The 130,670-nt window shown below is 45.5% G+C and overlaps 4 protein-coding genes across 25 annotated transcripts in view; all 4 read right to left on the bottom strand.

Annotated features, from left to right (window-relative positions):
* Window positions 1-14,126: 14,126 nt before the first annotated feature.
* Window positions 14,127-41,312, bottom strand: tpd52l2b (tpd52 like 2b). 17 transcript variants are annotated; one of them, XM_045207265.1, is made up of 11 exons: window positions 41,025-41,312; window positions 32,317-32,519; window positions 30,698-30,846; window positions 29,687-29,746; window positions 24,672-24,719; window positions 22,621-22,722; window positions 19,431-19,457; window positions 18,524-18,568; window positions 17,856-17,904; window positions 16,446-16,481; window positions 14,357-14,442 (listed from the first exon to the last, which is right to left on the bottom strand). In XM_045207265.1, exons 1-10 carry the CDS (start codon window positions 41,041-41,043, stop codon window positions 16,473-16,475), a joined length of 711 nt encoding a protein of 236 aa, XP_045063200.1. In that variant the 5' UTR covers window positions 41,044-41,312; the 3' UTR covers window positions 14,357-14,442; window positions 16,446-16,472. The 17 variants fall into 17 exon arrangements, with proteins under 17 accessions (XP_045063193.1, XP_045063194.1, XP_045063197.1 ...); XM_045207258.1 differs by lacking the exon at window positions 16,446-16,481 and having other exon boundaries at window positions 14,127-14,442; XM_045207259.1 differs by lacking the exon at window positions 16,446-16,481 and having other exon boundaries at window positions 14,127-14,442; window positions 18,524-18,565.
* Window positions 41,313-43,246: 1,934 nt separating this feature from the next.
* On the bottom strand, window positions 43,247-65,402 carry LOC121537752 (tripartite motif-containing protein 54). 6 transcript variants are annotated; one of them, XM_045207255.1, is made up of 13 exons: window positions 64,792-65,402; window positions 64,467-64,658; window positions 52,508-52,656; window positions 52,047-52,224; window positions 51,514-51,609; window positions 50,883-51,116; window positions 48,641-48,663; window positions 48,166-48,290; window positions 47,431-47,994; window positions 45,585-45,702; window positions 44,861-45,176; window positions 44,293-44,347; window positions 43,247-43,998 (listed from the first exon to the last, which is right to left on the bottom strand). In XM_045207255.1, the coding sequence occupies exons 2-9, from the start codon at window positions 64,638-64,640 to the stop codon at window positions 47,486-47,488; spliced, it is 1,488 nt and encodes a 495-aa protein (XP_045063190.1). In that variant the 5' UTR covers window positions 64,641-64,658; window positions 64,792-65,402; the 3' UTR covers window positions 43,247-43,998; window positions 44,293-44,347; window positions 44,861-45,176; window positions 45,585-45,702; window positions 47,431-47,485. The 6 variants fall into 6 exon arrangements, with proteins under 6 accessions (XP_045063190.1, XP_045063192.1, XP_041701311.2 ...); XM_045207257.1 differs by having other exon boundaries at window positions 43,247-44,347; window positions 47,431-47,724; window positions 47,761-47,994; XM_041845377.2 differs by having other exon boundaries at window positions 43,247-44,347.
* A 4,195-nt stretch (window positions 65,403-69,597) lies between these two features.
* LOC121537754 (dnaJ homolog subfamily C member 5-like) lies at window positions 69,598-112,788 on the bottom strand. The gene is made up of 5 exons (XM_041845383.1): window positions 112,600-112,788; window positions 75,601-75,787; window positions 73,553-73,766; window positions 72,773-72,944; window positions 69,598-71,073 (listed from the first exon to the last, which is right to left on the bottom strand). The coding sequence occupies exons 2-5, from the start codon at window positions 75,711-75,713 to the stop codon at window positions 70,970-70,972; spliced, it is 603 nt and encodes a 200-aa protein (XP_041701317.1). The 5' UTR covers window positions 75,714-75,787; window positions 112,600-112,788; the 3' UTR covers window positions 69,598-70,969.
* A 17,420-nt stretch (window positions 112,789-130,208) lies between these two features.
* LOC121538046 (laminin subunit alpha-5-like) overlaps window positions 130,209-130,670 on the bottom strand; it is a 224,751-nt gene continuing 224,289 nt past the window's right edge. The window contains exon 82 of the mRNA XM_045206924.1: window positions 130,209-130,670. This exon is cut by the window's right edge and continues 34 nt beyond it. Coding sequence (XP_045062859.1) covers window positions 130,556-130,670 — 115 coding nt within the window. The 3' untranslated portion in view covers window positions 130,209-130,555.

Raw genomic sequence — 130,670 nt, 5'->3', positions numbered from 1 at the left:
AACTAAAATCTGTTACGAACAGAGTGGACTAAGTTTTGTAGACTTTACCCTTTGCCAAAGTTTCTAAAAAAAAAATGGCACCTGTTTTGAAGGAGCGCAAGGGCCAGTTGAGTTATTGCACAGGCGCATTTCGAGTAGGCGTTCCCTAACAGAAATATGCAAATACATGTTAGAACGCGCAAATAGGATCTCGCCAGAATTAAGGCAACCCTACCACCATGTGGCTGTCGCATACCATTCAACATCTGACTGACATGACATGATACCAAAGGCTTACTAACATCTGCGTGACGCCTGCTTGTTAATGAAAGTCATAAGGTGTATAGTTTATATTTATATTAATTAAATCTCAACCATAAATGTTAGAAATGTACAGTTTTTTCCCGTGCAAGCCAACATTCCGAAGTAGACACCTTGAACTATAGGGTAGCCTATGGCTTGTGTATTTCCTGTTATCGCTAATGGCCTAGAAAAGATTATGTCCAATCTATAGGTAATCTGTCTTTTTTCCCGCAACACCTCAAGGGATAATATGTTATCTTATCTGGCTGTATACAGATGTAAATGTTGTTAGCCAATCACAGACTGTGTTGTTACCAGTTCCCAGTAGCCTACATCCGACAACCAATAAGAGTTGTGTCCGTGGCTTTCCAAGAGGGTCCCCGTGCTATTCGGTATCCTTGGGGATGTCAATGCCTCAATCAAGTAGAAATGTAAAATGTTTAAGTTTAGTGTTAGTTTAAGGGTTCAGGGTAGGGACGTCCCAAGGAATCAGGATAGCAGTGACCGTTCATAGAGCGGCAGACGCAATTTTCGAGAACGTCTGCCCGAGATGGTTTCCTTAGAGACGATGAAAATAAATACGAAGATGTCCTTGATCCGATTGAGGAGTAAGTTGGCTATATTTAAGTTGTGTTATCGTTAGGAAATATTTAGGCCTACTGGGTTAAGGCAAATTTTGTTTATTTGAAAATAATTACTTTTTGTTGATAACGTATTGTCGAAAGCACGTAGGCAATATTATTTACTGTTGTCTTGTTTTGTACGCTTTGTACAAAATAATAAAATGCAGGACGACAGGATATTTATAAACGTATCTCTTTATTAACTAGCTATAACGTGCATGTCCATGTGTCTCTGGCCAGGATCATCTTAGAATGACCTCACCACCTGGGTGGTCTTAACCAATCATTGCACAGTATGATGCATCCAATTACAATTCAGTATGGTTACACATATGAATATTACATCCCCCTTCTTTTAAAAAAAAGAAAAAATATGTAGAACAATAAAGCGTTTCTTTTGAATATATGCTCTGTAGTTTGAACTCGAGGTAAGTAACCATTTAAACTGCACCAACTGCATCAACATAACAGACAAACAATGATTCAGCATATTGTTATTTTTAGAACAAATATTTCTCAGCAACTCAGCTTTTCACTGTAGCAATGACATCTCAACATATCAAACAAATACAATACCAAAGCATTTCAAGTTAACTTTCAATAACAAGTTTACAGTCTGGAAACTCTTTTAGGGCAGCGATCCGCCTACACCCTTTGACATTTCACAGGTCTAGGACAGCTCTAGGCTTGACCTCTCTTCCTGACCTTGTGTGATATGAAGCTGAGCATGCTTCTGTGTCAGTCAACAGTTCTTGTGGTGTTGCAGGTAAGTATGGTGTATGTTGTGTTGTGTCTGTGTTTAGTCCATCCCGTTCTCTTTCAGGGGAACAGTTCATCTCGTCAGTGTGTTGTTCTTTTGTGTTCAGTAGGTGACGACGATTGCGGCGGTACACCGCTCCTTCTGCGGTGCGAACGTGATATGAACGTTCAGTGTCAGCTGGTTGGATGACGACTAGCTGGCTTCCAGTAGCCATGCTCCTGGATTCTAACTGACTCTCCGTCGTTCAGTGGTGGCAGTGGTCTGGCTGACCTGTCGTAGTATCGCTTTTGCTGTTGCTGTCTCTGTGCACGTTTTGCATGCACTTCCTTGTAGCTGACGACCTCAGGTTGCAGCTGCTGGTTGGTGCTGGGGAGGATTGAGCGAAGTCTGCGGCTCATCAACAGCTGGGCTGGTGATTTGAAGTTGTCAACTGGAGTGTTGCGGTATTCAAGGAGACTGAGGTAGGGGTCTCTCTTGTCTGCTTTTGCTTTGTCCATGAGTGATTTAGCGATCTGCACAGATTTTTCAGCAAGGCCATTACTCTGAGGGTAATGTGGGCTTGTGGTGACGTGTGTGAACTCCCATGCTTTTTGTGAAGGATTCAAACTCATTTGATTTGTAACAGGGCCCATTGTCAGATATTAAAGTCTCTACAATGCCATGCCTGGCAAAGGCTGCTTTCAGCTTGTGTATCACAGCTGCAGATGTGGTGCTGTGAAGCTTGTCGAGTTCGAAGTATCTGCTGTAGTAGTCCACTGTTATAATGTAGTCCTCGTTGTTCCACGTGAACAGATCGGTTGCCACGACTTGCCAGGGCCGGTCTGGGATACGGTGAGGTAACATTGGCTCTTTGGTGTTTGAGGGGCGTCGTTCAAGACAGGTGGGGCATTTACCAACCATGTCCTCTATTTGTTTGCACATTCCGGGCCAAAACAAAATGTCCCGTGCTCTCTGTTTGCACTTTTCCATGCCCATGTGTCCAGCATGGATCTTTGTCAAAATCTCTTCTCTGAGACTGGTAGGAATGATGATTTTCTCTCCTTTGAAAATGATTCCGTTGATCTGTGATAGTTCGTCACGATGGTTCCAGAACTCTGAGACGCTCTGAGGGCATTTTCTCCTCTCCTCAGGCCATCCTGACTGTATGACTTTCCTCAGCTGTGTGAGTTGTGTGTCTTTTTCTGTTTCTGCTCGGATCTCCTTCAGTTTTGTGTCACTAACTGGTAAGTTGCTGTACACAGTGTGCACCTGCATGTCCATGCCTTCACTGAGGCTGCTGTCCTTGTAGGTAAGAAACTTCCTGGAGAGTGTGTCTGCGACAGGGATGTCTTTGCCTGGACGGTGAGTGATTGTGAAGTCGTATTTTTGTAGTTGAAGGATCATTCTCTGTAGCCTTGGCGGGGCTGCGGCTAACGGTTTCCTCATGATTGACTCGAGGGGCTTGTGGTCTGATTCCACAATGACTTGTCGTCCATAGACATACTGATGGAAACGCTTACATCCGAACAGAATGGCATACAGCTCCTTTTCGATTTGAGCGTAGTTGATTTCACAGTCTGTGAGAGATTTGGAAGCGTAGCCGATGGGTTTTCCTTCTTGCAGTAGCACTGCCCCTAGTCCATACTTCGACGCGTCCACCTGGAGTCTGAGCTCTTTGTTGGGGTCGTAGTAGGCAAGGATTGGTCCTGGTTCTCTCGTGATCAAGTCTTTCACTTTCTGGAAAGCGATGTCGTGTTGGTTGTCCCAGAGGAACTCACTGGACTGCTTTAGCAGCCGACGCAGGGGTGCATTAGCATTGGAGAGGCTGGGTGCGAACTTGGCTAAGTAGTTGACCATGCCAAGCACTGTTTCCAGCTCTGCGCGGTTCTTTGGTGGCTCCATTTCCTTTATGGCTGAGATCTTCTGCGGATCTGGCTTGATTCCATTCGCTGTGAGAAGATACCCGAAGTAGCTGACCTCTGTAGCGCCGACTGTGCTCTTCTCGGGGTTGAGCCGGACTCCTCTCTCGCGGGACCTTTGCAGCATCGCGTTGAGGTTTCTGTCGTGTTCCTCTTTGGTTCGACCATAGACAAGGATGTCGTCCACAATTGCCACGACTCCGTCGAGGCCTTCGTACACCTCGTCGATCTTTCGCTGAAACTCGTCTTGTTTTGTACGCTTTGTACAAAATAATAAAATGCAGGACGACAGGATATTTATAAACGTATCTCTTTATTAACTAGCTATAACGTGCATGTCCATGTGTCTCTGGCCAGGATCATCTTAGAATGACCTCACCACCTGGGTGGTCTTAACCAATCATTGCACAGTATGATGCATCCAATTACAATTCAGTATGGTTACACATATGAATATTACAACTGTGTCGATAGGGGAGTACATTTACATTTACGTCATTTAGCAGACGCTCTTATCCAGAGCGACTTACAGTTAGTGCATACATTATTCTTTTTTATTTTCATACTGCCCCCCCGTGGGAATCGAACCCACAACCCTGGCGTTGCAAACGCCATGCTCTACCAAATGAGCTACATCCCTGCCGGCCATTCCCTCCCCTACCCTGGACGACGCTGGGCCAATTGTGCGCCGCCCCAGCAGAGCCTGGATTCGAACCAGGATCTCTAGTGGCACAGCTAGCACTGCGATGCAGTGCCTTAGACCACTGCGCCACTCGGGAGGTAGAGTAGGCTAGTGTACAATAATAACGTCATTTGATGTGGTAGTATTATTTATTTCATGGGATGAATTAAATTGTAAATGAAAATATACACACCTGGTGCTATAGGATATATAGATATTTTACATTGTAATACACTACCCCTACATGCCATTGTGTGCTGGAGCTATGGGTTTATTTTTCCAGTGTCACTGGGGGATGCATAACTGCTTTTCACTGAAGGGAAACGAGGAACAACATCCAACTTCGATCGAAGGCCTAAAATCATGCCTGACAAGACCAATGAAATCATAACGTTAACCTAATATAGTGTAGATACAGGAGTAGCCTATAGTCTACGATGTCAATTAATGTGCTATAGTATAATTTATTTCATTGATGAATTAAATTGTAAATGGGGATGGGTAGGCTACTTCATTCAGTGAATACTGAATGTCTTGCTATCTCTGGGAGTATGTTAATGAAGGCTTTTCAGCTGTTGAACTATGGCAATGTCGAACTCATTTCTAAATCTATCTTTCTTTTAGTCAAGAAGTGATGAGCCAGAGCAACCAATCAGCGTCACTGCAGCTGTTCTACCCACCACCCCCACTGCTCTCCCTCCACAACCAACCACATCCTCTTCTCCCGTTCAACTCATTTGCTGCCACACTGAAAAGGACCGTACATCCATACCTCTGTGCCCATCTCATTGCAACATTGATCCATCCAAGGCCTCAGCTGGACGCCTAAAATGTGAGAAATGTAAACAAGATGCTACAGTAGTGTGTGTGTGTGTGTGTGTGTGTGTGGATGGAGTTCCAAGAAAAGACATGAGAAGATGGCAAAGGAGCTAGTGGTGAGAGTGAGAGCATACAGAATGAAAATAAAGACCCCTTGGGATCTAAAATGAGTGTGGGATGCCCTCCTGTGTCTCCTTCTTGTCTGTTTGAGGATACTACACTCCCCCCTGGTGGAGGTTCTTGGAACACTGCTACTTAAGTCTGAGCAGAGGTTGACGAAAACCTTCAAAAGTGGCGGTGCTATGTTGAGCGTTATCTTCAATACCAGGCAGACGTTTGCGTACAGAATGAAATGGTGTAAACTTAACAGGCTAAACTTGTTGAGTACACTCTTTGAGAAGGGGGTTCCAACAGGGTTCTTTGGCTGTCACCAAAAGAGAATCCTTTTTGGTTCCAGGTAGAAGTATTTTTGGTTCCATGTTTCCATGTAGAACCCCTCTGTGGAATGGAGCCCAAAAGGGTTCTACCTAGGTACAGAAGGGGTTGTACCTGAAACCAAAAAGGGTTCTCCTAAGGGGACAATGGAAGAATCCTTATAGGTTGTAGATAGCACTACAGTGGGGGGGGAAAAAGTATTTAGTCAGCCACCAATTGTGCAAGTTCTCCCACTTAAAAAGATGAGAGAGGCCTGTATTTTTCATCATAGGTACACGTCAACTATGACAGACAAAATGAGAATTTTTTTCTCCAGAAAATCACATTGTAGGATTTTTAATGAATTTATTTTCAAATTATGGTGGAAATAAGTATTTGGTCACCTACAAACAAGCAAGATTTCTGGCTCTCACAGACCTGTAACTTCTTCTTTAAGAGGCTCCTCTGTCCTCTACTCGTTACCTGTATTAATGGCACCTGTTTGAACTTGTTATCAGTATAAAAGACACCTGTCCACAACCTCAAACAGTCACACTCCAAACTCCACTATGGCCAAGACCAAAGAGCTGTCAAAGGACACCAAAAACAAAATTGTAGACCTGCACCAGGCTGGGAAGACTGAATCTGCAATAGGTAAGCAGCTTGGTTTGATGAAATCAACCGTGGGAGCAATTATTAGGAAATGGAAGACATACAAGACCACTGATAATCTCCCTCGATCTGGGGCTCCACGCAAGATCTCACCCCATGGGGTCAAAAAGATCACAAGAATGGTGAGCAAAAATCCCAGAACCACACGGGGGGACCTAGTGAATGACCTGCAGAGAGCTGGGAGCAAAGTAACAAAGCCTACCATCAGTAACACACTACGCCGCCAGGGACTCAAATCCTGCAGTGTCAGACGTGTCCCCCTGCTTAAGCCAGTACATGTCCAGGCCCGTCTGAAGTTTGCTAGAGTGCATTTGGATGATCCAGAAGAGGATTGGGAGAATGTCATATGGTCAGATGAAACCAAAATATAACTTTTTGGTAAAAACTCAACTTGTCGTGTTTGGAGGACAAATAATGCTGAGTTGCATCCAAAGAACACCATACCTACTGTGAAGCATGGGGGTGGAAACATCATGCTTTGGGGCTGTTTTTCTGCAAAGGGACCAGGACGACTGATCCGTGTAAAGGAAAGAATGAATGGGGCCATGTATCGTGAGATTTTGAGTGAAAACCTCCTTCCATCAGCAAGGGCATTGAAGATGAAACGTGGCTGGGTCTTTCAGCATGACAATGATCCCAAACACACCGCCCGGGCAACGAAGGAGTGGCTTCGTAAGAAGCATTTCAAGGTCCTGGAGTGGCCTAGCCAGTCTCCAGATCTCAACCCCATAGAAAATCTTTGGAGGGAGTTGAAAGTCCGTGTTGCCCAGCGACAGCCCCAAAACATCACTGCTCTAGAGGAGATCTGCATGGAGGAATGGGCCAAAATACCAGCAACAATGTGTGAAAACCTTGTGAAGACTTACAGAAAACGTTTGACCTGTGTCATTGCCAACAAAGGGTATATAACAAAGTTTTGAGAAACTTTTGTTATTGACCAAATACTTATTTTCCACCATAATTTGCAAATAAATTCATTAAAAATCCTACAAAGTGATTTTCTGGATTTTTTTTCTCATTTTGTCTGTCATAGTTGACGTGTACCTATGATGAAAATTACAGGCCTCTCTCATCTTTTTAAGTGGGAGAACTTGCACAATTGGTGGCTGACTAAATACTTTTTTCCCCCACTGTATATACACTGCTCAAAAAAATTAAGGGAACACTAAAAGAACACATCCTAGATCTGAATGAATGAAATAATCTTATTAAATACTTTTTTCTTTACATAGTTGAATGTGCTGACAACAAAATCACACACAAATTATCAATGGAAATCAAATTTATCAACCCATGGAGGTCTGGATTTGGAGTCACCCTCAAAATTAAAGTGGAAAACCACACTACAGGCTGATCCAACTTTGATGTAATGTCCTTAAAACAAGTCAAAATGAGGCTCAGTAGTGTGTGTGGCCTCCACGTGCCTGTATGATCTCCCTACAACGCATGGGCATGCTCCTGATGAGGTGGCGGATGGTCTCCTGAGGGATCTCCTCCCAGACCTGGACTAAAGCATCCGCCAACTCCTGGACAGTCTGTGGTGCAACGTGGCGTTGGTGGATGGAGCGAGACATGATGTCCCAGATGTGCTCAATTGGATTCAGGTCTGGGGAATGGGCGGGCCAGTCCATAGCATCAATGCCTTCCTCTTGCAGGAACTGCTGACACACTCCAGCCACATGAGGTCTAGCATTGTCTTGCATTAGGAGGAACCCAGGGCCAACCGCACCAGCATATGGTCTCACAAGGGGTCTGAGGATCTCATCTCGGTACCTAATGGCAGTCAGGCTACCTCTGGCGAGCACATGGAGGGCTGTGCGGCCCCCCAAAGAAATGCCACCCCACACCATGACTGACCCACCGCCAAACCGGTCATGCTGGAGGATGTTGCAGGCAGCAGAACGTTCTCCACGGCGTCTCCAGACTCTGTCACGTCTGTCACATGTGCTCAGTGTGAACCTGCTTTAATCTGTGAAGAGCACAGGGCGCCAGTGGCGAATTTGCCAATCTTGGTGTTCTCTGGCAAATGCCAAACGTCCTGCACGGTGTTGGGCTGTAAGCACAACCCCCACCTGTGGACGTCGGGCCCTCATACCACCCTCATGGAGTCTGTTTCTGACCGTTTGAGCAGACACATGCACATTTGTGGTCTGCTGGAGGTCATTTTGCAGGGCTCTGGCAGTGCTCCTCCTGCTCCTCCTTGCACAAAGGCGGAGGTAGCAGTCCTGCTGCTGGGTTGTTGCCCTCCTACGGCCTCCTCCACGTCTCCTGATGTACTGGCCTGTCTCCTGGTAGCGCCTCCATGCTCTGGACACTACGCTGACAGACACAGCAAACCTTCTTGCCACAGCCCGCATTGATGTGCCATCCTGGATGAGCTGCACTACCTGAGCCACTTGTGTGGGTTGTAGACTCCGTCTCATGCTACCACTAGAGTGAAAGCACCACCAGCATTAAAAATTGACCAAAACATCAGCCAGGAAGCATAGGAACTGAGAAGTGGTCTGTGGTCACCACCTGCAAAACCAGTCCTTTATTGGGGGTGTCTTGCTAATTGCCTATAATTTCCACCTGTTGTCTATTCCATTTGCACAACAGCATGTGAAATGTATTGTCAATCAGTGTTGCTTCCTAAGTGGACAGTTTGATTTCACAGAAGTGTGATTGACTTGGAGTTACATTGTGTTGTTTAAGTGTTCCCTTTATTCTTTTGAGCCTTTATTTTTTTCAACCACAAGGGCGTACTAATGAGCTATGATTTGTTTTTAAAATCATAATAGAGGACTACTGAAATTATATTATTTCAGTGTAAATAAGGGAAGTCAGTTTAAAATGAAAACATGCCAGCCAGACAAGCCTGTATATGAATAAAATGGATTTGCATATGAATGGAGTGGAAATTAGCTGACTTTGTGACCTGTAAGTTAAGTAACAATGTGTGGGGGAGGCATCGAAAATATATTATTTTTTACCCCGATGCCTGTTTATTCATAAAAAGCAGAAGATGGTAAATAACATTAAATGCAATGTTTAGCCTATGCAAATTAATAGGAAAACATCAAAAGTGTATTAATAGGACTACATTTAGCCTAATTGGTAAGAAATATAATAATAATATAATGTGGGGAAAAGTCCGAATCCTAGTCAGGCTATTGTTTGTCAAATCCAGATTAAAATATAGGCGATTGTGGACTAAATCAATGACAAACAGCTGAAATGTTCAGGCTTCATGATCTGTGATCAAAACAGGCTGGGGTGTTTTCGGTTCTGTTTAGGCTAAGGTTATGCGTAAGAACACAACTGCACAGAAATGAATAGCCTGATTCAATGCGATTTTCCTGAATAAAAAAGTTTCTGTTAAACTGTTTGGACTATGGATAGACCCATACTGATTCTATCTTTTTGGTATTTTGTGGTAGGCATCGCCTACCACTAATATTCTGAATTGCGGAGCATTTAATAAAACAACCACATTTTGCTGTGATGTTGAGGCTGAGATAGGCTAGTAGACTATGCGGAAATAATCGCGGAGTTAATCATTGTTATAGCCTAGATTGCTTTATATAATCTGGACCGTTGTTTTTTTCTAAGGCTAAGCAAACAAGGGGTAGCATATGCTTTTTGCCCGTCTCTATAACAAGGGTTAGACCTATATCCTCACATAGACCCTCAATTCAAGCCCTGCTTTTAACCATAAGACATCTCCACAGAAATGTATTGCCTAAGGATTGCATGGTGACAGTGTGTGTCTGTTAAACCGGTAAACTTGGAATTCTGGGGGGAAAACAAGGTTGAATCACGACAGTGATTTTCAGGTCAGAGAAAGATGCCCGAGTTTCTGAATTGGAATTCCGAGTTGGATGACCGTTCAAAACTATTTTTCCCAGTTTGAGCTCGTTCCCAGTTGTCTTGAACGCACTAAAGTCGGAAGTCAGAGATTGCCGAGTTCCGAGTTGTTTTGAATGTGCCACTAGAGACCTAGGCTACATCTTATCTCTGAATAGGGCTTCCTCCAACAAAGCTCTTGTGTCCATATTGATTTGAGAAATAGGCATATCTACACAGTAATGGTGGCTAATGTACATGTAGACGTTTGTAAGGCGTTCATGGTGAGATCTTTAATAATAAACTAAACAGACACTTAAACACGTGAAGCGTACGTGTCACGTGTACATGATGAACACTAGATGTCGTGGACGTTTTTAAGGCGTTCACGGTGAGATCTTTCATAGTAAACTTACAAGCAAACTGACACGTGACGTGTCAGTGCCACGTTATGCGTCAGTGCCACGTTATGCGACGTGTACACTACCTCTACTTGAAGTGTAAGTGTCAGGTGACGTGAACACGTCGGCAGCTTGACGCCTTAGAAAAAAAACGTGTCTCCATTGACAGTCCATGTTAATTCGCCGGTATTTCATGGCGCTAGGCTTAATTCTGGCACGAATCACCCCCCATTACCCATTGTGACATAGCTAAGCAGCTCTGACAGCTAGACCAGGGACTCAGCCCGAACAAGCGTCTCCCCCCTACGCGTCCTCTATTCATTGGAATGTGTTGACAGTTGGAGAAGTTATGCTGCGCTGGAAAATGCGAGAAGTATGAACGCCAACGGTCCAATATTCTATAACCCTATTGTGCAGATGCTTACACGTTTTGGACTATGATAAACCATTAACATGTGGTCCTCTGTAGCTCAGCTGGTAGAGCACGGCGCTTGTAACACGAAGGTAGTGGGTTCGATCCCCGGGTTACACAAAAAAAATGTATGCACACATGACTGTAAGTCACTTTGGATAAAAGCGTCTGCTACATGGCATATTATTATTTAACATGCTTGCTAGCCTAACTTCATTGCATGGGCAACAATGAACCAGCTAAGCACCTAATAAGCTACATATTGAACTTCAATCATCTCAGGCCAGTGGCACAATGTATGCATTTATGGTTAGATCAGAATCGCAGTTATAGCCTAATCTTTGGCCTGTGTGGATAATTAAATTAAATAAAAGCACCAAGTCAAAACCCTAACTCCATCCATGGCTTAGGAAAGGGCCGATTTAGCTAGCTACAGTATCTACTGCAGGTCACGTCACAAGCAGACCAGAAACCAAATGCCAGAAACATAGCTACGTTTTTTCTGACAGTTACTTTTTGCGTGAAGCCAAATCCAAACTGCTCTACCTTGGTGATGTTTTGCTGCGCCAGGACCACCCACAGTTCAGCTCAGCTCAATGCTGATTGGCGAATTATTATATTTTATATATGCTCGCTGGAATCAATCAAATGCTACGGCAGCAACGTGTCATACTCATTTTGTCCAGACAGAATCAGATACATAGGCTACACATACTGAGACAGAGGGGCGCTGTTCCCCTTGCTCGGATGATTTCTCTGGTAAAATCCAGCCAATAGTGAATTGAAGGAAAATTATGAAAACACACACACAGAGAGACAAAAAGAGAAATGGTTGTATAATTGAAGTCTCTTGTTTTGTCACATTTTTTGGGAAACCTGGCTGCCTTTGGCATCCATGAATACACGCCACTGCATAAAGGTGGTGGAATGATGAGGGAATTAAGTGAAGGTCAGAACATGGTGTATCTGTAGACACACCTTCATTCCATTGATCTGCACCCCAAGCAAATAACGGGTGAACAGCATGCTATTCTCATGCTTGAGTTCAATGTAGAGAGAGAAATGTGCATAGAAAGGTAATTCAGTTCCATTTACACACGTTTAACTCGGGTAGGAAATCCCCCCTTTACGAACTGCTGAGGTAAAATAAAATTGGATACAATTTAAACACTAACCACACAATGCTCTTTATTTAAAGGAATGCTTTATTGATATCCAAACATACGACAAACCACTTTATTTTTTTTATTCAGCCAACATTCGCCTATCTGATCCCTTTAACGTCTACAACTAGGCTCACATCCTAAATAAAGCGATATATATTCATTCTTTCATCCCGTTGCAAAAATCTACATTTGACTCCAACATTTTTTGCAGCATCTGCCTTTCTCCTTGCCATGTCATAACCAGAGCCAATAGAAACCTACTGTACTTAAACGGTGTTTACACAGGCAGCCCAATTCTGGTCTTTTGACCAATCAGATCAGATCTTTTAACAAAAATTGGCCAAAACATCAGAATTGGGCTTCATGTCAGGGCCGGTCTGCCAACACAGATTAAGCCTGGTCCTGGACTAAAAAGGTATTCTCAACGGAGATTCTCTGGGTCTGGGAAACCGGTCCAGATAGTAGTAAACCTACCATCTATGGCATACAATTTAACTGTAGTTATTATAATTTAATGTAATATTATATTTTTGTTCTAGTCTACAACTGTTCTGTTCTCGGTCATGTATTTTGTTTTATGTAGACCCCAGGAAGAGTAGCTGCTGCATGTGCAACAGCTAAACGGGGATCCTAATAAACCTAAACTTTAGGATTAATTTGACCCGGAGATCTGTAACAGGCAGGTTTATTGGCAACGATTTACAGATGGCAATTAAATACAAAAAATGACCCTTACACTCCACCCAAGAGAGAACAATCTAAAATACATCACCCAAATATGATCGGCACTACTAAAAATTAACACAAACCGATACAAAAAAAAAACGGAAAAATTACTTAAGTAGGATAGATAAAAGGCAAACTGAACATCCCATCCCCTGGACAGGAGTAATACACTAAAACCAGGCAAAATAATAATACAATCTAAGTAGGTGGGAGTGTATGGTGTGTACGAGACAAGTGTGTGTGTGTACGAGTATGTGTGTACGAGTGTATGGTGTGTACGAGTATGTGGTGTGTACGAGAAGTGTGTGTGTACGAGACAAGTGTGTGTGTACGAGTGTATGGTGTGTACGAGAGAAGTGTGTGTGTGTGTACGAGTGTATGGTGTGTACGAGACAAGTGTGTGTGTACACAAGTGCGGTGGGGGCTTAGTGTTGGGGCATGGGGACCATTCCTCATATAATAAAATGTCAGAGATGTCTGAAATGTCAGAGATGTCTGGGCTGTATTTCATAGTAGATCATTTCAGATGTGGCGCAATAGCAGCAAACACTGAGCCTACACATAAAGAGTGACAAAACCCTCCCCTTTCTTTCAACCCTCTTCTACAACTTAAAAAGAAAACAATAACCAAAAGGAGAGAAACTTTTCTACCAGCAAAGTAACAAAGCAATAGGAGTCAAAGAGTAAGGGCGAAAGATAGTTTCTACATTCGCAAGGTAGCTAGCTAGCTATTCGGCAAAGCTTTGCTTCACATTGTATTCAGTGTAGAAAATAAACTGAAGTAAATGCTCGGCAGAGATCATTGTTGTATTCAGTGTTTTTATTTTCATTTTTGCACTTGTTTTTCCGAGACTCCCCGTCCTCCTTACCTACCGATGAATGCCGACTTGCAGTATTGTTTACAATATATCTATTCATATATATATATATTTTACACATAGATAAAAGTTATGTAAAAACATTTCGCCAAGCAGTGTAAAATAGTTTTATAATACAAAATGGTTTAACGTAGTTTGTTAGGTGTTTATTTTTTACAAGCGGTGGTGATTTGATGTCGTGTAAGCTGTTGTCCTTTTGTGGTTGATTGAGATGAGATATGCTTTTAGTAGGCGAGGGGACTGAGAAGGGACATTCAGGCACTTGTGTAGATCTGAATGGACTAGATAGGAGCAAGCAATCTGGCAACAAATCAACCTAGCTCATCAGAATGGGATAGGTTTAAACAACATGGTAGCGGCTCCACCTTGTCATACGATAGGTGGAATTGTTGCCATATTGCTTACACCTATCCAGTCCTTTAAGATCTCCACAAGTGCCTAGGGGGTAGGAGCCAAGGGCCTAGGGGGAGGGGGGTAGGAGCCAAGGGCCTAGGGGGGGGTAGGAGCCAAGGGCCTAGGGGGTAGGAGCCAAGGGCCTAGGAGCCAAGGGCCTAGGGGGGGGTAGGAGCCAAGGACCTAGGGGAGGGGGGGGGTAGGAGCCAAGGTCCTTGGGGGGGGGTAGGAGCCAAGGGCCCATTTAGGACTGGGCTATAGGTAACTGAGGAGGTGGAGGGAGGTAGTAGTGAGTAATGGCATATGGTGTTGAGGGTGATGTCACAGGTCAAGGGTCACTCAGTGATGAGGCGCTTAATGATGTCGTCGTCACAGTCCCGGTGATAAGAGAGGAAGGAGGAGCTTCAGAAGGGTGCGTTGTCCTGAACGGGGTTCGTTTCGGTCGGGGACTGGACAGCTTCTCCGTTACCTCTGGTTCCAACCACCATGTACTGAAGGAAGGGGAAGAGGAGGAAGGAGAGGAGGAAGGGGAGGAGGAAGAGGAGGAAGGGGAAAAAGAACAGATCAACGTGATGGGAAATCTTCCGTAAGTCATTTCATTCAAAGGAGCTGTGTACGAGAGATTAACCCAGTATATACAGCGCCTTGCAAAAGTATTCATCCCCCTTGGCGTTTTTTCTATTTTGTTGCATTACAACCTGTAATTTAAAATGGATTTTTATTTTGAGTTCATGTAATGGACATACACAAAATAGTCCAAATTGTTGAAGTGGAATGAAAAAAATAACTTTTCAAAAAATTCAAAAAAATAAATAACGGAAAAGTGGTGCATGCATATGTATTCACCCCCTTTGCTATGAAGCCCCTAAATAAGATCTGGTGCAACCAATTACCTTCAGAAGTCACATAATTAGTTTAATAAAGTCCACCTGTGTGCAATCTAAGTGTCACACCTATTCTGAAAGGCCCCAGAGTCTGCAACACCACTAAGCAAGGGGCACCACCAAGCAAGTGGCACCATGAAGACCAAGGAGCTCTCTAAACAGGTCAGGGATAAAGTTGTGGAGAAGTACAGATCAGGGTTGGGTTATAACAAAATATCAGAAACTTTGAACATCCCACGGAGCACCATTAAATCCATTATAAAAAAATGGAAAGTATATGGCTCCACAACAAACCTTCCAAGAGAGGGCCGCCCACCAAAACTCACAGACCAGGCAACGAGGGCATTAAATCAGAGAGGCAACAAAGAGACCAAAGATATCCCTGAAGGAACTGCAAAGTGCCACAGCGGAGATTGGAGTATTTGTCCATAGGACCACTTTAAGCCGTACACTCCACAGAGCTGGGCTTTACGGAAGAGTGGCCAGAAAAAATCCATTGCTTAAAGAAAAAAATAAGCAAACACGTTTGGTGTTTGCCAAAAGGCATGTGGGAGACTCCCCAAACATATGGAAGAAGATACTCTGGTCAGATTAGACTAAAATTGAGCTTTTTGGACATCAAGGAAAACGCTATGTCTGGTGTAAACCCAACACCTCTCATCACCCCAAGAACACCATCCCCACAGTGAAGCATGGAGGTGGCAGCATCATGTTGTGGGGATGTTTTTCCATCGGCAGGGACTGGGAAACTGGTCAGAATTGAAGGAATGACGGATGGCGCTAAATACAGGGAAATTCTTGAGGGAAACCTGTTTCAGTCTTCCAGAGATTTGAGACTGGGACGGAGGTTCACCTTCCAGCAGGACAATGACCCTTAGCATACTGCTAAAGCAACACTCAAGTGGTTTAAGGTGAAACATTTAAAATGTCTTGGAGATGATCGTGGACTTCAGGAAACAGCAGAGGGTGCACCCCCCTATCCACATCGACGGGACCGCAGTGGAGAAGGTGGAAAGCTTCAAGTTCCTTGGCGTACACATCACTGACAAATTGAAATGGTCCACCCACGCAGACAGTGTCGTGAAGAAGGCGCAACAGAGCCTCTTCAACCTCAGGAGGCAGAAGAAATTTGGCTTGGCACCTAAAACTTTTACAGATGTACAATTGAGAGCATCCTGTCGGGCTGTATCACCGCCTGGTACGGCATCTGCACCGCCCGCAACCGCAGATTTCCTACCCGAGTTAAGCTCACAAAGGGGGGATTTCCTACCCGAGTTAAGCGTGTGTATGTGACAAATAAAACTTGATTTGAATGGCCTAGTCAAAGCCCAGACCTCAATCCAATTGAGAATCTGTGGTATGACTTAAAGATTGCTGTACACCAGCGGAACCCATCCAACTTGAAGGAGCTGGAGCAGTTTTGCCTTGAAGAATGGGCAAAAATTCCAGTGGCAACATGCCTGTGCTGCAGCACCAGGAAATCATTAAATGTGACAAACTCTCCCCCAGGGTGACACCAAGCTAGAATGCAATCTAACAATAACCCACACAAGCCCGTTAGTAAATATTAGGTGCAATTACATCCACTTCGCCACCCACGTTTTCATTACCTGTGCTGCAGCGCAGGGACACTTAAATCAGCCCAACTGTGAACAGAATAGATGGTACATCTTCAGGGAGACAGTCATTTCATTTTCTCACCTCATTTAAAAAAAAAAAAAAAAGAGGTGTTTGAGAGACAGTTGAGAATAATCCAATATAAATAAATAAAAAATAAACAAATATAACCTCTTAACTAATTTGTAGGGTACACTTGTTGGCAGCACAGCAAAATATATGCTGCAGCACACTACAGATACAAATGAGATGTACAAACTAGAAAATATATATTTTTCCATTTGACTTGTTAGTACATTCCAGTTCAAATTGAGCTGTGTTGGGTCTACGAGTACAGGAGATCCCAAAGTAGGGTCCAGGTACTGCAGGGGGGTCCGCGGCCAGACGTAAAAAAAATATGTATTTATTTAATGTTGCAAGCAATAGCAGATTAAAACACATTTTTGGACAAGGGGATCCATGGAAAAAGTTGAGGGTGCAATGTAATATTATTCATTCACAATTTATGTTCTTAACCCTTAGATGCACAACATGGGCCTGCGTGGCTCGCAGGGATATTGGTCTCCACAATAATACAAATCTTGTATTTGCCAATTTTTTAGTTTTGAACATAAATGCATTGTAAAGACATGCGCCGGTACTTTGGCGACGAATAACGTTTTTTTTAAACCTCCCACTTTGGGCTAGATGTGTCAATGTGTAATTCATACGTGCATAATCTATGAGTAGAATTACACAAAATCCCTAGTTCGAAAGCCGCTGTTTTCTTGGTGTGCCGTGCCATTTCCCCTACTTTTCCCCGCCACGTGTGCCAGCCCCCTAGCAATTCAAGTTCCAGCCAATGAGCTTCATCCCCTCGCATTTGAGTGACAGCGAGCAAGAGGCCTGTCCAGCGTTATCCAATGAGGTTGCAGGGCGGGCCCAACGGCTCAGTGGACACAGCAAAGAGAGAGAGCAACAGCGTAGTACGCAATTTTCGGGGACCACTTTTGGCTTGTGAGAACTACTGGCTAAAAAGTATACAAAAGTACTGGAGAATCTCTTTAAAAAGGTTAAAACTGCAAATGGCACACTATGACCCATGACAAAACGTGTAGAATAACAAGAAATAAGCTTTAAAATGGCAACATTTTCTCTGATGCCGAGAGGGGAGCCTTTAAAATGTTTTTTTTTTCCTCCCAGGGCCCGAGACTTGATTAGTCAGGCCTTGCACTGCAGAAGTCATAGTAAAACTGCTTGTGTGCCATTTTATAAATCACACTCGAAAGTAAGTTGTGTTCTGATATTATGAGGGGGTCCCTGGTGAATTTGCTATGAAAATGTGGACCCTGACAAAACAGTTTGCAATCCCCTGTACTAAGTACACTGTCATCGTCTGCCCATGACAACCACTTTTAGCTCACCTTGATGTTTCCAACTTTGTCCTCGAACGACTTGAAGGTTGGAGAGTTTCTGCAAAACAGATATTACAAAACATTCAAGCAAAAACATTCCACAAATGAGCACATAGGAATATCTATATAATATAATATATGACTAAGCAAAAATAAAACTTTTCAGAAGTGTTCATTCACGATAGAAAACACTGGACTAACGCTAAAATAATGATCCTCTCCCATAAGGGGTTAGGGTACATTTATAATACTAAAGATGCTCAACCACCAGATTCATTAATCCAGGGTTAACCTGTTGGAGATGACATCTTTACTCATCTGGTCATACGCTTTAAAAATTTTTTTTTTTTTTAATGTAACCTTTATTTAACCAGGTAAGCCAGTTGAGAACAAGTTCTCATTTACAACTGCGACCTGGCCAAGATTAAGCAAAGCAATCTTTAGAGAGTTGCTTTAAAATGAGTCTCTTTATATGATATTGTTTGTGGGACTCTACAATCCTGATCACCAGCAAATCTTCCAATAACAAAAAGTATAATTATTTTATATAAAACACCACCATCACAAAAAAAGACTACACAACAGCTGTCCATCTAAAATGACTAATATCATTAAAGTGATAAATGAAATAAAAATACTAAACTTTAATAAAATAAAAGTGCGTGAGCCAAATTTACCTCATCGCTGGCATACTTATCGATTGGCGAATGGAGTAGTTGCTACTTTGTAAGCGTTAAAAGGGAGGGAGACAAGGAAGTGTGAGCGTTAGGAGCCAAGCAGAGAGGACAGACCAGAGAAAGAGAGAACTCTAGAGCCCAAAAGCCCGTTTTAGCATGGGCACTGCCATTGATGACTTTCACCATTTTTAAGTAGTCAACTGGGTGGGTCTTCCTATGGGTTAAAGATCACATGATGCCATCCAGGTCATCAGGAGGGATCAGACAATTAATTATACTTGTGAGAAAACATTCCCTAACTGCAGGTGGCAGTAAATCGCCAACCTTGCCTTTATACCTGTTCAAACGACACACTATAGGTGGCAGTATGCTTCCTTTCAGTTCGTTTACCAACTTATAGAAGTAGAAGAAAATGAACTACTTCAAAAATGAAGATGGCCTCAACGGCGCTGCCCATGCTCACAGACGCCATAATGAGACAGATACAATGTTGCTTCCTCTAACTATCTCTATGGGACAGAAAGATTAAGAGAGAGCAGTGGAGCAGACAGTCAGTCAAACAGTCAGAAGAATACAGTTATAGAATGGCTGCAGACAGTTCGGTGCAAGTTGAGGAGACTGCCCCCTGGTGGCCACTTCAGCCAAACAGTCAGATTAATATTCATACCTCACATGCAGGGGGAATTGAATGAACTGAACTCCTCTAAAATAATAAAATCAATAGGATATTCATGATCATAACAGCAAGAGGGGTGACAAATTAGCATTCAATAAAAACGTAAAACGAATATACTTCTGCAGCAGAGCAGCATACAGACTAGCTGTTTTTACTGATGAGATCTGCTGTAGGAGTTGATCAAGTAGCTGATTGGGATGTTTCGGTCCCAGCAGCACAGAGTACTCTTACCCAAAGGAGTTGGAGAAAGGCAGCGCTCTGCAGACCAGCCGCAGCAATTAAAACAGAAAAAACAGGGGTGAGGAACAGGCAGTGGGCGGGTCGAGCAGAGCTAGCCAATCAGGCAGAGCATAGATGAGCTACTGTAGGACAGGGGTCGCAAGGAGGCCACTTGCAGAGGAAGTGTCCTAAAAATGGCATGGCACCCTATTTAGTGCATTACTTTTGACCATAGGGCTCAGGTCAAAAGTAATGCACTATATATATGGAAAAGGGAGCCATTTGGGACACAAACAGATATTGGACATGATTTTAAAAAAGGACCAGTAAATATACGCAGGTCAGCCATTTTTTGAACCAAATCTGGTAGCAATGGTGGTTAGATGGCATTGAACAGGGGCACATGTGGTGCAGCCCTGCTGTAGGGGTATTTAAGACCAGTATCTGTACATCATTTATTCAGGCTTGGTGATGGATAGATGAAAATGAAGAAAAACTAAAACTTTGATCAAAAATGGGACAAACAGAACAAGCCAAGGAACAGAAGGTCATAAGACACATTGAGGCAGGCAGACAGGCAGGAAAGGAGGAAAGAAAGGAAATAGTTGCTAGGACATGGTAATGGATCCAAAAACCCTGCTAGGACAGGGTAATGGATCCAAAAACCCTGCTAGGACAGGGTAATGGATCCAAAAACCCTGCTAGGACAGGGTAATGGATCCAAAAACCCTGCTAGGACAGGGTAATGGATCCAAAAACCCTGCTAGGACAGGGTAATGGATCCAAAAACCCGGCTAGGACAGGGTAATGGATCCAAAAACACGGCTAGGACAGGGTAATGGATCCAAAAACACGGCTAGGACAGGGTAATGGATCCAAAAACACTGCTAGGACAGGGTAATGGATCCAAAAACACGGCTAGGACAGGGTAATGGATCCAAAAACACGGCTAGGACAGGGTAATGGATCCAAAAAACACGGCTAGGACAGGGTAATGGATCCAAAAAACACGGCTAGGACAGGGTAATGGATCCAAAAACACGGCTAGGACAGGGTAATGGATCCAAAAACACGGCTAGGACAGGGTAATGGATCCAAAAACACGGCTAGGACAGGGTAATGGATCCAAAAACACGGCTAGGACAGGGTAATGGATCCAAAAACACGGCTAGGACAGGGTAATGGATCCAAAAACACGGCTAGGACAGGGTAATGGATCCAAAAACACGGCTAGGACAGGGTAATGGATCCAAAAACACGGCTAGGACAGGGTAATGGATCCAAAAACACGGCTAGGACAGGGTAATGGATCCAAAAACACTGCTAAGACAGGGTAATGGATCCAAAAACACAGCTAGGACATGGGGGATGCCAACACACACAGTTGCACACACACTGAAGTGGACTTGGAAACGTAAATGTTAATGAACAAGCATATTCCCAGATCACGTAGATACTTGAGTTTTAGTATGCTATTAGGGGGGTTATTAAAGTGTAGGTGATGAATGGATAGACGGATTATTTATAACATGAATGACTGAGTGTTGAATTGAACCACATTAAAAAGGCCATCAGACAAAGAACCAAGGTGGGGCATTTTGGTTATCTTTAACATACTTCTTTACAGCTAAGGTCCTTTGACGTCATCACGGCTAGTATCTACACTGAACAAAAATATAAACGCAACATGAGCTGAAATAAAAAAAGGTCCCAGAAATGTTCTATATGCACAAAAAGCTTCTCATTGTGTGCACAAATATGTTTACATCCCTGTTAGTGAGCATTTCTCCTTTGCCAAGATAATCCATCCACCTGACAGGTGTGGCATATCAAGAAGCTGATTAAACATGCATGATCATTACACAGGTGCACCATGTGCAGTTGTCACAACAATGCTACAGATGTCTCAAGTTTTGATGGAGCGTGCAATTGGCATGCGGACTGCAGGAATGACCACCAGAGCCATTTCCAGAGAATTTAATGTTCATTTCTCTACCATAAGTCAACTCCAACGTCGTTTTAGAGAATTTGGCAGTACGTCCAACCGGTGATGTCAACGTTGTGAACATAGTGCTCCAAGGTGGCAGTGTGGTTGGGTTATGGTGTGGGCAGGCATAAACTACAGACAACGAACACAATTGCATTTTATCGATGGCAAGTTGAATGCACAAAGATACCGTGACGAGATCCTGAGGTCCATTGTCGTGCCATTCATCCGCCTCCATCACCTCATGTTTCAGCATGATAATGCACAGCCCCATGTCGCAAGGATTTGTACACAATTCCTGGAAGCTGAAAATGTCCCAGTTCTTCCATGGCCTGCACACTCACCAGACATGTCACCCATTGAGCATGTTTGGGATGCTCTGGATCGACGCGTTCCAGTTCACGCCAATATCCAGCAACTTCTCTCAGCCATTGAAGAGGAGTGGAACATTCCACAGCCCACAATCAACAGCCTGATCAACTCTATGCGAAGGAGATATGTTGCGCTGCATGAAGCAAATGGTGCTCACACCAGATACTGACTGGTTTTCTGAACCACGCCCCTATCTTTTTTTTTTTTAAGGTATCTGTGAACAACAGATGCATATCTGTATTCCCAGTCATGTGAAATCCATAGATTAGGGCCTAATTTATTTATTTAAATTGACTGATTTCCTTATAGGAACTGTAACTCAGTAAAATCTTAGAAATTGTTGCGTTTATATTTTTGTTCAGTATAGCTATTAACTAGTTAACGTTGGAGCAACCAAGTTGGCTTGACTGCAGACCAAGGCATTTGTCAGTCAAGTCTATGGTTAGCCTAAATGCTACGGTGTCTGCTACAGTCATCTCCTAAGAGAGTTTCAAAAATGACTGGGATGACGTTTTCTACACCAGGGGTAGCCAACCCTCTTCCTGGATAACTACTGGGTAGTACACTGGGCATTTGCTCCAGTCCTGCTGTAATTCCTGATTCAGCTAATCAAGGTCCTGAGGTGCAGGTGATTGGTAGATTAGGGTTGTAGCGCTCGCCAAGAGGGTTGGCCCATTTAATAGAACTACTACAATTAACGTACCCAAGTCACTGTTCTGTAACAGCGAAACGTTTGTTATCCGAGGGGCTTTTTTTTCTCATTCTAGTAATTATATTTCTATGGTTTGCACCCCTGTTCTACAGGAAGGGCCGGCGGCGGCCATTTTGTGTCTTGGTCTGTACCTCATGTCTCCCAGTTTCCTGCTGAGGGCAGTGCCCATGGTGGAGAAGGCAGCAGTGGTCTTCTGTCCCGCCACAGAGAGGGTCTCAGAAGTCTTCTTATACCTGTAAGGAGAGAGACAGAGACAGACAGACAGAGACACAGAGAGAGACAGAGAGAGAGACAGAGAGAGAGACACAGAGAGAGAGAGAGAGAGAGAGAGAGAGAGAGAGAGAGAGAGTAGACAGAAGAAAGAGAAGGGAGTTCTCCTTTAGAACATGACTGAAAACCAGCCTCACTTGGTTTAGAATAGATTAAGCAGAAGGACGTCTGCCACTAAGGAGTTAGTCACAGACAAAAAGGCTGCCTTTAAAAACAGGTAGCCCAATTCTGATAGGTTTCCACTAATTGGTCTTTTGACCAATCAGATCCTTTGCCAATAATTGGACAAAACATCAGAATTGGGCTGGCTGTGTCAACGCAGCCTTTGACCATCTTGACTAATTAACAGGCGCATAGAACAAAAAGTAGTCTGCAGAAATACAGAGTAAACAAGTTAAGAGATATTAGCACACAGCAACCGCTTGTATCCAATACCTGATGAATGTCTCTACCAATAAATTAAAATGAAAAGATTAAGCCTCTCAATGGTTCGATTGAAAAGAACATTAAAATGGCTTCATTGATATAAAAAGGGACAAAGACAGGGGACTGTCTTGTAGTTACAAGGGCTTCTCCTCTACTGTAGGTCTACACTCCTACCAACCCAGTGAACACTATTAGTTCAGTAGGGCGAGGCTGACTACCAACCCAGTGAACCGTATTTTAAGTTCAACAGGGTGGGGTGGATTTTTAACTATTGTTTGTTAAAAGATGGATCAGGTATGCCTATTGCACAACGAAGCAGCCTAAAAACGACCTCTAAACTCTCAAGAGGTTATTTTAGACTATAAAAATGGGAAGAAAAAAAAAGAAAAAAAAAAAGGAATAAAATAGGTGTTTACATTAAGAAGAGCTAGGCCTCCATAACAAACCTAAATATGAATCTACCCAGACACGACTGGGCTTCACACGAGGATGCTGAGGGGAGGACGGGCTCGTAGTAAAATGGCTGGAACGGAGTGAATGGAATGGTATCAAACACATGGAAACCACGTTCAATACCATTCCATCGGTACCACTCCACACACACATTCCTGCCCAATGCCCATAATATTCTATAATCCCATCACATACAGAGATCACTCTGAACGTATGGCTGTTAGGCCTAGACTGGGGTGGCAACCACCACCCCCCCCCCCCCCAACCCAGACACGATCGAGCAGACTGTCAAATACACGACACAGGCATGCGATTGTCCCTAGCATGGCATCAAAATGGTTAAGTCACCCTGATTGCGCAATCATCTCTTACTAGCCATCCGTTCAGTACACAGGTCTGCATGTCTAAGTCCTCTACTTCATCCCATAAGGTTGACTTCTATTCAGACTGACCAATACAAAAATGGTATTGATAACCGTTTGATAATACTGAAAACACAGTTGGGAAACTATGCAGCTAGTGGACAATCAATGAATGATAGCTTGTTACACCCTGTACAGCAGATCAGAGGGCCCCCCCCAGGACATGTGCTGACTAAGAAGAAAGCACATTAAGCTAGACTAGGGCAGGCCCCCCCAGTAAAGCTAAAAACCAGCCTCTCAACGTCAGTCCTCAAGTAACCATCAAACGATACCCAATTTGTTGTTGTTGCTCCACAGAAGCTCACAAGATTTAGGTGAATAAGATTGGCATGTGCAAGGCTAACTCCAAGGGCTGCAGTTGAGGAACAGTGACTGCCCTAAAGAACCAATAGAGAAGCTACCATCAAAACAAAAACAATGAAACCCTCACCATCCATCAGCCAAAACAGAAGAGAAGCATGAACAGTCAAAAATAAATAAATAAAATGTCCGCCCCCTCCCTCCTTCCAAGGAAATGGCAGAACAGTCAGAAGCCCATTTACTCTGAACGCTGAAACAAATTTAAAACTTAAGCAAACATAAAATATAAAATGTAATATATATTGACTCACGCTTCAGATTGGGCAATGTCATCCAAAGTTGCAGATGCTGTAAGATATCTACGGGGACACAGTGCGAAATTGAACATTAAAAACGACTTGACTTCTTACACAGGGGGAAAGAGAAAGTTAGAGACTCACAAACTTTATATGAAATTGGACCTCATACAAAAAAAAAAAAAAAACACACAAAATTCAAAATCTTGATTACTGCGTCGGGACAACAGTGACAATGCATCAGTCTTTGGAAAATTGCAAACGTGGCAAATAACCATATTCCGCAGATTTTCCAGGGCTTCCGGTACATAAAAAGGGGGTTGCACTAAACTATTGTACGTATAGGGATTAGAAGTCTGTAGCTCAGCTGGTAGAGCACGGCGCTTGTAACGCCAAGGTAGTGGGTTCGATCCCCGGGACCACCCATACACAAAAATGTATGCACGCACGACTGTAAGTCGCTTTGGATAAAAGCGTCTGCTAAATGGCATATTATTATTATTATTATTATTATTATTAAGTAACACACATCAAAAGGTTACAAAAAGGTATCGAGCATCAGATACAGCAGACTATTTGATTAGTCACTCATTGAGCACAAACCAAAACAGCGCCTGAAACAAAAAACACGAATTCAGCGGTATCCTGCAGATCCTGTTTGTCGGTTGCCTGAATGGAAAGGAGGATGTGGCTTAGTTTCTGCAGACTAGAAAGGAAACTGAAAAGCAATACATAGCATACCATAGCTGCAGTCTTGCTAAAAAAAAAATATATATATATATATATATATATATTTTTTTTTCTATTTCTGTAAATACTGATACAAATCAAAATGTATTTATAAAGCCCTTTTGTGCTTATGTGCTTATACAGAAACCCAGCCTAAAATCCCAAACAGCAAGCAATGCAGATTTAGAAGCATGGTGGCTAGGAGAAACTCCCTAGAAAAGGCAGGAACCTAGGAAGAAGCATCGAGAGGAACCAGGCTCTGAGCGGTGGCCAGTCCCCTTCTGGCTGTGCCGGCTGGAGATCAGAAGAGTACATGGCCATTTCAGGCCAGATTGTTCTTCAAAATATTGAAAACGTTCATAGATGACCAGCAGGGTCAAATAATAATCACAGTGGTTGTAGAGGGTGCAACAGGTAAATGTTAGTTAGCTTTTCAAAAATGTGTCTGGTCCCAATTCAAATCTCGCATGTGCACACACACAGCCAATTAACTCTGTTGTTTCTCACCCACATTTCATTCCTCGCCTCTCCCACACAATCCCGTCAGAGTAAAACTGTGTGTGTGTGTGGTGTGTGAATTTATGCTGAAAGGACAGCGCAAGATATCTCACAAATAAGCAACCTACCAAGCCTGTAGGCCTTCAGCCACCCGGAAAATTCCATTTGCTGTAGCAACAATGGTGGTGTGAGAAGTTCAGTTTTACTACCCTTTAACATAGATGTAGGATATAAAATACTGTAGAATGGAAGAGGGGGGGAAACATTAGGTCCCATGTATTTTCCTGTTTCCCCAGTTAAGCGCAACTAACTGCCACCAAACTAATAACGGAAGTGTAAAGATATATTTTTTTTGAGTAGATGCTCTTATCCAGAGCGACTTACAGTTAGTGAGTGCATACATTATTTTTTGTATTTTATTTTTCATACTGGCCCCCCGTGGGAATCGAACCCACAACCCTGGCGTTGCAAACGCCATGCTCTACCAACTGAGCCACATCCCTGTGTGGGCATGAGGATGTCACCTTAACACTGAGAAGCCTAAGGCATGGAAGTCCCCTGCTTTAAAGCATGAAATACTGTATATGTATGTATGCATGTTATTTTACTGCTCTAGGGATATAATTATTGTTTGGATAACCTTATTTACTATTATGTATTTATTTTTACCTTAAAATGTTTTCAATCTTTATGCGATGCGCAATGCAGAGAACACCAAAATAACAATTATCATTGAATTATTGTAAAATGTTTGTTTGTGTCTCAATTAATTCCATAAGGGATGGGTTGCCAATTGGTGAATAAACAAAACAAAAGCAAGACAGACAGACAGACCGTGATGGTGAGACATTGCTAGTTAGCCACCAATCAAAAGCGAGATAATTCTACCGGGAGCTTAAGCTGTAGGCCTATCAAAATGTTAGCCTGCCGACAGTACTTAGTGTCTCTGAACAGAGTGTCGTCAGTCAATCTCGTGTTCACACAGCAAAGACGAAGTCGTCAGCCTTGTTCAAACCAGAAGGTGAGAGTAGCGTCATTTGGCAATGCATGTCCGTGTGTGTTGCTTATGGTCTAGATCGTAGCTTGTAACGCCAATGTAGTGGGTTCGATTCCCGGGTCCACCCATATGTTAAATGTATGACTGTAAGTCGCTTTGGATAAAAACGTCTGCTAAAATGGCGCGCATATACACACACACACACACACACACACTACCTGTCAAAAGTTGACACCTACTCATTCAAGGATTTTTCTTTATTTTTACTATTTTCTACATTGTAGAATAATAGTGAAGACATCAGAACTATGAAATAACACATATGGAATCATGTAGTAACCAAAAACGTGTTAAACAAATCAAAATATATTTTATATTGGAGTTTCTTCAAAGTAGCCACCCTTTGCCTTGATGACAGCTTTGCACACTCTTGGCATTCTCTCAACCAGCTTCATGAGGTAGTCACCTGGAATGAGTTTTCAATTAACAGGTGTGCCTTCTTGAAAGTTAATTTGTGGAATTTCTACCCTTCTTAATGCGTTTGAGCCAATCAGTTGTGTTGTGACAAGGTAGGGGGAGTATACAGAAAATAGCCCTATTTGGTAAAAGACCAAGTCCATTTTATGGCAAGAACAGCTCAAATAAGCAAATAGAAATGACAGTCCATCATTACTTTAAGACATGAACATCAGTCAACACGGAACATTTCAAGCACTATGATGAAACTGGCTCTCATTAAGGACCGCCACAGGAATGGAAGACCCAGAGTTACCTCTGCTGCAGAGGATAAGTTCATTAGAGTTACCAGCCTCAGAAATAGCAGCCCAAATAAATGCTTCACAGAGTTCAAACGCATCACAACATCAATTGTTCAGAAGAGACTGTGTGAATCAGGCCTTCATGGTCAAATTGCTGCAAAGAAACTACTACTAAAGGACACCAATAAGAAGAAGAGACCTGCTTGGGCCAAGAAACACGAACAATGGACATCAGACCGGTGGAAATGTGTCCTTTGGTCTGGAGTCCAAATTTGAGATTTTTGGTTCCAACCGCCGTGTCTTTGTGAGACGCGGTGTGGGTGAACGGATGATCTCCGCATGTGTAGTTCCCACCATGAAGCATGGAGGAGGTGGTGTTATGGTGTTGGGGTGCTTTGCTGGTGACACTGTCTGTGATTTATTTAGAATTCAAGGCACACTTAACCAGCATGGCTACCACAGCGATACGCCAACCCATCTGGTTTGGGCTTAGTGTGACCATCATTTGTTTTTCCAACAGGACAATGACCCAACACAAAGCAGACATTGAAATCCCTTTGAGCAATGTCTGCCAACACAAATTATCTTTGACAGACAGGGTCCTGAAAAAGGGACATTTCTTTTTTTGCTGAGTTCATCTGGGGACACTGCACTAACTCCGCAGCCAACACTGGCAGCCGTTTCACAGAAACGAATCCATTGTGATTTAATTATAATGTCAATACTAGCTACAGTGGTTAGCTAGCTTGGAGGAAGCATTTAGTGTTGTGTAGCATTGTGTCTGCACTTAGTTGGCTATATGAAGTGTGACTGGCTCATGACATTTAACCGTGGATGTACAGAGAAAATGGCCTCTTCTTTTTTGTTGTCACTCCCGTTGGCACCCTCACATGTGGGTTTGTGCTCTCTGATTGGCTCAAAGTTAAGTTGTTGGCCACTGACAAGCATTGCCAGTCTACAAGTAGAAGCGGCAGGTTGGTCACCACCGGGTCGGCACGCAGCAAGGTACCGCTTTTGTTCTAGCGAGAGAAGGAACGGCCTCCCACTGTGATAAGTACCTATCAGCAGTCTATCGGCAGTGAGATTCTCTGTGTGTTTCATGCTTTAGAGTAGAGCTGGGCCTACAGCTTCAGCTTCCTCTTTAGAGTAGAGTCCTACAGAGTCCCAGCCTTGTGTAGCAGGCTTCTGGTGCTGGTTTCCTGGAAACAGATCATGCCTAGTAATGGACTAAAAAGCATTGTCAATGGAGACTCAATGTAGTGCTTTTTAGTCCAGAATTAGCCTTAATCTGTGTCCGGCGAACTGACTCTTGGAGTTTTCTGACAGAAATAAAAATGGGTTAAGAGTTAGTCTAGACACCAATGCTGGGGAAAACCAACAGTTGATCAAAGCCCCGAGGGACACAACCAGCAGGGCATAAATTAGTGGAACATTCAGATTGAAATAGAATGTAGAACCAAAACAAGATTCTCTGACATGTAGAATAAGGAATCATGTCAGCTCTATTAAATGACATTCCAAAACGGCAACATTCCACAACGTCTGTCTATTGAACGTGAACCCAGGGTTAAACTTAGTTACAACCGGTGGTGTAGTGGAGGATAAAGCGCAGTTTAACCAGATTTATTTTTCGCACTACAGTTTACCCACCTTTTGAGGAAAAATGCATTGAAAGTAACAGGAGCATTACTTTTTTCACCTTCGACCAGCGATCTGAGTTTACCCACCTGTTTTTAATTTTTTTTACCACTACACTGAATAAAGTGCCAAATTAACGACATCTTTCTGTGAAGTTAAAGCCCTCTGTATTATTAAATAACTGGCCTATATGACAGATGGTCTCCCGGGAATGGGAGTTTTCCACACATAGCAGGCAGAGGAAACTTACATGCTCCCTACAGACAGGTGTTATAACATCAATTCAAAATTATAAAAATGGTGAGATACAGCAACCGGGTTACAGTGCTAAAGTTGCAAGCGGGGAGAGCAAACACTAGTATCTCACTGCAGGCAACAGGTGGCGATTGAGCAGCAAACAGGAGACTCACAACTCGGAACCGGTAACCTTCTCATTCCACTCGCCAAGTTTCTCAGTGGTTCTGATATAGCTAGAAACAGAGACTGGGTTAGAGATATGCAGCTCTGCACTGTGCCCGGCTGGCTCTCCGTTGCCCGATTCATGCTATAGGGCAGATCCAGACCGTTCCCGGCTCAAGATATTTTCTGTTCACCTTGTCATTTCCAGAAAGATAACCAAGCTCGGCCCTACAGTATGAGCCAAGCATTTGCAAAAAGCTTAGGTTGATATATCATCTGAGAATGGAACAACCCCCAGTAGCTGTGCCACAGATGGAACAATGAGCCAGATGCTTCACCGGATGTATAAAAATGTGAAGCATCCAGTCTGCGTTTCCACTCACTACCAAATATGGTGATGAGAGGAAGCCCAGTGGCCAGCGGTGGGAGAAGATGGCGCAAGATGGATTTGGGCCGACATCCTACTGATTTTTGTCATCGATGAAACATTTAATCTCAATACAGTTTTCAGTTCCCAAAACTAATCTCTGTTACGATCAGAGTGGACAAAATGTTGTAGACTTTAACCTTTGCCAAAGTATAACATTTTTTTTGTTTGTTTAGAAGGAGTGCAAGGGCGAATTGAGTTACTGCACACGCGCACTTCAGAGTAGGCGTTCCCTAACGGAAATATGCAAATACACGCTAGAACTTTCCAAAAGGATCTCGGTAGCTCGCGCTTGGCTCTGCCCACCTCCTTGCTTGTTCTGCCCACTAGGACTCATCTGCTCCCATTGGACACTACAGGCTGTGGTCCATCTTTGGCCAGGCTACCCGAATCCGTGACAATGGCTCATACTGAAACTTTCACTATCAACAAAAAAATTATTATTATTTTTTTTACAAAGAATGAGGTTTCACCCCTCTATTAATGACTTGGTAATACAAGTGTGCCACTGTACGGCTTTGACAGGATTTAAATGATTGTGAAAATGTAAACAGAAATGTATATACAAAAATAAAATGAAGGTTGTTCTACTTACGCGTTGGAGGTCTGAACGTCCTGCCATCCCTTGGAGAGGTTCTGTTTGAGCTCGTTGAGAGGACTCAGCCCCAGCTTCCTCTTCAGATCAGCAGAATGCTTCTCTTTGGCCAGGAGCACCTGTCTCAAGGTGTTGACCTCCTCCTCCACCTGACAGCAACACACAGGAGAGGTCAGAGGTCAATTCCAGGCCCCTTTCCCCCAGTGTCTGTCATGTGTGGCTAACTGAAGAGACATTCCTCTTGGGTGAATATAGTCTCAGAAAGCATGCAAACTACACTGAACAAAAATATAAAAATGCAACATACAACAATTTCTAAGATTTTACTGAGTTACAGTTGACATAAGGAAATCAGTCAATTGAAATAAATTCATTAGGCCCTAATCTATGGATTTCACATGACTGGGCATACAGATATGCATCGGTTGGTCACAAATCCCTTTAAAAAAAAGGTAGGGGCGTGGATCAGAAAACCAGTCAGTATATGGTGTGATCACCATTTGCCTCACGCAGCTTGACACATCTTCGAATAGAGTTGATCAGGCTGTTGATTGTGGCCTGTGGAATGTTGTCCCACTCCTCTTCAATGGCTGTGCGAAGTTGCTGGATGTTGGCGGGAACTGGAACACGCTGTCGTACGCGACGATCCAGAGCATCCCAAACATGCTCAATGGGTGACATGTCTGGTGAGTGTGCAGGCCATGGAAGAACTGGGACATTTTCAGCTTCCAGGAATTGTGTACAGATCCTTGCGACATGGGGCCGTACATCATGACGAAACATGAGGTGATGGCGGCGGATGAATGGCACGACAATGGGCCTCAGGATCTTGTCACGGTATCTGTGCATTCAAATTGCCATTGTTAAAATGCAATTGTGTTCATTGTCTGTAGCTTATGCCTGCCCATACCATAACCCCACCGCCACCATGGGGCACTCTGTTCACAACGTTGACATCAGCAAACCGCTCACCAACGACACCATACTCCTTGCATGTTCTGCTCACTATGACTAATGTGTTCCCATTGGAAAGGACAGGCTGTGGTCCATCTTTGTTATAAAAATCTTTGGTGTACCTGTGTAAAGATCATGCTGTTTAAATCAGCTTCTTGATATGCCACACCTGTCAGGTGGATGGATTATCTTGGCAAAGGAGAAATGCTCACTAACAGGGATGTAAACAAATTTGTGCACAACAGTTTAGAGAAATAAGCTTTTTGTGCATATGGAACATTTCTGGGATATTTTATTTCAGCTCATGAAACATCGGACCAACACTTTACATGTTGCGTTTATATTTTTGTTCAGTGTCCCCATTGTCTGAAACGGAGTTCCTCAATGTTTGTCGAATGGATTATTAGTGAACCAAAACTCAGTCTAACAGGGCTCTGCGCTTAGATTAGGAAACGGGGACAACAGGATCTACATTGGTGAGCTCAGACCAACCGACAGGACGTTGGAACACCAGACCGATAAAGACACAGGACCCTAGCTTGACTAGTGGAGAGCGGAGCTCTTCGGCCTCCTCCTCTGCGAGCCCTGGGGGCAGTGTGTTGACGGCTGCTACTGCCATGGCTACCTCTAACCTTAACCCCAACAGACAGGACAACGGGTCCTACCTTGACTAGCTCAGAGCGGAGCTCCTCGGCCTCCTCCTCCGTGAGCCCTGGGGGCAGCGTGTTGACGGCTGCTACTGCCATGGCTCCCCCCTTCACGGAGACATCCGTTAGGGAGTCTACTCCTCCTGCGGGTCCCAGGCCCTTGTTGGGGGAGTTCAGGTTGATGTCTGGGTCAAGAGAGAGAGTGGGGGCGGGGGGGCATGCTGAGATGAGAGTAGAAGGCCTTGAATTGATTGAAGTGTTAAATGTCATCAACAGTAACAGCACTAGATCTCTGCATCTTCACTCACCGACTTTAGTCACACTACCTAGGGTTTCCTTCCAATTGGTGACAGATTTTCATGTGAATATTCTAAAAATCTGCATGAAAACAACATGCGCATTTTCCCACCAGAGATGTTTCCATGAAATTGACTTGTTGCAGATCAAAAAGGATGTTTATTATTATTATTTTATGTTCGTGATAACGTAGCACACATAAAAATAACATTTGCAATTAAATTCCCATTTACCGAATAGAAAAATACAAGTCAAATAGGTTTCCGTGGCATTTTTCAACTCTACTGATGGTTTTGTCACAACCGACGTTGCGTTATATAGCGAATGTGGCCCACTCTGGTCTTGGCATGTTCGCTCTAGGCGACAGCTTGGCAGACACAGTGCAGCGGAAAAGGTTACCGACATGTACATGATGATATTATGGATAAGAGCAAGACTTTTATTTGTCGAACGGTAGTCAAGCATCGATCATCATGTCACCAGAATAAGACCCTTATTATGTAGTAGACAGGACTTTCACCCCCCCCCCTGTGAAGGTCATTACTTAGTGGAACATACAGAGCCTTCAGAAAAGTATTCACACCAAGAGTTCCCCACATTTTATGTTACAAAGTTGGACAAAAATTTGATTTAATTGCCTTTTTTTTGTCAACGATCTACACAAAATACTCTAATGTCAAATAGGAAGAAAAATTATGCATTGTATATATATATATATATATCACTAATATACAGTATCTTGATTAGATAAGTATAAATAACCTTTGGCAGCGATTACAGCTATGAGTCTTTCTGGGTAAGTCTCTAAAGAGCTTTCCACACCTGGATTGCACAACATTTGCCCATTATTCTTTTCAAAATTCTTCAAGCTCTGTCAAATTGGTTGTTGATCATTGCTAGACAACCATTTTCAGGTCTTACCATACATTTCCAAGCAGATTTAAAATCAAAACTAACTCGGCCACTCAGGAACATTCACCGTCTTCTTAGTGAGCAACAACAGTGTAGATTTGGCCTCGTGTTTGTTATTGCTCTGCTGAAAAGTGATTTAATCTCTGTGTCTGGTGGAAAGCAGACAACCAGGTTTTTTAGGATTTTGCCTGTGCTTAGCTCGATTCCGTTTATTATTATTTTATCCTGAAAAACTCCCCAGTCCTTAACGATTACAAGCATACCCATAACATGATGAAGCCACCACTATGCTTGAAATTATGGAGAGTGGTACTCAGTAATGTGTTGTATTGGACAAAAAAAATTGAGCTTTTTTTTGCCACATTTTCTGCAGTATTACTTTAGTCCCTTGTTGTAAACAGGATGCATGTTTTGGAATATTTGTATTCTGTACAGGCTTCCTTCTTTTCACTCTGTCATTTAGGTTAGTATTGTGGACTAAATACAATGTTGCTGATTCACCTTCAGTTTCCTTTCTATCACAGCCATTGAACTCTGTAACCGTTTTAAAGTCACCATTGGCCTCATTGTGAAATCCATGAGCGTTTTCCTTCCTCCTCGGCAACTGAGTCAGGAAGGACGCCTGACAAAAGATATCAATTTAATCCATTTTAAAATTTCAGGCTGTAACAACAAAATGTGCAAAAGGGGTGTGAATACTTCCTGAAGGCACTATCCTCGTGTACTTCGGTATAATGGTTATATCAATATTTGCGCAATAAAAAGGCATTTCCGCTGACATTTCTTGCATTTTACTGACTAAAAGATCTCACCTTGCCTAGGGCAAGTTTACCGACAAATTTGCTGTTTACGTCAGGCCTATCGTGATTCTCCCCCCCCGGACATACTTAACTCTCATAAAAAGGCAGGATGGAAGCCTGGTTACAGACAGAGACAGAGACAGATACAGATACAGTGTAAGGAAAGGGCTTAGCGCCGTCAAAAGCTGAACATTTCCCGGGTAGAGTGGGGCTAATTACCCAGTTAGGCCTAAACGTAACTCTAGACCACTACGGAAGCAGCAGCCTTTAAAAAAAATGGCTATTAGGGCATTAGTCCACTCCTGTCTCTGTCCTCTGAGTGGACTGGGCTGAGCCAGTGTCCCAAATGGCACCCTATAGCCTTTATAGTGCACTACTTTTGACATGGATGCACTATATAGGGAATAGGGTGTCATTTAGGACGCAATGGGATAATGGAACCACCACCTTTAGCTAAAGTCCTCTGTCCCGACACTGATGCACTAGCCCAGATCTGCGTTGTCTCGACGTGCCTACTCCTGAAGTCATTGTGGTTGTCATTGCCAAACATTGACCATAGGAGCTGGCAAGCTACTGATACACTGCATCTACAGTGAACAAGGCCATCGTCTCTGATGAAGAATAGCGGTGTTGGGTTGGAGGAGACGAGATGACAGTGGAGTGGGACCACATGTTGCAGTACCATACACACCGACTCCATTCCTGGCGTCTGACAGCTGTGTGGTTTTTGTACCGGACATCTTGTGGATGCTTTTCTCCAGGATTGCCTCCTGTTGGGATGTGTTTGTCTTGACTTTTGGCTTTATGTCACTACTGTACTATGCAGTCACAGAAAATACAAACAAGTAAAGCAATAAGAAGCTAGCTAGTTACACTCCAAAATGAGACCATTTCTAGAAGATAGATAGGGTCAAGCCCATTTGACAGGATGCATTTACATTTTTAGTCATTTAGCAGACGCTCTTATACAGAGCGACTTACAGTTAGTGAATTATGCAGTGCCTTAGACCACTGCGCCACTTCGGGAGGTACAGGATGCCTGTTTGAGGTTGAATGTAAGTGAACCTAATATCAGGTCCTATCAATCGTGACGAAGTGTCTTTCCACAGCAGGGTGAGAAGAGGCTGAGGACCAGTGATGCAATGCGGCATCCAGTCATAGTCATTCCTCATATTGTCTTTGGCTGGCTTGCGTCATAAGATTCATAATGACGTTACTCAAATGTTCTACACAACTGCCTGGCATTGAGGGTAGCCTACGGCTAAATAGCTAAGGAAACGCGGGAGACACTCTTCAAGCCATTTTCATCCGGTGGCCGGTGCTATACGTCACATGGGCGTAGATCATGGCGTGCACCCGTATGCGCGCTCTTATATACAGTCATTGGTGCAGTGTTCAGAACGAGCCGGATCGTGGAATCCAATTCAACACACCGCTAAGCCACAGAGTGCAGGTTGGCTAAAGCCCAACTACAGTAATGGATGGTACCGTTTCATCGGGGAGCAACAAAGATTAGGCCTATATGAATCATCTCATGAGTAGCAGACCCTTTTCCTTTCTTCCTGGGCCAAGCAGATGAGCCTAAACCTACTGTCAAGTTATCAGGTTGTTAGCTAGCTAGGTAACATGACTGAACATTGTTTGTTATAAAACTAATTTTTAGCGACCAGGGATTAGTTTAAGAAACGGCCCGCGACATGGTTTGTGAAATTATAAGCTGTTTTCTTTGCTGTAAAGCTGCAAGCATGCATGTCATGAAGCGGTGCTCGATCTTCTCTCTCTGACACTCAGAGGCTGCATGACAGCATTCTTCTCAGAATGGTCTGTGCTCTTGGTTAGAACATTTAAGAATGATGGAGGCCACTGTGTTCTTGGGGACCTTTAACGCTGCAGAAATGTTTTGGTACCCTTCCCCAGTTTTGTGCCTCGACACAATCCTGTCTCGGAGCTCTACGGACAATTCCTTCGACCTCATGGCTTGGTTTTTGCTCCGGCATGCACTGTCAACTGTGGGACCTTATATAGACAGGTGTGTGCGCCTTTCCAAATTATGTCCAATCAATTGAATTTACCACAGGTGGACTCCAATCAAGTTGTAGAAACATCTCAAGGATGATCAATGGAAACAGGATGCACCTGAGCTCAATTTCAAGTCTCATAGCAAAGGGTCTGAATACTTGTGTAAAGGTGTCTGTTATTTTTTAATACATTTGCAAACATTTCTACAAACCTGTTTTTGCTTTGTCATTATGGGGTATTGTGTGTAGATTTAAGAAAAAAAACTAATATTTTTTAGAATAAGGCTGTAACGTAACAAAATGTGGAAGTCAAGGTGTCAGAATACTTTCCAAATGCACTGTATGTATGTTTATATATAAAAATCACGACATTTTTAACAGATGATTTGTTCGTTCGACACGGTGGGATCTTTGAATCTGTAAAATTAAATTATGCGATCAATGGCGGTGGAAACGTCTTTATGTGCAAATATTAATATAATAACCATATCAAAGTCACGCGATGATATGGTTGGTGTGTGTGGTCCTCCCACTACGACTCGGGAAACCACGCAGTTTATTAGGCAACAGATTAAATATGTTACTTCACAGGGTGGTGGAAGTTCACATTGAGGAGTTTGATGCTGCTTTCCAATATTCTGGTGACTTGATGATGGATGTGCACTAAGCCTACCTGCACAATATCTGCAAGCGGTTGGCTAGATATCTTGGCCACATGCCAAGACCAGAGTAAGCACATTTGCTATTTAAACGCAACAGTTTGTGACAAAAACTAAAAAATCGGTAGAGTTGAAAATGTGACGGAAACAGTTTAGATTTGTTTATTCGGTACATGAACAAACGTAAATCAAAAACGTACATTTTGCGTGCACTACGTCACCACACACACTGATTTTTATCCACAACAAGTCTGTTTGGTGGAAACACCACTGGTGGGGAAAAAGCACATTATTTTCTTTATGCAGATTTTAAAATATTCACATGGAAATCTGTCACCAATTGGATGGAAACCTAGCTAGTGATTGACAGCAGGGCTTGACATACATTATTTTTTTGCCAACTGTCTTTTGGACAAGTAGGACAGATTTTTTAACTTGTCCAAGAAGTTCAAGTCACTTGTCCCAACAACAACAAAAAAGGCCTGGAAGACACATTTTTTACATCATGTATTATGCAAGGAACCACAAAATAAAATGCATTGCGATCTTGTTTACCACAGAGAATCAGACGAACATATAGGCCTATTGGCTTCTTTGCATATTCAAGCCCGTCTCAAAATACAACACTGCCCCTTTAAGGCTCTCCTGGAGGATGGTTGGCCACCCTTGGTATCCTATAAAATATTGCAACATAAATATAACCAACTATTTTTACGTCCTTATCAAATATTTGCCTCCAGGGCTCGAAATTATGGGGCGTCCCGTCGGCTCCGTTGGGCCGATAAAAATAGACTTTGGGACAGACTCTGGGACGACAGATCCAAAAATCATACAACCACTTCACATATATTTTTATTTTTTTAAAGCAATGAGACCGATGCAACAGCTCAGATCGTTTAGCTTAAAAATGTTGATATAGTTTAATTTCTTCATATTATAAAAGCTCAACAATAAGCACATGGCTGTAGGCTACGCGCAAATGTTCCAAAACGCAATTAGAACACAAATGCGCACCGCACATGTGAGCGGTTTCACGTGACAGATGAAAACATCCGTTAGAAATTAAGAAAGATAGGAGATCTAAAGATGCATTAATTAGCATGGGTCACTAATATGACTAGGATTATGCCTTTGGCTGCTGGCCCATAAAATAACATTGATTTGAAAACCGATAGAACATCAGAAAAAGGCTGGTTTCAATGGCATATGAAGTGTTTACAAACTAACGAACTGGGCTTGACCAGAATCAAGCCTTTACAGCTGCACCATTGAGAGCATCTTGACTGGCTGCATCACCGCCTGGTATGGCAACTGCTATAGAGAGTGGTGCATACGGCCAAGTACATCACTGGGGCCAAGCTTCCTGCCATCCAGGACGTCTATACCAGGCGGTGACCGAGGAAAGCCCTAACAATTGTCAAAGTCTCCAGCCACCCAAGTCAGACTGTTCTCTGTGCTACTGCACGGCAAGCGGTACCGATGCACCAAGTCTGAAACCAACAGGACCCTGAACAGCTTCTACCCCCAAGCCATAAGACTACTAAATAATTAACCAATAGCTACCTGGACTATCTGCATTGACCCTTTTTGCACTAACTCTTGACTCATCACATATGCTGCTGCTACTGTTTATTATCTGTCCTGTTGCCTAGTCACTTTATTTTACATTTACGTCATTTAGCAGACACTCTTATCCAGATCGACTTACAGGAGCAATTAGGGTTAAGTGCCTTGCTCAAGGCCACATCGACAGATTTTTCACCTAGTCGGCTCGGGGACTAGAACCAGCGACCTTTCGGTTACTGGCACAACGCTCTTAACCACTAAGCTACCTACCTACCTTCATGTAGATATCTACTTCAACTACCTCGTACCCTCTGCACATCGACTCTGTAGGTCTACTGGTGCCCTGTGTATATAGCCAAGTTATCGTTACTCGTTGTGGATTTATTTCTCGTGTTATTATTTTTTTCCCCCTCTGCATTGTTGGGAAGGGCATGTCAGTAAGCATTTCACTGTTAGTCTACACCCGTTAACGAAGAATGTGGCAAATACATTTTTCTTTTGGTTTGTTAATGTTAATTATCCTTCATTATATTTGTCAAACATGACTTCCGTTTAGGCTATATTTATGCAATTAAAAGTATCATTAAAGTTTGGCGAAAATGTTCATGTCAGCATCGGTTTGGACACAAGGCTGTAGCCAATAGGAATGGAGGCTTTTTTTTATTTATGTACATGGAAAAACAGATTTGGGCTGTTTCTTGAGGCAAGCAGAAGTTCGGTAGCCAAAGTCTACACCCCTTTGTCTGCGATTGGTCAACAGTCCTACTCCTAGTAGGAGTGGGAACATTAAGTGTTCCTTGCCATTCAACAAGAGACAACTAGTTTTCACGCACCTTTTTCCCACTTGAGAAATACTGCACCAAACATCTTAGATGTAACATTTGCGCAACTAAGACCTGCTCAGAAAAACATCAAAATTAATGACAGCTTTCTTGATTTATCCGGACTATTTTGAGGAAGCGTTTCTGGCTAGGTTGTTGCTACGGTGGCTCAAACGAGAGACAGTAATATTGCCGCTTTTGTTTCCAGTTTTTCAAGCAAAGGTCTTTAGGGAGTATGCGTGCACGGACGGTAGCTTCGCCTAGCTCTGCTAGGAGCAAACTAGCCGATGGAACGCTCAACTACGTTATCTTATATCAAGGCGGAGTTAGAGTATTAATAACTGGTTGCGCGATTTGCTAGCAACAACATTGAGTCACCATCAGTCGATACTTGTAAAAATGGCAATTCTGAAAACGTTTACCATGTACCTATGTTGGTCCTGTACAACTGCGGTCATTCCACAGGGTGCTGAAATTCATACTTTTAATAAAAACTTGTATAGAATACAACCACAGACTCAATCGTGACCAGCTATCAATACTCAACTCCGAATGGAGTTGAGCGTTACTCAGTTAGGAGCAAACCGAACCTATGTATGTGGATGCCTTTAGAGGGAAATGCATCTAACCACTAAGCTAACATTATGTAATGTTAGCTAATCAAACAATTCGCTAGCGAGGCTAAATGCCACCGCCCTGGCATAATTGCCCCCCACTATGAAATCGGGGAGGGGACTGTGGATCGGCCTCCCACCGTCTCTCCATTAGTCAGTTGAAGAAACTTGGGCGATTGTTGCGTCTTGCCACAGAGATCCGGCATTAACAAAATTACACTGACCCAAGGCGGGTGCTATAGTAATTCACTGAAATTTGTTAGTCACACTAGAGAGGAAGAGTCGACGCGAGAGGTATAACTGGGCCCAAAATGTCTTCTCCAGCAGGTGGCGTTTTTTTCATTGGCACATGACATGGAGTACAGGGAGTGTTTATGCTACTGGTACACAGGCTAACTGGCTTCCGTTTTTGAATACATGTATTTTCATTGTTAGAGTAGACACTTGAGTATCTGGTTAACATAATAGATCTGTGGTGACACACAACTGAAATGTGTTAGTCACACGCGATATCTCAATGGCCCAAGGGGAGCGCTACGTCATTCGTGGGGGATTACATATTTCATGTTGCCTTGTTGTTCATTGGAAACGTAGCCAAGGTGTGTCACTCAATTGAACCATATCAGCTGGCAAGCTAACAAACTAGCTAACCAGCCAGTCTGACTGCGTTCTTAGCTAGCCAGTTCCGTTAGCTAACTAGCATGCTAATTTAGTTCGCGCTAGCCTTTGTTTACAAAAAAATACGAGCCATTAAAACGCAAATTCAACAATCGCATAACTATAAAAAAAATTACATTAAAACGACATCACATTGACAGAGGACTAAGTTCATGATAGTAACTCGATATCTCTGCCCTCCTATCCCCTTCCTATGACATTTCCATAAGAACGGCTGTTGCTGCGTCGGGCTCCCCAAGTTGCATTCATATCGGATGAACAATCATGAACAAGAATTCTTAATAATTTCCCCCCTAAACCAACGGCCAGCCTGCAAATATGTCTTATATTCAACAACAATCGTGTCAATAATTTACGTTACCTTGACCAACGGGGTCCATGGCGTCGTATGAGCGGAGTGTTTGAGCGCCTTAAACTGGAAAGATGTCAGCTAGTAATGGAAAGGGTGGTGGCTAGTTAGCAGTGCCGTCCACTCAATCAATCGAAACCTGTGAACCTCTCCCGTTGTGTGACAGGATTCAACAAGAACAACCTCATTCGTCGAGGGAGACAGATACGAACAAGTAGTACTCGCTCCAATAATAAAGCCAACTCAGCTCGACGATGAACTTTCAGCTTGCGCCTTTTCCGGCGTCTGTGGATGACGTTGTCAAAGCGTCTCCTTTGGTCGTCACTAGTTAACACAGTCCTAAACCCCGCCCTTTTCTATAATGTATCTTCTCAAAATGTGATTTTAAACCTAACCATAACCTTAAACACACTGCTAACATTATGCCTAACCCTAACCTTAAATTAAGACCAAAAAGCTCATTTTTTTTTTAATTATTTTTTTTCGAGCCAATTTTCACTTGGTGTATGTGGTAACTAGTGGAAACCCCAATTTTAAAGCTTCTTCTTTTTGTAATCAAATCACATTTTATTGGTCGCATACACATATTTAGCAGAAACGAAATCCGCTACCAAAGAGTCGTAAAGCAGTCTTTACTGGTTCTAACAGCAGACCTATAAACTTGCTGCCAGCTCTTAGTAAACTGTTCGAAAAAATTGTGTTTGACCAAATACAATGTTATTTGTATGTAAACAAATTAACAACAGACTTTCAGCATGCTTATAGAGAAAGGCATTCAACATGCACTGCACTGACACAAATGACTGATGATTGGTTTAAAGAAATTGATAAGAAGATTGTGGGATCTGTACTGTTAGATTTCAGTGCAGCCTTTGATATTATTGACCATAACCTGTTGTTGAGAAAACTTCTGTGTTATGGCTTTTCAACCTCTTCCATATCGTGGATTCAGAGCTATCTATCTAATACACCTCAAAGGGTTTTCTTTAATGGAAGCTTCTCTAATGTCAAACATGTAAAGTGTGGTGTACCGCAGGGCAGCTCTCTAGGCCCTCTACTCTTTTCTATTTTTACCAATGACCTGCCACTGGCATTAACCGAAGCGTGTGTCCATGTATGCTGATGATTCAACCATATACGCATCAGCAACCACAGCTAATGAAGTCACTGAAACCCTTAACAAAGAGTTGGCAGTCTGTTTTGGAATTGGTGGCCAGTTATAAACTGGTCCTGAACATCTCTAAAACTAAGAGCATTGTATTTGGTACAAATCATTCCCTAAGTTCTAGACCTCAGCTGAATCTGGTAATGAATGGTGTGGCTGTTGAACAAGTTGAGGAGACTAATTTACTTGGCGTTACCTTAGATTGTAAACTGTCATGGTCAAAACCTATAGATTTAATGGTTGTAAAGATGGGGAGAGGTATGTATGTAATAAAGAGATGCTCTGATTTTTTGACACCACACTCAAAAAAATGTATTTTTTTCTCCAAAAAGCAAGTCCTGCAGGCTCTAGTTTTATCTTATCTTGATTATTGTCCAGTCATACTGTCAAGTGCTGCAAGGAAATACCTAGTTAAGCTGCAGCTGGCCCAGAACAGAGCGGCACGTCTTGCTCTTCATTGTAATCAGAGGGCTGATATAAATACTATGCATGCCAGTCTCTCTTGGCTAAGAGTTGAGGAGAGACTGACTGCATTACTTAACATTAATGTGTTGAAAATCTCAAATTGTTTGCATAGTCAACTTACACACAGCTCTGACACACACACTTACCCCACAAGACATGCCACTAGGGGTCTTTTCACAGTCCCCAAATCCAGAACAAATTCAAGAAAACGTACAGTATTATATAGAGCCATTACGCACGGAACTCCGTTCCATCTCATATTGTTCAAATGAACAGCAAAGCTGGTTTAAAAAACAGCTAACACAACGCCTCTCCCCTATTTGACCTAGATAGTTTGTGTGTATGTATTGATATGTAGGTTACGTGTGCCTTTAAAAACAAAAGTATGTAGTTCTGTCCTTGAGCTGTTCTTGTCTATTAATGTTCTGTATTATGTCATGTTTCATGTTCTGTGTGGACCCCAGGAAGAGTAGCTGCTGCTTTCGCAACAGCTAATGGGGATCCTAATACAATACCAAAAAACGGTTGAATACTTATTGACTTAAGACATTTCAGCTTTTCATTTTTAATTAATTTGTAAAAATTTCAAAAAACATAATTCCACTTTGACATTGTGGTATTGTGTGTAGGCCAGTGACAAAAAAAATCTAAATTTAAATCAATTTAAAATTAAAGCTGCAGCACTACAAAATGTGGAAAAAGTCAAGGGGTGTGAATACTTCCTGAAGGCACTGGATATAGGGATCAACAAGTAGAGTGAAAATGACAACTTATCATGCATCGGTGCACCGCCAGAACAACAGAACTAGATATGCTAAAGAAAATCTAACACACACACACACACATGATAGACCCTTCATGCATCACATGATAATAACAATCAACAAATAATGAAGGGATATTTAATCATATCTACCCCCAACACATAGTGTACATGAGCACAATAACTTACAATAGCTACAATATTTAAGACCTGCAAAATGGTCAGTGGATATTGAGTGTGCTTTTCTCTGTGTGCCTGGGAAAAACAGGTGCAGCTCCCGCTCTTGACGTTTAAAATAATTTAATTAGAAGAATTTGACATCATTGATGTTTCAACCATCTTGGCCTGGTCTCTGCCTGGCCTGTCCTGTCCCATCTGTAGCCATGGTGATGGTTCCGCCAGGCCCTCTGTAGTACAGGTGCACACAGTCCCTTCTTCTTCTTCTTCTTAATTTCTTCTTCTTTGGTGAGAGCGTTGAGCCAGGAGAAAGAGAAGCTGAGACTAGTGGACTCCCTGGAGGAAGGAGGGGAGGGGGAGGAGGGGAAGGAGGGGCCACCTGCCTGTTGTGTGGGGTTGCCTGACCCAGGACCAATCTGGAGGGAGAATGGAGATGGACAGACGCCTTCAAATGCAAGGTGCTACAGATAAGGGATGCATCATGTACGTAGGCCAGTAAGCTACTGGAAAGGTCACATAGGCTATTCAAGAGAGCACACAGTTAGCCAAGAAGGCATTACATAGAGACACATAGAGATACTAACATGGAGACATTCATGTGTTTATAACAAACAAAGTAAATAATGATGTCATGCAACAAGGAGCGTCATGATTCAATGGACAAGCGTAAGTGAATGCAAATTTTTTTTTGTGAGAGCACAAAAACCTACTATTTAGACAGCTCCACAAGTCCTGACCACTTCTGACCACAAGCTTCCAGTTGGGCTGAGATAACAGAAGAGGGTTGGAACTTGGACCATAAGGGAACCATAGTTATGAGATAGCAGCAGCAACTCAACTGTGAAGACATACTAGACCAGAGTGCCCCATTATATATATGTTATTGTATTTTATTTTGTGTGATTGGGTTTGGGTGGGATGCTTCTCACAAAGCAACATTACACAAATAGGAGCCACTAGAGATCCTGGTTCGAATCCAGGCTCTGTCGTAGCCAGCCGCGACCGGGAGACCCATTGGGCAGCGCACAATTGGCCCAGCGTCGTCCAGGGTAGGGGAGGGAATGGCCGGCAGGGATGTAGCTCAGTTGGTAGAGCATGGCGTTTGCAACGCCAGGGTTGTGGGTTCGATTCCCACGGGGGGCCAGTATATTTTTTAAAAATATATATATAATGTATGCACTCACTAACTGTAAGTCGCTCTGGATAAGAGCGTCTGCTAAATGACTAAAATGTAAATGTAAAATGTTTTAGCCTTACATTTCTACCAGTGCCACCCACCTGACTGACTGCCTGTGATACCACTCTATGGCCACAAGGTGGCAGCAGTAGTACTGCTGTTGGGGCTAAAATGTGTGTCAATGCTCTGCTCAGTCCCTCCTCTCCCTCCCTGGGGGCCCACTGAAGGGGGACTTCTCTGCTTGTTCCCCCACTCAGATGGTAGCCAAGACTACAGAAAACAAACAACATGAGTGATGCTGCATCTTCAGACAACGTCATCAAATATGTCGGATCGACGTTGCAAGTCACAACCATACGACAAGCCTTGCTGCAGCAAAATGCTAATCATCTCAGAAAAACAAACCATACTTGCCATCTGCAGATAGAAAAATGTAGTTCAGATTACAAGTCAAACATCCACTAAAACACCAGTTTGCTGACCAGCCAGAAAACCGATGACTCCAAGCTGGTAATTAGAACGATTGCCTGTCAATTTTCCAGCAGTTCCATGCTAACCAGTCAATATTCACAGATAAAACTACTGGACAAATTGTATTTCTTTCTTTCCCGGAATAAATACCCATCGAAAACATCCCCAAACATCCCAGGGACATGATGTGATGGTAGTTATTCATAGTGTCCTAGAATAGGAGTGGTGGTCTAAGATCCCGTCCAGATAACCTTATTCATTATTATCCAAAATACCAAAAACTTGATCCTAGATAAGCACTCCTACTCCGAATCCCCTGCCCAGTCGACCCTCCGTGTTTCACCAGACCAGTACCTTAGTAGTGTGATCCTGCTGCTGTGCTCTGCTATATACAAACAAAGCTCTTGATGTGGGCCCACGCACTCTGGAACATGACCACCAGGGCCAGGACGAAGAAGAACAGCGTGACAGCCTAGGGAGAGAGAGATGGATGGAGAGATGGAATTGATGAAAGAAAAGGGTAGAAAATTGAGGAAAATACCTGATAATGACAGAAATGCATGGGGTTGGAAGGACCATTCACAACACAGGGCCATTCACAACATCGGGCCATTCACAACACCGGGCCATTCACAACACCGGGCCATTCACAACACCGGGCCATTCACAACACCGGGCCATTCACAACAGAGCAGAGGCATTGACAGTGACAGCCATGATGACTGGAGGAGTGACTGGATGAGGAAGACGAGGAGGAGGAAGAAGAGGAGGAGCAGTGGATGTGGAGCTGGTGGTTGGTGATTGGTTGGTTGGTTATCATGGTTGAGACGATCTGATTGGATCAAACTGACCTCTTGAGTTGGTGTGGAGGTGGAGGTGGGGGTCATACCCCTGAGGACCAGAGCAGACAGGTATTGGGAGGCTTCATGGAGGAGCTGCAACCAGGGACACAAACCCCTGGGCGTCCTCCTCCATGAAGCCTCCCAATACCTGTCTGCTCTGGTCCTCAGGGGGTTCTGGGGGCATGGGGACAGGGCTAGTATCCATCCACAGAGGTCTGGGTTGGGGCAGGATAGGGGGATACTGGGGTTGGGGCTGGGGTGGTCGAGCCTGGTGCTGGGGCTGAGGCCGGGTTGGGGCGGGCCTGGGGTGGTCGAGCCTGGTGCTGGGGCTGAGGCCGGGGTTGGGGCTGGGGTGGTCGAGCCTGGTGCTGGGGCTGAGGCCGGGGTTGGGGCTGGGGTGGTCGAGCCTGGTGCTGGGGCTGAGGCCGGGGTTGGGGCTGGGGTGGTCGAGCCTGGTGCTGGGGCTGAGGCCGGGGGTTGGGGCTGGGGTGGTCGAGCCTGGTGCTGGGGCTGAGGCCGGGGTTGGGGCTGGGGTGGTCGAGCCTGGTGCTGGGGCTGAGGCCGGGGTTGGGGCTGGGGTGGTCGAGCCTGGTGCTGGGGCTGAGGCCGGGGTTGGGGCTGGGGTGGTCGAGCCTGGTGCTGGGGCTGAGGCCGGGGTTGGGGCTGGGGTGGTCGAGCCTGGTGCTGGGGCTGAGGCCGGGGTTGGGGCTGGGGTGGTCGAGCCTGGTGCTGGGGCTGGAGCTGGGCCTGGAGCTCCCTGGCTAGCGTTAGATGCTCCTTCTCCCAGCTCCAGGTACCCCCAGTGCCTCTCAGGACCACCCCTTTGGGGCTAACCACTGCCCAGCCATGGTTGTACCAGCTGGGGTAGAGTCTAGTGTCTTCACTGGCCTCAGCCTGCAGGTCCTGGAGCTCCAAGTCACCTCCTGCATTATGCTCCTCCTACCACAGCTCTGGCTCTGAATCTGGCCCCGAGTGGTCCTTGTGTACAGTTTCCTATTCCCTATATTGTGCACTACAACTAAGAACCCGTCTCTGGCCAAAAGTAGTGCACTATTTAGGGAATAGGCCTGGGTGCCATTTGGGACACAGCTGGGACATTTAAAGCAAGACAGCGTGTTGTCTATCAGGACACTGTGACGCTTTACTCTGTTGTCTCTCTCAAAGAGAGACATTGTTAGGGCAACAATAAAATGAAATCCTTTGTTCTCAGTTTTTCTGTCAATTAAAAAAATCACTAAGTATTATTCATATTCTCATAACATGTCTGAAATGAATTAATGTTCGTAACATAACATGTAGCAATTACATACATTAGTCCAATAGGTGAGGAGATAAATGTAATGTATAGTGTACTATACCTGCTGTGTATTTAAGCCCTCTTGGTCACAGAACTCCTCTTTCTGCAGGTCTTCATCACACCCCTCTGCCTGACCCCTGAACTGCTCGGTCAGCTCTGCTGGGTCCTTCAGTCCCCAACTTTCCTCCCACTGTCTTCAGCTCCAACACAGGCTCTGCATCCAGGACCTGACTGGATGCTGACTCTGGTTCTAGAACTTCCACCGGCTCTAGAACTGCCACGTGTTCTGGAAATGCTACTGGTTCTAGAACTGCCACATGTCCTGGAAATGCTACTGGTTCTAGAACTGCCACATGTCCTGGAAATGCTACTGGTTCTAGAACTGCCACATGTTCTGGAACTAGCTGTCGCTTTTGCACTGGCACTGGCTCCGGTTCTGTCTGTAGGTCTTCCATCAGCACTGGCACCAGCACTGGCTGTGGCACTGATTCTGGCTCTAGTTCTTGCACCAGTACTGGCAGTGCCACTGGTTCTAGAACTGTTGCTTGTTCCAGAACGGGCTCCGGTTCTAGATCCAGAACTGGTTCACATTCTGTTTCTGGCTCTGGTTCTCCCTCCTCCTCCACTACAATGAACAGAGACAATAAAACAGGTTAGCTGTGTCTCTACTGCTGCCGTGGAACATTCACACAGGACATCAGTATAACACACTATCTGATGGCCAATGGTGCTCTGGCTAAAAATAGTGGTGCTCTATATAGGGAAAAGAATGCTACTTCAGACGAAGCCATGGTACCTTTGATGAAGTCCAGCTTGTACAGAGCCCTCTTCTCTGCGTTGAAGTTGACCCTGTAGTGGTCCATGTTCTCATAACCAGGCTCCAGGGTCTCCACGATGCAGGTACTGGATGCCTCATTCACCCTGGCAAGGAGAGGGGGATATAGATGAGGTAGCAGAGAGAAGGACAGACAGAATGTGGGACAGACAAGAGTTTGAATGAGACAGAAACAAAATAGAAAGTCTGTAAAGTATCAACCAGCAGAACGGCTTAAAACTTACCAAACTTCTAACAAATCTTACTTCTTATTAGTTCCTTCTTATTAGTTCCTTCTTATTAGTTCCTTCTTATTAGTTCCTTCTTATTAGTTCCTTCTTATTAGTTAGTTCCTTCTTATTAGTTAGTTCCTTCTTATTAGTTAGTTCCTTCTTATTAGTTCCTTATTATTAGTTCCTTATTATTAGTTCCAGATTAACAATAAGAGGGCACTCACTTTACAATCAGGTCTTTTGCAGTCTGACAAAAAGGGAAAAAGGTAATAAGATTAAAAGCAATTCACATAAAAGACATAACAACATATTCCAGTATGAACTCCCGAGTGGTCTAAGGCACTGCATCGCAGTGCTAGCTGTGCCACTAGAGATCCTGGTTCGAGTCCAGGCTCTGTCGCAGCCGGCCGCGACCGGGAGACCCATGGGCGGCGCACAATTGGTCCAGCGTCGTCCAAGGTAGGGGAGGGTTTGGCCGACAGGGATGTGGGTTCGTTTCCCACGGGGGGCCAGTATGAAAAAATAAAAAAAATAAAAAAATAAAAAAACATGTATGCACTCACTAACTGTAAGTCGCTCTGGATAAGAGCGTCTGCTAAATGACTAAAATGTAAAATGTTTTCCTATCAAAGTGTATCAATATTGTATTGTATTGTATTGCATCCATCAACATTGAGGAATATACATCGTTAGTCACAGGCTTCATTAGGAAATGTGTTGATGACGTTGTACCCACAATAACAAACCGGACATGCCCCAACCAAAAACCCTGGATGAACGGAGATATCCGTACCATGCTGAGAGCCCGTACTGCAGCATTCAATGTCAGCAGAACGAACCCCCGACGGCTCGGTGACGCACGGCGCATACAAGACAAGCAGGTACGAGGTCCGCAAATCAATTAGGAACTCAAAAAGACAATACAGACTCAAACTTGAATTGATGTTCAACAACTCAGACTCGCGACGGATGTGGCAAGGACTACAGACCATCACAGAATACAAAGGCAGATCCAGCGATGTGGTTCCCACTGAAGCCTCCCTCCCAGATGAGCAAAACACATTCTACGCTCGCTTCTATCGAGCCATCCAGGAAAACTTTTGCTGCTCCGGACGACCAGGTGCTTTCGCTCCCCGAGGCCGACATGAGGAAAACTCTCAAAAAGAGTGAAGACTCACAAAGCTGCCGGCACAGATGGCATCCCTGGCCGCGTCCTCAGGGTGTGTGCTGACCAACCTGTCCCTGTCCCAGGCTGTAGTCCCCACCCGCTTCAAGGAGACTACCATCGTCCCAGTGCCCAAGAAAAACAAGGTGACATGCCCAAATGACTATCGCCCCATCGCACTCACCCCGGTCATCATGAAGTGCTTCGAGAGGCTGGTCATGGCCCACATGCCAGGCACACTGGACCAACAACACCACCACTCTTGTCAAGAGGGCTCTACGTCCTATGGCAGTTGAAGAAATCCGGCATGCCACCCCACGTCCTCTCCAAATACTACCGCTGCACCATCGAGAGCATCCTGACCAGTTGCATGACGGCCTGGTACCAGTTGGCCCAGTACATCACTGGGACCGTGCTCCCACCCATCCAGGACATCTACTCGGAACGGTGCCTGAGGAAGGCCAGCAGCAGCATCATCAAGGACCCCTTACCGTCGGGCAGACGGTATCGGAGCATGAGGTCTGATACCAACAGGCTCAGAGACAGTTTCTATCTACAAGCAATCAGACTGCTGAACACTTGAACTGGACTGACCACCTGCTCTGATTCACAACACCTTAGCACACATGCATTCACGCACACACACGGACACACGAACACACACACGCACACACACGAACACACACGGACACACGAACACACACACACACACACACGAACACACACACACACGGACACACGAACACACACACACACACAGGACACACGAACACACACACACACACACACACACGGACACACAAACACACACACACACACACACACACGGACACACACACACACACACACACACACACACACACACACACACACACACACGGACACACGAACACACACACACAAATGCTACCCACACATCACAACTGCTGCTACCAGACTGTTATTTACTGTTGCTAATACTGCACAATTTAAACAGTTGCCCCCCAATCTCCCCCTTCCCCAAAACAGGTGTAAATATTGTACTATAAATGGTTCCTTCCTGTATTATTCTGATGCTAACATGTTTATTCTGTTCTACTGAGACATTCACTTTATGTTCCTATTCTTATCTTTCATTATTTCTTATTGTTGTTGAATTGTCCAGAAGGAACCTGCAAGGAAGCATTTGGTTGGACGGTGTATAGTATACCATGTGTATCTTGTACATACTACTAATAAAACTTGAAACTATCGTACTGTATTGTATTTTTCTGTGTCGTATCGTACTGTACTGTATTGTATTGTATTGTATGGTATGGTACCTTCACGAAGGCAGCCATCTCCGGATCCTGCATGGTGACCATAGCGGTCTCCACCAGTTTGGTGTTGGTCTCTACACTCTCTCCATAGGATCGCACCAGAGAATGGGCGTGACCTGTCCTCTCCTCCTGCTCGTCCGTGATTCGCTGGGTCATGATCCTCCGTCGCTCCTCCAGGATGGCGAGCATGCGGTCAAACCTCTCACACACTGTCTGCTTCTGGGTCTTACAGTTCTCCTGTAGAAAAGAACAGACATGCGGGTCAAACTTTTCAGACGTCCTGACGACTTTAGGGGACCATTTTAGGACGTTCCCGGAAGTCGTAAGGACAACTTTTGTTAGCGGAGTATTACTGATCAAAACGAAGCAGCACTGAACATTGTATGGTTGTGCATGACAACACACCAGACTAGAACACAAAAGGCACTAACATTCTCTATAACTGAACAACTGGAAAAGTATAACTCATAGATTGTATTATTTATTTATAGACTGAGTAGAAACAAAACTTCAGCTGTTGATTTGGATTCTTGATCTCATAACTGAACAACACAAAGCAGCGCTCAACACTTCATGGGTGTAAAAGTCGTCCCTGACAATACACCAGAATAGATGCAACACAAACAGCGCTAACCTCAACATTCTTGCAGGTCACCTCCAACTCATTGATGAAGGCTTGGACCTGGCCGTTCGACGCCACCAAGGAGCTAACCCCCTCAATCAGCTCAGCCTGTTGAGAGAAAGGAGAGGTTTTACAGAGGAATCACCTTAGCTACTGTAAACCACGTGTAACTGGTGAGTCGGAATAATTGTATTTTCTATTCTACATATCTCATGATATCATCATACATCTAAAGTGGAAAGGTTTCACAGAAGTAGAACATGTAACTAACTGCCTGTTGAGCCAGACTACTTTCTTTCCTAGTCTCATATGATCCAGGATGAGTCCCCAAATATGTTACAGCACAAGTTAACCAACGCTTCCAAAGGCCCATCTCTACACCCAGCTATCATCCCACAGAACTTGTCCAATAAGAAACACTTGGTTTCGTTTTTTCCGTTGTAAGACGTTTTGCTACGGTGTGCCCTAATGAATACTACCCAGGTGAAAGTTGCCGCCTGTGATGTCATCAACGTGCGACCCCCTGCCTGGCCTCACTCACTCACCTTCTGCTGCTGGTAGACCTGTGTTAGTGGTGCCACCTGGCAGGTGTTGTGGGCACCGAAAACCTTGCAGAGGGAACAGGTGGGCACCTGGCAGGTGACGCAGTAAATGTTGACCTTCTCACCGTCGTGCTCCTCACAGGTGGGCTGGCCCGCGGGCTTGGACGACGTGGATCTAGAACTAGGAGGATTGTGGGAAGGAGATGAGGAGGAATGTCAGTCAGGATTAGGAAGCTAAAGTAAAAACTAAAAACGCCCTCTAGATGTCATTTGTTGATCCTCCTTTCACATCCATATTTTGAAACCTCCAGGAGAGCTACCCTCATTCTACTCCCGCACCTGCTGGACTCATATTTGTAGACGTCACTAATATAGTCCACCAAGTGGAGGGTTGCCCTGGCCACTCGTCTAATCCCATCCCCTCCCTTACCAAAGCTCTATACATTGTAGACCTCTGACCTCACCTGGTGGACTCCTGTTTGTAGACGTCAATAATATTCTCCACCAGCAGGTTGCGCTGTAGCCCGTAGACACCGTGGCGGTCCAACACAACTTCCTGACTGCAGGACGGACAGCGGAACCTCCCTCCAGACCCCACCTGGAACAGAGAGGGCTACACACTTTACTCAGCATGCCGTCCATACACACACGTACACACACTCAGCGATGCACAAAGTAAACAGCTGTATCGGGGCCGACTTCATGCTGCTGCTCGGCAACGTCATATTGCTGAATCTCAGTTTAAATATAGAACATTATATATACACTGAATGTACAAAACATTAAGAACACCTTCCTAATACTGAGTTGCACCCCCCATCCCCTCCCCTCCCGTCAGAACTGCCTCAATTCGTCGGGGCAAGGACTCTACAAGGTGCCTAAAGCGTTCGTTGACATTTTAGTCATTTAGCAGACGCTCTTATCCAGAGCGACTCACAGGAGCAATTAGGGTTAAGTGCGTTGCTCAAGGGCACATTGGCAGATTTCACCTAGTCAGCTCGGGGATTCGAACCAGCAATCTTTCGGTTATTGGCCAAACCTCTTAACCGCTAGGCTACTACCCAGTGTTGCACAGGGAATGCTGGCCCATGTTGACTCCAATGCTTCCCACAGTTATGTCAAGTCGTCTGGATCTCCTTTGGGTGGTGGACCATTCTTGATACACACGGGAAACTGCTGAGCATGAAAAACCCAGCAGCGTTGCAGTTCTTGACACAAACCGGGGCGCCTGGCACCTACTACCATACCCTGTTCAAAGGCACTTAAAACGTTTGTCTTGCCAATTCACCCTCTGAATGGCACACATACACAATCCATGTTGTCAATTGTCTTAAAAATCCTTCTTTAACTTGTCTCCTCCCCTTCATCTACACTCATTGAAGTGCATTTAACCATTGACATCAATAAGGGATCATAGCTTTCACCTGGATTCACCTGGTAAGTCTGTGTCAGGGAAAGAGCAGGTGTTCTTAATGTTTTGTACACTCAGTGTGTGTGTGTGTATATATATATATATATATACCAGCTTCATGAGGTAGTCACCTGGAATGCATTTCAATTAACAGGTGTGCCTTCTTAAAAGTTAATTTGTGGAATTTCTTTCCTTCTTATATATATATATATATATATATATATATATAAGAAGGAAAGAAATTCCACAAATTAACTTTTAAGAAGGCACACCTGTTAATTGAAATGTATTCCAGGTGACTACCTCATGAAGCTGGTTGAGAGAATGCCAAGAATGTGCAAAGCTGTCATCAAGGCAAAGGGTGGCTATTTGAAGAATCTCAAATATAAAATACATTTTGATTTGTTTAACACTTCTTTGGTTACTACATGATTCCATATGCGTTACAGTGAGGGAAAAAAGTATTTGATCCCCTGCTGATTTTGTACGTTTGCCCACTGACAAAGACTTGATCAGTCTATAATTTTAATGGTAGGTTTATTTGAACAGTGAGAGACAGAAGAAAATCCAGAAAAACGCATGTCAAAAATAAGTATTTGACCCATCTGCAAAACATGACTTAGTACTTGGTGGCAAAACCCTGGTTGGCAATCACAGAGGTCAGACGTTTCTTGTAGTTGGCCACCAGGTTTGCACACATCTCAGGAGGGATTTTGTCCCACTCCTCTTTGCAGATCCTCTCCAAGTCATTAAGGTTTCGAGCCTGACATTTGGCAACTCAAACCTTCAGCTCCCTCCACAGATTTTCTATGGGATTAAGGTCTGGAGACTGGCTAGGCCACTCCAGGACCTTAATGTGCTTCTTCTTGAGCCACTCCTTTGTTGCCTTGGCCGTGTGTTTTGGGTCATTGTCATGCTGGAATACCCATCCACGACCCATTTTCAATGCTGGCCAAGGCTGAGGGAAGGAGGTTCTCACCCAAGATTTGACGGTACATGGCCCCGTCCATCGTCCCTTTGATGCGGTGAAGTTGTCCTGTCCCCTTAGCAGAAAAACACCCCCAAAGCATATTGTTTCCACCTCCATGTTTGACGGTGGGGATGGTGTTCTTGGGGTCATAGGCAGCATTCCTCCTCCTCCAAACACGGCGAGTTGAGTTGATGCCAAAGAGCTCGATTTTGGTCTCATCTGACCACAACACTTTCACCCAGTTCTCCTCTGAATCATTCAGATGTTCATTGGCAAACATCAGACGGGCCTGTATATGTGCTTTCTTGAGCAGGGGGACCTTGCGGGTGCTGCAGGATTTCAGTCCTTCATGGCGTAGTGTGTTACCAATTGTTTTCTTGGTGACTATTGCCCCTGCTGCCTTGAGATCATTGACAAGATCCTCCCGTGTAGTTCTGGGCTGATTCCTCACCGTTCTCATGATCATTGCAACTCCACGAGGTGAGATCTTGCATGGAGCCCCAGGCCGAGGGAGATTGACAGTTATTTTGTGTTTCTTCCATTTGCGAATAATCGCACCAACTGTTGTCACCTTCTCACCAAGCTGCTTGGCGATGGTCTTGTAGCCCATTCCAGCCTTGTGTAGGTCTACAATCTTGTCCCTGACATCCTTGGAGAGCTCTTTGGTCTTGGCCATGGTGGAGAGTTTGGAATCTGATTGATTGATTGCTTCTGTGGACAGGTGTCTTTTATACAGGTAAACTGAGATTAGGAGCACTCCCTTTAAGAGTGTGCTCCTAATCTCAGCTCGTTACCTGTATAAAAGACACCTGGGAGCCAGAAATTTTTCTGATTGAGAGGGGGTCAAATACTTATTTCCCTCATTAAAATAATTTTTTTTCTGGATTTATTTGTTGTTATTCTGTCTCTCACTGTTCAAATAAACCTACCATTAAAATTATAGACTGATAATTTCTTTGTCAGTGGGCAAACGTACAAAATCAGCAGGGGATCAAATATTTTTTCCCTCACTGTATGTCATAGTTTTGATTATTCTACAATGTAGAAAATAGTAAAAATAAAGAAATACCCTTGAATGAGTAGGTGTTCTAAAACTTTTGACCGGTAGTGTACATACATATATATATATATATATATATATACACACATACATACATATACACTCAGCATGACGTCCATGCCGTCGGATTGCTGCACATCTCAGAACATTGCTTTATCATAGTAATGTGGTTCCAGAGACTTCTCCAGGTGTTGTGAGAGCAGCGATTGCAGTAAGGACGACCTGGAACTTGCCCACTGTGCTAGACAACAATCAACTGATCTTCCCTCAGAGTAATTACTAAGCATTGAGGGAATAGTCTCTCCTCTCTGTAAACAACTCTCAGCTGTTCTGAAACAGCTGTTCTGAGCTCAGTTGGTATCAAACATTTGAAGCCACAGATCATCATCCAGAATAATCTAATAACCAACCCTGATCAACTGGGAGATATACTGATTTGGGGGCAGTTGCTGAGGGCAGACTCCTTCCTCTAATAGTTTAGTAGTTTACAGAAGGAGACAGACCCAGTGCTCCCTCTTTCCTTCTTATGAGAGAGATAGAGGAGAGGTTCTAGAATATTCCTCTAGACCTCAGCTGCTTCTGGGTCTAATGGAGGGTCACTCCTCTCAGTCCTCCTCTCTTTCATAACGGACCTTTTCCAGGGGCCCAGCTGGGTTTGAAGAGGAGCAGTAAATGCAGTACATTTATGTGGTGCCTGTAACCAGGGTCGGGGAGTAACTGTCTGGAACCAGGGTCGGGGAGTAACTGTCTGTACCCAGGGCTGGGGAGTAACTGTCTGGAACCAGGGTTGGGGAGTAACTGTCTGGAACCAGGGTTGGGGAGTAACTGTCTGGAACCAGGGTTGGGGAGTAACTGTCTGTAACCAGGGTTGGGGAGTAACTGTCTGGAACCAGGGCTGGGGAGTAACTGTCTGGAACCAGGGTTGGAGAGTAACTGTCTGGAACCAGGGTTGGGGAGTAACTGTCTGGAACCAGGGCTGGGGAGTAACTGTCTGTAACCAGGGTTGGGGAGTAACTGTCTGTAACCAGGGTTGGGGAGTAACTGTCTGTAACCAGGGTTGGGGAGTAACTGTCTTGAACCAGGGTTGGGGAGTAACTGTCTGGAACCAGGGTTGGGGAGTAACTGTCTGTAACCAGGGTTGGGGAGTAACTGTCTGTAACCAGGGTTGGGGAGTAACTGTCTGGAACCAGGGCTGGGGAGTAACTGTCTGGAACCAGGGCTGGGGAGTAACTGTCTGGAACCAGGGTTGGGGAGTAACTGTCTGGAACCAGGGCTGGGGAGTAACTGTCTGTACCCAGGGCTGGGGAGTAACTGTCTGTACCCAGGGCTGGGGAGTAACTGTCTGGAACCAGGGCTGGGGAGTAACTGTCTGTAACCAGGGTTGGGGAGTAACTGTCTGGAACCAGGGTTGGGGAGTAACTGTCTGGAACCAGGGCTGGGGAGTAACTGTCTGTACCCAGGGCTGGGGAGTAACTGTCTGGAACCAGGGCTGGGGAGTAACTGTCTGGAACCAGGGTTGGGGAGTAACTGTCTGGAACCAGGGTTGGGGAGTAACTGTCTGTAACCAGGGTTGGGGAGTAACTGTCTGTAACCAGGGTCGGGGAGTAACTGTCTGGAACCAGGGTTGGGGAGTAACTGTCTGTAACCAGGGTTAGGGAGTAACTGTCTGTAACCAGGGTTAGGGAGTAACTGTCTGTAACCAGGGTTGGGGAGTAACTGTCTGGAACCAGGGTTGGAGAGTAACTGTCTGTAACGGTGTCGTTTGTGTCAGATGTACTGTAGCTAGTGGGGCTTGGTTGAGTGGTTTTGGCAGTTTAAAGCTGTATGCCATTGGAGGGTTCGTCCTGCCAAATAAACTTCAAATAAAAGCACAACCATAGAGACGGTGACAGTCGCAGATGACGTTCCTGATCTGATAGAGGCTTCACCTTGAATAAGAATGGATTCCTCTTTCGTCGATCTCTATGGCCTGAGTCTGGGGCTAACATGGGCCTAACTAACTAATCAACAGCAGTAGAAGTAGGCCACGTCCTCCATTATGAACATAGTCTCAGATGTCTTCACCATGGCTCAAATTAGCAGTTCATAATCCATACACCTGTTACGGATCTGTACTGCAGCACAGTGTGTGAGTGTGTCTGTGTGTACTGAGGTTAAACATCCCTCTCTAACCCCTGTTTGGAAATCCCGATAGGCACACTTTGTGTATCTGTGTGGATTAGAGGGTTTGAGGTGGACTGAATGGACTGAATGGACTGAATGGACTGAGGTGGACTGAATGGACTGAGGTGGACTGAATGGACTGAGGTGGACTGAATGGACTGAGGTGGACTGAATGGACTGAGGTGGACTGAAGGGTCTGAGGTGGACTGAATGGACTGAGGTGGACTGAATGGACTGAGGTAGACTGAATGGACTGAGGTGGAGTGAATGGACTGAAGTGGACTGAATGGACTGAAGTGGACTGAATGGACTGAGGTGGACTGAATGGACTGAGGTGGACTGAATGGACTGAGGTGGACTGAATGGACTGAGGTGGACTGAATGGACTGAGGTGGACTGAATGGACTGAAGTGGACTGAATGGACTGAGGTGGACTGAAGGGTGCTATGGAGACTGAAGGGTGCTATGGAGACTGAAGGGTGCTATGGAGACTGAAGGGTGCTATGGAGACTGAAGGGTGCTATGGAGACTGAAGGGTGTTATGGAGACTGAAGGGTGTGATGGAGACTGAAGGGTGTGATGGAGACTGAAGGGTGTGATGGAGACTGAAGGGTGTGATGGAGACTGAAGGGTGCTATGGAGACTGAAGGGTGTGATGGAGACTGAAGGGTGTTATGGAGACTGAAGGGTGTGATGGAGACTGAAGGGTGTGATGGAGACTGAAGGGTGTGATGGAGACTGAAGGGTGTGATGGAGTCTGAAGGGTGCTATGGAGACTGAAGGGTGCTATGGAGACTGAAGGGTGCTATGGAGACTGAAGGGTGCTATGGAGACTGAAGGGTGTTATGGAGACTGAAGGGTGTGATGGAGACTGAAGGGTGTGATGGAGACTGAAGGGTGTGATGGAGACTGAAGGGTATGATGGAGACTGAAGGGTGTGATGGAGTCTGAAGGGTGCTATGGAGACTGAAGGGTGCTATGGAGACTGAAGGGTGCTATGGAGACTGAAGGGTGTTATGGAGACTGAAGGGTGTGATGGAGACTGAAGGGTGTGATGGAGACTGAAGAGTGTGAAGGAGACTGAAGGGTGTGATGGAGACTGAAGGGTGTGATGGAGACTGAAGGGTGTGATGGAGACTGAAGGGTGTGATGGAGACTGAAGGGTGTGATGGAGACTGAAGGGTGTGATGGAGTCTGAAGGGTGTGATGGAGACTGAAGGGTGTGATGGAGACTGAAGGGTGTGATGGAGACTGAAGGGTGTGATCAAATCAAATAAATACTTAAAAGCCCTTAACACTTATTTTTCTTAACTGCATTGTTGGTTAAGTAAAAAATAGATAAGTAAAGTAACAGTAAGGAGGCTATAAACAGGGGGTACCGGTACAGAGTCAATGTGTGGGGGCAACGGTTAGTCGAGGTAATTGAGGTAATATGTACATGTAGGTAGACTTAAAGTGATTATGCATAGATAATAAACAGAGTAGCAGCAGCGTAAAAGGGGGAGAAGGGTGTGATGCCGGTGTGCTAGAAACATAAAACGACTCTACATCCGAGTGTGATGAGGTGTGAATGAATGAGTCAGGCGCAGGAGGTAAAACACTGAAATCCAGAGTTTATTCAGTGTACATGAATAAAGCGCAGCAAGCGTCAAAACGAAACTAGCACAACGGACAAATCCACCTTGGCTACATACAAGGAAAGAGTAGCTCAACCGAGCTACTCACTCTCACAATGAACAATCACTCACAAAGGACAAGGGGGCAGAGGGAAAACTTATACACAGACTAATGAGGGAATGAGTACCAGGTGTGTGTGATTGACAAGACAAGACAAGACAAATGGAGTGATGATAAATGGAGCGGTAGTGGCTAGTAAGCCGGTGACGACGAACGCCGAAACCTGCCTGAGCAAGGAGGGGCAGCCTTGGCTGAATTCATGACAGTACCCCCCCTTGACACGCAGCTCCAGCAGCGCGCCGACACCGGCCTCGGGGACGGCCAGGAGGACGCGGAGCAGGGCGAGTCGGATGGCGACGATGGAAGTCCCTCAACAGAGAGGGATCGAGGATATCCCTCACCGGGACCCAGCACCGTTCCTCCGGACTGTACCCTTCCCACTCCACGAGGTACTGAAGGCCCCCCACCCAGCGCCTCGAATCCAGGATGGAACGGACAGAGTATGCCGGCGCCCCCTCGATGTCCAAAGGAGGTGGAGGGACCTCCCGCACCTCAGACTCCTGGAGCGGACCAGCCACCACCGGCCTGAGGAGAGACACATGAAACGAGGGGTTAATACGGTAATCAGGGGGAGTAATAACCTATATGTGACCTCGTTGATTCTCCTCAGGACTTTGAACGGCCCTACAAACCGCGGGCTCAGCTTCCGGCAGGGCAAGCGGAGGGGCAGATTCCGGGTCGAGAGCCAGACCCGATCCCCCGGTACAAAGACGGGGGCCTCACTGCGGTGACGGTCAGTGTTGGCCTTCTGACGACGCACGGCACGTTGGAGGTGAACATGGGCAGCGTTCCACGTCTCCTCCGCGCGCCGAAACCAGTCATCCACCGCAGGAGCTTCGGTCTGGCTCTGGTGCCATGGTGCCAGAACCGGTTGATAACCTAAAAAACACTTAAATGGCGTTAGGAGAGGCGGAGAGAGTTCTGGGCATATTCTGCCCATGGCAGGAACACTGACCACTCCCCCGGCCGGTCCTGGCAATAGGACCTCAGGAACCTACCCACATCCTGATTGACCCGTTCCACCTGCCCATTAGACTCGGGGTGGAACCCAGAGGTCAGGCTGACCGAGACCCCCAGACGTTCCATGAACGCCTTCCAGACCTTGGAGGTGAACTGGGGACCTCTGGTCAGACACTATATCCTCTGGTACCTGTAGTGCCGGAAGACGTGTGTAAACAGGGCCTCCGCAGTTTGCAGAGCCGTGGGGAGACCGGGCAGAGGAAGGAGGCGGCAGGCCTTCGAAAAGCGGTCCACAACGACCAGGATGGTGGTGTTCCCTTGAGAGAGAGGCAGATCAGTTTAAAAAATCAACACTCAAATGAGACCATGGTCGTTGTGGAACTGGTAAAGGTTGTAACTTACACGCTGGGAGGTGCCTAGGTGCCTTACTCTGGGCGCACACTGAGCAGGAGGAAACATACACCCTCACGTCCTTAGCCAAGGTAGGCCACCAGTACTTCTCGGTCAGGCAGCGCACTGTACGACCGATACCTGGGTGACCAGAGGAGGGTGACGTGTGTGCCCAGTAGAGCAGACGATCACGGACAAGCGCAGGCACGTACCGCAGCCCATCTGGACACTGAGGTGGAGATGGATCTGTGCGTAATGCCTGCTCTATATCCGCGTCCATCGCCCATACTACCGGCGCCACAATGCAGGAGTCTGGCAGTATGGGGGTGTTGTCTCTGGGCCTCTCCTCTGTGTCATACAGCCGAGACAGTGCGTCTGCCTTCACGTTCTTCATACCCGGATGTATGACAGTGTGAAATTAAACCGGGTGAAGAATAGGGACCACCTGGCCTGGCGAGGGTTCAGCCTCCTCGCTGCCCGGATGTACTCCAGGTTACGGTGGTTCGTCCAGACGAGGAATGGGTGTTTCGCCCCCTCGAGCCAATGTCTCCACACGGTCAGAACTCGGACAACAGCCAACAGCTCCCGATCACCAACGCCGTAGTTCTGTTCTGCCGGGCTGAGCTTCTTTGAGAAGAATGCACAGGGGCGGAGCTTGGGTGGCGTGCCCGAGCGTTGAGACAGGACTGCTCCCATCCCAACCTCGGACGCATCCACCTCCACTACGAACGGTAGTGATGGATCGGGGTGGGCCAGTACCGGGGCCGAGGTGAACAGTTCCCTCAGGTTACTGAAGGCCCTGTCAACCTCAGCAGACCAGCGGAGCCGGGACAGCCCACCCTTCAACAGAGATGTACTTGGGAGCTGCGACCTTGCCAAAGCCCCGGATAAACCTTCGATAGTAGTTGGCGAAGCCAAGGAAGTGCTGCACCTCCTTTACCGTGGTTGGAGTCGGCCAATTACGCACGGCTGAAATGCAGTCACCCTCCATCTCCACCCCTGTGGTAGAAATGCGGTATCCGAGGAAGGAGATGGACTGCTGGAAAAACATACACTTTTCTGCCATAGCATAAAGGTCATTTTCCAACAGTCGGGCCAGTACTTTGCGAACCAGGGACACATGCTCGGCGCGCGTAGCGGAATACACCAAGATGTCATCGATGTAGACCACTACACCGCGACCAAGCATGTCCCGAAACACCTCGTTCACAAAGGACTGGAAGACGGATGGAGCATTCATCAAACCATAGGGCATCACCAGGTATTCATAATGCCCCGTGGTTGTGCTGAATGCTGTCTTCCACTCATCTCCCTCTCGGATACGCACCAGGTTGTACGCACTCCTGAGATGTAATTTAGTGAAGAAGTGCGCTCCATGCAATGACTCAACCACTGACGTAATGAGGGGGAGAGGATAACTAAATCTAATCGTCTCCTTGTTCAGTGGTCGATTGTCAATGCACGGGCGCCGACCGCCGTCTTTCTTCTTCACAAAAAAGAAACTTGAGGAGGCGGGTGAAGTGGAGGGACGTATGTACCCCTGGCGCAGGGACTCGGTGACGTATGTCTCCATAGCCTCCGTCTCCGCCTGCGACAGGGGATACACATGACTCCTGGGAGGTACAGCGTCTACCCGAAGGTTTATAGCGCAATCCCCCGCCCGATGAGGTGGCAATGAGAAAGTGGGGTTGTGGAGTTCTAGCCACGGAATACCTAACACCACAGGGAAAGCAGGATACTCAATTATGGAAAAAGTGACCTGCTCACAATGCGTCTCCTGTGTGATCATGGTGACTGGTACCGTGACTTCCTTTATCAACCCGGACCCTAATGGTCGACTCTAAAGTGCTCTGATGGGGCGTGGAATGGATAGGGGAACTAATGAAATGCCCTGGCGGCGTGCGAAAGTTTTATCCATAAAGTTCCCAGCTGCGCCTGAATCTACTAGCGCCTTACACTTGGGAACTCTCATGTAATCAGGGAAGTATATGGGAACGGGCAGACCTCCTCCAGGACGTCCTCTGGTTGCCAGCAGGTTATCCAGACGAATGGCCATGTCCACCAGGTCGGTAAAAGACAAACTGGTGTCACGGCAGGCTAGCTCCCGTCGGACGTCCTCCCGTAGATGGCACCGTTACTGGTTGATCAGGGCCCGCTCGTTCCACCCGGATCCTGCTGCCAGAATCCGGAACTCCAGCGCGAACTCCTGTACTGTCCTCGTCCCCTGCCTCAAGTGGACCAGCTGCTCACCCGCCTGAAATAGGCGGGCGAACTCCCTGTAGTCCTCCAACGCGGCTCCTCCTTCTCTCCAAACCCCGTTGGCCCACTCCAGGGCTTTCCCCGAGAGGCAGGAAATGAGGACGGACACCTGCTCTCGATCTGATGTCGCCGGCCTGACACTGGAGCAGTACAGCTCCAGTTGGAGAAGGAATCCCTGACATAGAGCCGGCGTCCCATCGAACGCCCGTGGTCGAGATATCTGGATCCCTCCGGGTGCTGGGGTGTAGGTGGCTGGATCCGGTTGGCCAGCTGGTCTCGACGGATCGGTTCCTCTTCTCTCCAGGCGTTGGACGACCTGAAGAACCCGATCCATCGCTTCCCCCAAGCTGGCCAGCATAGTGGAATGTTCCTGGACCCTTGCCACTATTCTAGGCATGCGCTCCTCTCCTGCTGACTCCATAGAGGGTGAGTGATTCTGTGATGAGGTGTGAATGACGGAGTCAGGCGCAGGAGGTAAAACACTGAAATCCAGAGTTTATTCAGTGTACATGAATAAAGCGCAGCAAGCGTCAAAACGAAACTAGCACAACGGAAAAATCCACCTTGGCTACTCAACCGAGCTACTCACTCTCACAATGAACAATCACTCACAAAGGACAAGGCGGCAGAGGGAACACTTATACACAGACTAATGAGGGAATGAGTACCAGGTGTGTGTGATTGACAAGACAAGACAAGACAAATGGAGTGATGATAAATGGAGTGGTAGTGGCTAGTAAGCCGGTGACGACGAACGCCGAAACCTGCCCGAGCAAGGAGGGGCAGCCTCGGCTGAATTCGTGACACCGAGTGAGTATACAATTGCCCAAGGTATCAAGCAATAAGTATATTGCTACAGTCAACAATGAATACTATTGCCCAAGGTACACTGGCCAGGTCGCAGTTGTAAATGAGAACCTGTTCTCAACTGGCTTACCTGGTTAAATAAAGGTGAAATAAAAAATAAAATAAAAAAAAAAAAGGTATCAAGCAATAAGTATATTGTTAACGTCAACAATGCAGAGTTTGCCAATCCAACCAGATGTTATTTTATGAATTGAAGCTTGAGTTGAGTATGCTTGCTGAGTATCTCATCCAATCTCCTTGATTACCTCTCTCACCAGCGCTCAGAGATATGAGGATGTCAACTACAGTAATCATGTTAACACACTTATACAGAGACGGACTCTTCTCTCCATTACATAGCTACAGGATCTATTTTCACTGCTTTCAGATCCTCTGAGCTCACAGTGAAAGAGTACCGTTTCAGACACACTGAGACTTGAACACAGCCCCCCCAAAACAACACAGAAATCCAGGGTTGTACTCATTAGAAACCAAACAGAAGAAAACTTGTTGGGAGAGACTACCTGAACTTGTCTAAAAACACATGCTTATTTTCCTTTCCTGTTGCAAAATGTTTTGCTACGGTGTGCCCTAATGAATATGACCGACTCGGGCGTTAGCTCCTACCTGGTAGAGGTCGTTGGCACACTTCCTGCAGAGGTTGTGTTGGCATGGCAGGATAACCACTGGCTTGGTGAATACTTCCAGACAGATAGGGCAGATGAGCTGTCTCTGTAGGGTCCCCAGGCCTGCCTGCTCCCTGTCCCGGGGGTAGGAGCCCTGCTCCGCGGGGACAGACATGGTGGACGGCCTGTCCGACTGAGAACCAAAACACAAGACGACAAATATCGGACTTACTGACTGACTCACTGACTCACTGAATGACTGGACTAACTAACTCACTGACTGACTAACCGACTGACTGACTAACTCACGAACTTCCAACACTCACTGGAGAGGAGCTACAGTATCAGATAGCTCAGGCCAGGCAGTCAGGTCTCTGTCCAGTCCCCCTCTCTCTTCTTCCAGAAAGCAGATAGCTCAGGCCAGGCAGTCAGGTCTCTGTCCAGTCCCCCTCTCTCTTCTTCCAGAAAGCAGATAGCTCAGGACAGGCAGTCAGGTCTCTGTCCAGTCCCCCTCTCTCTTCTTCCAGAAAGCAGATAGCTCAGGCCAGGCAGTCAGGTCTCTGTCCAGTCCCCCTCTCTCTTCTTCCAGAAAGCAGATAGCTCAGGACAGGCAGTCAGGTCTCTGTCCAGTCCCCCTCTCTCTTCTTCCTATAGCAGGGATCCCGCCGCCAACACACCGACTGTGGAGTATGTCGAGTTGGGATTCTTCGACAGCACCTCTTGAAAAACTCTGTCCAGAACGTCTCACTCTTCCTCTTCTTCCACCATCCCTGCTTTCTCAGTCACAACACTCCACCCTCCTTCATGCCTCTTTCTAGATACACGGTAGTTGGGTCTGCCAACCGTCCAGGGCGAGGACAGCGTGTGTATTCCTGAACCGTCCACTCCACTGGGATAGATAGACCTCGAGAGGGCTGTAGCGATGGAAAGGTGAATGTGTGTTTGTCAGAGGGGGTTGGGAGTGTCGTGTTACTAGCCAGAACCCCAAGTGGGCAGCCCCCTAACGTACTCAGGCCATATCGGTCTGTGTGTGTGTGTGTGTGTGTGTGTGTCTGTCTGTGTGTGTGTGTGTCTGTGTGTGTGTGTGTCTAATCTCAGGCCATATCAGGCTCTGGGTGGTATGCAGGCTGAGGCACGTCAGTGATCTTTCTACAGTTACCTCCCCTGCCTTGGTATCAGTCATGTCTTCAGAGACCCAGCTGCAGGGTATTATGAGCCAGTAGTCAGGTACTGTAGGTCCTTCGCAATCAGAGTCTGGAAGCTTTTCATTATTTTTTTTATTTTTTATTGCTATATGATATTGGTGTGTTTTGTGAGGCAATTCACACTTTTCCAGGCGTCCAAATTATCCATGAGATTGGATATTCTGTGCAGGACAACCAAAATAACAACGGCCTGGACTGCAATCCTTGTGTTCTGTGGGTGTGGACTTCATCAAGTTTGGTTATGGAAATACAGACAATGCATAGACATCTCATTATTTTCTAAAAAGGAGTCACAAACGAGACATGTCTAAGCATCAGAAACATTTATTTTACAACAGCACATCAGATAAATGACCGTTGTCCGTTATCTCTTTCAGACACGGTAGATGACCATGCTAAAACATAAATCCTAACTTCTACGCACTTCCACTAAATGTACTGGAGATCTCAACCCTTCATTCAAATGGCCTCACCTAGTTACATACCATTTATACTTAACTATATTTATTTATTAAAAAGAGAACAAAAATGTAATAAATTAAATAATAAGTCAGTATTATCTTATCGTTATAGTCGCACTAACATTTCATAATTTTTTTTTTAGTTCCTAAAAGAATGATGTTTTTTCTTGATCCGGTATAACTTCGTATTGTATACACATTGCATTCACTCAGAAAGTTGCATGTTTAATATCGCAAAGTCACAGAAATAGCATTTAATTTGTCAATGTCATCATGGTAACATATATTCTTATCCAGAGCAACTTACAGTTAGTGCATTCATCTTACGATAGCTAGGTGGGACAACCACGTCTCCGTCATAATACAACCAATCAAATCGAAATGAGAGGGCAGTGGGCGTGACAATGAGGAACAACTACAACCAATTAAAATGTCTTGACTTGATAATAGAATCTTCTTAGAAAGAAAGGAAGGAAGGAAGGAAGGAAGGAGGGAAGGAAGGAAGGAAGGAAGGAGGGGATAAAAAGGAAGATGCTCTCAGACGTTTTTACACTTTCTGACACCGGAGGGCAACAAAATGAGGCTGGTTCCAGATCTGTTTGTGCTCTTGCCAACTCCATTAATGTCCTTGTCCATTACAAGGAGTTGGCATGATCGCACAGACAGACTGGCACTCAGGCTTAGGACAAAATTACAAGTAGATAAAATGTTAGATTGACACTGAAAAGTCTGAGTCTAAACACAACCTCCTAACACGAGGTAAAACAACGTCTAACAATAATACATCTAAAAACACAAATTAGATTTACCATCGCATTAACATCACACTTACATACAACCACCATGCTGCTCAAAGATGATTGGCTAGAGTCTGAGGATTAACGGAGCGCTAGTGGGAGTGGCTAAGTGTAGCAAAATTCCAGTAACTTTTCCAACATTCCCAGAAAACCAGAATCTTTGGAAAAAAAAACAGAGAATTTTGGGTAAATTTACTGGAAACGTACAACACTAAAGTGTTTAGAAGACTAGTGATGGTGCTTCAAAACCTAGCACCTGACGCTGCTTGATTGTTGTAAACTGGTCTTTTAGTTTTAGGATACGTTCCAAATGGCACCCTATTCCCTTTGTAGTGCACTACTTTTGACCAGGGCCCAGGGCTCTACATAGGGAATAGGATTTCATTTGGGACACAGCCATACTCTCATATTCAGTTGCGGAGTCCGACTACATACAGAGCTGCAGCCAACAGACATAACCGCCATTTTGGATCCTCCCTTCTCCGACAACATAAATCAAATAAAAACAACTTAATAAAATCTAAAAAATATACACGACATTTACATTTATCATCACCTCCTCACAGAAAATCAGAAAAACTAAAACGGTTGAATGGATCCGCGGTAGTACTAGGTTCAAAGAGGGAGACGTTTGGAGAGCACTGAACTCTGAGCTCCCAACACACACACACACGTTCATACGCACACAAACACGCTGTAGTGTACACAGACGTGTGCGCGCACAGAGCATTACGCAACCCCACCCCGACACACACACACGGAGCTGCTAAGAGACTAATTGCAATTATGTTAGTAAATCCCTTCAGAGCTCAAATAAATGTATTGTTTCAGTACGGACAAACAAGACTGGATTGGACTGAGAGGAGGTAGTAGTAGCATTAGTAGTAGTAGTATTAGCAGTAGTAGTAGTAGTAGTAGTAGTATTAGTAGTAGTAGTAGTAGTAGTAGTAGTAGTAGTAGTAGTAGTAGTAGTAGTAGTAGTAGTAGTAGTAGTAGTAGTAGTAGTAGTAGTAGTAGTATCACATTTACATTTTAGTCATTAAGCAGACGCTCTTATCCAGAGCGACTTACAGTTAGTGAGTGCATACATTTTCATACTGGCCCCCCGTGGGAAACGAACCCACAACCCTGGCGTTGCAAGTGCCATGCTCTACCAACTGAGCCACACGGGGATCCACAGAGTACTAGTATTATTGGAGAGAAAACAGAGAGAGAGCAAGAGCAGAGGAAGAAGTGAGGAAGAGGAGGAGAACGTCGAGGAAGAGGGAAAGCATCCGCTCGATGACGTGGAGTTAAATGTAGATATTGTTCTTAGAGAAATGAATGGAAATCATTCTGGCTTAAAGACACTGTGCATACTATACTGTATCCACAATAAAAGTATAGGTAGGTGTAATTTGCCAGAAGATACCGACCCTGCTGTGGCTACTGCTAGCTAGCATGAGGACGAAAAAGTCAGTTTTCCAGGGAAAATGAGTAGTATTTGAATCTTCTCGATGGACCGGTGTGATGTGGAGTAGAGTTGTGTACAGGGCCATGAAAAAGTATTTGCCCCCTTTCTGATTTTCTCTATTTTTGCATATTCTTGATACCGAATGTTATCAGATCTTCAACTAAAACCTAATATTAGATCAAGGGAACCTGAGTTTACAAATACCCCCCCCCCAAAAAAAAAAATGTATACTTATTTTATTAATTTAACAAAGTTATGCAACACCCAATTCCCCCGTGTGAAAAAGTAATTGCCCCCTTACACTCAATAACTGGTTGTGCCACCTTTAGTTGCAATGACTGCAACCAAATGCTTCCTGTTGTTGATCAGTCTCTCGCATCGCTGTGGAGGAATTTGAACTGCTCGTTTCAAGTCCTGCCACAACATCTCAATTGGGATTAGGTCTGGAATTTGACTAGGCCATTGCAAAACTAAAAATGTGTTGCTTTTTAACCATTTTCATGTAGACTTGATTGTGTGTTTTGGATCATTGTCTTGCTGCATGACCCAGCTGCGCTTCAGCTTCAGCTCACAGACGGATGGTCTGACATTCTCCTGTAGAATTCTCTGATACAGAGCAGAATTCATGGTTCCTTCTATTAAGGCAAGTCTACCTTGGGAGTATATGTCTAGTGCCTTTTATAGTCTTAAAATAACAGGAGAGAAGACCAAGTATTGTGGGTGAGGTACAATATTAAGATACAGCTCTGCCTCAGCTGCCTGCCATGATTGTCCAAAGTATAACGGAATTTTCATTAAAAGCAATGATTTCAAATTAACTTCCTGCTTTGAAGGATCTACTTCCTGAGTCAGAAACAAGCCTAATAGAACCTTATCTCTAAACTCCAGCCCAGACAGACAAGGTGGAAACAGATATTAAATACAGGGAAACACAGAGTGTGTTGAGCAGTGTTGGAATTAGTTTGAACAAAAGTAAGGTATTACTTAAGCAATAAGGCACGATATATCACCAATATACCACGGCTAAGGGCTGTTCTTAAGCCCGACGCAACGCGGAGTGTCTGGAACAGCCCTTATTGGCTATATATCACAAACCCACAAGGTGCCTTATTGCTATTATAAACTGGTTACCAACGTAATTAGAGCAGTAAAAATAAACGTTTTGTCATACCCGTGGCATTTAGGGCTCGAACCACCCAGTTTATAATTTACATTATACCAAAGCATTGTTGAATACTCGTTTCTGATTGGCTAGAAGGGCATTCTAGAAGGGACAGTTGGAAAAGATATCGGGACGCCTTGCAATCATGACGCAATATGCATCTACACATGCAGACCTTACTTGCTACAAAGTTACAGAAAGCTAAACCAACAACCACACAAACCAAAATTGGATACATTGTAAAACGCAGGTCCAACAAAGAAAAACGTATCTGGCTAGCAATTGATTTGTTTTTGCTGAGAATTGTTTTTGGAGCATCTGATGACCTAACGTGTTGTATGATGAACATTAATTTCTCCGGTCCCTCCTGTAGTCGTGATGCAAGCGGCGCTACGCTTTCAAATCCTCCCACATTAAATGTTGAGTTTGTCCAGCTGTTTTCAGCAACTGATACGTTTGAATTCGGTTGTCATATTGGCAGGTTTGCTAGCAACAAACTATTTAGCTAGCTTCTAGCCTAGCGTTAGAGTATGATATGCAATGTGACCTCCTCGTAATGACGAGTGTCCTGACGAGCAAGCACTATGCCAGGCTAAATCAGGCATCCTCAGCTCATTGTTATGGATGTATCCAAATGAATGTCACTAGAAAAACTGCTTTTAAACAAACGCAAATCCAGCTACTTTGCTGTTATTCTGGCTGCAGACGTCGTGGCTGTGTTAGCCGTAGCTAGTTGGCTAGCTAGCAAGCAAGGGATAAGAACGTTGCCAGTGCGCATGGCAACGGAACGTATAGAACGAACGACTGGGTCGCGTCCTTAACTAATCGAACGAACGACTGGGTCGCGCCTCTAGCAATCAAAAGATGAGAAAGCATGAATTATCTTATAAAAAGGAAAAATATCAACTTATTTTTTTTTTCTATGGGTAAATGTGTGCTTTAGTATTTTTTTCTTTGGTAACTGTGGTATAAGCTGGATGAACGCCTTGTTCCGCTGCGTCCTCCATTATTTCCAAGGTAACGTACAGAATGTCGGCGTTTTATCCCATACTTATATATTACTTTGTGTACTTCGCGTTATATTACTTAAACGTTTCTTTCACGAAAAAAAATGATCTAAAATCTGTGGGATGGAGCAAGGCGAGCTGCGCGCACTTTCCCAAAGATATGCTACTTACTTTGGCCTCCTCATCCCCATTGACATCTTTCTCTCTCTCTCTTGCTCTCTTCTACTCCCCTTCTCCCGGGCAGGACAGGGGGTGTAGAGGGTAGGGGTACAGGGTGTAGGTTTAGGGGGGTATAGTTGTATCCGGTGTAGAGGGTAGGGGTACAGGGTGTAGATTTAGGGGGGTATAGTTGTATCCGGTGTAGAGGGTAGGGGTACAGGGTGTAGATTTAGGGGTGTTTAGTTGTATCAGGTGTAGGTTTAGTTGTTTCCGATGTCGGTCCGGTAGGAGGAGTGGTTGTCTGACGTCAGCCTGGTGGTCTCTGTTCCGGACGGCTGCATCATGATGGGGTCACCACCAACGTCTGGGGGAACAACACACACAGATGTTACAAATCAAAATAACTGTACATGTGTGATTGGTGGCAGCTTCAACCGCATGACCAAGCCACAGGCCCAGGTTGGACTACACCAGAGTTGGACTGACCATATGGAGCGATTTCAGTGCCAACAGAAATTGTATTTACATTTACGTCATTTAGCAGACGCTCTTATCCAGAGCGACTTACAAATAGGTGCATTCACCTTATGACAACCACTTTACCACATGACCTTTTTTTTTTTTAAATTTAATATTTTTTTGTTATCTTTTTTCTAGTTTTTAATTTTTGAAATTTTGGTATTTTTTAGTTTGTCGTTTTTTTAATTATTTTTATATATATATATATAGAGAATTGCATAATTTTGATTTTTTATTAGAGATAGATATTGAATTGTAATGCACAAATTTAATCATTTAATTCATAAATTGAACTTGTATTTCATCATTTGAAACTTAATTGAGTGAACATTGCATTCAGTTAAAATTCAATTTCAATATAATTGAATATTCAAATTCAATCTTCATATAATCAGTTTCAATATGGTAGATGTTCCATTCATTCTGTGTATCAAGTTTATAAACTACCATTTCAAGTTAATCAAAGTTTCATATATTCAACTTCTCAGATGCATTCAGATTCAGTTTTCAAATTCCGTTTTCTAAATTCAGATTAAAAACCAGAAACAACATCCTGGTACTTTGCCAGCCAGGAAAAGTAGAGTAGAACAGATAGAATGAAAAGCTCACTGTGGTAAACAGAAGCTTCTGGCGGTTTCTGAAGCCAATTTGGCATGTTGAATTAATTTTCTTCCTATGAATTTGGCTCTAGCACTTGAACCGTTTTGTCTATAAGCTGTTATGAGCCCATTCCTGAAAGCTAACACTCTCTGAAACATGGATGTGCTTTCCATTCCCCTCTATGGTGATCACAGGCTGCGTTAGAAGGGAGTGTAAAAAAAACAACAACGCTATTTGGCCCCCATAAGAATACACAATGTACCATATTGAAACGGAATATATAAACATTGAATTTGAATATTCAATTAAATTTAAATTGAATTTTAAAACAATGCAATATTTACTCAATTCAGTCTCAAATATTGAAATATAAATTCAATTTATGAAGTCAATTTGTGTATTACAAATTCAAATGCAATCATCTAATACAAATTCAAAATTATGGAATTAAAATACAATTTCTGTTGGCACTGAAATCGCTTCATATACCCACAGGCACAGGTTGGAGTTAAACTGTTCTAATGACCAACCCACAGGCACAAGGGACTGACCAGAGTTAAACTGTTCTAATGACCAACCCACAGGCACAAGGGACTGACCAGAGTTAAACTGTTCTAATGACCAGGCACAGGGGACTGACCAGTTAAACTGTTCTAATGACCAGGCACAGGGGACTGACCAGTTAAACTGTTCTAATGACCAGGCACAGGGGACTGACCAGAGTTAAACTGTTCTAATGACCAGGCACAGGGGACTGACCAGAGTTAAACTGTTCTAATGTACAGTCCCTGCCTGCCTGGGATCAAATCACCTCTATCGGTCTTCCCTTCATTCAACCAAGTGAAAATCCACTCTACTTAAAAAAATACTGATTGATTAAACTCCTCACCTCTCATCTTTAGTTCTATTGATTGATTGATTGATTGATTGATTAAACTCCTCACCTCTCTCGTCAGACTGCATCTGTGCCTCCAGGTCTTCAGGGGAGACGTAGAACTCTGGTTCCTGGTCCATGGGCGGCCGCGGTTTACACTTCCCACAGCAGCAGTTACAGCAGCAACACAAACAACAGCAGAAGTAGCAGCCAGTGGCCAAGCCACAGAAGATGAACAGGCCCTGCAGACAGAGGAGACCGTCAGGGAGAGGGAAGGAGGTGAGAGATGAGACACACAAACTGATCTTGAGGGGTGAAATGTACTGGGGACTCATCACAACTCTGCATCTATCACTACATTTAACTGGGACTCATCACAACTCCGCATCTATCACTACATTTACTGGGGACTCATCACAACTCCACATCTATCACTACATTTACTGGGGACTCATCACAACTCCACATCTATCACTACATTTACTGGGGACTCATCACAACTCCACATCTATCACAAAATGTACTGGGGACTCATCACAACTCCACATCTATCACAAAATGTACTGGGGACTCATCACAACTCCACATCTATCACAAAATGTACTGGGGACTCATCACAACTCCACATCTATCACAAAATGTACTGGGGACTCATCACAACTCTGCATCTATCACTACATTTACTGGGGACTCATCACAACTCCACATCTATCACAAAATGTACTGGGGACTCATCACAACTCCACATCTATCACTACATTTACTGGGGACTCATCACAACTCCACATCTATCACTACATTTACTAGGGTACCATTTGGCGATCAGAGACAGAGACACACGTCGTCTTACCTTAGCCCACCAGGAGGAGAGGACAAAGTAGGTGTTGACGTTGTCCTCTCCAAACTGTTCGGCCACGTAGAGACCCAGGGAGCCGTACTTATCATAGATGTTCCTCTTGGTACAGTCGTTCAGGATGGCGTGGGCGTTGTTGATCTCCTTAAACTTATCAGCAGCCTCGGGGTTGTCTGGGTTCTTGTCTGGGTGGAACTTCAGAGCCAGTTTCCTGATTGGACGGAGAACAGAGAGGATGAGGTTATGAGAGAAACAATGATAGAATGATGAAACAAATAAAAATGTAGCGCGTTTCAGCCAAAGTCAAATTCAGCCCGATCATATTGTAACCTCATCACTTCTGTCCCATATTTGCAATGTTCAGCCATCTTGTACCACATCTCTGTTGACCTCTAGGGAACAGTGATAACAGGAAGTCTAGTGGACTGTGTCTCATAGTGAACAGTGATAACAGGAAGTCTAGTGGACTGTGTCTCATAGGGAACAGTGATAACAGGAAGTCTAGTGGACTGTGTCTTATAGTGAACAGTGATAACAGGAAGTCTAGTGGACTGTGTCTCATAGTGAACAGTGATAACAGGAAGTCTAGTGGACTGTGTCCTCATAGTGAACAGTGATAACAGGAAGTCTAGTGGACTGTGTCTCATAGTGAACAGTGATAACAGGAAGTCTAGTGGACTGTGTCTCATAGTGAACAGTGATAACAGGAAGTCTAGTGGACTGTGTCTCATAGTGAACAGTGATAACAGGAAGTCTAGTGGACTGTGTCTCATAGTGAACAGTGATAACAGGAAGTCTAGTGGACTGTGTCTCATAGTGAACAGTGATAACAGGAAGTCTAGTGGACTGTGTCTCATAGGGAACAGTGATAACAGGAAGTCTAGTGGACTGTGTCCTCATAGTGAACAGTGATAACAGGAAGTCTAGTGGACTGTGTCTCATAGTGAACAGTGATAACAGGAAGTCTAGTGGACTGTGTCTCATAGTGAACAGTGATAACAGGAAGTCTAGTGGACTGTGTCTCATAGTGAACAGTGATAACAGGAAGTCTAGTGGACTGTGTCTCATAGTGAACAGTGATAACAGGAAGTCTAGTGGACTGTGTCTCATAGTGAACAGTGATAACAGGAAGTCTAGTGGACTGTGTCTCATAGTGAACAGTGATAACAGGAAAGTCTAGTGGACTGTGTCTCATAGTGAACAGTGATAACAGGAAGTCTAGTGGACTGTGTCTCATAGTGAACAGTGATAACAGGAAGTCTAGTGGACTGTGTCTCATAGGGAACAGTGATAACAGGACCTTATATAGACAGGTGGGTGTGTGCGTTTCCAAATCATGTCCAATCAATTGAATTTACCACATGTGGACTCCAATCAAGTTGTAGAAACATCTAAAGGATGATCAATGCAAACAGGATGCACCTGAGCTCAATGTCGAGTCTTACAGCAAAGGGTCTGAATACTTACGTAAATAAGGTATTTCTGTTTTTTATTTTGAATAAATTTGCAAACATTTCTAAAAACCTGTTTTCGCTTTATGGGGTATTGCGTGTAGATTGCTGAGGAAAAAACATGTATTTAATAAATTTTTGAATAAGGCTGTAACATAACAAAATGTGGAAAAAGTCAAGGGGTCTGAATACTTTCTGAATTCACTGTATGTCCTACACTGTATTATGTAGTACATCTGCCTGGAGCACTTGTTGATGTCCTCTAGTGTGGCTAGTGGTGTAGATTGTTACCCTGTTACCTGTAGGACTTCTTGATGTCCTCTGGGGTGGCTAGTGGTGTAGATCGTTACCCTGTTACCTGTAGGACTTCTTGATGTCCTCTGCTGTGGCTAGTGGTGTAGATCGTTAACCTGTTACCTGTAGGACTTCTTGATGTCCTCTGGGGTGGCTAGTGGTGTAGATCGTTACCCTGTTACCTGTAGGACTTCTTGATGTCCTCTGCTGTGGCTAGTGGTGTAGATCGTTACCCTGTTACCTGTAGGACTTCTTGATGTCCTCTAGTGTGGCTAGTGGTGTAGATCGTTAACCTGTTACCTGTAGGACTTCTTGATGTCCTCTGGTGTGGCATTCTTGTCGATCCCCAGGACCAAGTAGAGCGAGTCTCCTGACGTAGAGAGAGAACGCTGTCTCTGCGCCTCAGCTGCCATGAAGACAACTCCCTCGGTCTCTCTCTTTCAGTCTCTCTCACACACTCCCTTTGCTCACGCACAGCCTCACCAGTCTAAGAGAGGGGGAGAGAAGGGGGAGAGAAGGGGAGAGAGAAGGGAGAGAGAAGGGGAAGAGAGAGGAGAGAGAAAGTCAGTGACAAGAAATATCTGATCAAATAAAACATGACTCAACTGCTACACTAGAGACAGACAGACTACACTAGACAGAAATACAGACAGACTACACTAGACAGAGACAGACTACACTAGACAGAGACAGACTACACTAGACAGAGACAGACTACACTAGACAGAGACAGACTACGCTAGACAGACTACACTAGACAGACTACACTAGACAGACTACACTAGACAGACTACACTAGACAGACTACACTAGACAGAGACAGACTACACTAGACAGACTACACTAGACAGAAACACAGACAGACTACACTAGACAGACTACACTAGACAGAGACAGACTACACTAGACAGAGACTACACTAGACAGACTACACTAGACAGAGACAGACTACACTAGACAGACTACACTAGACAGAAACACAGACAGACTACACTAGACAGACTACACTAGACAGAGACAGACTACACTAGACAGAGACTACACTAGACAGAGACTACACTAGACAGAGACAGACTACACTAGACAGAGACAGACTACACTAGACAGAGACAGACTACACTAGACAGACTACACTAGACAGAGACTACACTAGACAGACTACACTAGACAGACTACACTAGACAGACTACACTAGACAGACTACGCTAGACAGACTACGCTAGACAGACTACACTAGACAGACTACACTAGACAGACTACGCTAGACAGACTACACTAGACAGACTACACTAGACAGACTACACTAAACAGACTACACTAGACAGACTACACTAGACAGACTACACTAGACAGACTACACTAGACAGACTACACTAGACAGACTACGCTAGACAGATTACACTAGACAGAGACAGACTACACTAGACAGACTACACTAGACAGACTACACTAGACAGACTACACTAGACAGAAACACAGACAGACTATGCTAAACAGACAGACTACACTAGACAGACTACACTAGACAGAGACAGACTACACTAGACAGAGACTACACTAGACAGACTACACTAGACAGAGACAGACTACACTAGACAGACTACACTAAACAGACTACGCTAGACAGACTACACTAGACAGACTACACTAGACAGACTACACTAGACAGACTACACTAGACAGACTACACTAGACAGACACACAGACAGACTATGCTAAACAGACAGACTACACTAGACAGACTACACTAGACAGAGACAGACCTACACTAGACAGAGACTACACTAGACAGACTACACTAGACAGAGACAGACTACACTAGACAGACTACACTAGACAGACTACGCTAGACAGACTACACTAGACAGACTACACTAGACAGACTACACTAGACAGACTACACTAGACAGACTACACTAGACAGACTACACTAGACAGAAACACAGACAGACTATGCTAAACAGACAGACTACACTAGACAGACTACACTAGACAGAGACAGACTACACTAGACAGAGACTACACTAGACAGACTACACTAGACAGAGACAGACTACACTAGACAGACTACACTAAACAGACTACGCTAGACAGACTACACTAGACAGACTACACTAGACAGACTACACTAGACAGACTACACTAGACAGACTACACTAGACAGAAACACAGACAGACTATGCTAAACAGACAGACTACACTAGACAGACTACACTAGACAGAGACAGACTACACTAGACAGAGACTACACTAGACAGACTACACTAGACAGAGACAGACTACACTAGACAGACTACACTAGACAGACTACACTAGACAGACTACACTAGACAGACTACACTAGACAGACTACACTAGACAGAGACAGACTACACTAGACAGAGACAGACTACACTAGACAGACTACACTAGACAGACTACACTAGACAGAGACTACACTAGACAGACTACACTAGACAGACTACGCTAGACAGACTACACTAGACAGAGACAGACTACACTAGACAGACTACACTAGACAGACTACACTAGACAGAGACTACACTAGACAGAGCAGACTACACTAGACAGACTACACTAGACAGAGACAGACTACACTAGACAGACTACACTAGACAGACTACACTAGACAGAGACTACACTAGACAGACTACACTAGACAGACTACACTAGACAGACTACACTAGACAGACTACACTAGACAGACTACACTAGACAGACTACACTAGACAGAGACAGACTACACTAGACAGACTACACTAGACAGACTACACTAGACAGAGACAGACTACACTAGACAGACTACACTAGACAGACTACACTAGACAGACTACACTAGACAGACTACACTAGACAGAGCAGACTACACTAGACAGACTACACTAGACAGAGACAGACTACACTAGACAGACTACACTAGACAGACTACACTAGACAGAGACTACACTAGACAGACTACACTAGACAGAGCAGACTACACTAGACAGACTACACTAGACAGAGACAGACTACACTAGACAGACTACGCTAGACAGACTACACTAGACAGAGACAGACTACACTAGACAGACTACACTAGACAGACTACACTAGACAGAGACTACACTAGACAGACTACACTAGACAGAGCAGACTACACTAGACAGACTACACTAGACAGAGCAGACTACACTAGACAGACTACACTAGACAGAGACAGACTACACTAGACAGAGACTACACTAGACAGACTACACTAAACAGAGACAGACTACGCTAGACAGACTACGCTAGACAGACTACACTAGACAGACTACACTAGACAGACTACACTAGACAGACTACACTAGACAGACTACACTAGACAGACTACGCTAGACAGACTACACTAGACAGACTACACTAGACAGACTACACTAGACAGACTACACTAGACAGAGACAGACTACACTAGACAGACTACACTAGACAGACTACACTAGACAGACTACACTAGACAGACTACACTAGACAGACTACACTAGACAGAGACAGACTACACTAGACAGACTACACTAGACAGAGACAGACTACACTAGACAGACTACACTAGACAGAGACAGACTACACTAGACAGAGCAGACTACACTAGACAGACTACACTAGACAGACTACACTAGACAGACTACGCTAGACAGACTACGCTAGACAGAGACAGACTACACTAGACAGACTACACTAGACAGACTACACTAGACAGAGACAGACTACACTAGACAGACTACACTAGACAGACTACACTAGACAGACTACACTAGACAGAGACAGACTACACTAGACAGACTACACTAGACAGACTACACTAGACAGAGACAGACTACACTAGACAGACTACACTAGACAGACTACACTAGACAGACTACACTAGACAGAAACACAGACAGACTACACTAGACAGACTACACTAGACAGACTACACTAAACAGACTACACTAGACAGACAGACTACGCTAGACAGAAAGACAGACTGCTAGACAGACAGAGACTACACTAGCAGTTGACTGACAGAGACAGACACACAGAGTGCACTTATGATGAGACCCGGCCTTGGTTTAAAATCCCTGGTTCAACACTAGTTTTGGTCTGACAGAAAGACAGTGCAGAGGCTTTAGAGTCAGGAGTGTATAGAATACCGGGGCCCGTATTCACCAAGTGTATAGAATACCGGGGCCCGTATTCACCAAGTGTATAGAATACCGGGGCCCGTATTCACCAAGTGTATAGAATACCGGGGCCCGTATTCACCAAGTGTATAGAATACCGGGGCCCGTATTCACCAAGTGTCTCATAATGAATAAGATTAACATGGAGAGGGCCGACCTGATCCTAGATCCTACTCTGAGAAGGTTTTATGGATATGAAGAGTAGAAAATAGCATTCCTAATAAAGCTACGGTCTGCTAGTCTGGTGAGAGACCAATCATAGCCTCCACATCTCACAGACAACTATTCACAACTACTTACACCCTTAAAATGCGCCACGCTAGCCTCATAGCGTTGGCCTACATAATATACAGTGCCTTCAGAAAGTACTCATAGACTTATTCTACAGCTTGAATTCAAAATGGATGAAATCGATCCCCCCCCCTCTGCAATCTACACACGATACCCCATAATGACAAAGTGAAAACATGTTTGTAGAAATGTTTGCTAATGTATTGAAAATGAAATGCAGAAATATCTCATTTACATAAGTGTTCACACCCCTGACTCAATACATGTTAGAATCACCGTTGGCAGCGATTACAGCTGTCAGTCTTTCTGGGTGAGTCTCTAAGAGCTTTCCACACCTTGATTGTACAATATTTTCCCATGATTCTTTTTTTTAATTCTTCAAGCTCTGTCGAATTGGTTGTTGATCATTGCTAGACAGCAATTTTCAAGTCTTGCTATAGATTCTCAAGCCGATTTAAATCAAAACTGTAACTAGGCCACTCAGGAACATTCAACGTGGTCTTGGTAAGCAACTCCAGTGTATATTTCATCAATAAGGCCCGAGGGGATGTGGTACAGTGTATTCAGACCCCTTGGCTTTTTCCACATTGTTACGTTACAGCCTTATTCTAAAATGGCCAGGTTTCCTCCAGACGTGACGCTTGGCATTCAGGCCAAAGAGTTCAAGCTTGGTTTCATCAGACCGGAGAATAGTTTTTTTCATGGTCTGAGAGTCTTTAGGCAAACTCCAAGCGGGCCGTCATGTGTTTTTTACTGAGGAGTGGCTTCAGTCTGGCCACTCTACCATCATTCCTTCGAACCTCATGGCTTGGTTTTTGCTCTGACATGCACCGTCAACTGTGGGACCTTATATAGACAGGTGTGTGTCTTTCCAAATCATGTCCAATCAATTGAATTTACCACAGGTGGACTCCAATCAAAGTTGTAGAAACATCTCAAGGATGATCAATGGAAACAGGATGCACCTGAGCTCAATTTCAAGTCTCATAGCAAAGGGTCTGAATACTTATGTAAATAAGATATCTGTTTATTATTTTTGTATAAATTTGCAAACATTTATAAAAACCTGTTTTCACTTTGGCATTATGGGGTATTGTGTGTAGATTGCTGAGGGAAAACAATTATTTAATCCATTTTAGAATAAGGCTGTAATTTAACAAAATGTGGAAAAAGTCAAGGGGTCTGAATACTTTCCGAAGGCACTGTATATGGCCAATATACCACGGCTAAGGGCTGTTCTTAAGCATGACGCAACGCTGAGTGCCTGGATACAGCCCTTAGCCGTGGTATATTGGCCATATACCACAAACCCCCGAGGTGCCTTATTGCTATTATAAAACTGGTCACCAACGTAATTAGTTCAGTAAAAATAAATGTTTTGTCATACCCGTGGTATATGGTCTGATATTCCACGGCTGTCAGCCAATCAGCATTCAGGGCTCGAACAACCTAGTTTATAATTGGCCTTGTGTTTTAGGTTATTGTCCTGCTGAAAAGGTGAATTCGTCTGTTTTTTATAATAATAATAATAATAATAAAACATTTTTTAACTCCCTAGCCCTCCCAATGACATGAAATTCACTGCTCGACTGAGGGACCTTACAGATAATTGTATGTGTGGGGTACAAAGATGAGGTAGTCATTCAGAAATCATGTTACACTATTATTGCACACAGAATGAGTCCATGCAACTTGTTAAGCAAATGTTGTTTACTCCTGAACTTATTTAGCCTTGCCATAACAAAGGGGTTGAATCCTTATTGACTCAAGATATTTCAGCTTTTCATTTTTAATTAATTTTAAACAATTTCTAAAAACATAATTCCACTTTAACATTATAGGGTATTGTGTGTAGGCCAGTGGCACAAAATCTCAATGTAACCCATTTTAAATTGAGGCTGTAACAACAAAATGTGGAAAAAGTCAAGGGCTGTGAATACTGTCTGAAGGCACTGCATCTCTGTGAGAGAGGAATATACAAATGCCTACGTGAGTGTGGAAGAGACAGTGGGGAGGGAGAGAGACAGTGGGGAGGGGAGGGAGAGACAGTGGGGAGGGAGAGTGGGAGGGAGAGAGAGAGAGAGAGAGTGGGGAGGGAGAGCGAGTGGGGGAGGGAGAGAGACAGTGGGGAGGGAGAGAGAGCGAGTGGGGAGGGAGAGAGCGACGAGTGGGAGGGAGAGAGCGAGCGAGTGGGGGGAGGGAGAGAGAGAGCGAGTGGGGGGGAGGGAGAGAGCGAGCGAGTGGGGGGGAGAGAGAGAGCGAGCGAGTGGGGGGAGAGAGAGAGCGAGTGGGGAGGGAGAGAGAGGCGAGTGGGGGGAGGGAGAGAGCGAGCGAGTGGGGGGAGAGAGAGCGAGCGAGTGGGGGAGAGAGAGAGCGAATGGGGGAGGGAGAGAGCGAGTGGGGGAGGGAGAGAGCGAGTGGGGGAGGGAGAGAGAGAGTGGGGGGAGGGAGAGAGAGAGTTGGGGGAGGGAGAGAGAGAGTGGGGGGGAGGGAGAGAGAGAGTAGGGAGGGAGGGAGAGAGAGAGAGAGTGGGGAGGGGGAGAGAGAGAGAGAGTAGGGAGGGAGAGAGAGAGTGGGGAGGGGGAGAGAGAGAGAGAATAGGGAGGGAGAGAGAGAGTGGGGAGGGGGAGAGAGAGAGGGAGGGAGGAGAGAGAGAGTGGGGAGGGAGAGAGAGAGTGGGCTATTCACGGCCTCACTTTGCCTGCCTGCCCTGACAGGGCCACTGCACAAAAATAACCCCAAGAGGAGGCAGTGAGACCGGCAGTGAGACCGGCAGTGAGACAGGCAGTAAGACCGGCAGTGAGACCGGCAGTGAGACAGGCAGTAAGACCACCACGTAGCAGGACGTCCCGCTGGTTCAGGATAATCTGCTAATTTCCTTTGACAGCCCTGTGGGATTAACCAGGGGTGGAGCCAGAGCCAGGAGCCCTAGACACCGACTGATCTGGGCTCAGTTTTTTTTATATTCCTCCATAGTGGTTCAGGCTATGGGGAGGGTAACTGGTCCTAGATCAGTGACTAAAGGCCAGTGGGTGGGGCCTGTAGTGTTAGGGGGAAGCCAGTGGGTGGGGCCTGTAGTGTTAGGGGGAAGCCAGTGGGTGGGGCCCGTAGTGTTAGGGGGAAGCCAGTGGGTGGGGCCCGTAGTGTTCGGGGGAAGCCAGTGGGTGGGGCCCGTAGTGTTAGGGGAAGCCAGTGGGTGGGGCCCGTAGTGTTAGGGGGAAGCCAGTGGGTGGGGCCCGTAGTGTTAGGGGGAAGCCAGTGGGTGGGGCCTGTAGTGTTAGGGGGAAGCCAGTGGGTGGGGCCTGTAGTGTTAGGGGGAAGCCAGTGGGTGGGGCCTGTAGTGTTAGGGGGAAGCCAGTGGGTGGGGCCTGTAGTGTTAGGGGGAAGCCAGTGGGTGGGGCCTGTAGTGTTAGGGGGTTAGGGAAGGGTTTAAGTGCGGGGCACACAACCTCCCATGACACCCGGGAGGAAGGCTGGCTCCTTAATGACACTGTTGTCTTGACATTTTTCCACATTGTTTCGTTACAGCCTTATTCTAAAAATGGATTTAAATCCCCCCCTAAAATCGAGCACACTGCCATGCAACCTCCATAGCCAAACATTGGCAGTAGAATGGCCCGTACTGAAGAGCTCAGTGACTTTCAACGTGGCACCGTCATAGGATGTAACATTTCTGCCCTGCTAGAGCTGCCCCAGTCAACTATAAGTGCTGTTATTGTGAAGTGGAAACGTCTAGGAGCAACAACGGCTCAGCCGCAAAGTGGTAGGCCACACGCTCACAGAACGGGACCGCCAAGTGCTGAAGCGCGTAAAAATCGTCTGTCCTCAGTTGCAACACTCACTACCGAGTTCCAAAATGCCACTGGAAGCAACATCAGCACAATAACTGTTAGTCGGGAGTTTCATGAAATGGGTTTCCATGGCCGAGCAGCCGCACACAAGCCTAAGATCACCATGCGCAATGCCAAGCGTCGGCTGTAGTGGTGTAAAGCTCACCGCCATTGGACTCTGGACCAGTGGAAACGCGTTCTCTGGAGTGATGAATCACGCTTCACCATCTGGCAGTCCGACGGACGTATCTGGGTTTGGGAATGTTGGGAATGCTCCCTGCCCGAATGCATACTGCAAACTGTAGTTTTGTGGAGCAGGAATAATGGTCTGGGGCTGTTTTTCATGGTTTGGGCTAGGCCCCTTAGTTCCAGTGAAGGGAAATCTTAACGCTACAGCATACAATTACATTCTACAGGATTCTGTGCTTCCAACATTGTGGCAACAGTTTGGGGAAGGCCCTTTCCTGTTTCAGCATGACAATGCCCCGTGGAAAAAGCGAAGTCCATACGGAAATGGTTTGTCAAGATCGGTGTGGAAAAACTTGACTGGCCTGCACAGAGCCCTGACATCAACCCCATCGAACACCTTTGGGATGAATTGGAACGCCGACTGCGAGCCAGGTCTAATCGCCCAAAATCAGTGACCGACCTCACTAATGCTCGAGGCTGAATGGAAGCAAGTCCCCGCAGCAATGTTCCAACATCTAGTGGAAAGTCTTCCCAGAAGAGTGGAGGCTGTTATAGCAGCAAAGGGGGGACCAACTCTATATTAATGCCAATGATTTTAGAATGAGATGTTTGACGAGCAGGTGTCCACATACTTTTGGCCAAAACTTCATCATCCCTCAATAACTTAAAGACTGGGGGTCAGCCTTACGAACCAAACTACTCAGTAATCTCCTCCATGAAGACTGGGGGTCAGCCTTACGAACCAAACTACTCAGTTATCTCCTCCATGAAGACTGGGGGTCAGCCTTACGAACCAAACTACTCAGTAATCTCCTCCATGAAGACTGGGGGTCAGCCTTACGAACCAAACTACTCAGTAATCTCCTCCATGAAGACTGGGGGTCAGCCTGATGAACCAAACTACTCAGTAATCTCCTCCATGAAGACTGGAGGTCAGCCTTACGAACCAAACTACTCAGTAATCTCCTCCATGAAGACTGGGGGGTCAGCCTTACGAACCAAACTACTCAGTAATCTCCTCCATGAAGACTGGGGGTCAGCCTGATGAACCAAACTACTCAGTAATCTCCTCCATGAAGACTGGGGGTCAGCCTTACGAACCAAACTACTCAGTAATCTCCTCCATGAAGACTGGGGGTCAGCCTGATGAACCAAACTACTCAGTAATCTCCTCCATGAAGACTGGGGGGTCAGCCTGATGAACCAAACTACGTACTCAGTAATCTCCTCCATGAAGACTGGGGGTCAGCCTGATGAACCAAACTACTCAGTAATCTCCTCCATGAAGACTGGGGGTCAGCCTGATGAACCAAACTACTCAGTAATCTCCTCCATGAAGACTGGGGGTCAGCCTTACGAACCAAACTACGTACTCAGTAATCTCCTCCATGAAGACTGGGGGTCAGCCTGATGAACCAAACTACTCAGTAATCTCCTCCATGAAGACTGGGGGTCAGCCTGATGAACCAAACTACTCAGTAATCTCCTCCATGAAGACTGGGGTCAGCCTGATGAACCAAACTACTCAGTAATCTCCTCCCATGAAGACTGGGGGTCAGCCTTACGAACCAAACTACTCAGTAATCTCCTCCATGAAGACTGGGGTCAGCCTGATGAACCAAACTACTCAGTAATCTCCTCCATGAAGACTGGGGGTCAGCCTGATGAACCAAACTACTCAGTAATCTCCTCCATGAAGACTGGGGTCAGCCTTACGAACCAAACTACTCAGTAATCTCCTCCATGAAGACTGGGGGTCAGCCTGATTAACCAGACTACTCAGTAATCTCCTCCATGAAGACTGGGGGTCAGCCTGATGAACCAAACTACTCAGTAATCTCCTCCATGGAGACTGGGGGTCAGCCTGATGAACCAAACTACTCAGTAATCTCCTCCATGAAGACTGGGGGTCAGCCTGATGAAAACAAACTACTCAGTAATCTCCTCCATGAAGACTGGGGGTCAGCCTGATGAACCAAACTACTCAGTAATCTCCTCCATGAAGACTGGGGGTCAGCCTGATGAACCAAACTACTCAGTAATCTCCTCCATGAAGACTGGGGGTCAGCCTGATGAACCAAACTACTCAGTAATCTCCTCCATGGAGACTGGGGGTCAGCCTGATGAACCAAACTACTCAGTAATCTCCTCCATGAAGACTGGGGGTCAGCCTGATGAACCAAACTACTCAGTAATCTCCTCCATGAAGACTGGGGGTCAGCCTGATGAACCAAACTACTCAGTAATCTCCTCCATGAAGACTGGGGGTCAGCCTGATGAACCAAACTACTCAGTAATCTCCTCCATGAAGACTGGGGGTCAGCCTGATGAACCAAACTACTCAGTAATCTCCTCCATGAAGACTGGGGGTCAGCCTGATGAACCAAACTACTCAGTAATCTCCTCCATGAAGACTGGGGTCAGCCTGATGAACCAAACTACTCAGTAATCTCCTCCATGAAGACTGGGGGTCAGCCTGATTAACCAAACTACTCAGTAATCTCCTCCATGAAGACTGGGGGTCAGCCTGATGAACCAAACTACTCAGTAATCTCCTCCATGAAGACTGGGGGTCAGCCTGATGAACCAAACTACTCAGTAATCTCCTCCATGAAGACTGGGGTCAGCCTGATGAACCAAACTACTCAGTAATCTCCTCCATGAGACTGGGGGTCAGCCTGATGAACCAAACTACTCAGTAATCTCCTCCATGAAGACTGGGGGTCAGCCTGATGAACCAAACTACTCAGTAATCTCCTCCATGAAGACTGGGGGTCAGCCTGATGAACCAAACTACTCAGTAATCTCCTCCATGAAGACTGGGGGTCAGCCTGATGAACCAAACTACTCAGTAATCTCCTCCATGAAGACTGGGGGTCAGCCTGATGAACCAAACTACTCAGTAATCTCCTCCATGAAGACTGGGGGTCAGCCTGATGAACCAAACTACTCAGTAATCTCCTCCATGAAGACTGGGATCAGCCTGATGAACCAAACTACTCAGTAATCTCCTCCCATGAAGACTGGAGGTCAGCCTGATGAACCAAACTACTCAGTAATCTCCTCCATGAAGACTGGGGGTCAGCCTGATGAACCAAACTACTCAGTAATCTCCTCCATGGAGACTGGGGGTCAGCCTGATGAACCAAACTACTCAGTAATCTCCTCCATGAAGACTGGGGGTCAGCCTGATGAACCAAACTACTCAGTAATCTCCTCCATGAAGACTGGGGGTCAGCCTGATGAACCAAACTACTCAGTAATCTCCTCCATGAAGACTGGGGGTCAGCCTGATGAACCAAACTACTCAGTAATCTCCTCCATGAAGACTGGGGGTCAGCCTGATGAACCAAACTACTCAGTAATCTCCTCCATGAAGACTGGGGGTCAGCCTGATGAACCAAACTACTCAGTAATCTCCTCCATGAAGACTGGGGTCAGCCTGATGAACCAAACTACTCAGTAATCTCCTCCATGGAGACTGGGGGTCAGCCTGATGAACCAAACTACTCAGTAATCTCCTCCATGAAGACTGGGGGTCAGCCTGATGAACCAAACTACTCAGTAATCTCCTCCATGAAGACTGGGGGTCAGCCTGATGAGCCAAACTACTCAGTAATCTCCTCCATGAAGACTGGGGGTCAGCCTGATGAACCAAACTACTCAGTAATCTCCTCCATGAAGACTGGGGGTCAGCCTGATGAACCAAACTACTCAGTAATCTCCTCCATGGAGACTGGGGTCAGCCTGATGAACCAAACTACTCAGTAATCTCCTCCATGAAGACTGGGGGTCAGCCTGATGAACCAAACTACTCAGTAATCTCCTCCATGAAGACTGGGGGTCAGCCTGATGAACCAAACTACTCAGTAATCTCCTCCATGAAGACTGGGGGTCAGCCTGATGAACCAAACTACTCAGTAATCTCCTCCATGAAGACTGGGGGTCAGCCTGATGAACCAAACTACTCAGTAATCTCCTCCATGAAGACTGGGGGTCAGCCTGATGAACCAAACTACTCAGTAATCTCCTCCATGAAGACTGGGGGTCAGCCTGATGAACCAAACTACTCAGTAATCTCCTCCATGGAGACTGGGGGTCAGCCTGATTAACCAAACTACTCAGTAATCTCCTCCATGACGACTGGGGGTCAGCCTGATTAACCAAACTACTCAGTAATCTCCTCCATGAAGACTGGGGGTCAGCCTGATGAACCAAACTACTCAGTAATCTCCTCCATGAAGACTGGGGGTCAGCCTGATGAACCAAACTACTCAGTAATCTCCTCCATGGAGACTGGGGGTTCAGCCTGATGAACCAAACTACTCAGTAATCTCCTCCATGAAGACTGGGGGTCAGCCTGATGAACCAAACTACTCAGTAATCTCCTCCATGAAGACTGGGGGTCAGCCTGATGAACCAAACTACTCAGTAATCTCCTCCATGAAGACTGGGGGTCAGCCTGATGAACCAAACTACTCAGTAATCTCCTCCATGAAGACTGGGGTCAGCCTGATGAACCAAACTACTCAGTAATCTCCTCCATGAAGACCGGGGGTCAGCCTTACGAACCAAACTACTCAGTAATCTCCTCCCATGAAGACTGGGGGTCAGCCTTACGAACCAAACTACTCAGTAATCTCCTCCATGAAGACTGGGGGTCAGCCTTACGAACCAAACTACTCAGTAATCTCCTCCATGAAGACTGGGGGTCAGCCTTACGAACCAAACTACTCAGTTATCTCCTCCATGAAGACTGGAGGGTCAGCCTTACGAACCAAACTACTCAGTAATCTCCTCCATGAAGACTGGGGGTCAGCCTTACGAACCAAACTACTCAGTAATCTCCTCCATGAAGACTGGGGGTCAGCCTTACGAACCAAACTACTCAGTAATCTCCTCCATGAAGACTGGGGGTCAGCCTTACGAACCAAACTACTCAGTAATCTCCTCCATGAAGACTGGGGGTCAGCCTGATGAACCAAACTACTCAGTAATCTCCTCCATGAAGACTGGGAGGTCAGCCTTACGAACCAAACTACTCAGTAATCTCCTCCATGAAGACTGGGGGTCAGCCTTACGAACCAAACTACTCAGTAATCTCCTCCATGAAGACTGGGGGTCAGCCTTACGAACCAAACTACTCAGTAATCTCCTCCATGAAGACTGGGGTCAGCCTTACGAACCAAACTACTCAGTTATCTCCTCCATGAAGACTGGGGGTCAGCCTTACGAACCAAACTACTCAGTAATCTCCTCCATGAAGACTGGGGGTCAGCCTTACGAACCAAACTACTCAGTAATCTCCTCCATGAAGACTGGGGTCAGCCTGATGAACCAAACTACTCAGTAATCTCCTCCATGAAGACTGGGGGTCAGCCTTACGAACCAAACTACTCAGTAATCTCCTCCATGAAGACTGGGGGTCAGCCTTACGAACCAAACTACTCAGTAATCTCCTCCATGAAGACTGGGGGTCAGCCTGATGAACCAAACTACTCAGTAATCTCCTCCATGAAGACTGGGGGTCAGCCTTACGAACCAAACTACTCAGTAATCTCCTCCATGAAGACTGGGGGTCAGCCTGATGAACCAAACTACTCAGTAATCTCCTCCATGAAGACTGGGGGTCAGCCTGATGAACCAAACTACGTACTCAGTAATCTCCTCCATGAAGACTGGGGGTCAGCCTGATGAACCAAACTACTCAGTAATCTCCTCCATGAAGACTGGGGGTCAGCCTGATGAACCAAACTACTCAGTAATCTCCTCCATGAAGACTGGGGGTCAGCCTTACGAACCAAACTACTCAGTAATCTCCTCCATGAAGACTGGGGTCAGCCTGATGAACCAAACTACTCAGTAATCTCCTCCATGAAGACTGGGGGTCAGCCTGATGAACCAAACTACTCAGTAATCTCCTCCATGAAGACTGGGGTCAGCCTGATGAACCAAACTACTCAGTAATCTCCTCCATGAAGACTGGGGTCAGCCTTACGAACCAAACTACTCAGTAATCTCCTCCATGAAGACTGGGGGTCAGCCTGATGAACCAAACTACTCAGTAATCTCCTCCATGAAGACTGGGGGTCAGCCTGATGAACCAAACTACTCAGTAATCTCCTCCATGAAGACTGGGGGTCAGCCTTACGAACCAAACTACTCAGTAATCTCCTCCATGAAGACTGGGGGTCAGCCTGATTAACCAGACTACTCAGTAATCTCCTCCATGAAGACTGGGGGTCAGCCTGATGAACCAAACTACTCAGTAATCTCCTCCATGGAGACTGGGGTCAGCCTGATGAACCAAACTACTCAGTAATCTCCTCCATGAAGACTGGGGGTCAGCCTGATGAAAACAAACTACTCAGTAATCTCCTCCATGAAGACTGGGGGTCAGCCTGATGAACCAAACTACTCAGTAATCTCCTCCATGAAGACTGGGGGTCAGCCTGATGAACCAAACTACTCAGCAATCTCCTCCATGAAGACTGGGGTCAGCCTGATGAACCAAACTACTCAGTAATCTCCTCCATGGAGACTGGGGGTCAGCCTGATGAACCAAACTACTCAGTAATCTCCTCCATGAAGACTGGGGGTCAGCCTGATGAACCAAACTACTCAGTAATCTCCTCCCATGAAGACTGGGGGTCAGCCTGATGAACCAAACTACTCAGTAATCTCCTCCATGAAGACTGTGGGTCAGCCTGATGAACCAAACTACTCAGTAATCTCCTCCATGAAGACTGGGGGTGAGCCTGATGAACCAAACTACTCAGTAATCTCCTCCATGAAGACTGGGGTCAGCCTGATGAACCAAACTACTCAGTAATCTCCTCCATGAAGACTGGGGGTCAGCCTGATGAACCAAACTACTCAGTAATCTCCTCCATGACGACTGGGGTCAGCCTGATGAACCAAACTACTCAGTAATCTCCTCCATGAAGACTGGGGGTCAGCCTGATGAACCAAACTACTCAGTAATCTCCTCCCATGAAGACTGGGGGTCAGCCTGATGAACCAAACTACTCAGTAATCTCCTCCATGAAGACTGGGGGTCAGCCTGATGAACCAAACTACTCAGTAATCTCCTCCATGGAGACTGGGGGTTCAGCCTGATGAACCAAACTACTCAGTAATCTCCTCCATGAAGACTGGGGGTCAGCCTGATGAACCAAACTACTCAGTAATCTCCTCCATGAAGACTGGGGGTCAGCCTGATGAACCAAACTACTCAGTAATCTCCTCCATGAAGACTGGGGGTCAGCCTGATGAACCAAACTACTCAGTAATCTCCTCCATGAAGACTGGGGATCAGCCTGATGAACCAAACTACTCAGTAATCTCCTCCATGAAGACTGGGGGTCAGCCTGATGAACCAAACTACTCAGTAATCTCCTCCATGAAGACTGGAGGACAGCCTGATGAACCAAACTACTCAGTAATCTCCTCCATGAAGACTGGAGGTCAGCCTGATGAACCAAACTACTCAGTAATCTCCTCCATGAAGACTGGGGGTCAGCCTGATGAACCAAACTACTCAGTAAACTCCTCCATGAAGACTGGGGTCAGCCTGATGAACCAAACTACTCAGTAATCTCCTCCATGAAGACTGGGGGTCAGCCTGATGAACCAAACTACTCAGTAATCTCCTCCATGAAGACTGGGGGTCAGCCTGATGAACCAAACTACTCAGTAATCTCCTCCATGAAGACTGGGGGTCAGCCTGATGAACCAAACTACTCAGTAATCTCCTCCATGAAGACTGGGGGTCAGCCTGATGAACCAAACTACTCAGTAATCTCCTCCATGAAGACTGGGGGTCAGCCTGATGAACCAAACTACTCAGTAATCTCCTCCATGAAGACTGGGGGTCAGCCTGATGAACCAAACTACTCAGTAATCTCCTCCATGGAGACTGGGGTCAGCCTGATGAACCAAACTACTCAGTAATCTCCTCCATGAAGACTGGGGGTCAGCCTGATGAACCAAACTACTCAGTAATCTCCTCCATGAAGACTGGGGGTCAGCCTGATGAACCAAACTACTCAGTAATCTCCTCCATGAAGACTGGGGGTCAGCCTGATGAACCAAACTACTCAGTAATCTCCTCCATGAAGACTGGGGGTCAGCCTGATGAACCAAACTACTCAGTAATCTCCTCCATGAAGACTGGGGGTCAGCCTGATGAACCAAACTACTCAGTAATCTCCTCCATGAAGACTGGGGGTCAGCCTGATGAACCAAACTACTCAGTAATCTCCTCCATGAAGACTGGGGGTCAGCCTGATGAACCAAACTACTCAGTAATCTCCTCCATGAAGACTGGGGGTCAGCCTGATGAACCAAACTACTCAGTAATCTCCTCCATGAAGACTGGGGGTCAGCCTGATGAACCAAACTACTCAGTAATCTCCTCCATGAAGACTGGGGGTCAGCCTGATGAACCAAACTACTCAGTAATCTCCTCCATGAAGACTGGGGGGTCAGCCTGATGAACCAAACTACTCAGTAATCTCCTCCATGGAGACTGGGGGTCAGCCTGATGAACCAAACTACTCAGTAATCTCCTCCATGAAGACTGGGGTCAGCCTGATGAACCAAACTACTCAGTAATCTCCTCCATGAAGACTGGGGGTCAGCCTGATGAACCAAACTACTCAGTAATCTCCTCCATGAAGACTGGGGGTCAGCCTGATGAACCAAACTACTCAGTAATCTCCTCCATGGAGACTGGGGGTTCAGCCTGATGAACCAAACTACTCAGTAATCTCCTCCATGAAGACTGGGGGTCAGCCTGATGAACCAAACTACTCAGTAATCTCCTCCATGAAGACTGGGGGTCAGCCTGATGAACCAAACTACTCAGTAATCTCCTCCCATGAAGACTGGGGGTCAGCCTGATGAACCAAACTACTCAGTAATCTCCTCCATGAAGACTGGGGTCAGCCTGATGAACCAAACTACTCAGTAATCTCCTCCATGAAGACTGGGGGTCAGCCTGATGAACCAAACTACTCAGTAATCTCCTCCATGAAGACTGGGGATCAGCCTGATGAACCAAACTACTCAGTAATCTCCTCCATGAAGACTGGAGGTCAGCCTGATGAACCAAACTACTCAGTAATCTCCTCCATGAAGACTGGGGGTCAGCCTGATGAACCAAACTACTCAGTAAACTCCTCCATGGAGACTGGGGGTCAGCCTGATGAACCAAACTACTCAGTAATCTCCTCCATGAAGACTGGGGGTCAGCCTGATGAACCAAACTACTCAGTAATCTCCTCCATGAAGACTGGGGTCAGCCTGATGAACCAAACTACTCAGTAATCTCCTCCATGAAGACTGGGGGTCAGCCTGATGAACCAAACTACTCAGTAATCTCCTCCATGAAGACTGGGGGTCAGCCTGATGAACCAAACTACTCAGTAATCTCCTCCATGAAGACTGTGGGTCAGCCTGATGAACCAAACTACTCAGTAATCTCCTCTATGAAGACTGGGGCTCAGCCTGATGAACCAAACTACTCAGTAATCTCCTCCATGGAGACTGGGGGTCAGCCTGATGAACCAAACTACTCAGTAATCTCCTCCATGAAGACTGGGGGTCAGCCTGATGAACCAAACTACTCAGTAATCTCCTCCATGAAGACTGGGGTCAGCCTGATGAACCAAACTACTCAGTAATCTCCTCCATGAAGACTGGGGGTCAGCCTGATGAACCAAACTACTCAGTAATCTCCTCCATGAAGACTGGGGGTCAGCCTGATGAACCAAACTACTCAGTAATCTCCTCCATGAAGACTGGGGGTCAGCCTGATGAACCAAACTACTCAGTAATCTCCTCCATGAAGACTGGGGGTCAGCCTGATGAACCAAACTACTCAGTAATCTCCTCCATGAAGACTGGGGGTCAGCCTGATGAACCAAACTACTCAGTAATCTCCTCCATGAAGACTGGGGGTCAGCCTGATGAACCAAACTACTCAGTAATCTCCTCCATGAAGACTGGGGGTCAGCCTGATGAACCAAACTACTCAGTAATCTCCTCCATGAAGACTGGGGGTCAGCCTTACGAACCAAACTACTCAGTAATCTCCTCCATGAAGACTGGGGGTCAGCCTGATGAACCAAACTACTCAGTAATCTCCTCCATGGAGACTGGGGGTCAGCATGATTAACCAAACTACTCAGTAATCTCCTCCATGACGACTGGGGGTCAGCCTGATTAACCAAACTACTCAGTAATCTCCTCCATGAAGACTGGGGGTCAGCCTGATGAACCAAACTACTCAGTAATCTCCTCCATGAAGACTGGGGGTCAGCCTGATGAACCAAACTACTCAGTAATCTCCTCCATGAAGACTGGGGGGTCAGCCTGATGAACCAAACTACTCAGTAATCTCCTCCATGAAGACTGGGGGTCAGCCTGATGAACCAAACTACTCAGTAATCTCCTCCATGAAGACTGGGGGTCAGCCTGATGAACCAAACTACTCAGTAATCTCCTCCATGAAGACTGGGGGTCAGCCTGATGAACCAAACTACTCAGTAATCTCCTCCATGAAGACTGGGGGTCAGCCTGATGAACCAAACTACTCAGTAATCTCCTCCATGAAGACTGGGGGTCAGCCTGATGAACCAAACTACTCAGTAATCTCCTCCATGAAGACTGGGGGTCAGCCTGATGAACCAAACTACTCAGTAATCTCCTCCATGAAGACTGGGGGTCAGCCTGATGAACCAAACTACTCAGTAATCTCCTCCATGAAGACTGGGGGTCAGCCTGATGAACCAAACTACTCAGTAATCTCCTCCATGAAGACTGGGGTCAGCCTGATGAACCAAACTACTCAGTAATCTCCTCCATGAAGACTGGGGGTCAGCCTGATGAACCAAACTACTCAGTAATCTCCTCCATGAAGACTGGGGGTCAGCCTGATGAACCAAACTACTCAGTAATCTCCTCCATGAAGACTGGGGGTCAGCCTGATGAACCAAACTACTCAGTAATCTCCTCCATGAAGACTGGGGGTCAGCCTGATGAACCAAACTACTCAGTAATCTCCTCCATGAAGACTGGGGGTCAGCCTGATGAACCAAACTACTCAGTAATCTCCTCCATGAAGACTGGGGTCAGCCTGATGAACCAAACTACTCAGTAATCTCCTCCATGAAGACTGGGGTCAGCCTGATGAACCAAACTACTCAGTAATCTCCTCCATGAAGACTGGGGGTCAGCCTGATGAACCAAACTACTCAGTAATCTCCTCCCATGAAGACTGGGGTCAGCCTGATGAACCAAACTACTCAGTAATCTCCTCCATGAAGACTGGGGGTCAGCCTGATGAACCAAACTACTCAGTAATCTCCTCCATGAAGACTGGGGTCAGCCTGATGAACCAAACTACTCAGTAATCTCCTCCCATGAAGACTGGGGGTCAGCCTGATGAACCAAACTACTCAGTAATCTCCTCCATGAAGACTGGGGGTCAGCCTGATGAACCAAACTACTCAGTAATCTCCTCCATGAAGACTGGGGGTCAGCCTGATGAACCAAACTACTCAGTAATCTCCTCCATGAAGACTGGGGGTCAGCCTGATGAACCAAACTACTCAGTAATCTCCTCCATGAAGACTGGGGGGTCAGCCTGATGAACCAAACTACTCAGTAATCTCCTCCATGAAGACTGGGGGTCAGCCTGATGAACCAAACTACTCAGTAATCTCCTCCATGAAGACTGGGGGTCAGCCTGATGAACCAAACTACTCAGTAATCTCCTCCATGAAGACTGGGGGTCAGCCTGATGAACCAAACTACTCAGTAATCTCCTCCATGAAGACTGGGGGTCAGCCTGATGAACCAAACTACTCAGTAATCTCCTCCATGAAGACTGGGGTCAGCCTGATGAACCAAACTACTCAGTAATCTCCTCCATGAAGACTGGGGGTCAGCCTGATGAACCAAACTACTCAGTAATCTCCTCCATTAAGACTGGGGGTCAGCCTGATGAACCAAACTACTCAGTAATCTCCTCCATGAAGACTGGGGGTCAGCCTGATGAACCAAACTACTCAGTAATCTCCTCCATGAAGACTGGGGTCAGCCTGATGAACCAAACTACTCAGTAATCTCCTCCATGAAGACTGGGGTCAGCCTGATGAACCAAACTACTCAGTAATCTCCTCCATGAAGACTGGGGGTCAGCCTGATGAACCAAACTACTCAGTAATCTCCTCCCATGAAGACTGGGGTCAGCCTGATGAACCAAACTACTCAGTAATCTCCTCCATGAAGACTGGGGGTCAGCCTGATGAACCAAACTACTCAGTAATCTCCTCCATGAAGACTGGGGGTCAGCCTGATGAACCAAACTACTCAGTAATCTCCTCCATGGAGACTGGGGGTCAGCCTGATGAACCAAACTACTCAGTAATCTCCTCCATGAAGACTGGGGGTCAGCCTGATGAACCAAACTACTCAGTAATCTCCTCCATGAAGACTGGGGGTCAGCCTGATGAACCAAACTACTCAGTAATCTCCTCCATGAAGACTGGGGGTCAGCCTGATGAACCAAACTACTCAGTAATCTCCTCCATGAAGACTGGGGTCAGCCTGATGAACCAAACTACTCAGTAATCTCCTCCATGAAGACTGGGGGTCAGCCTGATGAACCAAACTACTCAGTAATCTCCTCCATGAAGACTGGGGGTCAGCCTGATGAACCAAACTACTCAGTAATCTCCTCCATGAAGACTGGGGGTCAGCCTGATGAACCAAACTACTCAGTAATCTCCTCCCATGAAGACTGGGGTCAGCCTGATGAACCAAACTACTCAGTAATCTCCTCCATGAAGACTGGGGGTCAGCCTGATGAACCAAACTACTCAGTAATCTCCTCCATGAAGACTGGGGGTCAGCCTGATGAACCAAACTACTCAGTAATCTCCTCCATGAAGACTGGGGGTCAGCCTGATGAACCAAACTACTCAGTAATCTCCTCCATGAAGACTGGGGGTCAGCCTGATGAACCAAACTACTCAGTAATCTCCTCCATGGAGACTGGGGGTCAGCCTGATGAACCAAACTACTCAGTAATCTCCTCCATGAAGACTGGGGTCAGCCTGATGAACCAAACTACTCAGTAATCTCCTCCATGAAGACTGGGGGTCAGCCTGATGAACCAAACTACTCAGTAATCTCCTCCATGAAGACTGGGGGTCAGCCTGATGAACCAAACTACTCAGTAATCTCCTCCATGAAGACTGGGGGTCAGCCTGATGAACCAAACTACTCAGTAATCTCCTCCATGAAGACTGGGGGTCAGCCTGATGAACCAAACTACTCAGTAATCTCCTCCATGAAGACTGGGGGTCAGCCTGATGAACCAAACTACTCAGTAATCTCCTCCATGAAGACTGGGGGTCAGCCTGATGAACCAAACTACTCAGTAATCTCCTCCATGAAGACTGGGGGTCAGCCTGATGAACCAAACTACTCAGTAATCTCCTCCATGAAGACTGGGGGTCAGCCTGATGAACCAAACTACTCAGTAATCTCCTCCATGAAGACTAGGGTCAGCCTGATGAACCAAACTACTCAGTAATCTCCTCCATGAAGACTGGGGGTCAGCCTGATGAACCAAACTACTCAGTAATCTCCTCCATGAAGACTGGGGGTCAGCCTGATGAACCAAACTACTCAGTAATCTCCTCCATGAAGACTGGGGGTCAGCCTGATGAACCAAACTACTCAGTAATCTCCTCCATGAAGACTGGGGGTCAGCCTGATGAACCAAACTACTCAGTAATCTCCTCCATGAAGACTGGGGGTCGGCCTGATGAACCAAACTACTCAGTAATCTCCTCCATGAAGACTGGGGGTCAGCCTGATGAACCAAACTACTCAGTAATCTCCTCCATGAAGACTGGGGGTCAGCCTGATGAACCAAACTACTCAGTAATCTCCTCCATGAAGACTGGGGGGTCAGCCTGATGAACCAAACTACTCAGTAATCTCCTCCATGAAGACTGGGGGTCAGCCTGATGAACCAAACTACTCAGTAATCTCCTCCATGAAGACTGGGGGTCAGCCTGATGAACCAAACTACTCAGTAATCTCATCCATGAAGACTGGGGGTCAGCCTGATGAACCAAACTACTCAGTAATCTCCTCCATGAAGACTGGGGTCAGCCTGATGAACCAAACTACTCAGTAATCTCCTCCATGAAGACTGGGGGTCAGCCTGATGAACCAAACTACTCAGTAATCTCCTCCATGAAGACTGGGGGTCAGCCTGATGAACCAAACTACTCAGTAATCTCCTCCATGAAGACTGGGGGTCAGCCTGATGAACCAAACTACTCAGTAATCTCCTCCATGAAGACTGGGGTCAGCCTGATGAACCAAACTACTCAGTAATCTCCTCCATGAAGACTGGGGGTCAGCCTGATGAACCAAACTACTCAGTAATCTCCTCCATGAAGACTGGGGGTCAGCCTGATGAACCAAACTACTCAGTAATCTCCTCCATGAAGACTGGGGGATCAGCCTGATGAACCAAACTACTCAGTAATCTCCTCCATGAAGACTGGGGTCAGCCTGATGGAACCAAACTCCTCAGTAATCTCCTCCATGAAGACTGGGGGTCAGCCTGATGAACCAAACTCCTCAGTAATCTCCTCCATGAAGACTGGGGGTCAGCCTGATGAACCAAACTACTCAGTAATCTCCTCCATGAAGACTGGGGGTCAGCCTGATGAACCAAACTACTCAGTAATCTCCTCCATGAAGACTGGGGGTCAGCCTGATGAACCAAACTACTCAGTAATCTCCTCCATGAAGACTGGGGGTCAGCCTGATGAACCAAACTACTCAGTAATCTCCTCCATGAAGACTGAGGGGTCAGCCTGATGAACCAAACTACTCAGTAATCTCCTCCATGAAGACTGGGGTCAGCCTGATGAACCAAACTACTCAGTAATCTCCTCCATGAAGACTGGGGGTCAGCCTGATGAACCAAACTACTCAGTAATCTCCTCCATGAAGACTGGGGGTCAGCCTGATGAACCAAACTACTCAGTAATCTCCTCCATGAAGACTGGGGGTCAGCCTGATGAACCAAACTACTCAGTAATCTCCTCCATGAAGACTGGGGTCAGCCTGATGAACCAAACTACTCAGTAATCTCCTCCATGAAGACTGGGGTCAGCCTGATGAACCAAACTACTCAGTAATCTCCTCCATGAAGACTGGGGTCAGCCTGATGAACCAAACTACTCAGTAATCTCCTCCATGAAGACTGGGGGTCAGCCTGATGAACCAAACTACTCAGTAATCTCCTCCATGAAGACTGGGGGTCAGCCTGATGAACCAAACTACTCAGTAATCTCCTCCATGAAGACTGGGGGTCAGCCTGATGAACCAAACTACTCAGTAATCTCCTCCATGAAGACTGGGGGTCAGCCTGATGAACCAAACTACTCAGTAATCTCCTCCATGAAGACTGGGGTCAGCCTGATGAACCAAACTACTCAGTAATCTCTCCTCCATGAAGACTGGGGGTCAGCCTGATGAACCAAACTACTCAGTAATCTCCTCCATGAAGACTGGGGGTCAGCCTGATGAACCAAACTACTCAGTAATCTCCTCCATGAAGACTGGGGGTCAGCCTGATGAACCAAACTACTCAGTAATCTCCTCCATGAAGACTGGGGGTCAGCCTGATGAACCAAACTACTCAGTAATCTCCTCCATGAAGACTGGGGGTCAGCCTGATGAACCAAACTACTCAGTAATCTCCTCCATGAAGACTGGGGGTCAGCCTGATGAACCAAACTACTCAGTAATCTCCTCCATGAAGACTGGGGTCAGCCTGATGAACCAAACTACTCAGTAATCTCCTCCATGAAGACTGGGGGTCAGCCTGATGAACCAAACTACTCAGTAATCTCCTCCATGAAGACTGGGGGTCAGCCTGATGAACCAAACTACTCAGTAATCTCCTCCATGAAGACTGGGGGTCAGCCTGATGAACCAAACTACTCAGTAATCTCCTCCCATGAAGACTGGGGGTCAGCCTGATGAACCAAACTACTCAGTAATCTCCTCCATGAAGACTGGGGTCAGCCTGATGAACCAAACTACTCAGTAATCTCCTCCATGAAGACTGGGGGTCAGCCTGATGAACCAAACTACTCAGTAATCTCCTCCCATGAAGACTGGGGGTCAGCCTGATGAACCAAACTACTCAGTAATCTCCTCCATGAAGACTGGGGTCAGCCTGATGAACCAAACTACTCAGTAATCTCCTCCATGAAGACCGGGGGTCAGCCCGATGAACCAAACTACTCAGTAATCTCCTCCATGAAGACTGGGGGTCAGCCTGATGAACCAAACTACTCAGTAATCTCCTCCATGAAGACTGGGGGTCAGCCTGATGAACCAAACTACTCAGTAATCTCCTCATGAAGACTGGGGTCAGCCTGATGAACCAAACTACTCAGTAATCTCCTCCATGAAGACTGGGGGTCAGCCTGATGAACCAAACTACTCAGTAATCTCCTCCATGAAGACTGGGGTCAGCCTGATGAACCAAACTACTCAGTAATCTCCTCTATGAAGACTGGGGGTCAGCCTGATGAACCAAACTACTCAGTAATCTCCTCCATGAAGACTGGGGGTCAGCCTGATGAACCAAACTACTCAGTAATCTCCTCCATGAAGACTGGGGATCAGCCTGATGAACCAAACTACTCAGTAATCTCCTCCATGAAGACTGGGGGTCAGCCTGATGAACCAAACTCCTCAGTAATCTCCTCCATGAATACTGGGGTCAGCCTGATGAACCAAACTCCTCAGTAATCTCCTCCATGAAGACTGGGGGTCAGCCTGATGAACCAAACTACTCAGTAATCTCCTCCATGAAGACTGGGGGTCAGCCTGATGAACCAAACTACTCAGTAATCTCCTCCATGAAGACTGGGGGTCAGCCTGATGAACCAAACTACTCAGTAATCTCCTCCCATGAAGACTGGGGGTCAGCCTGATGAACCAAACTACTCAGTAATCTCCTCCATGAAGACTGGGGGTCAGCCTGATGAACCAAACTACTCAGTAATCTCCTCCATGAAGACTGGGGGTCAGCCTGATGAACCAAACTACTCAGTAATCTCCCCCCATGAAGACTGGGGTCAGCCTGATGAACCAAACTACTCAGTAATCTCCTCCATGAAAGACTGGGGGGTCAGCCTGATGAACCAAACTACTCAGTAATCTCCTCCATGGAGACTGGGGTCAGCCTGATGAACCAAACTACTCAGTAATCTCCTCCATGAAGACTGGGGGTCAGCCTGATGAACCAAACTACTCAGTAATCTCCTCCATGGAGACTGGGGGTCAGCCTGATGAACCAAACTACTCAGTAATCTCCTCCCATGAAGACTGGGGGTCAGCCTGATTAACCAAACTACTCAGTAATCTCCTCCATGAAGACTGGGGTCAGCCTGATGAACCAAACTACTCAGTAATCTCCTCCATGAAGACTGGGGGTCAGCCTGATGAACCAAACTACTCATTAATCTCCTCCATGAAGACTGGGGGTCAGCCTGATGAACCAAACTACTCAGTAATCTCCTCCATTAAGACTGGGGGTCAGCCTGATGAACCAAACTACTCAGTAATCTCCTCCATGAAGACTGGGGGGTCAGCCTGATGAACCAAACTACTCAGTAATCTCCTCCATGAAGACTGGGGGTCAGCCTGATGAACCAAACTACTCAGTAATCTCCTCCATGAAGATTAGTAGGTTGTTTGTTTTAACAAACCTTTTTTATTTAGGTTCTTATGTATTGTATATAGTTTTTTTTGTGGTGTGGATTTCATATAAGCCCTTGGGCTTCCAACCACACCTGCACACCGTTTACTATTTATTTGTTATCTTTATTGTTGTCTATCACGTGTTTTCTTTGGTGCAAATAAATGTAACATAAAAATGTAACTTGCTACCACTAAATCCACTCCACTATGATATTAATGAGACAGTAGAATCTAGTGGATTACCAGCAGGCCGTGACCAAACCATCCATACTAATACTGCATCCTCAGTGTACTAATACTTCTGTGTCGTGATGTGAGGAGAGAATAACACCAGCATTATTATCTGACTGGGAGAGGAGGGAACATTATGTCAGTATTATCTGACTGGGGGAGGAGGGAACATTATGTCAGTATTATCTGACTGGGGAGGAGGGAACATTATGTCAGTATTATCTGACTGGGGGAGGAGGGAACATTATGTCAGTATTATCTGACTGGGAGAGGAGGGAACATTATGTCAGTATTATCTGACTGGGGGAGGAGGGAACATTATGTCAGTATTATCTGACTGGGGGAGGGGGAACATTATGTCAGTATTATCTGACTGGGGAGGAGGGAACATTATGTCAGTATTATCTGACTGGGGGAGGAGGGAACATTATGTCAGTATTATCTGACTGGGGGAGGAGGGAACATTATGTCAGCAGTATTATCTGACTGGGAGAGGAGGGAACATTATGTCAGTATTATCTGACTGGGGGAGGAGGGAACATTATGTCAGTATTATCTGACTGGGAGAGGAGGGAACATTATGTCAGTATTATCTGACTGGGAGAGGAGGGAACATTATGTCAGTATTATCTGACTGGGGGAGGAGGGAACATTATGTCAGTATTATCTGACTGGGGGAGGAGGGGAACATTATGTCAGTATTATCTGACTGGGAGAGGAGGGAACATTATGTCAGTATTATCTGACTGGGAGAGGAGGGAAGACATTATGTCAGTATTATCTGACTGGGGGAGGAGGGAACATTATGTCAGTATTATCTGACTGGGGCAGAGAGGAGGGAACATTATGTCAGTATTATCTGACTGGGGAGGGGGAACATTATGTCAGTATTATCTGACTGGGAGAGGAGGGGAACATTATGTCAGTATTATCTGACTGGGGGAGGAGGGGAACATTATGTCAGTATTATCTGACTGGGAGAGGAGGGAACATTATGTCAGCAGTATTATCTGACTGGGAGAGGAGGGAACATTATGTCAGTATTATCTGACTGGGAGAGGAGGGAACATTATGTCAGCAGTATTATCTGACTGGGAGAGGAGGGAACATTATGTCAGTATTATCTGACTGGGAGAGGAGGGAACATTATGTCAGCAGTATTATCTGACTGGGGAGGGAGGGAACATTATGTCAGTATTATCTGACTGGGAGAGGAGGGAACATTATGTCAGCAGTATTATCTGACTGGGAGAGGAGGGGAACATTATGTCAGTATTATCTGACTGGGAGAGGAGGGAACATTATGTCAGTATTATCTGACTGGGGAGGAGGGAACATTATGTCAGTATTATCTGACTGGGAGAGGAGGGGAACATTATGTCAGCAGTATTATCTGACTGGGAGAGGAGGGGAACATTATGTCAGTATTATCTGACTGGGAGAGGAGGGAACATTATGTCAGCAGTATTATCTGACTGGGAGAGGAGGGAACATTATGTCAGTATTATCTGACTGGGGAGGAGGGAACATTATGTCAGTATTATCTGACTGGGGGAGGAGGGAACATTATGTCAGTATTATCTGACTGGGGGAGGAGGGAACATTATGTCAGTATTATCAGACTGGGGGGAGGAGGGGAACATTATGTCAGTATTATCTGACTGGGAGAGGAGGGAACATTATGTCAGTATTATCTGACTGGGAGAGGAGGGGAAACATTATGTCAGTATTATCTGACTGGGAGAGGAGGGAACATTACGTCAGTATTATCTGACTGGGGGAGGAGGGAACATTATGTCAGTATTATCTGACTGGGAGAGGAGGGAACATTATGTCAGTATTATCTGACTGGGAGAGGAGGGAACATTATGTCAGTATTATCTGACTGGGGGAGGAGGGAACATTATGTCAGCAGTATTATCTGACTGGGGAGAGGAGGGAACATTATGTCAGCAGTATTATCTGACTGGGAGAGGAGGGGAACATTATGTCAGTATTATCTGACTGGGGGAGGAGGGAACATTATGTCAGTATTATCTGACTGGGGAGGAGGGAACATTATGTCAGTATTATCTGACTGGGAGAGGAGGGAACATTATGTCAGTATTATCTGACTGGGGGAGGAGGGAACATTATGTCAGTATTATCTGACTGGGGGAGGAGGGAACATTATGTCAGTATTATCTGACTGGGGGAGGAGGGAACATTATGTCAGTATTATCTGACTGGGAGAGGAGGGAACATTATGTCAGTATTATCTGACTGGGGGAGGAGGGAACATTATGTCAGTATTATCTGACTGGGGGAGGAGGGAACATTATGTCAGTATTATCTGACTGGGAGAGGAGGGAACATTATGTCAGTATTATCTGACTGGGAGAGGAGGGGACATTATGTCAGTATTATCTGACTGGGGAGGAGGGAACATTATGTCAGTATTATCTGACTGGGGAGGAGGGAACATTATGTCAGTATTATCTGACTGGGGAGAGGAGGGGAACATTATGTCAGTATTATCTGACTGGGAGAGGAGGGAACATTATGTCAGTATTATCTGACTGGGGGAGGAGGGAACATTATGTCAGTATTATCTGACTGGGAGAGGAGGGAACATTATGTCAGTATTATTTGACTGGGGGAGGAGGGAACATTATGTCAGTATTATCTGACTGGGAGAGGAGGGAACATTATGTCAGTATTATCTGACTGGGAGAGGAGGGAACATTATGTCAGTATTATCTGACTGGGGGAGGAGGGAACATTATGTCAGTATTATCTGACTGGGAGAGGAGGGAACATTATGTCAGTATTATCTGACTGGGGAGAGGAGGGGAACATTATGTCAGTATTATCTGACTGGGGGAGGAGGGAACATTATGTCAGTATTATCTGACTGGGAGAGGAGGGGAACATTATGTCAGTATTATCTGACTGGGGAGGAGGGAACATTATGTCAGTATTATCTGACTGGGAGAGGAGGGAACATTATGTCAGTATTATCTGACTGGGGGAGGAGGGAACATTATGTCAGTATTATCTGACTGGGAGAGGAGGGAACATTATGTCAGTATTATCTGACTGGGGGAGGAGGGAACATTATGTCAGTATTATCTGACTGGGAGAGGAGGGAACATTATGTCAGTATTATCTGACTGGGAGAGGAGGGAACATTATGTCAGTATTATCTGACTGGGAGAGGAGGGAACATTATGTCAGTATTATCTGACTGGGAGAGGAGGGAACATTATGTCAGTATTATCTGACTGGGAGAGGAGGGGAACATTATGTCAGTATTATCTGACTGGGAGAGGAGGGGACATTATGTCAGTATTATCTGACTGGGGAGGAGGGGAACATTATGTCAGTATTATCTGACTGGGAGAGGAGGGAACATTATGTCAGTATTATCTGACTGGGAGAGGAGGGAACATTATGTCAGTATTATCTGACTGGGAGAGGAGGGAACATTATGTCAGCGTATTATCTGACTGGGGGAGGAGGGGAACATTATGTCAGTATTATCTGACTGGGGGAGGAGGGGAACATTATGTCAGTATTATCTGACTGGGGGAGGAGGGGACATTATGTCAGTATTATCTGACTGGGGAGGAGGGGAAACATTATGTCAGTATTATCTGACTGGGGGAGGAGGGAACATTATGTCAGTATTATCTGACTGGGAGAGGAGGGAACATTATGTCAGTATTATCTGACTGGGAGAGGAGGGGAACATTATGTCAGTATTATCTGACTGGGGGAGGAGGGAACATTATGTCAGTATTATCTGACTGGGGAGGAGGGAACATTATGTCAGTATTATTTGACTGGGGGAGGAGGGAACATTATGTCAGTATTATCTGACTGGGAGAGGAGGGAACATTATGTCAGTATTATCTGACTGGGAGAGGAGGGGAACATTATGTCAGTATTATCTGACTGGGGGAGGAGGGAACATTATGTCAGTATTATCTGACTGGGGGAGGAGGGAACATTATGTCAGTATTATCTGACTGGGAGAGGAGGGAACATTATGTCAGTATTATCTGACTGGGAGAGGAGGGAACATTATGTCAGTATTATCTGACTGGGAGAGGAGGGAACATTATGTCAGTATTATCTGACTGGGAGAGGAGGGAACATTATGTCAGTATTATCTGACTGGGGAGGAGGGAACATTATGTCAGTATTATCTGACTGGGAGAGGAGGGAACATTATGTCAGTATTATCTGACTGGGGGAGGAGGGGAACATTATGTCAGTATTATCTGACTGGGAGAGGAGGAACATTATGTCAGTATTATTTGACTGGGGGGAGGAGGGAACATTATGTCAGTATTATCTGACTGGGGGAGGAGGGAACATTATGTCAGTATTATCTGACTGGGAGAGGAGGGAACATTATGTCAGTATTATCTGACTGGGGGAGGAGGGAACATTATGTCAGTATTATCTGACTGGGAGAGGAGGGAACATTATGTCAGTATTATCTGACTGGGGGAGGAGGGAACATTATGTCAGTATTATCTGACTGGGGGAGGAGGGAACATTATGTCAGTATTATCTGACTGGGGGAGGAGGGGACATTATGTCAGTATTATAAGTAGACTAGGGCTGCATTCCAAACACTTAAAAGACACGCCCTCTCCCCTCAAATTAAGTGGACACTTCTGATGACGTCTGAAGAGTTGACACTTGCAGGGCAAGGGGAGAATTAATTAATTCATAAAAATGGACTGCTCTTGCTCGGAAATGTGTGTCAGTCGTTCGTCCCACGGTTGTGTTTTCAGTCATCATGGAACCACTGGTAGCTGTTGTGTGTTCTTTATATGCGCTACAGTCAATTATGATTGCGTTTCATATCTTGGCTAGAAGACAACGCATCCGCAGACATCGAATGTTACCCATCCGACTATACTCAGGTAAATCGAAAATTACAATGTATAAGTGTAATGTCAGGGAAAGTTGTGTGCGCGCAAGCTAACGTTTCCAAAAGCTAACCAAACAAAAACATCATTACTTTTATGATACGTTTTTGAGCTATCAAGTGCATTAATAGCACAATTTCTAACTTATTTACTTTCGTTTTTACTTACACTTGTATGTTGACTTCTCGACATTAATGTTTGTTTTAAGTTTTGGCAGACTTTTCTTAGCGGATGTACAATCATCGTGAATTGAATTAAGGGGCGTTTCAGGCCCCGGAGTGAACATAATTGTACACTCGCAAACTCGATCAAAAAAGAGGGCTGAGGGGCTTACGTTGCCAACTTCCCTTGCTTGGCTAATCGTTTGGACCGACGACGAAGACGGCCGCGGGGATTCCCCCAAGGGTATAAGTCGAGGGTAAGTGGAGGAGGGTGTGTCTTTAATGTGTATGAAACGCAGCCTAGATATCAGAAATTGAGGGAAGGCAAGGGTGGAAAAATAAGCTGCAGTGCACAACGGCTTTATGGCACCTATGAAATGAAAAAGGAAGCAGGATTATCTGAAGCAGGCAGACATCACAGATCACATCAGGGTTGGGCTCAATTCAGAATTTTTGAATTGACTACCAACATGAGTTGAAATTCAAATTGAAAAAATCGGCCACCCCCAACAGGATGTAGAATTTTAATTTGATTGACAGGAGGTTGAATTTTATTCACTGCAATTCCACTCAGTCATAGAACATGAGAGTTTCATTGACTGACAGGTCACACTTCCAGAGACCAAGGTCACACTTCCAGAGACCAAGGTCACACTTCCAGAGACCAAAGAATATATCACTTTTCTCTGGAAACAAAAATGTTCATATGTGACTCGTTTCAGGAAACAAGGCGTATGTCGCAAGTCACGACTTCACAGGAGAGGCATTTGAACGTTTATTTTATTTGGTTTATCAAATTGTCATTTTTTTGGCAGAAATGCCTTCTGGAACATTTTAACTTTCATGTGCCTTAATAACAAACGTGTATGCCATCTGTAAATACGAATAAAGTTGTTAAATTACGAGCCTATTGGTTTAGCCACAGAAAAAGACAGGAACCTTCCCGCTAGCCATGATTGGCTGAGATGAGTTTCGGATTTGGTCTGCCGTGTAGCATCTTCTGTCTATAAAATGAGCCGCTCGTTATGTGTAGATAATCCTTTCTACTGCAGTTTTTTTTTCGAAATATATAACGTTAGCCACGGAGAACCGCAAACGTGTTGCTAATGCTCTCAATAACATTGCTGCCCTGAATTTGAAGTTGTGATGGACTACTTTCAGGAGGACGATCGTACCATGCTGACTCTCACGGACTCTGAAAAATGAATCAGACGATGAGGAAATCCCTGATTTTAGGTAAAAACATTTTTCCATTGAAGAAGATATTGTAGAGTCTTCTGATGACAGTGATGTGGGAAGAAACGGCGATCAACAGTGTTGTTGTCACGGAAGAAGTTGACCGAGTTTTGAAATCAGTGGAATGTCTGATAGAAGCAGAGTATAATAAGGAGATGGATAGAATTATTGGCGTTTGATTATAAATGCAGAGGGAGTCGAAAAGAGAAACACAGATGGCTTCAAACTAAGGGCAACCATGGCAAATTATTTGGGCTGCAATTTCTGAGGCTGGTAACTCTAATGAACTTATCCTCTGCAGCAGAGGTAACTCTGGGTATTCCATTCCTGTGGCGGTTGCCACGTCTCCTCCCGTGGCTCCCCTCCGGCGCTCTGATTCGCCGGTCTACTGAGCCACCGGTCTGAGCGCACCACCTCGGTAACACCGGAATGAAAACCCAACGCACCCTAAACAACTCTAGCGCACCTGCACCTCATCATCTCATCACCAGCCCTATATAGCCCTGGACTGTTCAGTGTTGTGTTGTGTGTGATTGTTAATGTCATGTCGTGTACGCACGCTTTGTTGTTCTCTTGCTCAGTGTTAAGTAAACCTTTACATTGTTGATTCCTGCGTCTGCGTCCTGCCTCTTCGTATCCTCAGTACTCGTCACAGCGGTCCTCATGAGAGCCAGTTTCATCATAGCGCTTGATGGTTTTTGCGACTGCACTTGAAGAAACTTTCAAAGTTCTTGACATTTTCCGTATTGACTGACAATATGGACTTGGTCTTTAACCAAATAGGGCTATCTTCTGTATACAGACCCCTACCTTGTCACAACACAACTGATTGGCTCAAACCATTAAGAAGGAAAGAAATTCCACAAATTAACTTTTAACAAGGCACACCTGTTAATTGAAATGCATTCCAGGTGACTACCTCATGAAGCTGGTTGAGAGAATGCCAAGAGTGTGCAAAGCTGTCATCAAGGCAAAGGGTGGCTATTTGAAGAATCTCAAATACAAAACATATTTTGATTTGTTTAACACTTTTTTGGTTACTACATGATTCCATATGTGTTATTTCATAGTGTTGATGTCTTCACTATTATTCTACAATGTAGAAAGTAGTAAAAATTAAGAAAAACCCTTGAATGAGTAGGTGTTCTAAAACCTTTGACAGGTAGTGTATACATTACCTCAATTACCTGGACTAACCGGTGCCCCCGCACATTGACTCTGTGCCGGTACCCCCTGTATATAGCCTCGCTACTGTTATTTTACTATTGTTATTTTACTGCTGCTCTTTAATCAGACCAAGGGGAGACCAGACCAAGAGGAGACCAGACCAAGGGGAGACCCGACCAAGAGGAGACCAGACCAAGAGGAGACCAGACCAAGAGGGAGACCAGACCAAGGGGAGACCAGACCAAGGGGAGACCAGACCAAGGGGAGACCAGACCAAGGGGAGACCAGACCAAGGGGAGACCAGACCAAGAGGAGACCAGACCAAGGGGAGACCAGACCAAGGGAGACCAGACCAAGGGGAGACCAGACCAAGGGGAGGTCAGACCAAGGGAGACCCGACCAAGGGAGACCAGACCAAGGGGAGATCAGACCAAAGGGAGATCAGACCAGGGGGAGACCAGACCAAGGGAGAGTCAGACCAAGGAGACTCAGACCAAGAGGGAGACTCAGACCAAAGGGAGACCAGACCAAGGAGGAGATCAGACCAAGGGAGATCAGACCAAGGGGAGACTCGGACCAAGGGGAGACCAGACCAAGGGAGAGCCGGACCAAGGAGAGTCAGACCAAGGGAGAGTCAGACCAAGGGAGATCAGACCAAGGGGAGTCGGACCAAGGGGAGACCCAGACCAAGGGGAGACCAGACCAAGGAGAGTCAGACCAAAGGGAGACCAGACCAAAGGAGACCAGACCAAGGGGAGACCAGACCAAGGGGAGACCAGACCAAGGGGAGACCAGACCAAGGGGAGACCAGACCAAGGGGAGACCAGACCAAGGGGGACGGACCAAAGGGAGACTCAGACCAAGGGAGAGTCAGACCAAGGGAGAGTCAGACCAAAGGGAGGTCAGACCAAAGGGAGGTCAGACCAAAGGGAGACCAGACCAAAGGGAGACCAGACCAAGGGGAGACCAGACCAAGGGGAGACCAGACCAAAGGGAGGTCAGACCAAAGGGAGACCAGACCAAAGGGAGGTCGGACCAAAGGGAGGTCAGACCAAGGGGAGGTCAGACCAAGGGGAGGTCAGACCAAAGGGAGGTCAGACCAAAGGGAGACCAGACCAAAGGGAGACCAGACCAAAGGGAGATCAGACCAAAGGGAGATCAGACCAAAGGGAGGTCAGACCAAAGGGAGACCAGACCAAAGGGAGACCAGACCAAAGGGAGACCAGACCAAAGGGAGGTCAGACCAAAGGGAGGTCAGACCAAAGGGAGGTCAGACCAAAGGGAGACCAGACCAAAGGGAGGTCGGACCAAAGGGAGGTCAGACCAAGGGGAGGTCAGACCAAAGGGAGACCAGACCAAAGGGAGGTCAGACCAAAGGGAGGTCAGACCAAAGGGAGACCAGACCAAAGGGAGGTCAGACCAAAGGGAGGTCAGACCAAAGGGAGGTCAGACCAAAGGGAGGTCAGACCAAAGGGAGACCAGACCAAAGGGAGGTCAGACCAAAGGGAGGCCGGGTGCATTAGAAACACTCGGAATGAGTGCATGTCTGTGTCACAGCCTGTAGCTCAGTTGGTAGAGCATGGCGCTTGCAACGCCAGGGTTGTGGGTTCGTTTCCCACGGGGGGCCAGTATGAAAATGTATTCACTCACTAACTGTAAGTCGCTCTGGATAAGAGAGGAGAGTGAGGAGAGGAGAGAGAGAGGAGAGAGTGAGAGATAAGACAGTGAGAGAGGAGAGAGAGGAGAGAGAGGAGAGAGTGAGAGAGGGGAGAGTGTGCGAGAGAAAGAGAGAGAGTGTAAGAGAGTGTGTGAGAGAGAAAGAGAGTGTGTGAGAGAGAAAGAGAGTGTGTGAGAGAGAAGGAGAGTGTGTGAGAAAGAGTGAAAGAGAAAGAGAGTGCGAGAGAAAATGGAAGTGAAAGTTGAACAGTATAGTGTGTCATCATAGGCCTTGAACATCTCCCAGTCAAACGGCCTGGAAAACAGTATGCTAACTACGTTTCCCTTCTGTTCAGACACTAGCTGAGAAGCTAACCAGTAACCACAAACATACATCTGTGACCTTTGACTGCCTAAGGCAACAAGGAGGACATGGAGGGAGTATTGTTCTGGGTTAACGTTCAAACTAATACTAAATTGTCATCTCCACATCTTGCCTGAAGCAGAAAGACTGTCAATAGCACAAGTCTTAGGCCTACACAATGAACTTGTTGACACTAGCTAGGTCTTGCTGCTACTCCACACCCTCAGACGACCTCAAATAAAGTTTGGCCATATTTGCATCCGGGCTTCTCCTCCTGGCTGTGACCTGCCTAATAACGAACCACACATTTGATTTATGATATCCTCTATAGTCACAAGACTGTCTTCTTCATGGTGACAGAATGAAGCAACTCCCTTGAGATGTGGACATCATGATTGAGAGAGGTAGCTCATTTCCATTATAAGTGGATTGATCGCCACAGATGGTTTGTTTACATAGCAGGTTAGGATAACTAACGCAGCAGGTTAAGGGAATTAACGTAGCAGGTTAAGGGAATTAACGCAGCAGGTTAAGGGAATTAACGTAGCAGGTTAGGCTTTGTTAAAATGTTAAAGTCGACCGGTAGAACGAGGAAGTAGCCAGTTGTCAATAGAAAGTAAAGCAAGAGGGGGCTTGGTTTCCCTGGACGCAGTCTGACCCTTACCTTCTTTTTAGTCAAAGGGAACTCCACATATTGCTTGTGTTTTCCTTAGAACAGTGAATGTCACATGGTTCTAGCTGTAGTAAAATAATGATTTGACATGTGTCGTGACAAACATCGACGACAACTAACTAGTTTACTATGTCACGGGTCAGATTGAATGCAAATACAGATTTGCTCAACTCGCCGGGGTCCATGCTAGTTAGCTGGCTATCCTCAAATAGAACAATGTTTAGTTCGCTAGCTAAAGTTACCATCTGTAAAAAAAATCAATAAAAAAAATAGAGGTGGTTTGCTAATGCATCGTGGCCTGGTTTTTAAAACCAACTAAGTTACCAGCAACCTCCCACTCGCTGTATAGAAAATAAAGACCGGAGGATTTAAAACTGTAAAGCGGATAATCTCTTGCTACCGCATCAAAGGAACACAGCATCCATGTTGGTTTAGCAGTTTCTAACCAGTTAGCATGCTAGCTACCACCACCACCAGGCACGATTCATTCGCTAGCTCGCTAATCTAAGGAAGGCGGAGAAGCTAATTTAGCTAGCATGGCCGGGGATACGAAATGTGTTATCAAATGCAGTTCTTACCGTATATTTGGGCACAGTGGATGTCCAATTTGAGATATTGAAAGGTAGCTAACTATAATGCTTGCATTCCAAGCAGCAGTTCATGCTAGTTTGGTTGGGCAATCATTAAAAAACCACCTAGTAAACTAGAAACGCTACTTGCTGGCTGTCAATCTCAGAGACCCTATTAAATGACTAGAGGGGATGTGTCATAAACCCTCAAAGTTTCAGAATGGGATAAAAATGGCAGCCATATTGGTCAGGGAGAAATCCCAACCAGCCTAATTGGAATGAATAGCAGTACAGTAGAGGCATAATCCAGATTTGATTTATGCAGGAAAGTAAAAGTAAGGGATGTGATATATTGTGCAATAGAATTGTCAACCTAAAATATTGTCATATATTGTCATAAATACAGTTTATACAGGTTTTATACCAACTTTCCAAATAAATAGCCGCTCAAGTATATGTAAACAGACCAAACATTTTCATGGAAAGCTGTGAGTGCTATTATATGATACAATATCAGTACTTGTTGAAGTCCTATCATCTACTGATTTCAGCCAGTGTATGGCTGTGGATTGACTGCATTGCATATTGGCAGTTAATTTGAAACATTTATGGAATAATTCCTCTAAAACTGTCTGGCTAGCAAACAAACATACAGTGCAGGTACCTTCTTCAAAATGCATTATTTTACACAATATAATAATAATAATATGCTATTTAGCAGACGCTTTTATCCAAAGCGACTTACAGTCATGTGCGCATACATTTTTACGTATGGGTGGTCCCAGGGATCGAACCCACTACCCTGACTTTACAAGCGCCATGCTCTACCAATTGAGCTACAGAGGACCACAATATCTTATCACAGCACTGGCATACCATGGTTGACCGACTCCCTGACCAAAATGGCTGACCTTTATCCCATCTAAAGAAGGTCCAAGCCATTCTAGTAGTCTAATTCCTAATTCTATAACCAATCCCTTCCACTTCTTGCTCCCGATGGTGTGTCGCAAACTGACGTGCGCGCACCCGGGTGTTAAAAAGTAGGCGGTACGAGGGAAATCCGTTCCGAGTGACGTAGTCCAGAAAACATTAGGGGGGGTTCCCTCTTTCCCCAAACCGATGTACAAGCGCTTTCTTCCAAAACCTTTCTAGAACATATCTGGCATACCCTTCTACATTTCTACTTACTCGAAGTCAATTATTACAAGTCTGCGGATTAGATTTTGATTTTGGAACTCGATAGGTCTAACCTCCTGACATTGTTTGAGAAGTTTTCTTATTGCCATTTTTATGTGTTATTTACCAAATCCCTCATGTTTACACGTGTCGTTTTTCAAGTTACGTTCTTATATTACACTCATATAGCAGTTCAAGCACCCCGGTTGTCACTAGTTACCACATCCACAAAGTCATTAACCCCACCTATTTCTACAATTTCTCTTTTTTAAATTATTTTATTTAACCTTTATTTAACTAGGCAACTCAGTTAAGAACAAATAGTTATTTACAATGACGGCCTACACCGGCCAAACCCGGACGACGCTGGGCCAATTGTGCGCCCCTATGGGACTCCCAATCACGGCCGGTTGTGAAACAGCCTGAGCCTTCTCAAAATGTGACTTTAAACCTAACCCTAAATTTAACCCTAACTTTAAATTAAGACCTAAAAGCTATTTTTAGTTTTAATGAATTTTTATGATATAGCTAATGTTGACTTTGTGGCTGTGGTAACTAGTGACAACCACTCGTGAATACTGTGGATATTTTACATTTGAGTCATTTGTACAAACGAATGTGATATTTGAGGCTCTCTCTCCCCAATTGATAGTACAATGAACACGCATATATTTACAGTTTGTAAGTGTGTAATATGGGGGTTGGAGACATGTTAATTTCGACATTACAAAGAAACACTTTTATTAACAATGGCAACACTGCCATGATGCTCTGAGCATTGCTGTTGGAAAACCACATCAGTGTCTGACTTTTGGTTGTAGCAGATGCACCTCCTTGTCTGCAGTTGGTTGCTTCAGCCTTACCTATGAAGGTAAGTTAGAGACATAAGTGTACAAGCATGTAAAGTACTGTATGATTTGCACATGTAAAATATGAGTTGCACCTATATAATTAGTTTTGTAGTTGCCAAAAATATTTGCAAACATGTAAATTATTTTGAGAATAAATGCAACAACACTCGCAAGCACGTAACTTGATGTGGAAATAAATACAACACTAGTAATCATGTAACTTGCTATGTGACTAAATTCAATAAGATTTGCAAGCATGCAACTCAATTTGAGAATGAATGCAACTCATTTAATAAACTTGCGACTGGTGGTAGCTAGCTAGCCTCTTTTCAATTGAAATGACATGGCTGGTTAGCTAGCTAGTAGTAGAGCCTTCTGGCTAGCCTGTATCTAGTGGTTCTCACATTGTGTAACAGAGCAATAGGTCTAGCTATGTACTTGTCATTTGTTTGACTAATGTTAGTTTAGAAAATAATTGTTTTCTCTGTGTATATTTGGTGTGTAGTTGGATTTGCTAGTTAGCAAGCTGAGATCTCTGCTCAAGTTGGCTAATGTTAGCTAGCTTGCTTGTGATGTTTTGGACGAGAACAGGCTAGGGATGGATCAACATTTACAGAATGGTTACCTGGAGGAAAATGGGCGAGGGTCCTGCTTTTTCAATTTCAGTATTTTTCAAATCTAGTCCACCCCTGGATGAAATGTCAATATATCTGTGTTTTAGAATTAGTAGCTTATTAGGCTATATATGGATGTGTGCCCGATGCTGCCCCTCAACTCTGATTCTCCATGTGCAATATCAAGTGTTCCTATAGGCTATTTAGTGTGGTGTCAATCAAATGATCCATAGCGTATAGAAGCACAGAGCAAAGTTTTATTTCTATGATAGATGCTGGGATGGTGTAAATAAAACTAGGCTGCATTACACAACGCAATGGATATTCCAACCCTGAGCCCCTGACCTGACCTGCTCTTGTTGATGATTTTGTGTGTGTGCTGCCTAACCAATGGCTATGCTATGTAGGCCTATGGTGGCAGTTCAGGAGGAGAGTCAAAGGCTTTTCTTCAGAAAATACATTTTTGATTAGGCCTAGTCCAAAAAATCTTGCGCACGGACTAGTCAGTCTATAGCCTATGTTCTGTTCAGTTTGAAAAGGAGAGCGCGACGATGAGGAGGAGGACTTTAATAGCTTGCTACAACTATAGTAGTATTTTATAAAACAATATGTTTCTTGCCCATGATGTATTTATCAGAGTTATTGACCTCACAATAACAGTGATTCGAGTAACTTACATGGTGCCGAAACTTGAAGCAGCAGCCGCGGCACAATCAGTCGGAAATGGACTGCTCATGGTGCTGAAAGTAGGCAAATTCGAGTAGGCATAGGCTAATTCATTTAAACCGTCTTCATTTAATTAGACTTTACTAACAACAAGAGGGCTTTGTGTTGGAGCCTATTTCTTCCTATTTAAGAAATGAGGTAGGCCTACCTGTTTGACAGAAGAAATTAGGCTATATTATCCATAGATTTTTCGGCCAATTTCTCCACCCACCATGCAATCTTGAAATAGACTACCTCCCTGTCAGTGAAGGGCTGTTAAGTTTAAACCAAGACAGGAATAGGCCACAGGCCTACCCTTTATTAAAGAAAATGGTTTAAGATGTTTAAGAAAATAAAACGGATACGATTATATAAAGTGATCTATAACAGCGCTTTGGTCCGCAATGTTTTATGCCAGAAACCAGCAGTAAAATACAGGGTGAAAGACGTGACTCCGATGCATATGGGGATATCATTGTTTTGTTTCTTTGACATTCAGAGGCAGAGCTACAACCTTCTATAGCCGAGGAGACAAAAAATGGACTTTGCCTGGGAAGTTATCTAATTCAGTCACTATCCATTGATTAAGCTATTCACTTTCTGTGCAATAGAAGATTAAACCCAGTTTAAACCCAGACAGCTTTTAGAGAAGCCCTTGTGACCTTCTCTCGTTGGGTTAAGCCACAGAAGAAGAGTAGCCAGAAGTTAAAGCTTACGTTTTTATGTGTCGGTAGGCCTACTCTGTCTGGGGTGGAAAGGTAGGCCTAACTTCTGAAAGTACAATGCTCAGATTCCTAATGACGTCTCAGATGTCATTATTTGCAGACAGGGATAGTTTTGTTGCAAACAAGACACACTGATTTGGCATTGGAGAAATATGATAAGATGAACACACAGGCCTCTCTCTCTGTCCATTCTCAGCCTGGAACTTTCTGTAATTTGTGTGGTATTAAAAAAGATTCTGCTAATTTGTAGAATTGCATGAAGTGTTTATAAAAGGCCATTTTTTTCTCGGACCTGCAAATACGGTGATAGATTCATGCAATGCTTTTACTATAAAATAGATATTTCCACCCCTACTCTTGTCCACAGTAGCCATGTGTGCTATCAAAATTCCTATGTTGCCATGTAATGCTTACAGGACGAAGAACAGTTTCTAAAACTGCATATCTAAGGCTCTGGTCTGTCCAAGAAGTCAGGATAAACGGTGGACATGTTCTCTGCTATCCACTTTGTTTTAATTATTATTTTGGGTACAGGGGAGGGTCACTTGTTTTTTCTCAAGCGTTCAGGGAGGGTTTAGGTAAAATATATTTTTCTGAAGGGAGGGCCATCCATTTCCATTTCAGAGAGGTCCGTTCAGTCCACACGCTCCCTGTAGAATCAAGACAAGAGGGGATGGAGAACAAGATTAGATGTGCAGTTGCTTCAATCTGGCTGTTGCAGAGCCCAGACGAGATGAGAGCTACAGTGAGGGGAAAAAGTATTTGATCCCCTGCTGATTTTGTACGTTTGCCCACTGGCAAAGAAATTATCAGTCTATAATTTTAATGGTAGGTTTATTTGAACAGTGAGAGACAGAATAACAACAACAAAAATCCAGAAAAATGCATGTCAAGAATGTTATAAATTGATTTGCATTTTAATGAGGGAAAGAAGTATTTGACCCACTCTCAATCAGAAAGATTTCTGGCTCCCAGGTGTCTTTTATACAGGTAATGAGCTGAGATTAGGAGCACACTCTTAAAGGGAGTGCTCCTAATCTCAGCTTGTTACCTGTATAAAAGACACCTGTCCACAGAAGCAATCAATCAATCAGATTCCAAAATCTCCACCATGGCCAAGACCAAAGAGCTCTCCAAGGATGTCAGGGACAAGATTGTAGACCTACACAAGGCTGGAATGGGCTACAAGAATATCGCCAAGCAGCTTGGTGAGAAGGTGACAACAGTTGGTGTGATTATTCGCAAATGGAAGAAACACAAAAGAACTGTCAATCTCCCTCGGCCTGGGGCTCCATGCAAGATCTCACCTCGTGGAGTTGCAATGATCATGAGAATGGTGAGGAATCAGCCCAGAACTACACGGGAGGATCTTGTCAATGATCTCAAGGCAGCTGGGACCATAGTCACCAAGAAAACAATTGGTAACACACTACGCCGTGAAGGACTGAAATCCTGCAGCGCCCGCAAGGTCCCCCTGCTCAAGAAAGCACATATACAGGCCCGTCTGAAGTTTGCCAATGAACATCTGAATGATTCAGAGGAGAACTGGGTGAAAGTGTTGTGGTCAGATGAGACCAAAATGGAGCTCTTTGGCATCAACTCAACTCGCCGTGTTTGGAGGAGGAGGAATGCTGCCTATGACCCCAAGAACACCATCCCCACCGTCAAACATGGAGGTGGAAACAATATGCTTTGGAGGTGTTTTTCTGCTAAGGGGACAGGACAACTTCACCGCATCAAAGGTACGATGGGCAGGGCCATGTACCGTCAAATCTTGTGTAAGAACCTCCTTCCCTCAGCCAGGGCATTGAAAATGGGTCGTGGATGGGTATTCCAGCATGACAATGACCCAAAACACACGGCCAAGGCAACAAAGGAGTGGCTCAAGAAGAAGCACATTAAGGTCCTGGAGTGGCCTAGCCAGTCTCCAGACCTTAATCCCATATTAAATCTGTTGAGGGAGCTGAAGGTTCGAGTTGCCAAACGTCAGCAAACGTCAGCTGAAGATCTGCAAAGAGGAGTGGAACAAAATCCCTCCTGAGATGTGTGCAAACCTGGTGGCCAACTACAAGAAACGTCTGACCTCTGTGATTGCCAACAAGGGTTTTGCCACCAATTACTAAGTCATGTTTTGCAGAGGGGTCAAATACTTATTTCCTTCATTAAAATGCAAATAAATTTATAACATTTTTGACATGCATTTTTTTGGATTTTGTTGTTGTTATTCTGTCTCCCACTGTTCAAATAAACCTTCCATTAAAATTATAGACTGATCATGTCTTTGTCAGTGGGCAAACGTACAAAATCAGCAGGGGATCAAATACTTTTTTCCCTCACTGTAACTGCTAGAGATATTTTTTTTTTTTAAAGTGAGATTCTATCTTGATTAGATACCTAGATGTCAATGTCGAACCAATGCAATGATATACATTTTTTGGGCTTGCTATATGAGCTGCTTTTCCTGAAAATGTCTATCTGATATTATAGCTAGTTGTTGTTGTTCTAGCTAGCTCACCCAAAGCAGGCTTTGCCCCTCCTCGCTGGTCTACAGATGCATGACTACATGATAATGATGTTGTGGCTGTAACACTAGAGTATCAGATAGAGATTTTGAGGATTTATTTATTTATTTTTGTTTATTTTACAATTAGTGCCAAAACAGATTTGTCATCGGCAAATGTAGTTTTGATTCACAGAAGAAGATCAAATCAAATGTTATTTGCCACATTCGCCGAATACAACAGGTATTGCAAACTTACAGTGAAATGCTTACTTACAAGCCCTTAACCAACAATGCACATTTTAAGAAAGAAAGAAAAAGTGTTAAGTAAAAAATTGATAAGTAAAAAATAGAAAATAATTAAAGAGCAGCAGTAAAATAGCTGCAAATAGTCCGGGTAGCCATGATTAGCTGTTCAGGAGTCTTATGGCTTGGGGGTAGAAGCTGTTAAGAAGCCTTTTGGACCTAGACTTGGCGCTCCGGTACCGCTTGCCGTGCGGTAGCAGAGAGAACAGTCTATGACTAGGGTGGCTGGAGTCTTTGACAATTTTTAGGGCCTTCCTCTGACACTGCCTGGTATAGAGGTCCTGGATGGCAGGAAGCTTGGCCCCAGTGATTTACTGGGCCGTACGCACTACCCTCTGTAGTGCCTTGCGGTCGGAGGCCGAGCAGTTGCCATACCAGGCGGTGATGCAACCATTCAGGATGCTCTCGATGGTGCAGCTATAGAACTTTTCGAGGATCTGAGGACCCAAGCCAAGGGGGAATAGGCTTTGTCGTGCCCTCTTCACGACTGTCTTGGTGTGTTTGGGCGATTCCAAGATGGCGTAGCAGTGCGGTCGTGTACTCTGTGTGTGTCCATGTAAATAGCCAGTTTTTTGTATTTTTTTTGTATTTTTCGTACATATTTCCCTATCACACTTTTTTGACTTTGTTTGTTTTACCCCATATGTAACTCTGTGTTGTTGTTTTTATCGCACTACTTTGCTTTATCTCGCAGTTGTAAATGAGAACTTGTTCTCAACTGGCTTACCTGGTTAAATAAAGGTGAACAACATTTATAAATAAATGATCGTTTGTTGGTGATGTGGACACCAAGAAACTTGAAGCTCTCAACCTGTTCCACTACAGCCCCGTCGATGAGAATGGGGGTGTGATCAGTCCTCTTTTTTATTTTTGTAAATGAGTTGCATTCATTCTCAAATTGAGTTGCAAATCTTATTGAATTTATTCACACATCATGTTACGTGCTTACGAGTGTTGTTGCATTTATTCTAAAAAGAAGTTACATGTTTGCAAATATTTTTGGCAACTACAAAACTGATTATATAGGTGCAACTCATATTTTACATGTGCAAATCATACAGTACTTTACATGCTTGTACACTTATGTCTCTAACTTACCTTCATACTTACCACTCAAACAAGCCCCTTTTGTTCTGGTTCTGACTAGGTGGAACACAGCTAGCACACCAACATACTTTTTCTGTGACACTCTGGCTCCGGGACTTTTGTATTTGAGCCAGGGTGTATTTTGTTATGTTGGGTTTGGGTGTATTTCTATGTTTGCTTTTCTGTTGGCTTCATTTCTAGGTTTGGTCTATGACTCCCAATCGGAGGTAACGAGTGTCAGCTGTCGGCTCGTTATCTCTGATTGGGAGCCATATTTATACTGTGTGTTTTCACCTTGGGGTTGTGGGTTTTTGTTCCGTATTCAGTATTTGTAACTGTGGACTTCACTAGCCGTCTTTGTTTATTGTTTTTGTCGTTCGTGTCTTTACTCTAATAAAGTCATGTTCACTCAACGCGCTGCGCTTTGGTCTGCTCCTTTTGAAGACGGTCGTGACAGAAAAACCCACCACAAAAAGACCAAGCAGCGTGTCAAGCGGCAACAGGACCTACCTACACAGGATTTATGGACTCCCATAAAGGATTCATGGACATGGGAGGAGATTCTGGATGGTGAGGGGCCTTGGGATCAACCGGGAGAATATCGCCGTCCTCGTGAAGAGCGGGAGGCAGCTAAAGCCGAGAGGCGGCGATATGAGGAGGCAGCACGGAGGCAAGGCTGGAAGCCCGAGAGTACTACCCAAAAATTTCTTGGGGGGGCTAGAAGGGAGTGTGGCGAAGTCAGGTAGGAGACCTGCGCCTACTCCCTGGACTGACCGTGGAGAGCGAGAGTACGGGCAGACACCGTGTTACGCAGTAGAGCGCATGGTGTCTCCTGTACGCAGGCATAGCCCGGTTCGGTACATTCCGGCTCCACGTATCGGCCGGGCTAGACTGAGCATTGAGCCAGATGTCATGAGGCCGGCCCCACGCATCCGGTCACCAGTGCGTCTCCTCGGGCCGGCTTACATGGCACCAGCCTTACGCATGGTGTCCCCGGTTCGCCTACATAGCCCGGTGCGGGTTATTCCACCTCCCTGTACTGGTCAGGCGACGGGAGCATACAACCAGGTAAGGTTGGTCAGGCTCAGTGCTCAAGGGAGCCAGTACGCCTGCACGGTCCGGTATTTCCGGCACCACCTCCTGTCTCCAGTCCAGTACCACCAGTGCCTACACCACGCACTAAGCCTCCTGTGTGTTCCCCGAGTCCTGTGCGTCCTGTTCCTGCTTCCCGCACTAGCCCTGAGATGCGTGTCCTCAGCCCGGTACCTCCAGTTCCGGCACCACGCATCAGGCCTACGGTGCGTCCCCAGGGCCAAGCATGCCCTGTTGCTTCTCCCCGCACTAGCCCTGAGATGCGTGTCCTCAGCCCGGTACCTCCAGTTCCGGCACCACGCATCAGGCCTACGGTGCGTCCCCAGGGCCAAGCATGCCCTGTTGCTTCTCCCCGCACTAGCCCTGAGATGCGTGTCCTCAGCCCGGTACCTCCAGTTCCGGCACCACGCACCAGGCCTACGGTGCGCCTCAGACGGCCAGAGTCTGCCGTCTGCCCAACGGGGCCTGAACTGTCCGTCTGCCCAACGCCGTCTGAACTGCCCGTCTGCCCAACGGCGCCTGAACTGTCCGTCTGCCCAACGCCGTCTGAACTGCCCGTCTGCCCAACGGCGCCTGAACTGCCCGTCTGCCCAACGGCGCCTGAACTGCCCGTCTGCCCTATGGCGCCTGAACTGCCCGTCTGCCAAGCGTTGCATAAGCCGCCCGTCTGTACTGAGCCTGCAAAGCCGCCCGTCTGCCATGAGCCTTCAGAGCCGTCCGCCAGACCGGAGCCGCTAGAGCCTTCCGCCAGACAGGAGCCGCTAGAGCCTTTCGCCAGACAGGAGCAGCCAGAGCCTTCCGCCAGACAGGATCAGCCAGAGCCTTCCGCCAGACAGGATCAGCCAGAGCCTTCCGCCAGACAGGATCAGCCAGAGCCTTCCGCCAGACAGGATCAGCCAGAGCCTTCCGCCAGACAGGATCAGCCAGAGCCGTCCGCCAGACAGGATCAGCCTGAGCCTTCCGCCAGCCATGAGCAGCCAGGTCCGTCAGCCAGCCATGAGCAGCCAGATCCGTCAGCCAGCCATGAGCAGCCAGATCCGTCAGCCAGCCATGAGCAGCCAGATCCGTCAGCCAGCCATGAGCCGTCCAGCCAGGATCCGCCAGAGCCGTCCAGCCAGGATCCGCCAGAGCCGTCCAGCCAGGATCCGCCAGAGCCGTCCAGCCCGGATCCGCCAGCCAGCCAGGATCCGCCAGAGCCAGCCAGCCAGGATCCGCCATTCAGTCCGGAGCTGCCCCTCAGTCCGGTGCTGCCCCTTAGTCAGGTACTGTCCCTTAGTCCGGTGCTGCCCCTTAGCCCGGTGCTGCCCCTTATCCCGGTGCTGCCCCTTATCCCGGTGCTGCCCCTTAGTCCGGTGCTGCCCCTTAGTCCGGTGTTGCCCCTTAGTCCAGGTGGGGTTAGTTGGAGGGTGGTCATTGGGAGGAGGCTACTGAAGCAGGTTGTGACTGTGGTGGGGTGGGGATCACGACCGGGGCCAGAGCCGCCACCGTGGACAGACGCCCACCCAGACCCTCCCCTAGACTGTATGCTGGTGCGCCCGGAGTTCGCACCTTTAGGGGGGGGTACTGTGACACTCTGGCTCCGGGACTTTTGTATTTGAGCCAGGGTGTATTTTGTTATGTTGGGTTTGGGTGTATTTCTATGTTTGCTTTTCTGTTGGCTTCATTTCTAGGTTTGGTCTATGACTCCCAATCGGAGGTAACGAGTGTCAGCTGTCGGCTCGTTATCTCTGATTGGGAGCCATATTTATACTGTGTGTTTTCACCTTGGGGTTGTGGGTTTTTGTTCCGTATTCAGTATTTGTAACTGTGGACTTCACTAGCCGTCTTTGTTTATTGTTTTTGTCGTTCGTGTCTTTACTCTAATAAAGTCATGTTCACTCAACGCGCTGCGCTTTGGTCTGCTCCTTTTGAAGACGGTCGTGACATTTTCGTAACAGGTTAGGAGAACTTACTGTCCTTGCTATCCGGGACCCTTTGGGACGTCCATAGCAGGTTAGGAGAACTTACTGTCCTTGCTATCCGGGACCCTTGGGACGTCCATAGCAGGTTAGGAGAACTTACTGTCCTTGTTATCATGGACCCTTTGGGACGTCCATAGCAGGTTAGGAGAACTTACTGTCCTTGCTATCCGGGACCCTTGGGACGTCCATAGCAGGTTAGGAGAACTTACTGTCCTTGTTATCCGGGACCCTTTGGGACGTCCATACCCACATTGAAGTTGAAATTTAAAATGGTTAGGTAAGTTTTATGGTTAAGGAGGTTAAGGTTAGGTTTAGGGTAGGGACGTCCCAAGGATCCCGGATGGCACTAACCGAGAACTTATGCAGCAGGTTAGGATACCAGGTCTGAGACCTGCAGAGTATCCTGGCCATATGTCCGCACAGAGTGTTGAGGGTGAGCAGATAATTACATGAGTCTGCATGACAATAGTGGATATCTGCAGTCAACTACGCTCATATAGAATGGTTTTTCGATTTCCCACTTTCCTTTTTAACAATGTGCTTGTTTTAGGTTAAATCTTTTTTCTTTTTTTTTCTCAAAAGGGCATGGTTAGCTCTAACGCTGTAGGTGGATGACCAGTACACAGACATTTTCTGTGGGATCTTTTCCATATGCAAAAGACAGTCAAATATATTGCATTTGTAATATCGTAGATGAGTGTATGACTTCTCTGTATATCTAATGTATGGTCTTCTCCCTTCCTCAGTGGACCTGGCCAGTGTGTGACCCCAGAGGTCATGGCTCCTATCCTGTCTAACTCTGAGGTGCAACAGAGGCTCCTCCCCTCTGGAGAGTCTCTACCTCAGAGTGCAGAGGATGTACAGAACCCACTCACCTCTCCACAGTTCTGTCAGGTGGGTAGATACAGAACCTACTCACCTCTATACAGTTCTATCAGGTGGGTAGATACAGAACCCACTCACCTCTCCACAGTTCTGTCAGGTGGGTAGATACAGAACCTACTCACCTCTATACAGTTCAATCAGATGGATAGATACAGAACCTACTCACCTCTATACAGTTCTGTCAGGTGGGTAGATACAGAACCTACTCACCTCTATACAGTTCTATCAGGTGGGTAGATACACATTAGAAATCAGAAAAAGGCTGTTTGATTCGCTGTTTACCACTTCATGTCCTGACGAAGACCACATTTGCCAAAATGATTTATTTTGCCACGGTGTGTAAAATACTCCTTTTATCAGGTCAGTAATACAGATTCAGAACCTTAAACTTTCCCCTTTCAGGTTAACATTAAACTCCTGTCTCTGTGGGTCTGTCTCCCTTGGCGATGAGTATGTTCAGCAGCGCCTTGGAGTCAGGACAGCTGGGACCTCTCATGAACCAGTTTGGTCTGCCCTCAGAGGCTGTAGAAGCCGGTAATGAAGGAGGTGAGATCGTATCGTACCTCAGGAACACACACGTCATCAACACATGCAGACGGGGCAGCAGTAGCCTTGAGGTTAGAGAGACAGGCCAGTAACCACAGGATAGCATCAGTATGGGCTCCCGAGTGGCGCAGCGGTCTAAGGCACTGCATCTCAGTGCTTGAGGCGTCACTACAGACCCCCTGGTTCGATTCCAGGCTGTATCACAACCGGCCGTGATTGGGAGTCCCGTAGGGCGGCGCACAATTGGCCCAGCGTCGTCCGGGTTTGGCCGGTGTAGGCCGTCATTGTAAATAACAATTTGTTCTTAACTGACTTGCCTAGTTAAATAAATGTTAATTAAATAAATAAATAAAAATATACCATCTACTGCCGTTGTGCCCTTGAGCAAGGCACTGAACCCCCCTTTTTTCTATTCTGTGGAAGGGATAAAGAGAAGAAGGATGATGAGGATTTGAGATCAGATCCTGATCAAATCAGATCAGATTTGAGCCTGGATCAGATCTCATCTGTAGTCTCTGACACGTCCTCCTTTCCGTTTCTGTCTCTCGCATTACAGCGCCACACAACCGCTAGTCTGGAGGGAGCGTTAAACCGCTAGTCTGGAGGGAGCGTTAAACCGCTAGTCTGGAGGGAGCGTTAAACCGCTAGTCTGTAGGGAGCGTTAAACCGCTAGTCTGGAGGGAGCGTTAAACCGCTAGTCTGGAGGGAGCGTTAAACCGCTAGTCTGGAGGGAGCGTTAAACCGCTAGTCTGGAGGGAGCGTTAAACCGCTAGTCTGGAGGGAGCGTTAAACCGCTAGTCTGGAGGGAGCGTTAAACCGCTAGTCTGGAGGAGCGTTAAACCGCTAGTCTGGAGGGAGCGTTAAACCGCTAGTCTGGAGGGAGCGTTAAACCGCTAGTCTGGAGGGAGCGTTAAACCGCTAGTCTGGAGGGAGCGTTAAACCGCTAGTCTGGAGGGAGCGTTAAACTGCTAGTCTGGAGGGAGCGTTAAACCGCTAGTCTGGAGGGAGCGTTAAACCGCTAGTCTGGAGGGAGCGTTAAACCGCTAGACTGGAGGAGCGTTAAACCGCTAGTCTGGAGGGAGCGTTAAACCGCTAGTCTGGAGGGAGCGTTAAACCGCTAGTCTGGAGGGAGCGTTAAACCGCTAGTCTGGAGGGAGCGTTAAACCGCTAGTCTGGAGGGAGCGTTAAACCGCTAGACTGGAGGGAGCGTTAAACCGCTAGTCTGGAGGGAGCGTTAAACCGCTAGTCTGGAGGGAGCGTTAAACCGCTAGTCTGGAGGGAGCGTTAAACCGCTAGTCTGGAGGGAGCGTTAACTAAAACAAATGTTCTGCACTTCTCTAATGCATCTTATTCAAAATCACCTTGAATTAAAATCTGTATTAAATACATTTGACTTCAACGTAAAGATGTAAAATAATGAAAATGACCAATGCCTTTGTTTCTTATTGAAAAGCAATAAACTATTGATTTTTAAAAAACTAAGAAATTGTCACGGATTCTGCCGAGGCTGCCCCTCCTCCTTGCCCGGGCAGGCTTCGGCGTTCGTCATCCTCCCGGAATACTAGCTGCTGCCGATCTATGTTCTACTTGTTGTTGTCTGATTGTTTCACACCTGTCTCCCATTATGTGATTACCTCCTTCCCTATTTAACCCGGTGGCTCCCAATGTGTTTTGTGCGTGTTTGTTTTTTCGTTTCGTGTGCCGTTGGTGAGCGGGTTTGTTCCTCCCTGTGTGGAGGTATCTTGTATTGATTTCTTTACTTATTTCAGTAAAGTACGTTTCATAGAGTTCTGTGTCCTGCGCCTGACTTCGATCCACCGCATTACACTGACACTCGTGACAGAAATTGACCCCTGCCCATTTTGTATCGAAGAAAGCTTTATTTAAAACTAATACATTTACAACAACTATACTGATTAGGGGGTTCAGCTTGTTATCTGTGTGAGATAGTGTGTATGTATATGTGTATATATATATATATATATATATATATATATAAACAGTAGTTAAACTCTTCTCTTGTGATATAATCCATACATTTCCCATTATACCAAATATATCAAATGTGCAATTATTCTATAGAATACAGTACACATGGTGTGGATCATTGTGATGTGCCAAATGCTAACAGTGAGTGATTATTTAAGGGATGGACCACAGTATTACTGAGAGCCGGATTCACAGACAGACATCAGTTTTTCTCTGTAACATTTGGAGTCGAATGTATCTAAAGCAGAAAAATAATGATCGAATCACATTTTTTTTCTAAAAGTAGTCAGAATTGTCTTCCTTGAAAGCAACATACAGTGCATTCAGAAAGTATTCAGACCACTTCCCTTTTTCCACATTTTGTTACGTTACAGCCTTACTCTAAAATTGATTAAATTAAGTGTTTTCCTCATCAATTTACATACAATACAACATAATGACTTAGCGAAAACAGGTTTTTAAAATAAAAAATGAATAAAAATAATAATAATCCCTTATTTACATAAGTATTCAGACCCTTTGCTATGAGACTCAAAATTGAGTTCAGGTGCATCCTGTTTCCATTGATCATCCTTGAGATGTTTCTACAACTTGATTAGGGTCCACCTGTGGTAAATTAAATTGATTGGACATGATTTGGAAAGGCACACACCTGTCTATATAAGGTCCCACAGTTGACAGTGCATGTCAGAGCAAAAACCCAGCCATGAGGTCGAATGAATTGTCCGTAGAGCTCCGAGACAGGATTGTGTCGAGGCACAGATCTGGGGAAGGGTACCAAAAAATTTCTGCAGCATTGAAGGTCCCCAAGAACACAGCGGCCTCCATCATTCTTAAATGGAAGAAGTTTGGAACCACCAAGACTCTTCCTAGAGCTGGCCTCCTGGGCAAACTGAACAATTGGGGGAGAAGGGCCTTGGTCAGGGAGGTGACCAAGAACCTGATGGTCCCTCTGACAGAGGTCCAGAGTTCCTCTGTGGAGATGGAAGAACCTTCCAGAAGGACAACATCTCTGCAGCACTCCACCAATCAGGCCTTTATGGTAGAGTGGCCAGACGGAAGCCACTCCTCATTAAAAGGCACATGACAGCCCGCTTGGAGTTTGCCAGAAGGCATCTAAAGGACTCTCAGACCCTGAGAAACAAGATTATTTGGCCTGAATGCCAAGCGTCACGTCTGGAGGAAACCTGGCACCATCCCTACGGTGAAGCATGGTGGTAGCAGCATCATGCTGTGGGGATGTTTTTCAGCAGCGGGGACGGGGAGACTAGTCAGGATTGAGGGAAAGATGAATGGAGCAAAGTACAGAGAGATCCTTGATGAAAACCTGCTCCAGCGCGCTCAGGACCTCAGATTCACCTTCCAACAGGACAACGGCCCTAAGCACACAGCCAAGACAACGTAGGAGTGGCTTCGGGACAAGTCTCAATGTCCTTGAGTGGCCCAGCCAGAGCCCGGACTTCAACCCGATCGAACATCTCTAGAGAGACCTGAAAATAGCTATGCAGTGACGCTCCCCAGCCAACCTGACAGAGCTTGAGAAGATCTGCAGAGAAGAATGGGAGAAACTCCCCAGATACAGGTGTGCCAAGCTTGTAGCGTCATACCCAAGAAGACTTGAGGCTGTAATCGCTGCCAAAGGTGCTTCAACAAAGTACTGAGTAAAGGGTCTGAATACTTATGTAAATGTGATTTTTCCTATTTTATTTATTTTTCTCTAAACTTGCAAACATTTCTGAAAACCTGTTTTTGCTTTGTCATTATGGGGTATTGTGTGTAGATTGATGAGAAAAAAAAATACATTTTAGAATAAGGCTGTAACGTAACAAAATGTGGAAAAAGTCAAGGGGTCTGAATACGTTCCGAAGGCACTGTAATTTCAGGACTAGTTGAAGTCAAAGTTCATGCAACCATTCATTTTCAGTGGTCTGTAGAAGTACAATTGGGTCCAGGTAGGTTTAATTTATGTCTGTGAAACCATCCCTGAGAGATGTAGATTACTGTTACAGTACTAACTCACTAAAGACTCAAACATCTTTAGCTACAGTATCTTTACTCTAGCCTGGGTCCCAGTCTCTTTGTGCCATCATTCCACTCCTTGAATGTACAATTAGTACAAGGAAGAGGTGAATGTTAGCCTGAAATCCAGACCTATCTTTACTCTAGCACTTGTAACGTGTCGTTTTTTGCAAACTGGAAATCAAGACGGAAAAATATACATTTTGTAAGATAAAAAATAAATATATTTAAATTAACTACCGTATATCACCCACCACCAGTGATTGTATCGTAGACATCATGTACATGTGTGTTTATATTGATCCTTTTAGCAGTTGGAAACTTTAAGACATCAGAGCAGGGCTACGTTCATCAGGGAACAATGTTGTGGAACGTTCAGATACAAATACAATATATAGAACAAATAAGGAGAATATTTAAACACATTTCTAGCTGCATTCAGATAAAAACACACTACATAGCCAAAAGTATGTGGACACCTGCTCGTCGAACATTTAATTCCAAAATCATGGGCATTAATATGGAGTTGGTCCCCCCTTTGCTGCTATAAATGCCTCCACTCTTCTGGGAAGGATTTCCACTAGATGTTGGAACATTGCTGCGGGGTATTGCTTCCATTCAGCCACAAGAGTATTAGTGAGGTCGGTCATTGATGTTGGGTGATTGGGCCTGGTCTGTGTTCCAATTCATCCCAAAGGTGGTTGATGGAGTTGAGGTCAGGGCTCTGTGCAGGCCAGTCAAGTTCTTCCACACCGATCTTGACAAACCATTTCTGTATGGACCTCGCTTTGTGCACGGGGGCATTGTCATTCTGAAACAGGAAAGGTCCTTCCCCGAACTGTTGCCACAAAGTTGGAAGCACAGAATCGTCTAGAATGTAATTGTATACTGTAGCATTAAGATTTCCCTTCACTGGAACTAAGGGGCCTAGCCCGAACCATGAAAAACAGCCCCAGACCATTATTTCTCCTCCACCAGACTTTACAGTTGGCACTATGCATTGGGGCAGGTAGCATTCTCCTGACATCCGCCAAACCCAGATTCATCCGTGGGACTGTCAGATGGTGAAGCGTGATTCATCACTCCAGAGAACGCGTTTCCACTTCACAATAACAGCACTTACAGTTGACCGGGGAAGCTCTAGCAGGGCAGAAATGTTATACACCTGTCAGCAACGGGTGTGGCTGAAATAGCTGAATCCACTAATTTGAAGGGGTGTCCACATACTTTTGCCATATAGTGTATATGACATAGAAGAAACATGCCTCTGACGTAGAATACAGAATCACGTCATCAGCTCTATTCACGACATTTCTATTTGCAACGTTCCATAACGTTTCCTTACTGAACATGGCCCACGGGTGTATTCAGTGAGGTGAAAATGTTGCAGATACAAATTTTGCAGACAGAAATGTAACAAAACGTTCTGTAACGTTGTCGTACTGAGCTTGGCCCAGAGTTAGCCGGTTGCAATAGTGCTAAACTGGGTGTAACGAGGCTAAAAAGGGGTCTACATGGCTGGACAGCCCTGTGTGCCCACAGCTCCGTGTACTGACAGGGGATTAGACAGCATGGCTGGTCGCTGGTTCAGGACCGCTCTCCGTACGCAACCATGGAAGGAGGGC

The sequence above is a fragment of the Coregonus clupeaformis genome, chromosome 24, assembly GCF_020615455.1.
Source record: "Coregonus clupeaformis isolate EN_2021a chromosome 24, ASM2061545v1, whole genome shotgun sequence".
Classification (NCBI taxonomy): Eukaryota; Metazoa; Chordata; class Actinopteri; order Salmoniformes; family Salmonidae; genus Coregonus; species Coregonus clupeaformis.
This window is presented reverse-complemented; position numbering and strand designations above follow the sequence as displayed.

Bases quoted from the DNA above. Each gene is read 5' to 3' on its own strand.
- tpd52l2b (XM_045207258.1), bottom strand. The intron at 29,747-30,697 runs GTAAGTAGAACA...CTCTGTTTCTAG, and splicing joins GACGTTCAGACCTCCAACGC to CTATATCAGAACCACTGAGA. The intron at 19,458-22,620 runs GTACAGACCAAG...GCTGGTCTGCAG, and splicing joins AGGAAACTGGGAGACATGAG to AGCGCTGCCTTTCTCCAACT.
- LOC121537752 (XM_041845377.2), bottom strand. From the start codon at position 64,640: ATGTCTGTCCCCGCGGAGCAGGGCTCCTACCCCCGGGACAGGGAGCAG. The intron at 51,117-51,513 runs GTTAGCGCTGTT...TCTTTTCTACAG, and splicing joins TGACCTGCAAGAATGTTGAG to GAGAACTGTAAGACCCAGAA. The intron at 47,995-48,165 runs GTACCATGGCTT...TGTTCATTGTAG, and splicing joins CAAGCTGGACTTCATCAAAG to TGGAGGAGGAGGGAGAACCA.
- LOC121537754 (XM_041845383.1), bottom strand. From the start codon at position 75,713: ATGGCAGCTGAGGCGCAGAGACAGCGTTCTCTCTCTACGTCAGGAGAC. The intron at 73,767-75,600 runs GTAACAGGTTAA...CCGTCCAATCAG, and splicing joins GACATCAAGAAGTCCTACAG to GAAACTGGCTCTGAAGTTCC. The intron at 72,945-73,552 runs GTAAGACGACGT...CTCTGTCTGCAG, and splicing joins TCTCCTCCTGGTGGGCTAAG to GGCCTGTTCATCTTCTGTGG.